This window comes from Bubalus kerabau, chromosome 23, assembly GCF_029407905.1.
Source record: "Bubalus kerabau isolate K-KA32 ecotype Philippines breed swamp buffalo chromosome 23, PCC_UOA_SB_1v2, whole genome shotgun sequence".
Taxonomy (NCBI): Eukaryota; Metazoa; Chordata; class Mammalia; order Artiodactyla; family Bovidae; genus Bubalus; species Bubalus kerabau.
This window is the reverse complement of record NC_073646.1, coordinates 23,767,095-23,911,273: the sequence shown is the minus strand read 5'-3', so window position 1 is coordinate 23,911,273 and position 144,179 is coordinate 23,767,095. Positions and strand designations below refer to the sequence as shown.

The following is a 144,179-nucleotide window of genomic DNA, read 5'->3' as shown; positions in this document are numbered from 1 at the left end:
TAACAAACAAGGAATTTGAGTAAAAGAAATTCAAATTTTGTGGGGATGGAAGTTTATATAATTCGGGGAGGAAGGAATGTCCTCTTAAAAAAATACAAAACTACAAATACAGAGCCAGATACAAAAGTAAATATCTATGTATGTGTCAAACTCACAGAACTATACAGCAAAAAAGCATATGTAGGGACTTCCCTGGAGATCCAGTGGTTACGAATCTGCCTCACAATTCAGGGGCTGCAGGTTCGATCGGGGAGCTAAGATCCCACATGCCTCATGGCCAAAAAACTAAAACATAAAACAGAAGTAATATTGTAACAAATTCAATAAAGACTTTAAAAATGGTCCACATCAAAAAAAAGTCTTTTAAAAAACAGTATATGTAAATTAAAAAATAAATTCTGAACCAAAGCAAAAATCAGTGTATGGCAGAGAAATGCACTCAATAAATGTTATGTTGCATTACCATCTCCAAAGCAAAAGGCAAGTATGTACTAAGACTGAGTAGAGAAATCACAACAAATCACAAATTTTTCAGTTCAGTTCAGTTGCTCAGTCATGTCCAACTCTTTGCGACCCCACGAACTGCAGCACGCCAAGCCTCCCTGTCCATCACCAACTCCCGGAGTTCACCCAAAACCATGTCCATTGTGTCAGTGATGCCATCCAACCATCTCATCCTCTGTTGTCCCCTTCACCTCCTGCCCTCAATCTTTCCCAGCATCAGGGTCTTTTCAAATGAGTCAGCTCTTCACATCCGGTGGCCAAAGCATTGGAGTTTCAGCTTCAACATCAGTCCTTCCAATGAACACCCAGAACTGATCTCCTTTAGAATGGACTGGTTGGATCTCCTTGCAGTCCAAGGGACTTACAAGAGTCTTCTCCAACACCACAGTTCAGAAGCATCAATTCTTTGGCACTCAGCTTTCTTCATAGTCCAACTCTCACATCCATACATGACTACTGGAAAAACCATAGCCTTGACTAGATGGACCCTTGTTGGCAAAGTAATGTCTCTGCCTTTTAATATGCTGTCTGGTTGGTCATAACTTTCCTTCCAAGGAGCAAGTGTCTTTTAATTTCATGGCTGCAATCACCATCTGCAGTGATTTGGAACCCAGAAAACTAAAGTCTGACACTGTTTCCACTGTTTCCCCATCTATTTCCCATGAAGTGATGGGACCAGATGCCATGATCTTCATTTTCTGAATGTTGAGCTTTAAGCCAACTTTTTCACTCTCCTCTTTCACTTTCATCAGGAGGCTCTTTAGTTCTTCTTCACTTCCTGCCATAACGGTGGTGTCATCTGCATATCTGAGGTTCTTGATATTTCTCCCAGCAATCTTGATTCCAGCTTGTGCTTCTTCCAGCCCAGCGTTTCTCATCATGTACTCTGCATAGAAGTTAAATAAGCAGAGTGACAATATATAGCCTTGACGTACTCCTTTTCCTATTTGGAACCAGTCTGTTGTTCTATGTCCAGTTCTAACTGTTGCTTCCTGACCTGTATACAGGTTTCTCAAGAGGCAGGTCAGGTGGTCTGGTATTCCCATCTCTTTTGGAATTTTCCTCAGTTTATTGTGATCCACACAGTCAAAGGCTTTGGCATAGTCAATAAAGCACAAATAGATGTTTTTCTGGAACTCTCTTGCTTTTTTGATGACCCAGTGGATGTTGGCAATTTGATCTCTGGTTCCTCTGCCTTTTATAAAACCAGCTTGAACATCATGAAGTTCACAGTTCACATATTGCTGAAGCCTGGCTTGGAGAATTTTGAGCATTACTTTACTAGCATGTGAGATGAGTGCAATTGTGTGGTAATTTGAGCATTCTTTGGCATTACTTTTCTTTGGGAATGGAATGAAAACTGACCTTTTCCAGTCCTGTTGCCACTGCTGAGTTCTCCAAATTTGCTGACATATTGAGTGCAGCACTTTCACAGCATCATCTTTTAGGATTTGAAATAGCGCAACTGGAATTCCATCACCTCCACTAGCTTTGTTCATAGTGATGCTTCCTAAGGCCCACCTGACTTCACATTCTAGGATGTCTGGCTCCAGTTGAGTGTGAGTGATCACACCTTCATAATTATCTGGGTCGTGAAGCTCTTTTTTGTACAGTTCTGTGTATTCTTGCCACCTCATCTTAATATCTTCTGCTTCTGTTAGGTCCATACCATTTCTGTCCTATATTGAGCCCATCTTTGCATGAAATGTTCCCTTGGTATCTATAATTACAAATTTTAAAAAGACTGACAAATGCCACAAACCACAAAATCCAGGGGAAAAAATTGTATATTTCTTTCTCTATGTATTTCACCTCAAACTCTTTGGTTGCTTCTTTGTATGAAGACAATTTTGTATAATTTTCTACAGAGAGATTAGAAAGTTAATTTAGTATTTCTTCTAGGGTGGTTGACTAAATTTTATTTCTTAATTAATTGTTTCTTTAAGTGTCATCATTTTTTTATTGGCATGTTCAGTAAATTTAAAAAATTGTTTGTCTTAAGCTGGAAGACTTCTATTAAGTTGCTTTCATATGTAAGTTATAAGATTTGGAAGACTCTTCTATAGAGGAGCTTTTATCAGTGCACATTTCAAACTTGGTTTCTCATTCATTACCCATATAATTCTGGTGCCAGGTACTAAAGGGCACATTTCAAATATGGATTTAGTCCTGGCTCTGCACTGTCATGGCACATCACCTGTGAGTCGTTACAGTAGGCAGCGGAAGTACACTTGAAAGCCATTTTTATCATGGAATTGCTAGCAATAGTTTAACCATATGCATAAGGAACTGCAAGCTACATAAATATATCTCATTAACCTCAAACTAAAATGCATCCTTGACTTAACTCCTACTTAGTTACAGAAAACTGCCTGCAGTTTCTCCAGTGTTATTCAGTCTGAAGGAAATGCAATGGGGAGGGCAAGTCAGAGCAGACACAGACATGAGTCTTAATGAAATGCACTTAAAATATTTTACTATTGGGCTTCCCTGGTGGTCCAATAGTTAAGTATCCACCTGCCAATGCAGGGGACAGGGGTTCAATCCCTGGTGTGGGAAGATCCCACATGCCACAGGGCAACCAAGCCTGTGCACCCCAGCTACTGAAGCCCATGTACTCTAGGGCTGGCAAGTTGTATCTGCTGAGCCTGCATGCCTAGAGCCCATGCTCCACAACAAGGGAAGGCTCTGCATCAAGAGAAGCCACCACAATAAGAAATCCATGCAAAGTGGATAAGGAACTAGGATTCGGAGGATGTTTGGGTTTGGCTTGGCCACAGCCTCCAGGCATTCAAGCCCTATTTTCTGAGGATCTCAGAGCTGCTGGGGAGCCTGGTGGGCTGCCATCTATGGGGTCGCACAGAGTCAGACACAACTGAAGCGACTTAGCAGCAGCAGCAGCAGCAGCACTGATTGGATAGGAGTGAGAGAGAGATCAAGCCCTGAACCTTTGGAGTGGGAGTGCTGACTCTAAGATCTTAGACTACCAGAGAACTAATCCTGCTGCTGCTGCTGCTGCTAAATGTCGTCAGTCATGTCCAACTCTGTGCGACCCCATAGACAGCAGCCCACCTGGCTCCCCCACCCCTGGGATTCCCCAAGCAAGAACACTGGAGTGGGTTGCCATTTCCTTCTCCAGTGCATGTAAGTGAAAAGTGAAAGTGAAGTCATTCAGTCACATCCAACTCTTCAAGACCCCATGGACTGCAGCCTACCAGGCTCCTCTGCCCATGGGATTTTCCAGGCAAGAGTACTGGAGTGGGGTGCCATTGCCTTCTCTGAAAACTAACCCTAGGGAGTATCAAATAGTGAGAACTCACATACATGAAACCACTTGAATACAAGACCCAGCATCACCCAACCACCATAGCACCCTGTGCAGGATGCCTCATCTAAACAACAAACAAAACAAAAATACAAACCAAATCATCAGCAGACAGGAGTACCACCTCACTCAGTCTTGCCCATCAGAGGAAAAACGAACAAACAAACAAAAACTCAGCACAAATCTCACCCTATATGAAGCTTACACAAGCCACTGGACCAACCTTAGGAGGGTAGAAACCAAAAGGAAGAAAGAATTCAACCTTCTTAAAGGAAAGAATTCAACTTTCCTTGAAGCCTGGGAAAAGGAGACCTCAAACACAATAAGTTAAAAAAAAAAAAAAAGGCAGAGAAATACTGCACAAATGAAGGAACAAACTAGAAACACAGAAGTCCAAATAAATGAAGAAGAAATAGGTAAACTACCTGAAAAAGAATTCAGAATAATGATAGTAAAAATTATGAAAAATCTTGAAAACAAAATGGAGAACATGCAAGAATCAATTAACAAAGACCTAGAAGGATTAAACTATAAACATACAGAGACAAACAACACAATTACTGAAATTAAAAATACTCTGGAAGGAATCAATAGCAGAAATCTGAAGCAGAAGAACTAATCAGTGAGCTGGAAGATAAAATGGTGGAAATAACTTCTGAAGAGCAGAATAAAGTAAAAAGAATGCAAAGAACTGAGGATAGTCTCAGAGACCTCTGGGACAATATCAAATGCACCACATTCGAATTTTAGGGGTCCCAGAAGAAGAAGAGAAAAAGAAAGGAAAATTTTTGAGGAGATTATAGTTGAAAATTTCCCAAAGATGGAAAAGGAAATAGTCAATCAAGTCCAAGAGGCACAAAGAGTCCTATACAGGATAAACCCAAGGAGAAATATGCCAAGACACATACTAATCAAACTAACAAAGACTAGACATAAAGAAAGAATATTAAAAGCAGCAAGGGAGAAGCAACAAGTAACATACAAGGGAAACCCCATACACTTAACAGATGATCTTTCAGCAGAAACTCTGCAGGCCAGAAGGGAATGGCAGAATATATTTAAAGTACTGAAAGGGAAAAATCTATAACCAAGATTACTGTACCTGGAAAGGATCTCATTCAAAATTGATGAAGAAATAAAAGCTTTTCAGACAAGCAAAAGGTAAGAGAATTCAGTACCACCTAGCCAGCTTTACAACAAATGTTAAAGGGACTTATATAGTCAAGAAATACAAGAGAAGAAAAAAGATCCACAAAATCAACCCCAAACAATTAAGAAAATGGCAATAGGAACATATATATCAATAATTACTTTAAATGTAAATGGATTAAATGCTTCAACCAAAAGACACAGACTGGCTGAATGGATACAAAAAACAAGACTCATAAATATGCTGTCTACAAGAAACCCACTTCAGACCTAAAAGACACTTATAGACTGAAAGTGAGAGGATGGAAAACTATATTCCATGCAAATGGGAAGCAAAGAAAGCTGGAGTAGCAATCCTCATATCAGACAAAATAGACCTTAAAATAAAGAATATTACAAGAGATAAGGAAGGACAGTACATAATGATCAAGGGATTAATCCAAGAGGAAGACATAACAATTGTAAATATCTATGCACCCAACATAGGAGCACCTCAATACATAAGACAAACACTTACAGACATAAAAGGAGAAATTGACAGTAACACAATAATAGTAGGAGGCTTTAACACCCCACTCACAGCAACAGACAGATCATCAAAGCAGAAAATTAATAAGGAAACACAAATCTTAAATGATACATTAGATGAGATGGATCTCATTGATATCTTCAGGACATTCCATCCAATTGCAGAAGAATACACCTTCTTCTCAAGTGCACATGGAACATTCTCCAGGATAGACCACATCTGGGGTCACAAATCAAACCTCAGTAAATTTAAGAAAATTGAAATCATATCAAGCATCTTCTCCTACACAACACTATGAGACTAGATATCAATTAAAAGAAAAAAGCTGTAAGAAACACAAACACATGGAGATTAAACAACACATTTCTAAATAACCAATAGGTTACTGAAGAAATCAAAGGGAAATAAAAAAAATTTCTAGAAACAAATGACAATGAAAACACTACAACTCAAAACCTATGGGATACAGCAAAAGCAGTTCTAAGAAGGAAGTTGATAGCAATACAATTCTACCTCAAGAAACAAGAAAAACATCGAACAGACAACCTAACTTTACACCTAAAACAACTGGAAAAAGAAGAACAAAAAAAATTAGTAGAAGGAAAGAAATCATAAAGATCTGAGCAGAAATAAATGAAAGAGAAATGAAAGAAACAATAGTAAAAATTAAAAAAACTAAAAGCTGGTTCTTTGAGAAGATAAACAAAATTGACAAAACTTTAGCCAGACTCATCAAGAAAAAAAGAGAGAAGAATCAAATCAATAAAATTAGAAATGAAAAAGAAGAGGTTACAACAGACAATGCAGAAATACAAAGGATTATAAGAGACTATTATGAACAACTATATGTCAATAAAATGGATAACCTGGAAGAAATGGACAGATTCTTAGAAAAGTTCAATCTTCCAAGACTGAACCAGGAAGAAATAGAAATTATGAAAAACCCAATTACAAGCACTGAAATTGAAGCTATGATCAAAAATCTGCCCCCCACCATTGCCAAAAAAAAAAAAAAAAAAAAAAGCCCAGGACCAGATGGCTTCATAAGAGAATTCTATCAAATAGAGAAGAGTTAATGCCTATCCTTTTAAAACTCTTTCAAAAAACTGTAGAGGAAGGAACACTTCCAAACTCATTCTACAAGGCCACCATCACCCCGATACCAAAACCAAAGACAACACACACACACACAAAAAGAAAACTGCAGGCCAATATCACGGATGGATATACATGCAAAAATCCTCAACAAAATTTTAGCAAACAGAATTCAGCAACACATCAAAAAGCTCATACACCATAATCAAGTTGGGTTTATTCCAGGGATGCAAGGATTCTTCAAAATATGCAACTCAATCAATGTGATACACCATACTAACAAATTGAAAGATAAAAACCATATGAAAATCTCAATAGATGCAGAAAAGGCCTTTGACAAAATTCACCACCCATTTATGATTAAAACTCTTTTAAAAAATGGGCATAGAAGGAACCTACCTCAACATAGTAAAACCCACATATGATAAGCCTACAGCAAACATTATTCTCAAAGGTGAAAAACTGAAAGCATTCCCTCTAAGACCAGGAACAAGACAAGGGTGTCCACTTTAGCCACTATTATTCAACATAGTTTTGGAAGTCCTAGTGACAGCAATCAAAGAAGAAAAAGAAATAAAAGGAATCCAAATAGGAAAAGAAGTAAAGTTCTCACTGTTTGCAGATAACATGATACTGTACATAGAAAACCCTAAAGATTGTAACAGAAAATTACTAGAGTTAATCAGTGAATTTAGCAAAATTGCAGGATACAAAATCAATACAAATAAATCACTTGCATTTCTATATACTAACAATGAAAAATCAGAAAGAGCAATTAAGGAATCAATCCCATCCACCATTGCAACAAAAAGAATTAAATATCTAGGAATAAACTTACCTGAGGAGACAAAAGAACTGTAAACAGAGAATTATAAGACACACAAGCTGGAATCAAGATTGCTGGGAGAAATCTCAAGAACCTCAGATATGCAGATGACACCACCCTTATGGCAGAAAGTGAAGAGGAACTCAAAAGACTCTTGATGAAAGTGAAAGAGGAGAGTGAAAAAGTTGGCTTAAAGCTCAACATTCAGAAAACGAAGATCATGGCATCCGGTCCCATCACTTCATGGGAAATAGATGGGGAAACAGTGGAAACAGTGTCAGACTTTATTTTGGGGGGCTCCAAAATCACTGCAGATGGTGACTGCAGCCATGAAATTAAAAGACACTTACTCCTTGGAAGGAAAGTTATGACCAATCTAGATCGCATATTCAAAAGCAGAGACATTACTTTGCCAACAAAGGTCCGTCTAGTCAAGGCTATGGTTTTTCCTGTGGTCATGTATGGATGTGAGAATTGGACTGTGAAGAAGGCTGAGCGCCGAAGAATTGATGCTTTTGAACTGTGGTGTTGGAGAAGACTCTTGCGAGTCCCTTGGACTGCAACGAGATCCAACCAGTCCATTGTGAAGGAGATCAGCCCTGGGATTTCTTTGGAAGGAATGATGCTAAAGCTAAAACTCCAATACTTTGGCCACCTCATGCGAAGAGTTGACTCATTGGAAAAGACTCTGATGCTGGGAGGGATTGGGGGCAAGAGGAGAAGGGGACGACAGAGGATGAGATGGCTGGATGGCATCACTGACTCAATGGACATGAGTCTCAGTGAACTCCGGGAGTTGGTGATAGACAGGGAGGTCTGGCGTGCTGCAATTCATGGAGTTGCAAAGAGTCAGACACGACTGAGCAACTGATCTGATCTGATCTGAATGAAAGAAATCAAAGATGGCATAAACAGATGGAGAGATATTCCATGTTCCTGGGTAGGAAGAATCAATATTGTGAAAATGATTACACTACCAAATGCAATCTATAGATTCAATGCAATCCCTATCAAATTACCAATGGCATTTTTCACAGAACTAGAACAAAAAATTTCACAGTTCATATGGAAACACAAAAGATCCTGAATAGCCAAAGCAGTCTTAAGAAAGAAGAATGGAGCTGGAGGAATCAACCTTCCTGACTTCAGATTATACTACAAAGCTACAGTCATCAAGACAGTATGGTACTGGCACAAAAACAGAAATATAGACCAATGGGACAAAATTGAAAGCCCAGAAATAAACCCATGCACTTATGGGTACCTTATTTTTTTACAAAGGAGGCAAGAATATACAATGGGGCAAAGACAGCCTCCTCAATAAATGGTGCTGGGAAAACTGGACAGCTACATGTAAAAGAATGAAATTAGAACATTTCCATTTCCTAACACCATTTCCTACATTTCCTAACACCATACACAAAGATAAACTCAAAATGGATTAGAGACCTAAATTTAAGACCAGAAACTATAAAACTCTTAGAGGAAAACATAGAATACTCGATGACATAAATCAAAGCAAGATCCTCTATGACCCACCTCCTAGAGTAACGGGAATAAAAACAAAAGTAAACAAGTGGGACCTGATTAAACTTAAAACCTTTTGCACAGCAAAAGAAACTACAAGCAAGGTGAAAAGACAACCCTCAGAATGGGAGAAAAAAATAGCAAATGAAACAACTGACAAAGGATTAATTTCCAAAATATACAAGCAGCTCATACAACTCAATATCAGAAAAACAAACAACCCAATCAAACAGTGGGGAAAAGATCTAAATAGACATTTCTCCAAAGAAAACATACAGACGGCTAACAAACCCATGAAAATATACTCAACTTCGCTCATTACTAGAGAAATGCAAATCAACCTAGAGGGTTGGGGAGGGAGATGGGAGAGATGTTCAAAGGGGAGGGGATATATGTATACCTATGGCTGATTCATGTTGAAGTTTAACAGAAAACAACAAAATTCTGTAAAGAATTATGTTTTAATAAAAAACAAATAAATTGAAAAGAAAGTCCATGCACCCCAACGAAGAGTAGCCCCCATTCATCAAAACTAGAGAAACCCTCAATGTGGCAATGAAGGCCAGAGCAGCCATAAATTAAGTAGCTTACTTTTGCAAATTTTCAAAAGACTTATGCAAGTAAGGGGGCCCTAGGCTAGCAAACACTGGGGCTGATGGAAATGGTTATTGTTGTATTATATGTTCAGCATCCTTCCTCCCTTTCTTGGACAGAACCCATCTTTCCAGACAAGAACACATTCTTCTAGGTGATTTGAAGTAAACATGTGAACTAGGCAGACAAGCAAAGCACAAATACCACATCCCCCTGGTTACAATAATTGGTACAGGGATAACCAATTGATATGAGAAATGTCAATTAGCATCTTCTCTAGTTTGACACATGGTTCTGGGAGAATTATGTACTTACTGTCTCTGTGACTGTGGGCTATAAGGTTACTGTAAACTAGAACTAGAACTTCAGTGGCACAAAATGCCAAAAGGAAGAAAGGGGGAAAGAAAGTGGAAGGAAGGAAAGAAAAAGAGGAGGACTTCCCTGATGGTCCGATGGTTAAGAATCCGCCTGTCAATGCAGGGGACACGGGTTCAATCCCTGGTCTGGGAAGATCCCACATTCCATAGAGCACCTAAGGCCATGTGCCAAAACTACTGAAGCCCGTGTGCCCTAGAGCACATTCTCTGCAACAAGAGAGGCCAGCACAATGAAAAGCTCATGTACCACAACTGGAGAGTAGCCCCGATTTGCCACAACTAGAGAAAACCCTCTCAAAGCAATGAAGACCCAGAGTAGCCAAAAATAAATAAATTAATTAAAAAAAAAATTTTAAAGAGGAGTGAAGAAGCAAATGGCAACCCACTCCAATATCCTTGCCTGCAAAATCCAATGGACAGAGGTGTCTGGCCGGCTATAGACCATGGGGTTGCAAAGAGTTGGACACGACCTATCGACTGAGCGTGCATGCATACTAGTTGAGTTTCCCAGTAAAAAGCTCTGTGTTGTGGACTTTGATCAGTGTTCTCATCTGATCTTCAAAACTCTATGAAAAAAGGAATGCTTTTGGCAATTAAATTTTTTAATTATAAAATACATACTAATTGCACACACAAAAAAATTGTTTGCACTGCTGGTAGTTGGCAGATCCAGACTCTGAATGAGTCTCTAACTCCCAGGACCAGAACTGTGCCCTAATTTCCTTTTCCTGTCTTTTTAGTGGTCCTGTCTCCTGCCCATTCCCAGCTCTGTTGTACCACTTCTCTATCCCGTCTAAGCCTTTGGTTTCAGCTATGAATAAGTGCCTACTTCAATCATGAATTAGTGATGGCTTAAAATACTACATTTTTGCAAATAAAATTCAAAACTGAGAGCTGATTAAGGGCAAGAATACATTGTTTTATTCATCTTGGGATCCCCCAGCACTTAGTATGGCTTCTGATTTAGAGTAAGTGGAGATTAAAAAATGTATAAATGCATAGACATTTAAAAAAGAGGAGGAAGTGGATGGGGGCGGGGGAAAAAGAGGAGGAAGAGGAAGAGGCAGTAATAACAGTTAAGGTAAGGAGAGATGGAAGACAGACAAAACGCAGGACAGAACTTCAGCTCCAATATCCACCACAGTTCTATCCATGAGGGCCACAGTCTTCTTACTACGTGACTCAAGAAATTCCCTCTCTGCTTAAACAAGTTTGAGTACCGGCTCCTCACAACGGAAAAGGGCCTGACCATTCAGAGAGTGTGCTGCAAGGGGAGTTAACCTAGTCTATGGAGTTGGGAAGGAGTTCCCTAAGAAAGTGACCTTTAAGCTGAAACTGGAAGGGATAGTGGGCAGTAACCTCCAAATCATTCCAATTTTCAAGTAACCCAAAGCTGCCAGGTTGGCTTCAGAATAGAGGATGCGATCTGATGGATTTAATGAGACCTCTGCTCCCTTCGAGATGAAGAAAGCCCATAACAGTGCAGGAATTCTTCTCCTCCATACATGCAACTTTGCACATGGACATTCACTAAAGCTGAGAAGTAGGAGAGAACATTTGTACCCTCCAAGGTCAGGCTGCGGTTCAGTGTCTAAGCTTACCTGAGGCTCCAGCCTCTGCCCTCAGTCACTGGAAAGTCACGGTCCTGACACTGATATCAAGGACCAATACCAGAGGATAAAGGGGGTCTGGAGGGATAAAATAGGAGGTTGGGATTGACACATACAATAAAATAGATAACTAATAAGAATGTACTGTACAGCACGGGGAACTCTATTCAATATTCTGTAAGGGTCTATATGGGAAAAGAATCTTAAAAAAAAGAGTGGATATATGTGTGTATATATATAACTGGTTCACTTTGCTGTACACCTGAAACTAACACAACATTATAAAGCAACTGTATTCCAATAGAAATTTTTAAAAATAGATAGGAAAAAAGGACCAATTCAAGGAACACCATATAGAATCATAAATTAATGGCTACTACCACAATAGTGGTAATAAGAAACATGATGCATATTTTACAACAGTTCTATGCTATTCTCAGGGAGAGTTCTAACATATATTATTATTTTCCTATAAGCATAATAACCTTTTGTATAGCTCTTACTTATAATTTGTATAAAACTTTTGTATACAGATCTTTTCCCCACCAAAAAGGCAAAGAATTACACTTTGTAGTCATTTTTTCCTGTGATATCATTTAAATTTCTTATCCCCATTTTGTTGATGGACTATCCCCTCTTTATTGATAAGAAGATGAAGGTGCAAAGAAAACCAGAACTGAAAATATGAGCAGGTCCAACAAGAGAGAATAGTTATACGGCATGAGAATCATTCAGAACCTGTAATCATTCTTGGTCACAACCAAACTTAATAATATTATATTTCACAATTTTTTATTTATTTATTTTTGGCTGTGCTGAGTCTTCATTGCTGCGTTCGGGCTTTCTCTAGTTGCAGTGAGCAGGGTCTACTCTCTAGTTGCGATGCACGGGCTTCTCGTCGCAGTGGCCTCTCTTGTTGCAGAGCACAGGCTCCAGGGTGTGTGGGCTTCAGTAGCTGCAGCACACATGCCCAGTAGTTGTAGAATGCAGATTTAGTTGCTCCACAGCAGATGGGATCTTCCTAGGCCAGGGATTGAATCTGTGTCCCCAGTGGACTCTTAACCACTGGACCACCAGGGAAGCCCACAATATATTTTAAAATAAATTTAAAAAATGGAGAGAAGCTTATGGTTCAACATGGCAGGCAGAGTGTCCCCAGTCTTTCCACATCCCATTCCCTTCATGAGGTGTTAGAAGAGATGGGGTACCAGAGAAATACACGCGGTAATAGGAAAAGCTGAAGACACAATAAAGGAACAGCATGTTTTTGGCATCAAGTTAAAGGGACAATTAGAAACTCCAGGCTTTAAAAATTATAAGAAAGTCATGGTATAAATATCAAACTAGTTAAATGTGGCATGATTTTAAACAAACTGATGTTAAGAATAGGAAATCTTTAAACCTCAATGCTTTTGTCATTCTCATTTGAGCAATCCAAGGGCTGTGACTTTAGATTGACAGGGAAAAACATGTAGCTGTAATTCAACCCTTGGTCCGGGCATGAATGATAATTAAGTCATTGTAGTAATGAGGATACTGGTTTGTGTTTAGTTTTTAGTGTCAACCTACTGGCGAAGAATTTGACTGTGTTTGAAGAACAGGATGTAGCTGTTAACCATCTTGGCAATATGAAAATAGCAGGGGAGCAGTCAGGGGATGGGAGATAGGAGGATAAGCTGAGACAGAAGGAAAAAGGAAAGGAAGCAGTAATGTCCTCATCTCACCAAGAATACAGGAAAATAACACTGATGAAATAAGAAATGGGAGGATAGAGAATAGCATTTAAACTATATTATAGACAGTAACAAAAGTAATTTTTAAGGAACTAAAAGCAAATGACTAACTATTTGGAGGAGAAGGATAGAAGGGGGAGTGTTCTTTACCTGAACTAAATTCTCATCTTTCATAGAAACAGAGATTAAAAATTGCCTGCAGCTGATAAACCAAAAAATAGAGATCTAAGTGTATTATTTAGAGTTTTGGTGGCAATAAACAGAAACAAAGTTACCTCTGGAGAGACGACTGCAGGTAGGTGAAAAGCTGTTGCTTTTTGTCAATAAGTATGTCTGTATTATACGACTCATCACTATGTATGTATATTCCTTTGATTAAAATTTAAAAAATTTTAATAGATAAAATTCTGGAGATGGATTCTCTGAATCAATGACAATGTTGTGATAATATCTTTTCATGATGTTAGAAAAGAATGGACCTGGCTTAATAGTGCCCTGGGGAGCAGTGGTATCCCCCACAATACAATTCTGTGAACATTTATTGAGTAAATAGATTCTCTGTGACAGGACCTCTGTTAAGCCATGGGGAGGATAAAAAGATGAATCAGACATGGTTCCTGCCTCCAGGAGCTTACAGGAAAGTAAAAGAAAAACATGAACACACAAGATAAGGCAGAATATACTAAAGGCACATAGTTCCATCAAAACACAGTGGGGTGGGGGAAGAGAAGGAAGGGTTGGTTACGGGATTCAATATGAGGCAATGGGGAAGTATAGCTGATGCTGTCAGAGCCCTACCCATACCCTCTTAGCTCTCTCCATCCCTGTGTATACTGACAACATCCCAAAGAAAATACCTGTAATTCTTCACATGAGGGTTAAGGGGATCTAGACAAAAAAATACCGTTGTCTTGAGTGATCCTGGACTATAGCATCTCATGATGATTGGTAGGTTAGTAAAGAAATTCTCTGACCACAGGATTGTGGTCCTATTAAATAAAGTACTTCCTGAAGTGAAGAATGGGTAAAATTTGGACAAGCTGAGAGCATTGCAAACAAAGAGTAGAAGAAGCAGAGACAGGGAAGGTAAACAAAGCTTTCTCTATGGAATTTCCCATGGCCTCTGAATCCCTCTATTTATTTATTTATTTTTGGTCGTGCTGGGTCTTCACTGCTGCTCTCGGGCTTTGTCTAGTTGTGGCAAGCAAGGGCTACTCTCTACTTGTGGTTCGTGAGCGTCTCACTGCAGTGGGCTCTAGGACATATGGGCTTAAGTAATTGCAGCCCGTGGGCTGTTTCCTCAAGGCATGTGGATCTTCCCAGACCAGGGACTGAACCTATGTCCCCTGCATTGGCCAAGTGGATTCTTAAGCACTGGACAACCAGGGAAGTCCCCAAATTTCTCTTTTGAAGAATTTACCTATCACTCTTAAAAGTATTGGGTTCATATCCTGTCTTCTTCAGCTGGGTAAGAGTATGAAACTAAGAACTGAATTATTTAGTAACTGAATCCCTAATAATAACTCAACATCTAGAAGATGCTCAACAAGTTGATGAAATGGGAAATGACAAAATGAGAGAAAGAATGGGGAGAGACGGGATGGAAGGTTAGTGTACAAGTCCACTCTTTGCCCTGAATGGCTACCTCCCTTCCTGTAGAAATGGCAACTGGTATCTTATAAGAGGCCCTCTTGTTTCAGAAACTCAACCTCTGGTCGAGTGCCATATACAAATATGGAGACAGAGTTTTACATGAAGTAGAAAAGAGTAGCCTTACTGCTTTGCCGGGCAAATGGGGCCACAGCAGGATAATGCCTTCAGAACTGTGTGTCCCACTCTGAAGGGGGTGGTGAGGAGTCTCTAGTGTTCAGGAGCAGGACATGATTCACTCCTGGACATTCTTCTGGTTGGTTGGTGGTGAGGTAATTGGAAGTCAGCATCATCAACCTTCTGGTTCTAATTGGTCTATGTGCCTGTGGGCAGCATAAAGTTAACTTCTCCCACCTGGCCTGGAGTTTCAATATCTGCAAAACAGCTCAAGGGACGTGGCTCAGAATATTAACTATAGTCCTTGCATTGCATATGCATGCTAAGTTGCTTCAGTTGTGTCTTACTCTTTGTGACCTCATGGACTGTAGCCCGCCAGGCTCCTCTGTCTGAGGAATCCCCAGAATCCTCTGGGATTCTCCAGGCAAGAATACTGGAGTGGGTTGCCATGCCCTCGTCCAGGGGATCTTCCCAACCCAGGGATTAAACGTGCATCTCCTGCATTGGCAGGCAGGTTCTTTACCACTAGCTCCTCCTTGAGGAGGAACTAAAGGTCCTTGACTTCGTTTAATGGCTAAAGTATTATTGTCTTCCTTTCTTTTATTTTCTCACTTCTCTGATTAAATTTATTGTTTCTCTAAAGTTTTTCTACAGACAAAAGGCAGGTGGAAGACATGGGTGAGGGTCTATTCTGGGAAGGCCTCCTAGGGTCCTTGCCTGGTTACACTCTCCCCGTGACCATTTGTCTTTGGTCATTTCTCCATGCACCACCCTTCTCACAACCTGTTTCTGTCTTCACTGGATCCTTCTTTATTTCCACTCATCTCTCTACATTTGATACCTCAGACTATCTCTGGCTTCTTCACTCATGTGTGATCTAGAGTCAGATTTGCCCCTTTGATCAAAAAATATTGAGTTCTTACTGTATACCAGGCAACAGACATAATTTCTGTCTCCTCTGAACTTACATTCTCCTGAGGTAAGCAGATAATCATGCTCAGAAAATATTACAGACTGTGTTTGAGTGATATGGAGGAAATGGACAAGATGTTACGAGGTAGAATAATAGGTGATCTAAATTAGTCCCATGTTGTGGGGGAAGGGAGAGTTATAAAAGACTTTTCTGGGGGAAGTGACATTTAAGCTGGGATCTGGAAGAAAAATAGAAGTTACTCAGGTAAAGGGGGAAATGTTTGAGAGATACGCTGGAGAACTTAGACCAAACCATTAAATCATTCAGAGCCTTACAGACCACATTACATTTTGCCATAGTAATAAATATCAATGGCTTACAACAGCCATCTATTTTCAACTCATGCTATGTGTCCATTGTGGGTCTTGTCTTCATGTTGCCTTCATGCCTGATGGATCAGCCTTTATCTGGGCTGATGCCAGCCTTATAAAAATGGAAGAGAGAAAAATAAAGAGCTCTTAAACCTTCTGCTTAGAAATAACACATATCATGTTGACCCTCATTCCACTAACCAAAGCAAGTCACTTTTGTGTTCAATAAGGTAGGAACATATGATCCTCTTACATGGGGGTGGGGGGTGGGGTGGGTATCCCTTCAAGTCACATAACCAAGTTTATCATCAGAAAGGTAGGGAAGTAGAATCCTCTGCTAGGGAAGGACACCAACTACTTTGAACACAAATACGATTTCAGACAAATATTTTATTCTAAGAGCAATTGAAAGTCATTGAAAGGTCTTTGTGATAAGATTCATAATTTTTAAAAGATCCACTATAGTATGGATAATGGTTTGAAGAGGGTCAAAATTAGATTTTGGCTGGTTACCATAATGGTAAAGCTGGAGCTTCCCTGGTGGCTCAGACAGTAAAGAATCTGCCTGCAAAGCAGAAGACCCAGGTTGGATCTCTGGGTCAGGAAGATTCCCTGGAGAAGAGTATGGCTACCCACTCCAGTATTCTTGCCTAGAGAATCCCATGGACAGAGGAGCCTGGCAGACTACAGTCCATGGGGTCACAAAGAGTTGGACACGACTGAGCAACTTACACAAGCACATTCAAAGCTGTACTTTTTGGGCTTCCCAGGTGGTGCCAGTATTAAAAAATAAAAATAAAAATGCCTGCCAATGCAGAAGATGTAAGAGACTTGGGTTCAATCCCTTGATTGGGAAGATCCCCTGGAGAAGGGCACAGCTACCCACTCCAGTATTCTTGCCTGGAAAATCCCACAGATAGAGGATCCTGGAGGGCTACAGTCCATAGGGTTGTAGAGTCAGACATGATTGAAGTGACTTACTGTGCATAGTGAGGAAGAGAGAGGAATCAACAATGCTGCCCAGATTTGACTCTCCCTACATTCACACCATAGTTACCTACTCATTCGTAGCCACCTACTCATTCGTAGCCACCCTCTTCTCTCACCATCCGGGTGTACCATTCTGCTCTCCATTCCAAATCCTGCCACTGTATCAAGTGATTTCGGTATACATTTGAGCAACCCATCTATCTGCCTTTCAAATCTTGTGTGTGTGTATGTGTATTAAGAACCATGAACATGAGATTTTCATCTTAACCAAGTTTTAAGTGCACAATATAGTATTGCTGATAATAGGCAATACACCATATAGCAGATCTCTAGAACTATTAATAATTCATCTTGCATTTTTTAAAAAAACAGCTGTTATTGAGGACTCTAAGAGTAGAACACACTCTACACCTCAGTCACCTACTTTACTCGCTGTTTACAGGGAAGCCGCCAGGCTTTTGGAGGACATGGCAGCCCACTCCAGTATTCTTTCCTGGAGAATCCCATGGACAGAGAAGCCTGGTGGGCTATGGTCCATGGGGTCGCAAAGAGTCAGACACGACTGAGCAACTTTCAGTCTTTTACCAAGATAAATACTTTTGCTGAGTGCTAAAAAATTGATGCTTTTGAACTGTGGTGCTGGATAAGACGTTTGAGAGTCCCTTGGATAGCAAGGAGATTAAGCCAGTCAATCCTAAAGGAAACCAGCCCTGAATATTCATTGGAAGGACTGATACTGAAGTTGAAGCTCCAATACTTTGGCCACCTGATACAAAGAACTGACTCATTAGAAAAGACCCTGATGCTGGGAAAGATTGAGGGCAAGAGAAGAGGTGACAGAGGATGAGATGGTTGGATGGCATCGTGGCCTCAATGGACATGAGTTTGAGCAAACTCAGGGAGATAAGGAAGGACAGGAAAGCCTGGTGTCCTGCAGTTCATGGGGTTGCAGAGTCAGACACGACTTATCAACTGAACAACAATACTTTTGACTGCATGTATTTCTTAGCCAAACACACACACACACACACACACACATATAAACTAGCTTCTCCTTTCTCTCTTCAGAGCAGTTCTTCAGAGTTATCTCCCAGGCTGAGGTCCTCAGTAAGACCATGAATAAAAACTGAAATGCACAATTATCATGTTATGTGTTTTTCTTTAAGTTGACATTATGACAACAGAACTGAGTAGTTGTAACAGAAACTGTAAGCTTCCTAGGTAACTCAGCAGTAAAGAATCTGCCTACAATGCAGGAGACACGGGAGATATGAGCTTGATCCCTGGGTCAAGAAACCCCCCCTGAAGGAGGAAATGGCAACCCACTCAAGGGTTCTTGCCTGGAAAATGCCATGGACAGAGGAGCCTGGCAGGCTACAGTCCATGGGGTCGCAAGAGTCAGACATGACTTAGCAACTGAGCATGGGCACGCAACAGAAACTGCATGGCTCAGACATCCAAAGTCATTGCTCAAGACCCCTTGTTTCACCATTGCATCCATATAACCAAACTTGGCATATGGCAAACCTTTGAAAAATTATTTGTCCATGTTAATCTCTCTCTCTCTCTCATTCTCTCTCCCCTATAAACTGTCAAGATTTTTTTTTTAACTTAGCTTTATGGTTCAGTAGAATGGATTCAGTAAGTCTTGAAGACAATGCCCTTCATGGAATGTTTCACTAGCACCAGGACACTTCATCAAAACAGGGCTCATTTTACTTTTCCACCAGTAAGTAACTGCAAACAGAAATGGCTCTCCTCTTCTCCAATGAGCAATGGTCCTCTGGGAGACTTGACATTCTCCATTTAATTACCAGTAACAGTTAGATGATTTCCTCTGGGTGTTACTGTGTCTCAGTCGGGAAAGTCACTCACACAAACAAGAAGAGGAGGTGTGTTCACTGTTCCCAAGGCTGCTCACCCACACCATCAAATCAAACAAAAGGAATTTTACTTTCGGTCTTCTTTTGCTCTCATACCATCACATCTCCTCCTTCCGAAAAAAGTTTCAATTCATTTGGCTCCAGATTACCTCAAAAGAATGAGTCCTTTTCCAGCCTGTGGAGAGATACCAAGAAAACAGCTACAGATTTAAAACAAAGCATTTTACCTATGTCAGCCCTTTCCAAAGTTTGTCAGTAACGCAAGAATAGCGTGAACCTGGAATGAGACATATACCAGTCTCAGGGCAACCGGGGAAGAAACTGGTGAACATCATGAATTATAATCTTCCAAGGTCCCAGCCACTCCTTGGAGGCTCAAATAGCCCCCTTCCTTAGCACAGTGTGATTTTATTAATAGTTCTATTAATCTCCCTCAACTGCTGGGGAGATCCCAGACTTAGATCTTGGGAGGTTCCCAGGCAATTATTTAATAACTGATTTACTCTGGCTCCTGAGGAATGTTAGTTCTTATGCAGCATAATCTGGTTTCTGCAAAATAAGACCAATCATCTCTTCATCTCTTATCTGTTTTTACAGTGGTGCGCTGAGGAGAAATTTTGGTGAGATAAGTAAGTGGGTCGTGTTGCACAGTCACTCAGTCGTGTCCAACACTTTGAGACCCCAGGGACTGCAGCATTCCAGGCTTCCCTGTCCTTCACTATCTCCTGGAGTTTGCTAAAACTCATGGCCCCTTATATATAGAGGTCAGGGTTTGTATACAGAGATCAAGGTTTCTCAACCTTGACACTTTGGACGCTTAGGGGAGGATGATTCTTTTTCTGGGAAAGATTGAAGGGAAAGGAAAAGGGGGCAGCACAGGATGAGATGGTTAGATAGTATCAGAGACTCAATGGATGTGAATTTGAGCAAACTCTGGGATATAGTGAAGGACATGGGGAGCCTGGTGTGCTGCAGTCCATGGGGGTGCAAAGAGTCAGACATGACTTGGAGACTGAATAACAATAACAACAGTTCTTTTGGTGGGGGCTGTCCTGTACATGGTAAAAGGCTTTGCAGCATTCATGGCCTCCACCTTCTAGATAACAGTAGCAGATCCACAACCCCACGTGGTGGCCTTGCCTTTCAAACCAAGCTCATCTATAGCTACCCCTCCAGGCTCCAATGCCTAGCTTACCCTGGTTCACTATGTTCTAATCCCACTGTCCGACCTTTAAACTTGTTCCCAAATTTATATTTGCTGCCCCTCTGGCTGAAAGGTTCTTCTCCCAGGTCTGCACATGGCTCCTTCCTATCACCCAGATCTCAACTCAAATCATCACCTCCTTAGAAAGGTCTTCCCCAATCGACCTTCGTAAAGCAGCCTGTCTTCCACTCTCCACCCTATATTCCATATATCATTGCCCAGTTTGTCTCCTTCATAGCATTTACTAGGACTTGAAATCATCATATTCATTTGTTTGGTCTGCGGTATTTTCCTAGACTATAAGCCATGAGAGACCGTGGTCCATCCTGCTCTCCTCTGCATCCCCAGTGCCTAGCTAAGGATTAGTAGTGTATAGTAGGTATTCAATAAATAGCTATTAACAAATGACTCAATGAATGAATAAGTAAGATTAGAACCTAAGTCTGCAAGGACTTTACAGGATTCCTTCCAAGAGCCCAACAGAATTGGATTTCAAGAGAGAAATTCAAGAGAGAAATCATGAGAAACCATTCCTGGTTAAGAATATATTTCCTGCATTCAGATACCAACTCTGCCATGTTGCTAAGTTCTCCAACTCTCTGTTTTTTTTTAATGAATTTTTAAATTGGAGTATAATTGTTTTACAATGTTGTGTTAGCTTCTGATGTACAACAATGTGAATCAGCTATATGTATATATATATCCCCTCCCTCTTCTTTCTGTTTTCTTGTCAATAGAATGGAAATAATAATGGTCTCTTCCTCTAGGACTGCCTCAAGTATTAATCGAGATAATAAATATAAAACTCTTAGTGATATTTTATACTTAAATATAAAAACTCACAGAGTAATAACTTCATGGGAAATAGATGGGGAAACAGTGGAAACAGTGTCAGACTTTATTTTGGGGGGCTCCAAAATCACTGCAGATGGTGATTGCAGCCATGAAATTAAAAGATGCTTACTCCTAGGAAGGAAAGTTATGACCAACCTCAACAGCATATTCAGAAGCAGAGACGTTACTTTGCCAACAAAGGTCCGTCTAGTCAAGGCTATGGTTTTTCCAGTAGTCATGTATGGATGTGAGAGTTGGACTGGGAAGAAAGCTGAGCGCCGAAGAATTGATGCTTTTGAACTGTGGTGTTGGAGAAGACTCCTGAGAGTCCCTTGGACTGCAAGGAGATCCAACCAGTCCATCCTAAAGGAGATCAGTCCTGGGTGTTCATTGGAAGGAATGATGCTAAAGCTGAAACTCCAGTACTTTGGCCACCTCAGGCGAAGAGTTGACTCATTGGAAAAGACTCTGATGCTGGGAGGGATTGGGGGCAGGAGGAGAAGGGAACGACAGACGATGAGATGGCTGGATGGCATCACTGACTCGATGGACATGAGTCTGGGTGAACTCCGGGAGTTGGTGATGGACAGGGAGGCCTGGCGTGCTGTGATTCATGGGGTCGCAAAGAGTCGGACACAACTGAGCGACTGAACTGAACTGAAGTACTGTGTGTTCTGTGTGTGCTGTTGTGGTGGTATGGTGTTTTTACCAATCAAGAACTTTTCAAAATGATGACAACCACTGCAGTATACAAGATTCCAGTGCCTCCCCGTAAATCTACTTTGAAAGAGGAAAAGCAGCCCCACAGAACTTTCTACCAGGAACTTTTCCCCTAAAGCTATTTCCTTCTAGTTAAATCTGACTTTATCTTGGGCCCCAGCTGAAAACTACTTACATCGTAGTAACCTTTAATAGACCAGAACAATATAATTGCCACCTCCTAGCATTCTCTTCTCCAGGGTGAATAATTCGAATGCCTTGAATGCCTCCTTGCTTTTCCCTCTTTCTGATCTTTTATATTTATTGTTCTCAGCTTGGAAATAGATCCAAAAGAAGGAGGAGAGCTGCTGTTGTCTTGGTAACTGTGAAGGGATGGACAACCAAGTTTGGATGAAACAAGAAAAGTTGCGCTGTTTTTGTTTTTTCATTTTTCTTTCTGATCAAAAACATCTCTTTGCTTTGAAACAGAGACACGTGGCTGACACTGTCATTTTTTGTATATTGCCTCCTGATCTCCCCCGTTCTCAATCCTCAATGGGAAGGGAGAATTATCAAACCATTTGATGGGAGGAAGTGCTTGATGACACCTCAGTTTATCGCCACTTTTAAGACTTAGTTTTGTATTCATCCTACAAGGCACATAACCTCTCTTCCTAGTTTCTCTTTTGGTTTACATTACAAACAGTTGGGTCCCTACCTATTCTCTAGCTAAACATATTAACTCCTAAAGATCAGGAATCGTGTTTGTTCCTTATATTTTTTAAAAAATCATTTTTAATTACACAAATAAAATAATAGCATACAATAACTTCAACAATCTATGTGCATACCCACTACATGCCACCACTAATTCCACATCATCAACACACACATGTTAATTTTTGTTGACATAAACAAAATTATATCATATGCGCTGTTTTCAAAGTTGCTTTGTGTACATCACGTAACACAGATATTAATAGTATGGTCCCCATCTCCTTTCATTTTTGTTATCATTTCCAACCCTTTATTTTCAGATTTTATGTATATATTTTAGCCTTGGCTTTTCTCTTATAAATAGCATGTAGATAATGTTAATTTAATAATGTATAATAATTTAAAATAATGCTATTTTAACCAAGCAGAGTGGCAATTTAATAGAATGATAAGAGCATAGCCTTAAGCATCAAAGAGCTTGGGTTTAAGCCTGGATTCTGACTTTAAGCAAATGGCTAAGTCCTTCTTAAGCTTCAGTTTTCACATCTCTAATGGGAGAGTAAAAATAGAACCCACCAAGCAGAATTTGAGCAAACTCAGGGAGATAGGGAAGGACAAGGAAGCCTAGTGTGCTGTGGTCCATGGGACCACACAGTCGGACACAACCTAGTGACTGAACAACAACAAAGGAAATTTCACATGCTTTATTGTGGTTAGGAGTACACACTGAAGCAGCACCTCAGGAGGGCAATACATGAAAAATATAAAAACTGAAGAGTATATATACCTTCTTTAAGTGATTTTTTAAAATTTTATTTATATTTTGAGATAATTTTAAGAAATAATAGTTGTAATAATATTGTAAATAATAGCTGTAAGAAATAGTACACAGGGACTTCCCTGGTGGTCCAGTGGCTAAGACTCTGTGCTCCCAATTCAAGGGGCTCAGGTTCGATCCCTGATCAGGGAACTAGATTCTACATGCCACAATTAAGAGTTTGTATGTCACAACTGAAAGATCACTCGTGTAGCAACTAAGACACGCTGCAGCCAAAGAAATAAAGAAATAGTACACAGAGATCCTATGTAATCTCTATTCAGTTTCCCCAGTGATAACACTTTGAAAAGCTATATAGTACAGTATCACAGTTAAGATATTGACAAAGACTCCATCCATTCATCTTATACAGATTTCCCACTTGTACTTATTTGTGTGTGTATTTAGTCTATACATATTTAGTGTATATATACACATGTATATATGTGTGTGTGTTTAGTCCTATAAAATTTTATCACATTCGGGTTCATATATCCACCACCACAGTCTAGACGATGAACAGTTCTGTCACCATAAGAATTACTATCTTCGCTTTTTCAAAAAATATTTATTTATTAATTTGGCTGGGCCGGGTCTTAGTTGCAGCATGTGGGATCCAGTTCTCTAATCAGGGATCAAACTTGGGCCCCAGCATTGGGAGCACAGTGTCCCAGTCCCAGGACCATCAGGGAAACCCCTCTCTGCTTTTGTATGAATAAAAATAATATTTAAGTTTCTTAGATTTGATGATATCTGTAGTATTAACCAGCTTTTTTCCCCCTTTGCCTTTTTATAACCACTCCCACCTCCCTCCCACCCTCTACCCACCCTACCCCCATCCCATCCCTAAACCACTGTAATCCCTAATCTGTCTGTAAAGGGGATGATACATTATGTAGTCTTTTAGGATTGGCTCTTTTCATTCAACATAATTCCTTAGTTACATCCAAGATGTAATGTGTACCAATATCCTTTTTTATTGCTGAGATGTGCCTCGGTTTGGAATGCAAAGCAAACCACCGTTGGCTTAATCATTTACCTGTTGAAAGACATCTGGGCTGTTTTTAATCTAGCAATGCAAAAATCTGGAAATGTATCCCTCAGATACAATAGTAAAGAAACAAAAGAAACCCAAAATTCATCAGTGAGGACCTGGTTAAACAAACTGCATTAGTTCACCATAATGTATACATATCTTTGTAGAGATATTCCTTACATTTAACTGATAGAAGAGTAAATCTAGTGTTTTTTTATGTGCTCTTTTAAGTGTTACTGACAGCAAGGGAGATGGAGAGACAGTGTTTTTGTGTTTCTAATAATACCATTCTATAAATTCTATATTCATGTCCAATATTTCTCTCTCTCATATTGCATTGGCCAGGTTCTCACTAGAATTGTAATTATCAGTAGCTAAAGCAGGCATCCATGTGTTGCTTAATGACAATGTTTCTAAAGATTCACCATTAAGTATATTTCCTGTATACTTATGTGACTATTCCTTCTATTTCTAGAGTTTTTGATCATGAAAAGATGTTGCATTTTAGCAAATGTCTTCCCAGTATCCAATGAATGATTTTCTCCTCTAATCAGTACATACAGTAAGTTACATTGATAGTAACATTCATCCCCAAATTTGAATTTCTCAAATAAATCTTGGTTAATCAAGATGAACTTTTACAATATACCATTAGATTCAATTTTCTAGTTCATTTTTTATAGTTTTTGCCTCTATATTCATAAGTGATATCAGCCCATAATTGCATTTTCTTGTCTTGATAGCAGGATAGCCTTATAAAATAAGATTGGAGGGTCCCCATATTTCTTCTATGTTCTAAAATATGTCAGTGAGCTCTTCCCTGACACTTGGCAGAACTTGCCTGTGTGCTCAGTCACTTTCAGTCATTTCAGTCACTCAGTTGTGTCTGACTCTTTGCAACCCCAGGGACTGCAGCACGCCAGACCTCCCTGTCCATCACCAACACCCGGAGCTTGCTCAAACTCATGTCCACTGAGTTGGTGATGCCATCCAACCATCTCATTATCCTCTGTCATCCCTTTCTCTTTCTGCCTTCAATCTTTCTCAGCATCAAGGTATTTTCCAATGAGTCAGTTCTTCGCATCAGGTGGCCAAAGTATTGGAGCTTCAGATTCAGCATGAATCCTTCCAGTGAATATTCAGGGTTGATTTCCTTTAGGATTGACTGATTTGATATCCTTGCAGTCCAAGGGACTCTCAAGAGTCTTCTCCAACACCACAGTTCAAAAGCATCAATTCTTTGGTGCTCAGCCTTCTTTATGGTCCAACTCTCACATCCGTACATGACTACTGGAAAAAGCATAGCTTTGATTAGATGGACCTTTGTTGGCAAAGTAATGTCTCTGCTTTTTAATATGCTGTCTAGGTTGGTCATAGCTTTTTTTTCCAAGAAGCAAGCATCTTTTAATTTCATGGCTGCAGTCACCATCTTCAGTGATTTTGGAGCCCAAGTCACTTTGTGTGAAAGTCACTCAGTCATGTCGGATTCACCTTTGTGACCCCATGGACTATACAGTCCATGGAATTTTCCAGGCCAGAACACTGAAGTGGGTAGGCTTTCCCTTCTCCAGGGGATCTTCCCAACCCAGGAATTGAAGCCAGGTCTCCTGCATTGCAGGTGGATTCTTTACCAGCTGAGCTACTCTTTGCAACCCCATGAACTGTAGCCCACCAGGTTCCTCTGTCCATGGGATTCTCCAGGTGAGAATACTGAAGTGGCTTGTGATGCCCTCCTCCAGGGGATCTTCCCAACCCAAGGATCAAACCCGTGTCCCCTGCATTTTCTGCATTGCAGGTGGATTCCTTACCTGCTGAGCCATCAGGGAAGCCCCAGAACTTGCCTATATAACTACAAAGGACTTGTGTCTGAGATGATAAGGAGGGAGAGCTGGTTGGTAGATGGACCTCTAACTATCTTTTCTATTTTAGTGGGTGTTTCTCTTGGTCTTCTTGGGCCAATTTTCGAGAATTCATATTTTTCCCTGAGATTTTTAGTCCATTCATCTATGTTTTCAAATGAGTTGATATAAAGTTATATAGTTGAATAGTTGATATAAAGATATATAGTTATATAGTTGAATCATATCAAACATGCATCCAACATATGTGAATTCAACTATACATGCCCCAATTTTTTTATTTTTTAAAGAAAAGAGGGAGCCTGATAGTTTAAACCGTGTGGACAATACTTCTGGTTATTCTAATTATAGAGGCTATGCCTCACCTGATAAAGATGTGACTCTACTGTTCATGCAGCCAGTCTGTTTCTACATTTGAGTATTTCCCCACTCCAAGCATGATTCTACAGGTTAAAGGTATTTTTTAAGTTATTTATTTATTTTTGGTTACACTGGTTCTTTGTTGCTATGCGCGGGCTTTCTCTGGTTGTAGCAAGTGGGAAGTACTCTCTAGGGGCCACATGCAGGTTTCTCACTGTAGTGGCTTCACTTATTGGGGAGCATGGGCTCTAGGCAGCAGGCTTCAGCAGTTGTGGCTCATGGGCTTAGTTGCTCTGCAGCATGTGGAATCTTCCTGGACCAGAGATCAAACCCACGTCCTCTGCATTGGCAGGTGAGTTCTTAACCACTGGACCATGAGGGAAGTCCAAAGGTATTTTTCATATAAGTTGGCCACTAATCAAATAAGCAGGGATGAGATTCAAAGATGAAGAAAAATATTAGATTTTTGCAAAAGCATATCTGTCTCCAACATGAGCACAACTTACAAAAAAAAAAAAAAAGTCAATGACAATTTTTGTTACATGCAGTTTTTATCTCACCTCCTGACTTCTGTAGAGCTGCTATACAAAGCAGTCTCCTAATTTGAAAAACCTCCCCTGTATCCATCCTGTATCTTTCCTAACACTGTGTGTGTTCTCTCTCTTTGCCGTGATCATACTTTCAGAAAGTTTGTGTGTTTTTTCAGTTTTTCAAAAAATCTAGCTTTGGGTTTTACTGATCATCTCAACTGTTTGTTTTTTTTTTTCTCTCTTGTTTCATTTGTTTCTGCTTTCATTTTTTATTAACTTGATACATCTGTTTTATATGTAGGTTTATTTTGGTTTTGTTTTCTTGCCCACTTCTGATGGAGTGTAGTTTGAGATTTCAAAGGGAAATAGCAGTCCATCAGTTTCATATCTTGGAATCTATCCTAGAGGAGGATTCACACATTTGCCCAAACAGAAAACATAAAAATTTTCTTTTCATGCTATTGTTTATAACAAAAAAAGAAGAAAACCTAAAAGTACATCAATATGAATATAACTTACTAAACTATGCTGTACGGAAACTATGGAATAGCACATAGCAGATAAAAAGAGAAGGAGAGCTTTGTGAATTCTGCTTTATTTTTTTTTCCTCTAAATACCTATCCAGTTGTCTTTAAGCTTTTCATTGAATAATATGACTTTTCTCCCCCACTTGGAAATTCTATCCTCATAATATACTAAATCTTCATCTGTCCTTAGATCTATATTTCCATACTTTAGTCAATGCCATAGAGCTATCAATCTATTTCTCTTGTCTATATATCTGTTATAAATTTTATTGCTTTATAATGTATTTTAATACATGATGGAACAGGTTATTTCTCATTACACTTCTTTTAGAGAATGTTCCTGGTAATTGCCGCAAGTTTCAAGAAAAAACACTATTGAAATTCTGATTGGAGTTGCATTGAATTTATAGATTTCTTTAGTGAAAATTGACATCTTTATAATTTTGAGTCTTCCTATCCAAGTGCAAGGTTTGACACTCCATTAATTCAAATCTCTTCTTTTATGGCCCTCAATAGAGGTTTATAGTTTTATTCATATGGATCCTTCACATTGCTTGTTAAGTTTATCTGTAGATATTTTATAAGCATTGTCTCACAAGTATATGGAAACAGGTATATCCCAAACTAAACTTTTAATCTACCTCCTGAAATCTATTCCTTCACCAGGTCATTCCCAGTGCTATTAAGGCACGTGTATTCCCCTGCTGCAACTGTCAGGCATCCGAGTCTCCCTCAACCTCACATCCAACTCATGATCAAGTCTAACCATTCTATTTCTAAAATATATTGCAAACCTGCTGACTTCTCTTTACACTATCACTCTCTTTGTCCAAGCCCAGCCACCATCTTAACTCATTTCAATGACTTCAAAGCTGCTTTCTCCATGTCCTCTCCTTTCTTCCTCCAATCCATTCTTTTCATGGCAGCACTTTTTTAAAGGTAAACTCATCATATCACTCTCATGCTTAAAAATCTACAATGGCTTTGCATTGCACTTACTGCAATTCAATGTCTTTAGCAAGACCAACAAAGTCCTAAATGATCTGGTCCCTAACCAGCTCTTCAGCCAGATATCCCACCACTCTGCTTCTGAGCCATTGGACTAACTGCAGTTCTTCAAATTATTGATTGTGGTTGATTATATTATTATTTCTAATTCTTCACTTCATCCATGTAAGAGAATTATATAACTTTGTCCCATTGATATTGGACTTGCCATGTTATTCACTTTGCCAATGGAATGCAACTATATGATGCAAACGGAGGCTTTAAGTAAGGTCATGGTTTGGCTTGTCCTCCTGCAAGTTGGCAGAACAGCACACTGTGATTAGCTGCTGGTTGCAGATTGACAGACAAGTGCAGCAGATCTGAGCCCATCCCTTACACTAAAATTGTTTTTTCCTAAGCAACCTGAATACCCTTGGGCAGAACAATTTGCTGTTTTAAGCCACTAAGATTTTGGGATTGTTACACAGCATCCATCACAGCAATAATACATTAATGCACTAAGTTCTTTCCTATATCCAGGACTTGATATAGAATATAAGTTCCTATGTCAGGGACCTTGCTTAATGTATGTTCTTCTCTAGACTATAAGTCTCACGATGGTTAAATCTGTATCTATTCTGTGTACCTCTGTAAAGATAGGGCCTAGTATAATACTCACTATGTGGTAGTGGCTAAATAAATACTCATGAAATAAATTATCAGAGGTATTATAGATACCATCTTTGATGTCATTAAACTTTGTAACACTGTTTTAGGTATATAATTGTTTTATCTGTCCTATTACCAATAATTTGACTGAACTCCTCTATTGTTCCTAATCACTTTTCAGTTGATTCTTTTGGGTTGTCTGTAACTAAAGTCATATCATGTAGTTGTCATCTGTTAAATCATGGTCCCAATAAACCATACCTCCCAGTATTTACACACTTGTGTAGTCAGTCCATTGCCCTTGATTTTGGGCAAGGCCTGTGATCTGTTTTTGTTTGTTTGTTATACTTCTTATCTTTATTGACATATAAATACTATGTAGGGAAACATGTTTATAAAATACCAAAATGCTATAAATTAATAAAGCAATAATAAGGTCCCAAAAGAGATATCAGTTTAGTTCAGTTCAGTTGCTCAGTCGTGTCCGACTCTTTGAGACTCCATGAATCGCAGCACGCCAGGCCTCCCTGTCCATCACCAACTCCCGGAGTTCACTCAAACTCACGTCCATCGAGTCAGTGATGCCATCCAGTCATCTCATCCTCTGTCGTCCCCTTCTCCTTCTGCCCCTAATCCCTCCCAGCATCAGAGTCTTTTCCAATGAGTCAACTCTTCGCATGAGGTGGCCAAAGTACTGGAGTTTCAGCTTTAGCATCATTCCTTCCAAAGAAATCCCGGGGCTGATCTCCTTCACAATGGACTGGTTGGATCTCCTTGCAGTCCAAGGGACTCGCAAGAGTCTTCTCCAACACCACAGTTCAAAAGCATCAATTCTTCGGCGCTCAGCCTTCTTCACAGTCCAACTCTCACATCCATACATGACCACAGGAAAAACCATAGCCTTGACTAGATGGACCTTTGTTGGCAAAGTAATGTCTCTGCTTTTGAATATGCTATCTAGGTTGGTCATAACTTTCCTTCCAAGGAGTAAGCATCTTTTAATTTCATGGCTGAAGTCACCATCTGCAGTGATTTTGGAGCCCAGAAAAATAAAATCTGACACTGTTTCCACTGTTTCCCCATCTATTTGCCATGAAGTGATGGGACCAGATGCCATGATCTTAGTTTTCTGAATGTTGAGCTTTAAGCCAACATTTTCACTCTCCACTTTCACTTTCATCAAGAGGCTTTTTAGTTCTTCTTCACTTTCTGCCATAAGGGTGGTGTCATCTGCATATCTGAGGTTATTGATATTTCTCCCCAGCAACCTTGATTCCAGCTTGTGCTTCTTCCAGTCCAGCGTTTCTCATGATGTACTCTGCATATAAGTTAAATAAGCAGGGTGACAATATACAGCCTTGACGTACTCCTTTTCCTATTTGGAACCAGTCTGTTGTTCCATGTCCAGTTCTAACTGTTGCTTCCTGACCTGCATACAGATTTCTCAAGAGGCAGGTCAGGTGGTCTGGTATTGCCATCTCTTTCAGAATTTTCCACAGTTTATTGTGATCCACACAAAGGCTTTGGCATAGTCAATAAGTAGAAATAGATGTTTTTCTGGAACAGAACTATAAAAATTGTAACTTAAACACATAAATGTTTTGCTAAAGATTCATTTGGAAATTAGTCCATTTTACTTTCTTTTTTTAATTTATTTTTAATTGGAGGTTAATTGCATTACAATGTTGTGTTGGTTTCTGCTGTACAACAACATGAATCAGCTCTAAGTTATGACCTGCTTTTAATCAATAGACTATAGGGGAAGTGACACTGGGCCAAGATTTAAGGAAGCCTAGAAGATTCTACTTTCATGTTTTTGAGAGCTCACACCCATCTTGTAAGAATCTGGTTCATCTGTTGGAGAGATCACATGGAAAGGCCAGAGAGAGAGACATACACAGTGGCAGGTTGGGGGAGGGTGTGGAGAAGGGGAGGAGCCACCACAATCGGCAGAATTTTGAACAAATGAAATGATTGTTGTCCTAGGCCACTGAGTCTTGGGGTAGTTTGTACACATCAATAGATCACTGAAACATCTGTAAATAACAACTTTGTGTCCTCAGTTAAAATTGCTGTGTTACTTGATGTGCTGTGCTTAGTCACTCAGTTGTATCCAACTCTTTGTGACCCCATGGACTGTAGCATGCCAGGCTCCTCTGTCCAGGCAGATTCTCCAGGCAAGAACACTGGGGTGGGTTGCCATGCCCTCCTCCAGGGAATCTTCCTGACCCAGGGGACCAGACCCATATCTCCTGCGTTGCAGGCGGATTCTTTACCAGCTGAGTTACCAAGGAAGCCCACGTTACTTTATACGCCTATCTAAATATATTGACTAGGGCTTCTCAGGTGTCTCGGTGATAAAGAATCCACCTGCCAATGCAGGAGATGTGGGTATGGTCCCTGAGTCAGGAAGATCCCCTGGAGAAGGAAATGGCAATCCACTCCAGTATTCTTGCCTGGGAAATCCCATGGAGAGAGAAGCTTGGTGAGGTACAGTCCATGGGTCACATGACTGAGTGACTAAACAACAACAGTAAATGTATCAGCTAGTCTTTGATCCCATTTTGTGATAAAATACATAATAAATTACAAAATACATAATAAAATACAAAAATACATAATAAATTGCAGTATTTGCTTAGGAAAATAAAGTCAGAGAAAAAAAGGCATCAAGCTATTCATATTAGTTATTTCAAGAGTGTAGAATTATGGAGGAAGAGGCTTTCAATTTTCATTATATTTTTCTGTAATGTTTGAATTTTATATCAGAACATGCATTATTTGCCTCATTTTACTCCTTACTTTAGAAGAATTTTTTTATTATCTCACAATTATGTGAACACTGGCTTGCTTTCTTTTTGCTATAGGTATAAATGTGTACCAGTTTACATATTTTATCATGTTAAGTATATGTACCTTTATTGTTATGTAACCAAATGTTTAAAAATCAGCACTGGATTTTCAAATGCACTGATTATCCATTTTTCATTTATCTAAATTAAGTATTTTTTATCCTTTGATCTGTTAACCTAATATTTATGATCATTAGGTTATATATCAAATCATCCATGTATTACTGATTGTACTGGTAAAAGAAAAATCTTAATACAGTAGGGGATCTGCCATAGGAGAATTCCATGAAGAAGGACTGGGGTTTGAGAGAGAAGCAGATCAGTGTCCCCAAGTTCCTTCCAACTGGCCCAATAGACAAGGAGTCCACATATTCAGAGCATAAGCACTTTCTGAATTCTTCAAAGAAAAATCCACCTCACACCAAATGCCTTTTAATCACAATCCACATTCACTGCCTGAGCTGCAGTGATTTTCAACTGTGCTAACAGAACCCAACCAAATAGTTCAAGCAAACACCATAAAAGATGTTGTGTTGGGGAAAGAGAGGTATGAGGCCAAATAAACAAAGGAACTAACCCCAAATGAAATAGAGTTAATAGAAGAATCAGAAGATAATTCTAAAATAAGTATAGTTGATACACTAAGAAATATTTGAGTAGATATTACATTCTTAAAATTAGACCGCCAACAATAAAAATAAGCAGAATTCTTGAAATTTAAATCATGAATACTAAATTAAAAACCCAACATAAAAGCTGAGTAGCAGGACAAATGAAGAACACAGGAGCAGGACACATGAAGACCACTTTGGGGATCCAGAAATCACAACAGGTTTTTCTCTGGAATGTAGCACTAAAGTAAAATTAGGAATTTCTCTACACCTGACACCCTCTCCATCCATCCAACATAGCTCGAAAATTTGAAGTCACCTTGTTGAGCATGCCCTTGGAGCAGGAAGACAGAGGCTGTCACTTCACTTTAAAAAACCTTTAAATAAAGTTTTTAAATTAAAATTTAAAATTTTAATAAAATTAAACATAAATAATATCTTTCAATGAAATTTGAAATATTACATGGAATATGCTAAAATAAGACTTTTCCATGGTTTGAGGTGAACTGAGTGACTAATAATGACCAGGAAAATCCTGACACTTCCCTGGGACCTCTCTCAGGGCTCTAGAATGGGTTTGAACAAACAGCAGAAAACAAGAATAAAACTGTCAACCCCTACAGTCCTGCTAGTTCCATCTAATGGCTCCATTTGGTTTTCAAACTATAGAGTACATCTGAAACTCCAGCAGAGCTTGTTAAAAGTAGATCTGGAGGCCCCAAGCCTCAAAGAGTCATACTCAGGAGGCCTGGAGGAAATGCAGCAATCAGTATTTTAAACAACCCCCACCAAATAATTCTAACCAAGTTTACTTGCTCACCACACCTTAAATAATACTCTTCAAACCCACAGCCCAACCTACAATTGCTTTCCTCTGTGCCTCAATGCAAGCTTTTCATTTCCCTTAAAAATCCATTTCAATAGCCCGAAATGCCATTTCTTTAGCAAAGCTCTCCTGGATCCCCTTCTGGGCTCCTATTTTCTTCCTGTACCTGGGGGCATTTGTAACCTCCCCTAAATTTTAGCACTCTGGATAAAGTCATAGGCTTTGGATTAAAAGCCTGGGGCTCAGGTCCCAGTTTTGCCACTTTACTCGCCTTGTGACCTTGACCAGATCATTTAAATGTCACAGGCCAAAGCAACAGTTGAGAACGGGAGACTAGAAGCCCAAGATGCTGGAATGAGAATATACATACAATAAATCCAAAGGACCAGAGGTGAGAAATGAGGTTAGAGCTGCAGATCAGGTGAAGAGTTCAAACCAGGGACAAGGAAGATAGAAGAAAGAAAACGTTGGGGTAAAGAAATCAGCAAAACAGAAAGGAAGATAAGAAATCAGCTGAGAAGGGGGAGAGATTTGGGTACAGAGCATTTGTAGCTGGCTCATATGACTCACAGGACTCATGAGGGCCACTATACACACATCTCCCCTGATCCTCCTTCAGGGACATCACCTTGTACTTAATTTCAGCCACTGCAGTGTTTACACCAGAGAAACTGGCAAACCTTGCAAATCAGAGTTGTTGGTTTTTTTAAGCAAGTTGGTTGTCCAACCTGTCCCAGCCCACCACTGAGTCTACCTGAGATTAATTGTTCTTAAGCATCAAATTTTGTGAGTCGTCTTTTTTGGCAGGCAGGTTCACACAAACAGGCAGAACAAGCTCATTCAAATGGCCATTTGTTTTTGTTCAGCTGCTAAGTTGTGTCTGATTCTTTGCGATCCCAGGGACTTCAGCGTACCAGGCTTCCCTGTCCTTCACCATCTCCCAGAGTTTGCTTAATTTAATGGCCATTGAGTTAGTGATGCCTTCCAACCATCTCATCCTCGGTCTCCCCCTTCTTCTCCTGCCCTCAATCTTTCCCAGCATCAGAGTCTTTTCCAATGAGTCAGCCCTTTGCATCATGTGGCCAAATGGCCACTGAGGGGAAAGGAATGAACGCACAGATGCATGAATGAATTTTCCTGAAGATGTTCCTAACATGAATTCCTAATGGAAAGGAATTATAAGTATTTTAGTAATTGCAGCTTTTCAGGTGGCAAATGAGAGAGGCATTCCCCACAGACTGCAGTCAAGAACTCAAGCATCATTATTCAATCACAGACATCTCTTCATGAAGCAAATAAATAGATATTTCCAGGGAATTTGGCAAAGCCAATTTTTGCAACCTCCTTTCCCTTTTAGCAAGGAGAGTGGGAAAGTTCATGATGGAAGTTTCTCAGCTGAATGAAAGTCATAAACAAACATGGACTGGACTCCCCCAGTAGATGAAGACTCTCTGATTGCTCCAGGATCAAATACATTAATACAAATCTGAGGTCTGACAGATTTCAGACCTCAGCAGTCTCTCTGCACTCTCTCCACCAAAACCATTTCAGCTGACTTGATCAAGGAATGTGTTACTGATTTTTTAACATTTGGACAGGAAGTGGTAGTGGGCATATGGTTAACTTAAGCCAAGACTGGATTACAATTTAGCTGTGAGAGCCATAACATACTTTCTGCCTCTTTGCATGTGTGCTCAGTCACTTCAGTCATGACCAACTCTATGCAACCCTATGGACTACAGCCTGCCAGGTTCCTCTGTCCATGGGATTTTCCAGGCAAGAATACTGGAGTGGGTTGCCATGCCCTCCTCCAGGGGATCTTCCCAACCCAGGGATCGAACACATGACTCTTATGTTTCCCGCATTGGCAGGCAGGTTCTCTACCATCAGTGCTACCTGGGAAGCCCTTCTGCCTCTTTACCTGATCTATAGCCATGTAGTTAGTGTAGACTGAACACGGGTTGGTATATGCTTTAGAAAAAGCCAAGGATGTACTTAGAGGTTATCATGCTAAGCGAAGTCAGAAAGAGAAAGACAAATACCACATGATGTCGCTTATGTGTGCAATCGAAAATACAATGCAATTCAACGTATCTATGAAACAAAAATAGACTCAGAGATACAAAGGATGACTTGTGGTTGCCAAGTGAGGGGAGGGGACAGAAGGGATGGGAGTTTGAGATTAGCAGAGGCAAACTATTACATATAGGATGGATAACCAACAAGGCCTACTGTATAACACAAGGACCTATATTCAATATCCTGTGACAAGCCATATTGGAAAAGAATATGAAAAAGAATATATGTTTAACTGAGTTCACTTTGCTTTACAGAAGAAATTAACACAATATTGTTAATCCACTATACACCAATAAAATTTTTTAAATTAAAAAAAAGAAAAAAGCCAAGGGACTTGCCTAGATTCCTCAACACATTTTGAACTTTCCAGATCTTTATTTGGAGGAATCATTGTACAAACTCACTAAATAATTTTAGTGTATACTTTAAAAAGCTGGAAAATGTGAATGTGTCCTTCAAGTGTATTTATTATCAGAGCAGCAAGACAATAAAACAGCTGCAGGTAGAGCCTAAGTTGCGATGCTTGACACCTACAGGTACTCAATAAATTCTTGGTGTTGAGTGGATGTGGAGGAGAGAGAAGAAGAAAGCTTGTAGGAAGGCTCTCTCTTACCCTTTTTCATCTTAGACCAAGCTGCTCAAAAACAAAACATGATTAGTTCGGAATCAAATGTTCTCCTTCCTGGGAAGAAGGCTCAGAGGAGGCAAAATGAGCAGGATGCTGTAGGCAGTTATACTGATTAGGAAATTAGGAAGCAAAATAATCTCTTCTCATCAATAAGTGAAAGCAGGTCATTAGAGGCTTCTTGTGAAATGTGAAGACAGTCTCCTGTGAGGACTGTTGATGCTCTAAGGTTCAAACAGCAGAAGCTGAGTCCCATTTGGGTATGAATTCGGGTTTTAAAACTTATCCTTCTCCTGAGTCCTAGTAGTACAATTAGAATTAAATTAAATTGGATCATGAACATTTGAACTGTATAAAGAAAAATACCACATCATATTGAGGCATTCATATGTCTTAAAGTTTTGCTCTAACCCTTCCATGTTTTTATTTTTTAATGAAGTATAGTTGACATATACTAGTTTCAGGTGTACAACATAGTATCTTGATATTTTTATAGATTATATATTGGCTATATTCCCTGTGCTATACATTACATTCTTGTAACTTATCTGTGTTATACCTAACAGTCTGTACCTCTTAATCCCCTTTACCCCTGTTTCCCCTCCTCCCACTCCCTCCCTTCTTGCAACCACTCCTCTGTTCTCTGTACTCTTATTTCTTTTGTAATGTTTGTTCATCTGCTTGTTCTTTAGATTTTGCATACAGATGAAAATACATAGTATTTGTGGATATTTTTAAGTGTTTATATTCATAGTCAGTTAATTATGACTTATTTTATTTAGAAGCTTTTTTATTTTCAGTGTAATTGGCTAAGGTTTGCAGTAGAGACTAAGGAAATGAGCCTCTGATCCACCCCCTTCTCTGAGAACTGCCTTTGCTCTTCTGGACCTCAGCCACAGTGACTTTCCTTTGTGGCCCTGATTTCCAGCATGGCTGAGTGGATCAGCATGGACACTGGCTCAGGCTGAGACAAAATCTCTCTGGAGAATTTGAACTTGGGAAGCGAGGAACAGACTCTAGGGAGTGTGGGAGGATGTTTGAATGCTAGACATGTAACTTGGGAGTTTGGGGCCAAATAAGGGTTTATTTAACTTATATGCAGACTATATCATGTGAAATCCTGGGCTGGATGAATCATAAGCTGGAATCAAGACTGCTGGTAGAAATATCAACAATCCCAGAAATGCAAATGATTCTACCCTAATGGCAGAAAATGAAGAGGAACTAAAGAGCCTCTTGACGAAGGTGAAAGAGGAGAGTAAAAAAGCTGCTTAAAATTCAACATTCGAAAAACTAAGATCACGGCATCCAGTCCCATCACTTCACGGCAAATAGATGGGGTGAGGGGGGGGAATGGAATAAGTGGCAGATTTAATTTTCTTGGGCTCCAAAATCACTATGGATGGTGACTCCAGCCATGAAATTAAAACATGTTTGCTTCTTAGAAGAAAAGCTATGACAAACTTAGCATATTAAAAAGCAGAAACATCATTTTGCCAACAAAGATCCATCTAATCAAAGCTATTGTTTTTCTAGTAGTCATGTATGGATATGACAGTTGGACCATAAAGAAAGCTGAGCACCAAAGAATCGATGTTTTCAACTGTGGTGCTGGAGAAGACTTTTGAGAGTTCCTCAGGCTGCCAGGAGATCAAACTGGACAATCCTAAAGGAAATCAACCCTGAATATTCATTGGACGGACTGGTGCTGAAGCTGAAGTTCCAATACTATGGCCAGCTGATGCGAAGAGCCCATTTATTAGAAAAGACCCTCATGCTGGGAAAGATTGAGGGCAGAAGGAGAAGGGGGTGACAGAGGATGAGATGGTTGGATAGCATAACCGACTCAATGGATATGAGTTTAAGCAAGCTCCAGGAGACAGTGATGGACAGGGAAGCCTGGCATGCTGCAGTCCATGGGGTCACAAAGAATTGGACATGACTTAGCGACTGAACAACAACAACAAAGGTCTGTAAAAGCGGACAGAGCCAGTTTAGTGCAAGAGCATAAAGCACATATGCCGACCAAAAAGTAGAGATGGAAATAAGAGACCTGAGAACAAGAAACTCCCTGGGTTCCCAATGGCTTGACAGATTCTGCTTCTGGCCTCGCCAGGTTCTAAGTGTTCTTATGTGAAAAATCCCAGCATTCCTTTTTTAACTGAAGCGAGTTGAAAGTGGGTTTCTGTCACTCATCACCAAAAGCAGCAAAAGCTAAGTATTCTGACACAGTTACTCCTAGCTCCTGGGAAAACCTCGCTCATTGGTCCAGCAGCCACAAGTCAGGCATCACCTGTATCCTATGCTATTGTTGTTGTTGTTGCTCAGTCATGTCCAACTCTTGGTGACCCCATGAACAGCAGCACACCAGGCTTCTCTGTCCTCCACTATCTCCTGGAGTTGGCTCAAACTCATGTCCATTGAGTTGGTGATGCCATCCAACCATCTCATCCTCTGTCATTAGGCAAGAACAAAACAGAGGTGTGTCCTGGAGCTGGACGAGTGCCTGGATCCTAGTCTCAGGTCTACCTCAATCCAGCCATGTGACCTGGAGCACACTGTACACCTCACTGTGCCTTTGCTTTCTCTTCTACAGTATCCCAAGTCCACCTCTTTCCATTTGCAAGGTGCTGAGTGGGTCCTCAGTAGATACTGATCTTCTTCCATTAAAGTGACAGTTTCTTCCACTTAGGAAATGTGGGGGTTTAGCTCCTCTATTGATCTGATTTTTTTCTTTGAGACTTTGAACTCTTAAAATAAAGATCTTAAAAAATACCCAGAGTATTTCATGCTAATTCAGGGTCCATTTCAAAAGATGGAGCCAGGCTGCCTGGCAGCATGGATCTACTGGTTGTCTTGCTGCAAGACAGAAACGAACCAAATAACATGAAGGGACATGATCAGGGAGTTGAGGATCTTTATAAGCTTTATCACATTTAATCCTTACAAACAATCATATTCCTAATATACAGATAGGGAAAATGAGTCCAGAGTATCTTAGTAACTTTCCCAGGTGTCACAGGGGACAACTGGGAGGGCCAGAACTATACTCAGGTCTGAGTGATCTTAACCACTGCTCTCAATTTTCCCACTGCCTGCAGTTTGATATACAACCCACCCTTGACCTTTGTAGAAATTCTGCTGTCCAGACCTTGTTTTTGTGGTTTTGATATGACTCATTGATCTTCCAGAAAGCAAGAAATGGGGAAATGGGCCACTTTCCCTCATCCAGATATGAAATCCTTCCTGACTGTGACTGCTATCTCCATCCCTTCACCTCTCCATTATCAGTCTCCTCCTCTGGAAACATAAGTTTTAAAATAACATCAACATTGGCAAAGTGTTCTGAGAATGACACAAATAAACCATGGGAAGCACTTCAGGAAATGTCTAGCAAATAGTGAACACTTGAAAAATGTTGGTTATTAAACATAGCATCTGCTTACCTGCCTTCCCCTGGCATAAGTGGCATCCTTCACTTTTAATCAGATTTACACCTTTATTCAGCAAGGAGATCAAACCAGTCAATCCTAAAGGAAATCAATCCTGAATACTCATTGGAAGGATTGATACTAAGGTTGAAGCTCCAAGACTTTGGCCACCTGATGCAACAGATGACTCACTGGAAAAGACCCTGATTCTGGGAAAGATTGAAGGCAGGAGGAGAAGAGGGTGACAGAGGTTGAGATGGTTGGATGGCATCACCGATTCAATAGACATGAACTTGGGCAAACTCCAGGAGATGGTGAGAGACAGGGAGGCCTGGTGTGCTGCAGTCCATGGGGTCGCAAAGTCGGATGACTTGGTGACTGAACAACAACAACACCTTTATTCATTTATTCCTTTGATCCACAAACAAGTATTAGTGACCATGCTATGAGAGCACAGACATGGATCTAAATCGACATTTGGAGTTAGGGAAGTGAAGAAATAGGGAGGGGTGTTCAGAGAAAGAATAATGTAGATTAAGGCTAGGATGCAGGAGGAGATATGACACGTTCTAGGAAACAAGTAGCTCATTTTAAGACATAAAGTTAGAGCATATCATTCTTACGATCAGAAGGATTGATAGTTTTCCATATCACTCACAGTTGTGATATAAGCTGAAGTCATCACAAGGAATGGTCTACAAGACCTCTGATGATATGCCTCTGCCCACTTCTCTCTGCCCTGCTCTCCTCCAACCCACCAGCCTTCTCACAGATCCTTGAAATCACCCCCAGGGCCCTTGCACTTACAGCTCCTCCTCCAGATATCTGCGTGTCTCGCTATCTCAGCTCCTTCAAGTCTTCATTCAACTATCACCTGAGATATATCAGTGAGATATTCCCTGAACACCTCCCACCCTCTCCTCTCACCCACTACTCCTTTCTTGCTTTAAGTCTCTCCACTGAACTTATTGCCTTCAGATAGGTTTCATCTGTCTACCCAACTAGAATGAAGCTCTGAGGTTTTGTTTCTGTTCACTGTTACATTCTCAGCACAAAGAAAGGACTGTTCCTACGCCTGATAAAGGTTAACTGAATGAATGAATGTGGTCAGTCACAAAATGGCTAAAACAAAAGAGAAGTTGTCAAGAGCCAGATCACAGGGAGGCCTGTGACAAAGAGACAGAATCTAAGCTTAAATCCTGTGAGGAACCATGAGGGGTGACGGCAGGGTGTGGTGTGATCAGAGTCACACTGTAAACAATCCCTTAGACTAGGGTGTGGAGAATAGGACAGGTAGCGAGACCATTTCAGAGACTGAAGCTGTGATCTCCATGAGAAGTCAAGGCGGCCTTAATGGAGGCTGTGAGCACAAGGATGGGGGAGAAGGAGCCAAGTGACAGGCATCTAAAGGGAGAATCTGTGGGGCATGGTGACTGGCTGACAATGGCAAATACCTAAGGGGGGCAGGCAGCATCTTAAATGACTCCTTTGGTTTCTTTTAGAGAATATGAGTGGCAATTTGAAGAAGGAGTGAGTTTGATTTTGCATATATTGCATTTTATGTGCCAATGAAGATGCCCATAACTAGTCACAGAGATTTGATGTTCAGTGAAGATCTGAGTTAGACCAAGGAATCTCATTGCATAAACGGTAGTTGCAGGGGTTCCAACTGAAATCATAGGTCCTGGAATTGTAATAGAAGCCTTATGGTGGCACCCTACAGTGTGGGGGGTGAGAGATGGTAAGAAGTATCAATAAAAACTGATAGAAATCCAGTGGGAAACAGATTTTACTCTCTCTCCAGGTAGAACTTGGAATGCGTTATTCCAATATAATCCCCTATGGTAACTGACCCTGCATAATAATTAGGTACAGTGCTATTGGTCATCTACATTGTGGGTGAATTTGGTCTTGTGTGCTAGCGTAGGAAACTAACCACCTGCTGCATAATACTGTTTCCCTGATAAAATGTATAGCCCATTCACAAGCTGAGCACTGCTGATACTACAAGATGAGAAATCCTCATAGCAGCCCACATTTTTCAGAATTCCAGCTGTACGTTGTGAATTCTTCCACCTAAAGGACAACTGTTTCATAAAATGTGAGTAAAGTATGTTTCTAATTCCCAAATGGGTTGCTGATGCTGAGGAATGTAGATCATCTACATAGTATCACAGCTGAAGCTCTGAGATGGGAGGGATCCTTGAGCAGTAGAGCACAGAGGAAATAGAGGTGAGCTCCTAAGGCATGATAACTGAACTCTGGGAACACAAATATCTGAGAGTACATTATAAAACTTGGTAAATGTGTTACACACAGAGTCTGTGGAATTCATAGTGCAGGATCTGGATAAAACAACTGGCTATAAATAGTTGGGATCTTTACTTACTTCCACAGCCCACACCAGATCTTGGTTTCTAATGGTGGTGGTTTAATCACTAAGTCATGTCCAACTCTCTGCAACCCCATGGACTGTAGCGCACCAGGCTCCTCTGTCCATGGGATTTCCCAGGCAAGATTACTGGAGTGGGTTGCCATTTCCTTCTCCAGGGAATCTTCCCAACCCAGGGATTGAACCCAAGTCTCCCACATTGCGGGTGGATTCTTTACAGACTGGAGCCACCAGGAAAGCCTGGTGGGATCTTTGGGTTGCCACTAAAAAAAAACTCAAACTGACTTAAGAAAAAGGAGAGAGAAAGAAAGGAAAGGAAAAGAAAAGAAAGGATGGAAGAAGTTAGGAAGGAAAAAGAGGAAATGCTATTGGCTCACTTATCTGTAAAGTCCAGGGAAAACTTCTACAGCTTCAGGCATTACTGGATGCTGAATGATGGTTTCCGGTCAGTTTAGCTTTCTACCACCTCTTGACTGATTTCTTGTGTGTTGGCTGCTTGCCAAGCAAGCTGACCCTTCACAGAAGCAAGATGCCTGCCATTCGTTTCAGGTTTATGTTTTATTTTCCCAACACATTCACAGAAAGAGGATGCCTCTTTTCCAATCACTCTAACAAACAGAGTGAACACAAGTGATTGGACGAGCTTGGGTCCCATGCCATCCCTAAAGTGACACTAATACACAGAGGGAATAGAAACCATATCAGCCACACCTGAGTTACATGCAACCTACAATGCAGTCAGACCTGAAGTAGGAGAAATAAGTGATTCCCCAAGGAAATTATGGATTCTATTACCAGAAGGAGGATTAGATGCTGGGCAGCAAGAATACCAGATGTCTCAGGGGAACCAGGCTGGAGAAAAAACTTCCTTAGGGGCTTCTCTTCCCAGAAGGCCTCTTTAAGGGCTGATTCAAAGGTGTTAGTGATCTCAAGGAGTCAAAAAAAATAAATAAAAAATTTCACATTAAGTGTAGAGAGAATGGGTTTGACTGAGGACATATCTCCCACCTATGAATGGGAGAATGCCTATCTCCAACCTTTCTGTTTCACCCACCTTCTGCTACAAGACCCAACAAGTTGACTTTAGTACCCAGCCTTCCCCCGTATTCAGTGTCACGTTGATCTCTGCTGTTATTTGGCAGAATGATTAAGAAGGAGAAAATAAGAAATTAAGTTCAGCAATTCTTGAGATTGGCGTTGAGTATGGAAACAAAAGTTACTTCTGAAACTTGTGGGTGTGCTTTCTTTTAATTTGGCTGCACTGGATCTTAGCCTTAGCACATGGGATCTTTAATTGTGGCATGCAGGATCTTTTAGTTGCAGCATGTGGGATTCAGTTCCCAAGCCAGGGATCAAACCCAGGTCCCTGCATTGGGAGCCAGAGTCTTAGCCACTGGATCATCAGGGAAGTCCCTACAGGTGTACTTCCGTGTAGAGTCTACCCCTACTTCCCCTCACTCTAGAAATTCATACTGTATGTGGCTCACCCTCAGGTCATACTTCTTTAAAAAGAGAAATTGTTATTCTACATGCAGGGAGATTGAATGATAGGGCCTGCCACATCCTCTATTTTCTGTGACAGGGAAAGGGGGATGGGTTGGAGCAAAGAAGGGCTGGGGTGGACTCAGCTCAGGCACCAGCCAAGGGACCGGTGTCAGTAGTTGGTTTAGTAAAGCAGGCTGTACAGGTCACAGGATGGGTCTAAGATGAGAAAAGTAAAGTCCTAAGTAGTGACAGGGATACCAAGAGAAGGCAAATAAGGAGTCTAAGGACACTGCATGAAGCAACACAGGCTCCAGAGTCCACTCCAGTTGCTCTAACAGAAGTGCTGCAGCCAGGTGGGAGAGTGTGAGAGTCGGTCCCTAGAGGTGATTCAAGCTCAAAGACAACAGGAATTAACAAGGAGAGAACGCATAATGAAAGCCGAGTAGGTACATACTAATGTACGTATGGACTCGTGTAGATAATACCTGGGACTCTGGAGTAGGGCCAAAGTCATGATGCTTGGACATTCCTCCATAAATCTAAAAATGTAGCCCTTTAAATTCAACCTCTGATATCAACCAATAATATGTTCAAAAACCTTCCTAAGTCCTACTCTACCAGAGCCAACTTTATAGCCTGATGTTAAAATAGTGTTTTCCCATGAATTCTTTATTAAACTTGTTTCTTGACTTATGATCTGTCAACAAAGGGGTTGTTGTCTCCTAAAATATGGATCCAGCTTTTTTAAGGCCCACACCTTGGCTGGGCACTCCTTTAAGAAAGCTTCCTCTTTTGATGGCTATTTTTCTGCCGAAACAGATCATTAATTCTTTCAGTCTGTGTTCTTGTCATGCCTGAAGCATTTATGCCTTACTTAAGCCTTTCATTATAATCAGCTGCCCTTACTTTGCTATTCCCTGCAAGGGCTTTGCCTCAATCACATAAGCATTAGAACAACTGCCCTTTTAGCTATGGATCAAGTTTTCTTTGGGGTGCCCTATGTAAATGAGAACACTTCAAAATGCTAATTTATAATAAGTCAAAAGTTGACTGACAGAGTAATAATACTACTGCTATGAGTGGACTGTTGAGAGGCTAAAAGAATGGATCAAGAAAGAACACAGCTGGGAAGAAGAGATGAACTGATCAAAAGCAAGGACAGAAAAGGAAGAAAGAGAAACACAGGCAGTGGTTGCCATCAGAGGTGTGGGGATGCTATTAGGCTGGAACTGGCAGGGGAAAAGACAAATTTCTTTGTTACTGTCATGACAGCTGTGTAACAGAAAACAATATAAGATTTGGAAGTCTCCAGGAAAAACAAATGAATTTGATAGAGTAACTGATAGGATAAAGCACTTTTAAAAACTATGTATATGAGAAAGGCAAGTATTACAAATAAAAAGGACAAAAGAAGGATAATGGGAAATTTTTCAAGATAAGAAATATAATCACTGTATACCTTTTGACTCTTTATAACAATAATAGATATTGTTCACCAGTATTCCTACGATTAGTTTACCCTTGAACAACACAGTTTGAACTGCATAGTTCCATTTATACACCAATTTTTTTCAGTAAATATATACTACAGTACTACATGACCCATGGTTGGTTGAACCCATGGATGTAGAACCATGGATACACATGGCCAAACCTAAAGTGATACATGGATTCTTGATTGTGTGGTGTCAGCATCGCTAATCCCCATTTGGCTCAAGGTTCAATTATATAAATAGTGACATCACTATAGTAGTAGGATGGGAGATAGGGAGTATAAGTGAGCTAAATCCTCAACTATTACTTCAGGATGTACATAAATAATACCTGAAGTTGATACATCAAGAAATAGGTAAAGGAACTTATCATTTGGGAAACAGCTTGAAGAGTTCAAAACAGTTCTCTGCCTTCAGAGAACAGGAAATGAGGGTGGAACAGAGATTGTTGCTTCTCATCACAGTTCTTGTGTTATCTAACTATTTTTAGTTAGCACCAGACTTAGTGTCAGGAAAAGTTTTACCAAGGACCTGCCCTGTGCTAAGTATTGTTGTTATTTAATCAGTAAGTTGTGACCGACTCTTGTGACTCCATGGGCTGTAGCCCGCCAGGCTCATCTGTCCCCGGGATTCTCCATGCAAGAATACTGGAGTGAGTTGCCATTTCGTCCTCCAGGGCATCTTCCCGACCCAGGGATCAAACCCATGCCTCTTGCATCTCCTGCATTGGAGGGCAGATTCTTTGCCACTGAGCCAAACGACAAACACTTCTCTGGCTTACTGCCAGATACTAAGCACTTTACATTTATCAACTCCTTCAATCTCTGAAACAACTTGATGAAGTGGTTAATCTTATTTTTCCCATTTAACAGAAAAGGAAATTGAGGCACAGAGGATGAAAACCTTGCCTGAGGTCACAGTTGAGAGTGGTTGCGCTAGCATCTGAGCCCAGGTAACCCAGCTCATAGCCTCTGCACTTTGCCTGCTCCCTAACAAAACCAAGGCATGGATATTATTATCTCAACTTTGGAGACAAGGAAACACGGGGACATAAAAAGTCATTTTCTAAAATCACATAGATAGTGGATAGGATCTGTATGACTATGGGTTTGATTAACTTTAACACTCACGCTCTGTCTCTCCATGGCATCATGCAACTTTGTGTTTAAAAAGGTTAGACAGTTGTGAACAAGGCAAGAACATCCATTTCTGTCACTGCTATGTAATATAGTGCTGGAAGTTCTAGCCAGTGCAGTAAGGTAAGAGAAGAAAAAAGGTGAGGAGAGAGAAGAGAAGAGAAAAGAAAAAAGCATACTGATGAAAAGAAAGAGAAAAGGAAGAAATAAAGTGGTCCATATTTACAGAGGACATGATATGCTACACAGAAAATTCCAAGTAATCTACAAAATACAACTAGAATAAATGAGTTCAGCAAGGTGACGGGATATAAGATAAATATTCAAAAATCAGTTCTATTTCTACACATTAATAATAACATATAAAAGCCAAAATTAAAAATACAATACCATTTATAATCATTCCCTTCTGCCCAGGTGACACTTGATGTGCTGAGACATGAAGAGTAAGGAGTCTATAGAGACTAAAGCAGGAATGATCAAAGTAAAAGAAGTAACACAGGCTCTGATGTGATGGAATGAGTCTGAAAGTGTTCCAAGAACTAGAAAAAAGTCCAGTACAGCTGGAGTAAAATGAGTAAGATGGAAGAATGGACTGAAGGGAGTTTGGAGAGAGAAGCAGGAGCCGTGGAACCTTGAAAAGGCATACTGAGGCATCTTCTCCTTGGGAAATGATTGAGGGGAAATGAAACAATTTGATTTCACTTCAGATTGAACGATCACTCTGGACACTGCAGAGACAGCTTTGGAGAGGAGCAAGAATGAAGACAAGAAAAATGGGTGAAGATCACTGAAGCAAATAATCCAGGAAAGAGATAATGGTGCTGATTCTAGCTAAGATAGTGGCAGGAAAACAGGGGATTAAGAATGAATTTTGGAGGTAGAGTCAGCAGTACCTGTTGATGGACTGAAAAAAAAAAAAAAAGAGGACAAGGAAAAGGGAGGGGATCAAAGACAACTCCCAGGTCTTTGGCTTCAGCAACTGGAGAAACAATTACGCTATTTGCTAAGATGATGAAAAACATGGGAGAAATAAGTAAGCAGAGGAATGGAGCTGAGAAATCAAGTTTTCAGTGCAGGACATAATAAGGCTGAAATTCCTAAGGGACAATCAAGTGAACATGCCAAGTAGACTCTCCAGATCCAAAAGAGAGCTGAGATACAGACTGAAAGGGGACAACTTCAGCATATAGATGGGTGGTTCTTGATTCTGGCTGCTCAATACATTACCTAAAGGGCTTTTCAAATGTGCTACTGCCCAGACGCTACCACCATATCAACTAAATCAGAAGCTCTGGAGGTAGAAACCAGGCATCAGACCTTCTGAGGAACACTTAGATTTAGAGATTAGAGGAAGGAGAGGGACCAGCAAAAGAAGATTGAGAAGTGGCCAGTGATATAGGAAGATGCCCAGGAGCTATGGCTCATGGAAGCTGAGTGGGGTATATTTCAAAAAGGAGATAAAACATTGCTACACCGGATGTTATAATTCAATGAGCAACACACGCAAAGCACTTTGTAAATTTTTAATTGATAAACACTGGGCTTCCCAGGTGGCGCTAGTGGTAAACAACCTGCCTGCCAATGCAGGAGACAAAAGTGATGTGGATTTGATCCCTGGATTGGGAAGATCCCCTGGAGGATAGCATGATAACCCACTCCAGTATTCTTGCCTGGAGAATCCTATGGAGAGAGGAGCCTGGTGTCCATAGGGTAGGGTTGCAAAGAGTCAGACACAACTAAAGCGACTTGGCACAGCACAAACAAACACTAGGTGAGATAGTAGCATCATCTAAGGAGAAAAATTACTCTCCTCCTGGTACAATAGTCCTACCTGGGCCACGGGCCCAACAAACCTGAACCTTAGATAAATGCTGGCAAGGGAGGTCTACCCCTGGCACTTCTTACACTTATAAGAAATAATAAAAAATATTATGGCTATGAGGATTAAACAAATTTATACCCATTCTCCTTAGCTCAATGCTTAGCATTTCATCATCAGAGTAATAATAGTTATCATTATTATTTACTCTAACAATACTAAATTATTTCTAATAATAATAAGCATTGATTTCATTACATAGTATTATTATTAATGCAAACATAGTGCTTTCTATTTGCTAGGCAAAGTTCTAAATGCTTTACATATACTTACTCTGTTAGTATTCCAAAAGGTTAGCTATTGATTTGTTGCTGTTGTTAACTCCAAATGACTTGTTAATTCCAAGTGATTTGGTTTCCCGAGTGGGCACTAGGGGCTTCAGCATCCCAGAACCATTGTTCTGATGTGCAGGTCAATAATGGCCTCATGAGGCTTCTCTGGATGTGGCAGAGAAGATGGGATCTGTCCTGAGGGAAGTCTATGGGCCTCCAGCACCATGAGTCAATTCCTAGGACCACCTGAAGGACAGCAGGGCTGTCCTATAGGAGAGCTGTGTTCCACAGTGATGTCTGAATTCCTTCATGGAGGCTATGTCATAGGCAAGTTCACATCTGGGCATAGAGACAATTTCATCTGGGTTCTTCAACTCAACTACCGATCACTCGTACATATCAGGTACTTAAGCCTCACGTTGGCTTTGGAAAGTAGAGATGGTTATTCCCCATTCTACAAGAGAGGAGACAGAGGCTTAGGTTAAAAACTTTTGTGCAAATTCACACAACCAGTTAGGATCAGAGTCAGGACTCAAACTGAATACCCTAAATCCACATTCAGACCTTCTTGTCTACCATGCTAATCTTTTTTTTTTTTTTTTACCAAATTTTAAGGAGTAAGAGCTATGGCCAAACTAAAAGAAATCAATGACAAAGACCCCAGAAGAGATCACCTTCAATACACTAAGGAAAAAAAAATGGGCAAGGAATATGAACAGGTAATTTGCAGAAGAGAAACACAAATGCCAAAAAAAAGAGGTAAATAAAATATAAATTTTAAAAAATACATGTATATTATTTTACACTCATCAGATTCATTTTAAAATGTAAAAGTCAGAAAACAATAAGCACTAGAAAGGATAATGGGTACAACCCTTAGACATTGCTGTTGGAAGCTATAAATTGGGGCATAGAATCCAGAGAACAAAGCAAGGTATCTAGAAAACTTAAAAACTCATAACCCCATGATTCTACTTCTAGATATTGTTCATAGAGAAACTTCTCTCATTTGTATACAAGGAGACACGTATAAGGATATTTCCTACTGGTAGCATGGGAAAAAGTAACTATTTAAATATCTCTTTATCAGGGAATGAATAAATAAGATTGTGTATTCATTCCATAGAACACTGTCTAGAAGTTAAAGTGAATAAACTAGATCAATGCATATCATCATGAATGAATCTAAAATATACATACTTGACTGAAAATGGCAAACTGGCCGAATGATACATGAAGTACAATATCAATGAAAGAACTGATTTTTAGAAGCAGAGGTTCTAGGATTAGTGCAGAGTGAAGAGCGAATGTATTTGGAACCAGAGCAATCTTTGGTTAAAACTCTTCAACAAATCATTTCTGAAGTCTCCCCAGTTCTTTCTGATATCTTTACTTCTGTCTTCCTTTTTTCCCCTTCCAGTTTCTCTCTCTCTCCTAAAAACCCCTAATCTAATTTCCATGAATCAGTTTCAGAGAAACTGTAAATTCTCTGACATCAAAAGTAAAGCTTTGAATTTCTAAGTATTATCCCTGGGAAATGGGTCCATAGTTTCCATCAGATTATCTGAAAGGTCAGTGTCCCATTAAGATTAAAAATTCAGAGGAAAAAATTTTTTCAAAAAAACATGCAGTTCTGATACTGTTTCCTTTGTTTATCATGCCCTGGGAGTAACAGTTATTTCTCGTCAGAAGAAAAAAATAATAGAGAGAGAAAATGTAAAGTGATTTGTTCTACCCTGTTTCCACTAGCCCCTTGCCCTGGGAGAAAATGCCCTGCCTTTGGAAACATAAACGTCTCCATGCTCCCCAGGCCTCCCATCCATCATTACAGGCAGGCACGGGGCAGCAGCAGCCAGCCTCCTTCACTGCCACTCATGACCCTTTCCATCAGATGTCTAGCTCCCGCCAGTTTGTTGACAATTATGAAGATTTTTTCCCAACCCAGTCAAACAGCCTCTGCACCATCAGAGCTCTCCAGACCTGGGGAAACTATAAGAGACCAGGAAAGCATACCTTGCTTTGTAGAGGACGCCCCAGCAGAGGGCCCAGACCCAGGTCCAGACATAGCTACAGGGGCTCCCCAGGGCTCCTCTGTAACCTGGAGCTCTGGGCCCCACAGTTCTCTAAATTCATAGGCTGTCTGGAGAGACCAGTGGGATAAGGACATTTAATACATATACTTGGGGTGAGCTGAGGGTCAGCCAGGTGGCTCTGCTGAGCTTGGCTGGCTTGCTCACATGGATGTCAACTGGCTATCAGCTATCTGGATTAGCCTCTGCCAGGTGCCTGGGCTCTGCTTTGCTCTAAATGTCTCTCATTCCCTAGCACTCTAGCCAGGGCATGCTCTTACGGTAAATAGGAAAGTACAAGACAGCAAGCACTGAGCCTGCACTAAGCCTCTGCCTGCATCATATCCAATAATACCGGTCAAAGCAAGTCACAGGACCATGCCCAGAGTCGAGGACAGGGCTTGTTACCCTGCCCACAGTGAGCAGGCTCTGCAAGCCAGGGGTCAGGCTCTACCTTTTATCAGGGATGTCTTTTCAATTTTTTGAGCAAATAAGAGACTACTTTCCACCTATCTGATTAGTGAAGGAAAAAAAAAATTTTGTAACACTGTGTTCCAGGCACCATTTAAATGAGGATAGGGAGTGTTAAGAAGGGATGCAATGAGGCTTCCGTGGTGGCTGAATTGGTAAGTAGTCTGCCAATGCAGGAGATACAGGTTCAGTCCCTGATCTGGGAAGACCCCACATGCCACAGAGCAAGTAAGCCCATGTGCTACAACTATTGAGCCTGTGCTCTAGAGCCCAGAAGCCGAAAATACAGAGACCACAAGCTCCAGAATGAAGACTACATGCTCCTGAATGAAGACCACACACTTCTGAATGAAGACTACTGAAGCCTGAGTGCCCTCGAGCCTGTGTTTCCTAACAAAAGAAGCCCACATATTGCAACCAGAGAGTAGCCCCCACCCACCACAACTAGAGAAAAGCCTGCCCAGCCAGGAAGACCCAGCACAGCCAAAAATAAATAAATGAAATTATTTATAAAAAAGAAGAAGAAGAAGGGATGTGAAGAAGGTGAGCAAATAAGCCTCACTGAAATCTTGAGTACGAGTCATACTGGAAGAGGGAAGAGTAAAGCAAAGATGGGCTCCCAAGGGAGAGCTGGAGCCAGGGGAGAGTACAGGATTTGAAGGCAGAGAAATGAAAGGGAGACCAGGCTGTGTAGGGCCACTGTAAGGAGTTTCTTATAAACTCTTGCACCTTTCTAACCTTTTAAAACCAAATGTGTGTTCCTTTCAAACCCATAATTTTAAAGAAATACAGACAGCAAAAACAAATAACAATCCTGAGCTGCTCTCCAAGATTCCAGTATTAGTGGACTCTATGAGCATTTTCAGAGAAGGCAATGGCACCCCGCTCCAGTACTCTTGCCTGGAAAATCCCATGGACGGAGGAGCCTCGTGGGCCGCAGTCCATGGGGTCGCTAAGAGTTGGACACGACTGAGCAACTTCACTTTCACTTTTCACTTTCATGCATTGGAGAAGGAAATGGCAACCCACTCCAGTGTTCTTGCCTGGAGAATCCCAGGGACGGGGGAGCCTGGTGGGCTGCCGTCTATGGGGTCACACAGAGTCGGACACGACTGAAGCGACTTAGCAGCAGCAGCAGCAGCATGAGCATTTTATCCTAATTCCCGGCCACCACATCCTCGAGCTTCCTGGAGCCTGCAGAATATTATCATTGTTGAGCGCAGGCTGCCCTCTGCTGTTCACTTTTGGATGCGCACCTATGAGTATCCCCTGAAGCAGCAAAGTCATTGTCCCAAGAGAAGGCAGATAAACCGTTGTCAGAATGCCTCGTCTTCCTTGCCAGCAAGTTTGATATCTCAGGAAGCCCTTGAAGGACAGAATACAAGAACAGGTCTCCCAAAGCTTTGCACACTCATTTTCCATCATATATTACACTTTTGAAAGGACTCAATTACTTGTCAACTTGCTCATTTGGTCCTCCACAAACCCATGCAGGGCAAAGCAGTGGGGCCTTGGTAGCCCATTTTGCAGGTGAGAGGACTGAGGTTTCAAGAGACTGTAAAACTGGCACTCAGTCCCATTAGCCCGTGCATAGTAAACCGGGTGAGAGTCACGACCCTCCAAGCCCACTCCAGCACAGCTGAAGGGCAGCAAAGGGGAGATGATTTGTTCACAGTCTAAATACGAAACAGAAAATAAAAATCTTTTTTTCAGGATAAAAAGCTGTGACTTGTCATCATACCAACCAAGCCTCCTTCTCATGGTCTCTTCCTACCTTGATCCGAGTCCCATCACTGGCCCACAGTGATTCTCTGGTTTCTGATATGAAGATTTTGCAGCTTTTGGCAGAAGGATGGAGAGGCGGGAGAAGGCCGTGACCCTATGCTGTGGCCCATGTCACTCTGTACCTCTTGAGGAGCATTTTCTAACTTTAATCTGTGTTTCATTCCAGAGCATCTCCTACTTCTCTATCTTCCCCACCCAGGAAGTAGCAAAAGCTTCTAAGACCCATGCCCTCAGGGTAGAGTTACAGAGATACAAAGAGAAAGAAAAGCATGGGTGCTCACCTTTTTAGTTTTAAAAATACGCTTTTGAAACTCACAGCAGAGAAAATCATTTGAGAGAAAGGGTTTCTGTTTCTCCAAACCCTAGGCTTGGGGTGTCAGTTATGAAGATCCTGAAGAACCCAAGCATCAGACTTAGGTCACAGACCATAAAATTAAAGGGTGAGAGGTTATGTTTTCCTGCCCTGGAAAAAGAGGACAATTCTCAGGAACAGTGAGGGAAAGAAGGTAGTTGAAGCCTGACAATCTGGAAACTTTATCCAAAGAGAAACAAGCTAGGAGACACTTCGCAGAAGGGTTTTTTTGGAAGTTGTGTGCTGCGTGGAGTGTCATGTAAAACTCTCCATCGCTTCCCGACAAAATCTTCAGTAGGATCTGCACTGCCTACTAATGCTTAGGGAAGTGTGACTTACTTTTCAGGGGATGTGAAAAAAAAACAAGTGCTGCGTTACCTGTACCTTAAGGTGCAAACTGAAGTGACACATAAGCAGAAGCCAATATACCAACTGCTGTAACATCCTTGGCCTTGGGAAGCTCAAACCTGAGAGAATGAAATCTCCTTATCAAAGCCATCATTAAAACATAATTTGAAAAACATGTTAAAGGCTATTCTAGAAATACAAAATATTGTATGTACATATTGGAGACAGTAACTAGCTCTACCTGGGAAACCGAAGAATATTTCACATTTCAAGGTGAAATGATAGCTTGACAGATGGAGAAGTAAAGAGAAAATCGTTTTGTTAGAACTAACAGAACAGTCTCAAAATGGTCACGTTTCTCTTGACTGGGTAACAAAGTAAACGAGAGCAGAATCCTAGGAAAACTGATTGGATTAAATAAATGAATAGGCAATGAGTTAGAGTGCTAAAAAATAAAATACAGATGATAAAAGAAAGCATGAACTACACTGTAATTGTGAGATTTGATTTAAAGAAGAAAGTATTAAACTAAGCAAAGAGGTTTATGTTAATGATGACAAAAGTACAACCCACATGAAGATCTAACCATCATAAATGTTTATACGCCAAATAGCATGTCTTCAGAGTGCTTACAGCAAAAACAGCAGAAACTAAAAGACTTAGACAAAAACACAGTGTAAATGTTCATTCAGTTCTCTCAGCCCGTGACAGATCAAGTAGATAAGACATTCATAAGGATACAGAGCTTACAAACAATATAGCTGATGAAGTTGAGCTTACAAATACAGGCATCAACATGAATATGATATTCAGCCAAAAACTACTTGCTGAACATCTACTACGTGCTTAGCACTACTCTAGGTGTTGAAGGTACAGAAGTGAATAAAACAGAAATAAATTCCCATGCTTGGGGACTTACATCATAGTGCAGAAAGAAAGACATGTGATCATTGGGCTAAGGTGATGGCAGACAGGTTTTTCTACCATAAAGTTAATATTTTTCCTTTTGTAAACAATACATTTCCTTTTGGGAGATACTCCAAGATGATATAACTAGCCTGTTTCTCATCATGCATGTATTTACCAGTTTTAACATTCATTAATGACTCTTACCTAAAAAAAATTATTGCTCTGGTTATTGCTGAATGGTGATCTTCTAGTTCCCTCATGGCTTCTATTAATAGATTTACTAGTTGGAATTCTACTGTAAGCAAAATGTTTCCCTCCTCACCATTTATTTATTCATATAGTAACATCTATATGGACTCATGGATTCTTATTTTACTCATCATCCAGGACTATCATTATTTATTTTGTTGTTCAAACTGTCCCAGATTTGGTCAGTGGGAGACTCTTAAAACTGACTCCTGAGGCCTTTTCCCATGTCCCTATCAACTGAGCACTTTCCTTGCTTGCTGGTATATGATATTCCAAGTTCATACTGTACTTTTCCTACCCTTGCCTTGGAGTCACACATTTCTCCAAGACATCTTGACTCTTTTTATTGGAGAATGGGATTTAGACACCAAGATATGAGTATTAGGTGTACTCATTATTACTGGGTTGTCACTGCTATGAGACCATCTCAGACATTAGATAGAAAAGAAAGACATATATATATACATAATACCATTTATATAAATAATACATTAATAAATCTATTTCTGTATTTTTCTACCCATATTTAAAATCATGAATTCACATGGATATTTCCAGGTCCAATCCAACACCACTGGATTTATTCAAGCCTTTCCTTTTCCCACATTTCCCCCCATTTGTCTGGCAGTGAGAAGCTTGTCTCTCATTTTTCACAATATATTTCCTTTGGGATACACATAAAACAGTTTCAGAATTGTTATTTTAAACACACACACACACAAATTGAAGAGTTCAGTTTCTAAAACATAAAAAGACTATTGGGTATGTCTTTTTTATGTTAAAAAAAAGAGAGAGAAAGGAGAGAAAATTAGAGTCCAAAATATGCACTGAAGGATGCCACAGGTATAAAAACAGATCTTTTCAACAAATCAGCAAGAAATCCCAAGTTTACAGATAAGAATCTCTCATTCCTTTTCCAGCTGGATGAGAACCTCACATGTGATGCTAGTTTAGCTGAATATAAGTCTGAGTTCAAAACTGCTTTGCCTCACAAATTTGAAATCATTGGTAAATTGCTTTGCAGGGACTTTTAGATTCACCTCCATATTAACTTTTGTCTCATAGTTTCTTTTCTTTCCTTTTTGTTGCCCATTTGTACTGCACTTTGGGACAAACCATCACAGATTTGTTTTTAGTGGTGTCTTTTCAATGGTTTAGTCTATCTTGAGGGATTTTTTTAATGTCAGTGTGCTCGTTTCAAGATCTTTAGTGCTTCTTTTTCATATCAGCCTATAAAATGTTTTGTGAATGCTATTTCTTGTCCAATAACTCTTAAAATATGAGTTATTTGTATTTTAAAGTCTTTCTATCCCATATTTCCTATTTTCCTGTTTCTTGTGTGTTAGTTTTTTCAGTTTACTCAATTTGTTACCTACTGTTTAATAACGTTATTTCCCAAATATTTTTGTGATTCCTGAAGGTATGCTTACCTTTCAGTTGACAAAAAGAATAACCTAAGAGTTCCAAGAAATTTAAAAAATGTAAAACCAGTTACCCATATAAGAAAAAATGATCATAATATCATCAGACTTCTTAACAACACTATCAGAAGACAGAGAAGCAATGTCTATGAAGTTTTGAGAGAAAATTATGTGGAGTCCAGACTTCTAGCTCTAGTCCAACCTATGAAGAAAACTAATGCCATAAAAAAGCTTTGAATCCATGAAAGAGAAAACTAACCCCTAAAAAATGACAGTTACTTGGAGAGGCAAAAGAAAATGTTAAATTCTATAATTAATAGTTTCAGAAATATTCAATAAGAAATCACATTAAAAACACATTAAAACCACATTAAAGGGCTTCCCTGGTGGCTCAGTGGTAAAGAATCCACTTGCCAATGCAGGAGACATGGGTTCAATCCCTAATCTGGGAAAATTCCACATGCCGTGGAGCAATTAAGCCTGTGAGCCACAGCTATTGAGCCAGTGTCCTAGAGCCCAGGACCCACGACTACTGAAGTCGCAGGCCTCTGCAAAAAGAGAAGCCGCTGCAATGAGAAGCCCAAGCACCACAACCAGAGAGTAGTTCCCACTTGCAACAACTAGAGAAAAACCCACACAGCAGTGAAGACCCCGCAGAGCCAAAAATAAATAGTTTTTTAAAATCATATTTAAAACTCCTGTTAAGAAAAATAATTATTAAAACTATTTAAACTTTAAATAATTAAAAATTGGAAATTTATAAAATATATTCACTATAATTTGACAATATATGGACAGCACAGAATCATGGAGCTAAAAGCCTGAATTTATGATCAAACTAAGAGACTCCCAGAATGAACATAAAAGAACAAAAAGATTAAAAGTCTTATGTAAATAAAGTTCAGAGAAGTAGAGAATAAATACAGAATTTCTGCCATTTGTCTGTCAGTAGCTCAGAAAAAGGAAACACAGAAAATGGAGGGGATAAAATAATAAAATAAATAATAAGGGAAAACTTTCCCCACAGTAAGGAAATGTAAATCTATGAATAACCAAAATATGTATAAAATGTTATACAATAAAGTTATTTTTCAGACATTCAAGGATTCAGAAAATTGATACTCGTTCTTTTAAAAACAAAAAAAAAGCACTCATTTTTTCAAAAAAAGAGGAAAACATAGCACCTAAGATACAATGGCTCTAACCTAGTAATACATAAAGTGAGTGAAAGTCGCTCATTCGTGTCCGACTCTTTGCTACCCTGTAGACTATACAGTCCATGGAATTCTCCAGGCCAGAATACTGAAGTGGATAGCCTTTCCCTTCTCCAGGGGATCTTCCCAACCCAGGGATCGAACCCAGGTCTCCCACATTGCAGGCAGATTCTTTACCAGCTGAGCTATCAGGGAAGCCCAATACATAAAGGGAGACCCCCTAGACATTTGTGTAGCAGGTTGCAAAACAATTAGTTTAAACCCAAGGTGGAAGTCAGAGGCCTCTGGCAGAGCTAGAGATGTCTTTGTAAAAAAAGACCATACTCAACACAGAGTGGAGTTGGACATCTGTTAGAAATATGGTTATGCTTAGGGAAATTATAAAGACAAGCTTCTTGAGCTACAGAGAGAAAAATAAAAAGAAAAGCAATTAGAAATTCCAGAACCACTTTCTCCCAAAGAAAGCTATATAAGGAAGTTAGAGTCTAAATATAAAGCCAACCTAAGTGTGAAGTGATTTTTGAGCAATTGATGGATTCTAAGAAAAGATAATCCAATTTATTTTGATACCATGGAACACTTACCTTCATGCATACATGTTTAGCAGCATAAGATCCTATTTTCCTTTCGACAAGTCCAATGATAGTACTTAGCTCTGGAATGAAAGATATTTATATTATATTTATAATATCATAATAATACATGTATTTATTCATTTTCAATTATTTCTGTGTTAAATCTATTAGCAAAATATAAATATTATGAAAGTGGCAATACACAGAAGTTGGGAGCCAGAGGAGAGCAAAAAAATGTAGGAGTACTAATTTCTACATCTTTGATAGTATCAGATGATATTGTCTGAAGATAGATATTGGAAAAATAAATTAAAGTTTGTAGATCATATTAACTTTAGAGGAATAATTGCTAGAACTATAAATAATTAGCTAGCTAAATTTGGAGGTGGGGACTTTTAAGTAAGATTTCCTTTTTCCTTTTTTTTTTTTCCCCTGTTGACAAAGATTTATTCACTTTATTCCTTTGTCTAAAGAAATTTTCCATAGGTTTGACAGTATTATCACTGGTTTCACAAAGATATTATGGCATTTCTTTTGTTTTTTAATCTGGAACTATTTTTACTTTTTAATTTTTATTTTATATTGGACTATATAGTTGATTTATTAATACAGTGTGTTAGTTTCAGGTGTACAGAAAAGTGATTCAGTTATACATCTACAGATATCTAATCTTTTCCAATTCTTTTCCCATTTGGGTTACTACAGGATATTGAACAGATTTCCCTGTAGGTCCTTGTTGGTTATCTATTTAAATACAGTAGTATATATGTCAACCCCAAACTCCCAGTCTGTCCTTGTCTGCAACCTTTCCCCTTTCATAACCATAAATTTGTTTTGTCTGTGAGTCTGCTTCTGTTTCATAAATACAATCATTTGTATCATTTTTTTAAAGTACCACATATAAACCATATCATATGATATTTGTCTTTCTCTTGTCTGATTTACTTCACTTAGTATGATAATCTCCAGATTCATTCATATTGCTGCAAATGGCATTATTTCATTCTTTTTAATGGCTGAGTAGTATTCCATTGTATATATGTAAGATAAGACTATCCCTTAACTTTCAAAACAGAGCTTCAATAAATACTGTCTGTATATAACAAATAAAAACAGTAAAAGTATAAAAAATTATTTGTTATGAAAGTAACAAGCATAATAATTCAAAAGAGAAATGGTTCAAAAGTAGATTATGCTGAGGAATGGAGTCAGGGGTCTGGAAAAGTCTTGCTTTTCATGTTATGCCTCCTTTCTATATTGCTTAGCTTTTTTCCCCCACATTGTGCTCTAATTTAGTGATGAGTTTTTAATGTGTTAAAATATTAGGGCAACCACTGAAGAATAGAATAGGATCTATAACTTCTAAAAACCCAATATGAAAAAAGTGAACCAAAGAAACTCAATCAATGCAATAATATGCAGCAGAATAGGGGAGGGAGACAAAGAACAAGGAAGTATTGTAAACAGAAACATAAAGTATGATGGGGATAAAAAGACACATAACTTGAAAGGCAAATGGATCCAAAGGTTAATCTATTTTATTAAATGAGAGAAACATATTTAAAAAATAAATTGACAAAAGCTTTGGCTATGTTATATATAGCTGCTGCTGCTGCTAAGTCACTTCAGTCGTGTCCGACTCTGTGTGACCCCATAGACGGCAGCCCACCAGGCTCCCCCGTCCCTGTGATTTTCCAGGCAAGAACACTGGAGTGGGTTGCCATTTCCTTCTCCAATGCAGGAAAGTGAAAAGTGAAAGTGAAATCACTCAGTCATGTCCTACTCTTAGCGACCCCATGGACTGCAGCCCACCAGGCTCCTCCGTCCATGGGATTTTCCAGGCAAGAGTACTGGAGTGGGGTGCATTGCCTTCTCCGGTTATATATATAGCAATAAAATTCAAATCATGAATTCAGGGAGGATCTTAAGAGAAAAAGAATTGAGAAGAAGATAGAACAGAGAGATGTATATTCTTAGGACCACAAAGATGAGGTGAGCCCAAACCACAGCTGAATCTAGCCAGGTTCAGCCAGGGGTCTAGCTGTGACTGAATGGGGCCAAAGCCATGTCTGACCACCCAGACAGTGTTATGGGCTGAATTGTGTCCCCCTCCCACCACCAATCATATGTTCAAGTCCTAACCCCTAATACTTCAGGATGTGACTGTATTTCAAGATAGGGTGTTTTAAGAGGCTATTAAGTTAAAATGAGGTCATAAGGGTGTGTCTTGATCCAGTATGACTGGTATTCCTCTAAGAAAAGGGATAAGAGATAGATACACACAGAAGATCACGTGAAGACAGGGAAAAAACGGGTATCTACAGTCAAGGAGACAGGTCCAGAAGGAAACCAATCCTATGGACACCTTGCTCTCAGACTTCTAGGCTCCAGAACCATGAGCAAGTAAATCCCTGTTGTTCAGGGCACCCAGGGTGCAGTAGTTATGGCAGTCCTGGCAAATGAAAACAGAGGGTCTCCTTTTATTAGAGACCATAGCAAAAATCAACAAAACCAAAAGCTGGTTTTTTTTTTTTTTTCAAAAGCTGGTTTTTTGAAAGGATAAATAAAATTGACAAACCATTAGCCAGACTCATCAAGAAACAAAGGGAGAAAAATCAAATCAATAAAATTAGAAATGAAAATGGAGAGATCACAACAGACAACACAGAAATACAAAGGATCATAAGAGACTACTATCAACAATTATATGCCAATAAAATGGACAACGAGGAAGAAATGGACAAATTCTTAGAAAACTACAACTTTCCAAAACTCGATCAGGAAGAAATAGAAAATCTTAACAGACGCATCACAAGCACGGAAATTGAAACTGTAATCAAAAATCTTCCAGCAAACAAAAGCCCAGGTCCAGATGGCTTCACAGCTGAATTCTACCAAAAATTTAGAGAAGAGCTAACACCTATCCTGCTCAAACTCTTCCAGAAAATTGCAGAGGATGGTAAACTTCCAAACTCATTCTATGAGGCCACCATCACCCTAATACCAAAACCTGACAAAGATCCCACAAAAAAAGAAAACTACAGGCCAATATCACTGATGAACATAGATGCAAAAATCCTTAACAAAATTCTAGCAATCAGAATCCACCAACACATTAAAAAGATCATACACCATGACCAAGTGGGCTTTATCCCAGGGATGCAAGGATTCTTCAATATCCGCAAATCAATCAATGTAATACACCACATTAACAAATTGAAAAATAAAAACCATATGATTATCTCAATAGATGCAGAGAAAGCCTTTGACAAAATTCAACATCCATTTATGATAAAAACTCTCCAGAAAGCAGGAATAGAAGGAACATACCTCAACATAATAAAAGCTATATATGACAAACCCACAGCAAACATTATCCTCAATGGTGAAAAATTGAAAGCATTTCCTCTAAAGTCAGGAACAAGACAAGGGTGCCCACTTTCACCATTACTATTCAACATAGTTTTGGAAGTTTTGGCCACAGCAATCAGAACAGAAAAAGAAATAAAAGGAATCCAAATTGGAAAAGAAGAAGTAAAGCTCTCACTGTTTGCAGATGACATGATCCTCTACATAGAAAACCCTAAAGACTCCACCAGAAAATTACTAGAACTAATCAATGACTATAGTAAAGTTGCAGGATATAAAATCAACACACAGAAATCCCTTGCATTCCTATACACTAAAAATGACAAAACAGAAAGAGAAATTAAGGAAACAATTCCATTCACCATTGCAACGGAAAGAATAAAATACTTAGGAATATATCTACCTAAAGAATCTAAAGACCTATATATAGAAAACTATAAAACACTGGTGAAAGAAATCAAAGAGGACACTAACAGATGGAGAAATATACCATGTTCATGGATTGGAAGAATCAATATAGTGAAAATGAGTATACTACCCAAAGCAATCTATAGATTCAATGCAATCCCTATCAAGCTACCAACAGCATTCTTCACAGAGCTAGAACAAATAATTTCACAATTTGTATGGACAAACAAAAAACCTTGAATAGCCAAAGCGATCTTGAGAAAGAAGAATGGAACTGGAGGAATCAACCTACCTGACTTCAGGCTCTACTACAAAGCCACAGTTATCAAGACAGTATGGTACTGGCACAAAGACAGAAATATAGATCAATGGAACAAAATAGAAAGCCCAGAGATAAATCCACGCACATATGGACACCTTATCTTTGACAAAGGAGGCAAGAATATACAATGGATTAAAGACAATCTCTTTAACAAGTGGTGCTGGGAACTCTGGTCAACCACTTGTAAAAGAATGAAACTAGAACACTTTCTAACACCATACACAAAAATAAACTCAAAATGGATTAAAGATCTAAACGTAAGACCAGAAACTATAAAACTCCTAGAGGAGAACATAGGCAAAACACTCTCTGACATACATCACAGCAGGATCCTCTATGACCCACCTCCCAGAATATTGGAAATAAAAGCAAAAATAAACAAATGGGACCTAATCAACCTTAAAAGCTTCTGCACATCAAAGGAAACTATTAGCAAGGTGAAAAGACAGCCTTCAGAATGGGAGAAGATAATAGCAAATGAAGCAACTGACAAACAACTAATCTCGAGAATATACAAGCAACTCCTACAGCTCAACTCCAGAAAAATAAATGACCCAATCAAAAAATGGGCCAAAGAACTAAATAGACATTTCTCCAAAGAAGACATACAGATGGCTAACAAACACATGAAAAGATGCTCAACATCACTCATTATCAGAGAAATGCAAATCAAAACCACTATGAGGTACCATTTCACACCAGTCAGAATGGCTGCGATCCAAAAGTCTACAAGTAATAAATGCTGGAGAGGGTGTGGAGAAAAGGGAACCCTCTTACACTGTTGGTGGGAATGCAAACTAGTACAGCCACTATGGAGAACAGTGTGGAGATTCCTTAAAAAACTGGAAATAGACCTGCCTTATGATCCAGCAATCCCACTGCTGGGCATACACACTGAGGAAACCAGAAGGGAAAGAGACACGAGTACCCCAATGTTCATCGCAGCACTGTTTATAATAGCCAGGACATGGAAGCAACCTAGATGTCCATCAGCAGATGAATGGATAAGAAAGCTGTGGTACATATACACAATGGAGTATTATTCAGCCATTAAAAAGAATACATTTGAATCAGTTCTAATGAGGTAGATGAAACTGGAGCCTATTATACAGAGTGAAGTAAGCCAGAAAGAAAAACACCAATACAGTATACTAACACATATATATGGAATTTAGAAAGATGGTAACAATAACCCTGTGTACGAGACAGCAAAAGAGACACTGATGTATAGAACAGTCTTATGGACTCTGGGAGAGGGAGAGGGTGGGAAGATTTGGGAGAATAGCATTGAAACATGTAAAATATCATGTATGAAATGAGTTGCCAGTCCAGGTTCGATGCACGATACTGGATGCTTGGGGCTGGTGCACTGGGACGACCCAGAGGGATGGAATGGGGAGGGAGGAGGGAGGAGGGTTCAAGATGGGGAACACATGTATACCTGTGGCGGATTCATTTTGATATTTGGCAAAACTAATACAGTTATGTAAAGTTTAAAAATAAAATAAAATTAAAAAAAAAAAAGAAAACAGAGGGTCTCCTTTTATTGATAATGATATTATAATTAGAAGTCACATGCCAATGACACGGGCAGAATAAGCAGCAATTACCAGTAGAATAGCACATGGTCTAGCCAGTTCCACTTTAGCAGAAGGTCTGGTGAGTGGTTTGGGAGGTTTATGAGCAATTAGCAAAGGATTAAGAGAGAGAGAGATGGGCTTGGGATATAAACTCAAGGAAGCTGGGCTGAAGCTGTGAGCCCCAGACATTTTTAGCTACTGCAGCCCTATTCTTTCACTGACATGGTCAGAACTAAGGTAGAAAATGTTGGCAAATCCATGTTGCATAATCCTTTTATCTGGTGACCACTGATTAGTAGAAGGAAACCCCCACTAACAATAAGCAGGCTCATTTTCCTGATGGCTTTGTGAACTAGTTTACTAGTGGCTGGATAGTCATCTGCCTTATCTGCTTTTCGTATCCGTCCCTTTTTTACCAAGAAAGTTTGGACCTAATTAAAGAAATGAGGATATATAGCAGGCAGTCAACAAAGTACATCAATAATCTCCAATTAAAAGACAAAGACTCAAAGTAAGGATAGGGAAATAGATCAGTGGAACAGAATAAAAGCAAGAAGACTCACACCTACTCAATCCACTTATTTTAAACAAAGGTGTCACGTCAATGCAATGAAGAGAAGAATTTTTAACAAATGATGCTGAACAATTAGGGAAAAAATAAAAAGAACTTCCTCTGTCTCCTTTATAAACAAACATGAATTTTAAATGAACCATAGACTGAAATTCAAAAGGCTCAAAGTCCTACTTTTTTAAAGTGAAACACTTGAACAGAAATATCATATATCAATAAACACTGGAAAAAGTGCTCAACATCATTATTTATCAGGGAAATGCAAAAGACGGAGACTCACTGTTTCTATGTCCTGCTACGCAAATATGGGCTGTGCATTCCTAAAAATGAAAATAACTCCCTTAAATGTGGGAGATGAAAGGGATGGAAAAATCAACACTCTCATTCTTTTTTTTAATATTTATTTGGCTGCCCTGGGTCTTAACTGCAGCATGCAGGATCTTGGTCTTCACTGAGGCACGCAGGACTCTTAGTTGCAGCATGCGGGCTCTAGTTCCCCGACCAGGGACGGAACCAGGCCCCCTGCGTTGGGAGCACAGAGTCTCAGCCGCTGGACCGCCAGGGGAGTCCCCAGCACTCTCATTCTTCATTAGGAATGTAATTGGCACAGATTTTGGGAGAGCAATTTAGCAGAACTTAACATCATTTTACGCAATCATCTTCGACCCAGTGATATCAGTTATAGGGATAATCTAAAGAGAACGCACCCCTGTGCACAAAAATGCCTAGACAAAAGTATTCACTGCAGATTTGTTTGGAATGAAAATCTAGAAACTCTCTAAAATATTAGCCCATAAATATGGGAAAAGGTTAAGTTATGGTACATCCATTATACATATGAGAGATGCAATTGTTAAAATGACAGAGTACATGCCTACTTACTGACATGGAGAGACCTGTAAGGTATACAGACCTGCTGCTAAGCAAAAAGAAAGAAGTCACCGAACACTGTAAATGGCTCTATTTACATTAAAGACTCAACTCTGGGAGATAGTGAAGGACAGAGAAGCCTGGCATGCTCCAGTTCACAGGGTCACAAAAAGTGACTGAACAACAACAACATCTTTAAAGACACATAAACAAAAGCAAAAGTAAATTTCTGGAAGGATGCACATAGGAATGTGGTAATGTCCACCTCTGTGCACACAGGGAGTAAGGATACCTTTCATCACTTTTTACTCTTTCTGTTATTTGTTTATAACTAGGATGAATTTACTTGTTACCACTGTAATTATTTACAAAATAATGCAATAAAAACTGCTTTTTAAAGTACTGAATATGAATTACTAACAGAACTAACACAAGATTATGTGCCACACGCTCTGCTAAAGAGTCTTACATACCTTTTTTCATTTACTCTCACAAAACAAGCACTGGTACTCATTTTTTTAACTTTTTATTTCATCCTGGAGTACAGCCAATTAACACTGTTGTGCTACTTTCAGATGACAGCAAAGGCATGCAGCCATGTGTATACATGTTATCCATTCTCCCTCCAACTCCCCTCCCATCCAGGCTGCCATATAACATTGAGCAGAGTTCAACACTGGTACTCATTTTTTATTACATGAGAAAGCTGAAGCTTAGAAAATTTGTTGGTAGTACAATGGCCTCTCAAAAATCATCTGAGGAGTGACTCTGAAAAAGAAACTCTGATGATTGGACCTCATGTCAGATCTACAGAATCAGAATTTCTGTGGATGGGGTCCAAGCATCTGTATTTTGTAGTTAAAGCTCCCGACAGTGATTCTAATGTGCTCACAGGGTTGAGAACCAATGACTGACATTGATTCTCAGTCTGAGGTCATATTGCTTGCAATTGGAAGAGCAAAGGTTCGGATTCACTGACACTTCATATGCAAGAAATGATAGAGATAAAGAGATGACAGAGATGTAGACAAAGATATACATACTGAATTTTTTTTTCAGCTATTGAGAAAGAGCATCTCAAGCATAAAACGGTCCATGCACTAATTCCGCTTCTTCCTTCTCCAGAACCCATCCTCTGAATCTGTCTTCTGCAGTGGTCCCTGAAACTCCTGTGGGATGATGTTTCAAATAGTTAACGACCAGACACCACAGGCACAGACCAATCAGAATGGACCCTGAACTCAGCACTGGGGCAGGAGTCAGGCTTTCAGCTTTTGATCAGTGAATCCTAGAGAGCTGAGGCGGTCCCAGGGAAAACAGCAGTGGGATGCCACTTAGCAAGCTCAAGACAGCAGCTGTTTACTAACCAACACGGAAATAGTTCAATATTTTACCAACTAATACAGTAGTAGCACCAGTGTCTGTCTGCACCTAGACTAAGATCTGAGGATTTGGCGGGGGGTGGGGGGGATGGGTGGGGGTGAGTATTTTTGAAGGTTGTTCTATGATGGTCTGCCTATCAGGCCATTTTATGTCTCTACCCAAAGACTGCTTATTGACTGTCGGGAGGGAAAGTAAGAGGCTGGCACACAATCTGTGATCCACACCGAGCTGCCCCACCAGCTGTTGCATGCCTAGCAGCCCCGGCTCCCAGCCCGATTCATTCCCAGCTCCTAGGGGGTTTGTCACTTTGCTGGTTATTGCTATGTTTCCATCCTGAAATGGCAGCTCCAGTTGTGTTTCCCAGATAATTTCGAAGATGCTAATTGCCACCTGCTGATTTCCTGTATAAACACTGTACTTCACACATGAGATTAATCAGAGTGCTGTGGACTGTTCTGAGGAAATGTGTGTATGTGTGTGTGCTCACTGAGTTTCATTACTGTGGCGGATTTAAATCATAGGCAATGTTTGCTCACAAAGCTGCATTAGCAAAACGACAGGGAAAACAAAATTACAAAATACCATAAACTGCAAGCTCATAGACTGTATAAACAACTACTCGAGTCAGCCGACGATGCACTGACTAAATTCTAGAACTGAGCATGAGGAAGGTAGCCTCTCTAAAGGAGACTTTGACGCACAGATGCTTATGTTTCTAAAAGAAACCAAACCTGAAAACATTTTCAAAGGTTTAGAGAAAGTACATTCTCTTTAGATTCAAGATTGGCCTTGTGTCAAATCCTAGCTCTTTCAGTGACTACCTGTAATATTCATGCAAATTACCTGGGTCTCCAAACCTCCATTTCCTCATTTGTAAAATGGACATTATAATATCTAGGTTGCCTGAGACAACATGTATCAGGCCTAATTGCATGTTAGTCTGAAATGTATGGCTTGTGACAGAAATTTAATTCAAAGTGACCTCAGCAAAACAAGAAATGTATTGGCTCAAAATATTAAAAAATTAGGCCTCTGGCTTCAGGTCTATGAGCCCAAATGATGACTATGGAACACTTTGACACCTTCTCTACTTTCTGGCCCTGCTTTCCTCTGCCAGACCTCATTCTCAGGTAGACTTTACTTATGGCAAGCTAGTAGACTAGCCAACAGCCCCACATGTTTTATCCTCTCAGCAACCACAGAGAACTGGTATAGATTGCATTTCACTTGGAAAATGACCCACTAGCCCATTCTCAGATCACATAGTTGGGTAGGAAAGTGTCTACTCACATAGCCCTAGTCAAGCCCTGGAGATATGTACAAAATCAGTCACATATATGATAACACAGATGGACTTCTGACCCCAAAATCATTGCGAAGTTTGAAGGACAGCCAGCCTCATAAGTTGGACCATAAAGAAAGCTGCATGCCAAAGAATTGATGCTTTCAAACAATGGTGCTAAAGAAGATTCTTGAGAGTTCCCTGGATAGCAAGGAGATCAAACCAGTCAATCCTAAAGGAAATCAACTCTGAATATTCATTGGAAGGACTGATGCTGAAGCTGAAGCTTCAATACTTTGGCCACCTGATGTGAAGAGCTGAATCACTGGAAAATACCTTGATGCTGGGAAAGACTGAGGGCAGGAGGAGAAGGGGTGACAAAGAACGAGATGGTTGAGTAGCATCACCAACTCAATGGATATGGATCTGAGTAAACTCCGAGAAACAGTGAAGGACAGGAAACCCTGGCGTGCTGCAGTCCATGGGGTCTCAAAGGGTCAGACATGACTTAGTGACTGAACAACAACATAAGAAGGAAAAATCAGTATTCCATCATCAGAATCTCAACCCCAGATTGGTACTCAACCTTCTGTATAAGCAGACGTCCCGAGTGACAAGACAGAGAAGTTTGCTCAACTCAGAGATGCTGGTCAGCCCTCATGCTCACATGGGATGAGATGATTTCTGTTCTAGGCCAACAGTGGAAAGTGGTAGTTCGCAGACTCAAACCCAGGCCCATTTGGCCAAGGTAGTCATTTGTCATTTTCTGTTTCCAAGCATCTCTGAAAGCTTACTGCATTTCCTATAGGAAACTCTCATAGTATTCCAGCCAGTGGTCCTGGTCTCCACCTAGTCACTTTATCCCTTTATCTAGCCCCATCCCCACAAGTGGGGCAAGATGGGGTCCTCTACCCCTTCATTTCCATTGTCCCTCCTCCTCAACTTCCCCCCTGATGTGAACAGGGTCTCCAGAGTGTGGTAATGTATCAAATTTATCCTGTGATAGTTGGTCAATATTAGCCACAGGATTTCATGGTCTTTAGGTATCTTGCTCTAAAAAAAAAAAATTAAAATGTGAGAAATCAGGGCAAATGGGTCTTATCAGGACAGATTAAAAAGAGTAGGTGCACAAGAAGTCTAGCTGCTGCTGCTGCTGCTGCTGCTAAGTCGTTTCAGCCGTGTCTGACTCTGTGCGACCCCATAGATGGCAGCCCACCAGGCTCCCCCGTCCCTGGGATTCTCCAGGCAAGAATACTGGAGTGGGTTGCCATTTCCTTCTCCAATTCATGAAAGGAAAAGTGAAAGTGAAGCCACTCCGTCGTGTCTGACTCTTAGCGACCCCATGGACTGCAGCCTACCAGGTTGCCCCGTCCATGGGATCTTCCAGGCAAGAGTACTGGAGTGGGGTGCCATTGCCTTCTCCACAAGAAGTCTAGAGCTCTTGTTAAATAAGAATGGAGGGATGCCAAGATAAAGGGGACTTCTTGGTGTCTATGAAAGTAAAAACTTAGCCTGATTGAAAAATAATACACATAAAACAGAAATGTTGGTAGCAGCATCTGGACTCTGATGCCCTTCCTGACCAGCTATGAGGAATATTAAAGTCCTTTCTATAATGAGTTGAGTTTATTTGCCTTTCTGGTCACTTGGTTAAAGTACCAGTGTTAGCTACAGCATAAAGTGACATGCTCCTTAGCACAGCTCCTGATTCAGATCACCCGGATCTGAACCCAAGATCCTCCACTCCACAGCTAGAATGCCTTAGGCACATTACTTAACTTCTCTGTGCCTCCATTTCCTTGTTAGGAATAATAGCATCTGCCTCCCAGTGTTGGCACAAGAAAGAAATTAACATCTATACAGGAACTAATTCAAACTAAACCTGGCTCATAATAAAACTGAATACACTTAGCTGTTCTGCAAGCAGCAACCTAGTCTCCCTTCCTTCAGGAAACTAAGCTCCTTGTCTGCATGAACTTGGTTGATTGGGTAATACCTCAGGACAGTGTTAGGTCTCTCTATGGACTCACAGAGGCAAAGTTGAGGTACCATAGGGATGTGACTTGCACCCACGGAGCTTTGATTTCCTTACAAATTGCTACTTGCTTTTGTGCACTTGATTTTCTGATTGACAGGGATTTTTCTTCTGTTTGACAGTGCTGGAGTAAGCTCGTCCGTTGGCTTACTCTGAAAGGGGGGAAAGGTCGGCAGCAAACTTTTCTTGCCCTTAGGCTGAAAAGGCTTGGCACAGTAAATTACAAGAGGTGAGCTACGCTAGTCACAGGAGGGCATAAAACGGATGTCAGACTTTGCTAACAACTAGGAAGCAGCATCACAAAGCAGTAGCAGGTGTTACCAAAACTCCAGAGGCAACGGCTACAGAACCCAGAAGGGTAGTTATCCAGGCATAGAGATGAGGGTGGAGACTACTCGATGGGCTGGCATAAGCCAACTTTGCCTGAAGGCTTGTCTGCAGCTCTTGTAGCTCCAGGTATCTTGTTAAGGTCATCTTTGCATTCTGGCACTTCCAACCTCCCTCCTTCACCAACTTATACACTCGGGTCACTCTGATCCCTTGCCTGTACTCCATTCAGTCACCTCTAGAATTCCTTTTATCAAGTCAATTCCTACTCATTCCTCAAGCTTAACTAAATTTGTTTCCTCCAGAAAGTTTGTTGCCCACTTCCAAATCCTTTGAACTGATGGCTCTCTTTATACAATCAGGTGGAATTAAACACTGTCTTATGGCACTCCTTACACTCAAGCTTTGTAAGACAGCAAACATCATTGGTTTTACCTGGGTAGCATCTTTTATTCTTCCCTCTGGTAGCAATACCTACCTGATTTTTTTCTTTGGGAAAAAAAAATGCTTCCAAACTCTTGGTCCATGTGGCTGTTGGAGGAGGTCATCAAAAGGACATGACCACCAGGTGACCTCCGAGCTGGACCAGGGCAATCAGAGGCTCTTCAGGCCCTTGCCCTGTCCTTGAAGTATAAGTATACATCCTGTCCTCCAGTCGTACAGTGAAAGCTCTTCAAGGATACAGCCTTGAGAGAGTAATGTGCAGTAGAAGGCCAACTAGACTGAATACATGATTGAATACAATCAAAGCCTCTATATAAACTACTACAATTCTAGGGTGGGTACCAAGATCTACTCATCCACGGGCACTAAGACAAGCCTTGTATGTAAGTTCTCTCACATGCTATCAGGCGCTGCAGTGTGGAGACCCTCCAAATGCTCCTGCCCCCAATCCTGGGGAGAACCCTGTAGTCTGTAGGGACGGAGTCGGGGAGATTCCCGCTAATGCCTGTTGCACGAGTCCGGTTGGGGTGGTGACCCGTTCACATGGACTGCAGTCGCTCTTCAGCCCAACACAGACACCATCTGGAGGGAAACGGGAATGGACTGCAGTTGCCAGAGGGCTGAACTCAGCATTTGGTGATCACTTCCAGCAGGTGCAGTGGTAAAGAATCTGCCTGCCAATGCAGGAAACTCAGGAAACACAGATTCGATTCCTGGGTCAGGAAGCTCCCCTGAGATGGAAATGGTAACCCATTCCAGTATTCTTGCCTGGAGAATTCCATGGACAGAGGACCCTGGCAGACTACAGTCCAAGGGGTCACAAAGAATCGGACACAATTGAGCCACTGAGCACACACACACACACACACACACACACACACACACACTTGAGCTCTGGTCATTAGCCCTTTGCACTGACAGTTGGGCTGTTCTAAGGGGATTGACCCCACAGCTTAGAAAATGGAAAGCTGAGGGGTGGCTGATTATGAATAAGCCCTTGTGGAGTCAGGATATGTGCAAAGTCATTTGAGTTTACCTGTTTAGAGCTTGAGTCAGTCCTCACTGTCCTCCACATCCTGGCTCAGAGTGTGCCAACACCCCAGGGCAACCAGAAGTTGACATGGCCTAGGTGCAAGCCCTGGCAGCTGATCCTTCAGTAGATACAACAGATGGGTGCACAGAAGTGACCACAGTAGTGCCTGAGTGGGATGGTGCACTGCCAAGATTAACTGCACGCCCCTGAAATACAGTGACTTGGTTAATGCTCGAACAGCATGACCTGCGTGTTCCAAATATTTCCAAGGCAGCTGCAAAAGTCTAGGGTCACCCACTGGGGTTCCCAACTGGCAAGGGACTGGAAGACTGAATGATTATACTGGCCCCTCCCTCTGAGTGAGGGCTCTAAATATGCCTTGTTTTGTGTGGTTACTGTATCTCGCCTAACCCAAACTTTCCTCTGTCACTATGCAAACCAGGCAGCCACCACTAGGGGATTAGAGAAACTGACTACCCTCATCAAAAAAAAAAAAAAAATCAGTGATCAATGGTCACTTTTCAAAGGTCATGATATGCAAGACTGGGGAAAAGAACATGACATCAAATGGAGGTCCCACCTCCCCTATAAGCCACAGGCTGCAGTGTTGCCAACAGTCAGGCCCAACTGAGCGACTTCACTTTCACTTTTCACTTTCATGCATTGGAGAAGGAAATGGCAACCCACTCCAGTGTTCTTGCCTGGAGAATCCCAGGGACGGGGGAACCTGGTGGGCTGCCGTCTATGGGGTCGCACAGAGTCGGACACGACTAAAGCAACTTAGCAGCAGCAGTGTCGGTAAAAAAAGGAGGAGGAAACATTAAAGAAGCAGATTAAATTACTTACAGGTAAAATCTCCCTGGTCAGGTGGACTAAAGTACTGTCCCAGCCTTTAATATATTTGAATGACAACCAGTAGGGTCTGTTGCCCCATCTGCCAGTAAGGGGACCCCTGCCCCAAAACTCAATGCCCTAAGGGTAGGCAGTCTCTGGAGGCAGACATTGCCCTGACTCCCCCATCTGGATCAATGTGCTGAGAACACCAAGCCCTGCTGCACCTGGGAAGGGTGTTATCTACTGGAATCTGTGAGGGGACATCCCACTGGGATGGGTGGATTCCTTCACACCCCTGGGTGAGGGGGCACTACTCAGTCTCCACCAGGATCCTGTTGTCTTGCTGCAGGCCGGACCAGCTGAAATGTACTCTACCTGGAATGGAACGTACCATCAAAGAGGGGAGAAGGTGAGATCCTGGTCTGGCATTCCCCACCCATCCCCCATCCATCTCCTCACACCTGACAGTGCTACCTTCCCCACAAGCACAACTGGGTCAAGTTCTAAATGCTGCAGCCGCATTAACATCCAAGGGTCAGGCCACAGTTGTAGTTCTTACAGAAGGGGAAGACCTCTGCATATAAGTCCCTGCTATGTTTCTGTCTTATTGACCTTGGTCTTCTGCTGCTCCTGTGGTTTCCAGTCCTGGGATGGGCACCTGATGGAGATACCCTTCTACAGTGGGCCCACCTGATGTCTGGCAAACCAATCAATCCGCCTGTTGGGTATGTGGGCAGCTACCCATCTCAACTCATCAGGACTGGCATAGTGGGTATCACCACTCCAGGGAGGGGACTGGAAGGCCTCTAAAGCAGTACCTTAAGGAATGACAAGCCAGAACTAATACTCTTCATTCATCTGATATCACCAACACTGATCCAGAAGACTGGCCCCTACGATCAATAACACTGAACAGAGCACACTTTTTCTGTCAATCAAACTACACAGCCAGGCCATCAAACTGCTGACAGGAAGGGTCCTAAAAATATCACTGGAGTCATGGGTGGTTCTCAAATTTGGTTTGCACTCAAATTTGGGGTGGGTTCACTTGGGTCCATGCCAGGTGGCGGACATTTGAGCACCTGGGCAACTCAATGTTGGGAACAGAAAAATCACTCTAAAAAGAAAGGACCCAGACTTCTCTGGTGGTTTAGTAGTAAGAATCCACCTGCCAATGCAGGCGACATGGGTTCAATCTCTGGACCAGGAAGATTCCACATGCTTTGGGGCAACTAAGCCCATGTGCCACAACTACTGAGCCTGTGCACCCTAGAGCCTGTTGGTCTGCGGTAACAAAAGCCACGTCCATGAGAAGCCCACGCACCACAACTAGAGAGTAGCCCCTACTCCCCTCAACTAGAGAAAGCCCACATGCAGTGATGAAAACCCAGAGCAGCCAAAAATAAAATAGAAAAAAAAAAAAAAAAACAATTATACCATGGGTGTGGGATGGCTATCACTGAACTGTGTGGTCATTCTGTCACATTAAGAGCTAGTGACTGATTTGGCACTAATTGGTCACACCACATATCTGCTAGATGACCTGGAATGTGACCCAATGGCTGTGTGGCTCAGGCCTTTGGCCATGCCTTCCACTTGTGGTTGGGCCGCTGTGACCCTGGGTTTTCCTGAGCCCAGGGGAGAATCCACCCAGAGTAACAAAAGCTGCCAAACTCCCTGCGGTCAAGGCCAGATGGGCATGTCCTGTTTTCCACTCCATCCACTCCATCTGGCCTCCATCTTTATCCCCTCTATTGGCCTGGAGGACAATCATAGCACACACAGAAGCCCTTACTAAGTTCACCCAGAAACTCTTCTAGGACAGCTAGCAAAGGCTGTCCTTACTAGACACTGAAGTATGTCCAGTGAGAAAATCCATCCTACAAAATAGGATGGCCTTGCATGTTGTTACTACAAGGTGTCACCTGTGCCATGACCCAAACAAGATGTTGTGTGTTCACACCGGATGAGTCAGCTAACACAGCATCTTTAACAAACCTCACGAGGACACAAGCGCTTGCCCTGAGTGATCCGGCCCCTAGCCTAGGGGGTTTAATAAACCAATGGCTCAGATCATGGGCTTCTTGATGGGAAAAACTGTTACTTATGTTGAGAATCATTATCTTGATGTGTGTTTTCTCTTGTATGTGCCTCTACAGCTGCTGTGGCTTCTGCCTCTAGTGCAACCAGATAACCACCCAACAAGCCACCTCCCTGCTGGTGACACCCCTTGCTGACCACTCAGGGCCCACTGTGGAAGTGGGGGCTAGGTGGAGTGTCAGAGGAGGTCACCAAGAGAACATGTCCACCAGTTCACCCATGAGCTGGACCCCACTAATCAGAGGCTCCTCACTCCCTTCCTTTGTCCTTGGAATGTATGTTTTGCCCACTGCCACAAAGTGCGGGCTGTTTCAAGGACAGAGCCTTGAGAGAGCAGTATGTTGTTGAAACCATCTGGACAGTATTCATGACTGAACCCTATTAAAGCCTCTACATAAACTATTAAGATTCTGGGGCTGGGTGCAGAGATCTAGTCATCTTGTGGCCCCTAAGCCAAGCCTTATGTGTCAGTTCCCTTGCCTGTTACACCCACCACCTACCCATCTGGAGTGGCTGCCTCTTTTTGGTCTCTCTTTGTCTTCCATGTACAGGGACATGTTTACCGACCCAGAAGTGGCTCAGAAAGCTCAGCTCCAGAAACGGACATGTGGCCCAGGTCTAATCCATCAGGTATTCCACCCCCCTGGTCACAATGATTGGTTGAGGAATGGCACATGACCCAAGTCAACAAACCTCATCAATGTCAGCCCCAGGATTTTTGCTGGATTGGGAAAAAAATAAAAGAGCAGGTACTCTCTTCCGAAAGACCAACAGCTACCATAGGATGTAAAGAACCTTTATGAAAATAAAGCCAAGTCAGAAGAAAGCAGAGCTGAATAAATGGAAGAATCGGATACCTGATTATACCTGAGGGCATAATCTGGATAGAGCTGTGCCTGAATTTAAACTTTCCCTGGACATTTCAGTTATATGAAACAAATTCCCTTCACTCAACAAATATTTTTTTTTTCAACAAATATTTATTGAAGGCCTACTGCTCCAAACACTAAAACACATTAGTTAACATTTTTGTAACTTAATATGATATAAACTAGATTTCTTCACTTGCAACTGAAATAGCTTTCAAAAAGACTTCATGTTGCTTAATTACTGCATTGCCATTTAGCATCCTTCATGTGGATGGCTCTTTTTCCTATGTAGATCATGAATTCATTAATAGAGACCTTATATTATATCTCTCTGTATCACCAACTACGGTATGTACATAATTGTAAATAACTGACAAATCATTTGTTAAGTCAATAAATAAAGGCTACATTTATTGGGCATCCAAATCTAATAGCCCAGTTCACAAGAAATGTCCAAGGAGACTGGCCAGTGAGCTCTGATTAGACCCTGGATTTCAGGAGGCATCAGTGCTCCATGAGCACAAACATAGCATGATAATAAAATCAACACTCATCCACAGAAAAGGAACATATCACAGTCAGAACATATGCACGTGCCTACCTCTGCTCTCAGCCCAAGTTCCTAGAAATGACCCAAGAAAATATATTGTTAAATAATAAATACATAACATTGATGACAATCAAGAAAAAGTACAGCAAAGGAGCATAAATTCTGAACAGAAGAAAAAAAGAGCTAAAAAGATGCTTAGAAAGGAATTGGCCGTGAAGATGGAGTGGTTTCGGGATGATCCAAATTCAAAACAGGAAGCAGTGAGTAGTGAATGGTGAATGGAGTCATCAAAGAACCCAGTTCAAAGCAACTGAGTGGTCAGTCCATTCACTGAGACTTTTACGCTCCTGGGGAGTAGGTAGCAACCATCTTTTCCTACAAATCAAAGCCGTGACTGAACACAAAGGAGGGACACATGACACTGCAACTCTCAGGAGAAATGAGAAATACTCAAACCAGAACAAAAACTATCAGGTCACTCTACCTGGCAGCACACCAAGTCCCTTCTAACACTGAAAACAAGCTGATGCATTATTAACAGGTGAATACTGAGTGTCAATCTCAAACATGAGCGGTTTGGGGTGGGGAGGGACAAGAATTCCCAGATATAATGCAAAATCTAATCCTCCTATTTAATCTCTCAACAGCCTTTAATAAAAATGGCCCCCTTTCTCCTTCTTGCAACAGCTATTTTCCTTGGCTGCTATGACACCACACTCAAATGGTTTTCCTTCTACTTCTCTGGTGAGTTCTACTCAGTCTGCCATGCAAGATTCCTCTATTAGTTAGTTAGCTAGGGCTGCTGTACCAAAATACCACAAACTGAGGGATACAACAGAAATCTATCATTCATGGTTCCAGAGGCCAGAAGTCTGAAATCAAGGTGTCAGCAGAGTCACACTCCCTCTGAAGGCTCCAGGGAAGGATCTTGTCCAGGCCTCTCTCCTAGCTTCTGCTAGTCCTTTGACTGTGGTAGCAAAACTCCAGTCTTCACATGGACTTCTCCCAGTGTGGGTGTCTATTTTCAAATGTCCCCTTTTTATAAGGACAAATGTCATAATGGATTAGGGCCCCCCCTAGCCCAGTATGATGTCATATTAACTAACTACATCTTCAATGACCCTATTTCCAAATAAGGTCACATTCTGAAGTACTGCATGTCTCTACTTCAACATATGAATTTGGCAAGGGACAAAATTCAACCCATGACAATTCTCGTTCACTGTCTGCTAAACAATAGGGTGCTCTAGGGCATGAACCAAGCTTCACTTTCCTTCGATATCTATGTGTGTGCACGTATATGTGTGCTCAGTCATATCCAACTCCACCTATACTCTTTCATGTTCTTTTCAAGTCTGATGACTTTTAATACATGAGGATGACCTCACCAAGGCCTCCCCCTTGAGGTACACCACCTGTCTACTTGACACATCTCTAATAAAGATCTCAAAATATCACAACCAAATAAGAATTAATGATTTTCCCATCACCGTGCATGCATGCTAAGTCACTTCAGTCTATTCGACTCTTTGTGACTCTATGGACTATAGCCCATCAGGCTCCTCCATCCATGGGATTCTCCAGGCGAGAATACTGGAGTGGGTTGCCACGCGCTCCTCCAGGGGATCTTTCTGACCCAGGGACTGAACGCAAGTCTCTTAGGTCGCCTGCACTGGCAGGCAAGTTCTTTATCACTAGTGCCACCTGGGAAGCCCCCCTTCCCGCCACCATTTCCCTCTAAAAAAACAGGTCCCTATGAGTTCTTTCCATGTCAAATACTGTAGTACCATCAACCCAAATACCCTCAAACAAAAAAATCTAGGAGCCATCCTCAATTCCTCTTTCTCTTATGCTCCATAACCAAGCTGTTCCAAGCCTGCTAGTTCTACATTCAAAATATATAGAACACAACCATTTCTCTCCACTTTTGTTGTCACTCCCAAATCTGAGTCACCATCACCCTTTGCCAGAACTAAATCTAGAGGCCGATTTCGCTACTCTTCCTTCATTCTTACCTCACTTCAATTCGCTCTCAACATCAGCCAGGGTGATTTTGTTAAAGTGTACATCAGATCTTGTCACTTGCTAGTTTAAAATCCTCAAATGTCCATTTTTAGAATCAGTTACCAGGACCTACAAGACTCCTGCAACATGGTCTGGCCCCTGCCTGACACTGCGTCTCACTCCGGTCCCACTGCTCCCCTTGCTCAGTATGCACCAACCACACTGGTCTCCTTTCAGCTTTTATGTTTTTAATATATTATTTTTTTAATCTTCTGGCTGTGCTGCACAGCATGTGGGATCTCAGTTCCCCAACCAGAGGTTGAACTCATGCTGCCTGCACTGGCAGAGCACAGTCTTAACCACTAGACCGCCAGGGAAGTCCCTCCTTTCAATGGTGTGAACACTCCACGCTTTCCTACCTCCAGGTCTTTCATTCTCTTGCCTTTTCTCCTTCCGGAAATGCTCTTCCACTAGCTGCATATCTATGGTTCCATCTCATCCTTCAGACTCCAGCTCACAAATATCAAACCTTAGAGAAACCTCTCATTGATCAGCCTTTCTAAAGTAACCTCTGCCTAGTTACAGTCTATTCCATCATCTTATTTATTTTCTTCATAGCATTGATAACAATCTGATGTTACGCTATTTATTTATGTTTCCTCGTATGTTATTTTCCTCCTTCTCCAATCTCCACCTAGAATGTAAGCTTCTTAAGGGAAAGACTCATGTATGTCTTTCACCACTGTATCTTTGGTATTCAACATTTTGCCTAGAACATAATTAGCTTCAATATCAGACCAGTCAATCCTAAGGGAAATCAACCCTGAGTGTTCATTGGAAGGACTGATGCTGAGGCTGAAGTTCTGATACTTTGGCCACCTGAGGTGAAGAGCTGACTCATCAGAAAAGACCCTGATGCTAGGAAAGACAGAGGGCAGGAGGAGAAGGGGACGACAGAGGATGAGATGGTTGGATGGCATCACTGACTCAATGCACATGAGTTTGAGCAAACTCTGGGAAGATAATGAAGGACAGGGAAGCCTGGCATGCTGCAGTCCATGGGGTCACAAAGAGTTGGACACAATTTAGCAAGTGAACAATAGGATGGTGTTTAAAGGATGGGTGTGTGAAACATTATATAGAAACATTAATAGACCCTAGAAATCATCTTACTCAATTCCTTCTATGCTGAGTACTCTCTTGAATACTGTTTCCACAGTGGATCTGGCCCAGGAGTCTATATGGAATCAGATTTTCTCCCAAAGACACAGAGATGCCCTCACCTTCCTACAGAACAGGCATACTTTCCACTGCCTTCCTCATAAAGTTCAGATGCTCTCCACACCTGTGTGCACAACTTCATCTTTCATCACTTCCTTCCCCTGAGCTAAGGTCAAAGGAAGGCACACTCAACTTCACACCATTACATGAAAATACCACTCATGCTCATGGTTTTGCCTCTCTTTCGAATACTAAACATCCCTCAGCTTCCCTCTATGAAGGTTTTCCTGGTAGCCAGAGAGGCTATACTCTGTACTGTCACAGGCCTTCATGCATCCCTCCACTACATTTATTCTTGTTGTTTAGTCACTAAGTCACATTTGACTCTGTGCCTGTCAGGCTCCTCTGTCCATGGGATTTCCCAGGCAGGTTTATATGACAATTCCATGACTAATTTTCCCCATTTTACTGTTAATACTTCAAATAAAAAAGTTATGTCTTATGTCTCTGCTTATCCCACCAGTGCCTAGCATAGCACCTCATAGCGATGCAGAGAAAAACCGTTGACTATTACATATGCGTATCAAGAAATAATTGAGGATTTTTCATTATTGTATTACTCAATGTGGTGAAAAGAGCTGGAACATTTAATTGGTTATTATTCTGTCAACTATCTGACCATCATTATCGAACCAGTGGGAGAGGCACTTCTTAATCTGTGATATGGAAATTTATTTCAATTAGTTATAATTTGGTTAAGAAATCATATTTGAAAATATTTATACTATGTCTGAAATAGACACACCAATACAAACATACTCAACTTTTTCACTTTTCACTTTCAGCTTGGATTTTTTTAACTAAGCATAAGCACTGATAGAATTTCTTGGAACTATAATGTATTAATATACACTTAATATACAATTAATGTTCACTTTTATGGTAACCCTACATTAAATCTCATTGGCCAAAAGCAAGTTATAGCTGCTCTAGTTGCTGGCTAAAGGCTGGCAGATCAGCACCATGGACAGAGGACAATGGTACAAAAGGTCACTCCAGGGCTACTTGTAAAATAACAGCTGTGATAGCAGATGTACTAACAAGGAGAGACTGGTATGAATGTTCCTCTGGGGATCATGGGAAGAGCATGACATTAGGGTTTGGGTATTAAGAAAACAACCACTCTGCCACGATGGTTCTGAGTAGCATGATCTGCTTCATTTATTGACCCAGATTGATTCACTACTTTTTCAACAGCTTGATCTTCTGTTCCCAAGGTGCCAACATTTTCATACTGAAGTAAATGTAAATACCTAACTAGAAAATATGAAGAATATTTGTTCTTTTTACCTGTCCAGCATCTATGACCCTTTTTTCCTTTCCAAACCACCTTTCAAACAAATAAGACATCTTTAAAAGATGACACTATGGAATTTTTGATACTGTTGGGAAGCATTTATGATGATATTGAAGTTGTGTTTACGGTGGAAGTTCCTGTCTTTTAGCAGTACATCCTGACAGTTAACAGATGACATAATATGGTATCTGGGACTTGCTTCAACATAATCCAGGATTAGGGGAGTGGACAGAGGTATAGGGAAGATAAGACTGGCCATGAATCACTAACTGTTAAAGGCAGAGAATGAAAACATGAGAGTTAATTCTCTCTACTCTTTTATATGGGCTTTCCTGGTGGCTCAGACAGTAAAGAATCTGCCTGTAATGCAGGAGACTTGGGTTTGAGCTCTGGATCGGGAAGTTCCCCTGGAAAAGGAAATGGCAATCTACCCCAGTATTCTTGCCTGGAGAATTCCATGGACAGAGGAGCCTGGTGAGCTACAGTCCATGGGATCACAGAGTCAGACACGACTGAGCAATGAAAATACATACACACTTCTATATGTTTGAAGTTTTCCATTAAACATATACATATAGGTGTGTATGCATGTGTCACTGAAAGACCACACACACAAAAATAAAAAGTGATTCCTGAAGAATGTATAACCCTGCTCCTAACAGATAATGCAGGGCAAGCCTTAATACCCTCTGCTCCAAGAGTTCCTTTAAGGAAGCTGAGCTATAACTGTCCACTGCAGACTTGAAACTTTGAGCTATAACTCTCCACTGCTCCCTAATGTACCTGAGCTGCTTGTGACACTTGCTTCTCCTAAAAACACCAGATGGCTCAAGGAGCTTATAAAAGACCTTATTTCTTAGCTGACTCAGAATTGTGGGTGGCCACTTAAGTCTGAAGTAACCTGGGGCAGTTATATCACCTCACTGAGGAGTCAACGTCCTTAACTCTAAAACAGAGGTAATCTTACCTGCTTTGTAGGATTTCCATGAGAACTAAACTTTGCCTAGTCAGGTCTTACTCCTCCTTTGTTTCTCATCTCTAGCTTCCCCTCTTCAAGAAACTTTCCCAGACTTCCTGACTAGGCCATTTCCTCTAATACACAGACTCTCAGCACCATGTTCCTCTCGTTGGCAGTACCTGCCGCAGTTACAACTATCCATTGTGTAATGTCTGCCTCTCTCAACAGCAGCAGGGGATGCTGTTTTTTCTCACCATCTATCACTATGTCTGGAAAAGGAAAAAAAAAAAAAGGCTCAATAAAAATTATTTTAAAGAGACAAAAGAAATGAAGCAAAGTAAACTTTGTAGCCAGCTGTGTAAAGACAACTTCTGGTATATACTAGATGCCCAGTAGAGTCTCACCTTGGAGAAGGCAGTGGCACCCCACTCCAGTACTCCTGCCTGGAGAGTCCAGTGGACGGAGGAGCCTGGAAGGCTGCAGTCCATGGGGCCTCTGGGGGTCGGACGCGACTGAGCGACTTCACTTTCACTTTTCACTTTCATGCATTGGAGAAGGAAATGGCAACCCACTCCAGTGTTCTTGCCTGGAGAGTCCCAGGGACGGGGGAGCCTGGTGGGCTGCCGTTTATGGGGTCGCACAGAGTCGGACACGACTGAAGTTACTTAGCAGCAGCAGAGTCTCACCTAATGTCTCTTGGCTGTTAGAATCTGCATGTCAAAATTTAACTAAGACTTTCTCTGAGAAAGAAAAGCCACTAAGTTGTATTTTCTAAAAGGCTATCTACCCAATTCCCCACCCCCAGCACAGGGAATTTTTTTTTTTTTTTTTTTGCTTTGCACGCTGAGGTATGCCAAATGCCTAAAACTGCCTGGCACCTAATCAGTAAAGGGATGGAGAGAGGGATGGATGGGTGGGCACTGTTCGGGGGTTTCACATATAAGTTGGGTGACTGGACAACTCCTCCCGGCACCACCAGGAGGAAGCCGCAGCCCGTTGGAGGGACTCTGAGCCAGAGACGACACCCCCTCCGAAAATTTTTGCACTCCCCCTCACCCCCCGCAGACTTGCTGGGTGCCCGAGACAGTAAGAATCTCCCAGGCGAAAAGCAGACCCTCACGCTGCACTTCAGGCAACTGATGGGACATTTACAGATGCAGATATTCACAGCAGCTCCCACAGGGGATGGGCCAGTGCGGCGCCATGTCCCTCCGCAAGGGCTGCAGTCCCGCCGTCCGACCGCCTCACGCAGGAGTCCCGCCAGCACGCGACAGGTCCCAACGGTTCACGGAACCCTCCGCCAGGCAAACGAGTTCTCACACCGCGCGACAGAAAGAACTTTGCACCGCCTCCTCAGTAGCGCTCCTCCACCTCACAGTCTCCCCGCCTCCCAGATTCCCCGGCTGAGCGAGGACGCCCACTCCCCTTTCTTGTGCAGTTCCACTGCCTCCAGCAAAGTGCCCGTACTGTGTCCCTCCGCCCCGCGGACGCAGCGCGTAAGCCCCGCCGCGCCCCTTCTCATTCCTAAAGTGTCTCAGCAGCGAGTCACTGCGCCGCGCGCTCTCGCGAGAGTCCACCGCGCAGCCCCCTCCCCCCAGCCCCTCGCTAGCGAGGGAGGCTCCCCTGAACCCCACGGCGCACGGGCGCGAGCGGCGCATGCGTGGCCGCGGCTCCCAGCGCCCCCCGCGCAGTCCGGGAACAGAGCGGATGAGCCGCCAGCGAGGAATCCGTAGCCTCTACCCTGCGAAGCGTCGCTTGGTCCCCGCAGCTCCTCTCCCTTAAGGGGCAGAGCCGCTTAGCGGCTTTCCTCAGCGTGCGGAAGTTTCCTGAGGACGGCCCAGGCCACCTTGAGCCAGAAAAACCAAGCGCTGGCCTCGGATAACGCCGGCCCCTACCAGCTGCCCACAGCGGCCTGGGCGCGCCGCCGTGTCCCGAGCCTTGAACCCGGAGCCGGGGGGGGCTTGCACACCCGGCCCCACCCACTCGGGGCCTCGCCTCCCCGGGCCCCTGACACACCCCTCCCGGCCCCACTGACCGCCCTCGCCCTCCTGTCCTCGGTCCCCTAGATTTTCTGGTCCTCTAGCCTCGCTGTTTCAGACATTGCACTAAAAGATGAATCCTGAAAAACCACATCGCGGGGACATATATTGTGGCGAAAAGAGGCCGAGTTTTTGGACCTTAAAGTACAAGTTCATCTTTTCAAGGGCCTAGGATAGATTTGAGCTATCAGCCTAGGGTACCCTGTTCCTGCTGACACTGCTGTTCTCACCTCCCTTCTTCCCCATACTTCCAAAACCATTAGCAGGCGGCTCTCGGAGGTTTGACTTCTTTGAGTCTCCTTAGAATCAGACGTGAGGTTGACCTCCGGGTTAGAGCATGGCTGCATCCGTGGACCCTCAGACCGACGCGCCCCTGGAGGTTGAAGGATGCCTCATAATGAAGGTGGAAAAGGAGCCCGAGTGGATATCAGAGCCCATTCTGGAAGGATCGGATAGCTCTGAGTCCGAGACCTTTCGCAGATGCTTCAGGCAATTCTGTTATGAGGATGTGACTGGACCCCATGAAGCTTTCAGTAAACTCTGGGAACTTTGCTGCCGGTGGCTGAAGCCAGAAATGCGTTCCAAGGAACAGATCCTGGAGCTGCTGGTGATTGAGCAGTTCCTTACCATTTTACCGGAGAAGATTCAGCTGTGGGCACAGAAACAGTGTCCGGAAAGTGGAGAGGAGGCGGTGGCCCTGGTTATACATTTGGAGAAAGAGACTGGAGGACTAAGACAGCAGGTGAGAGAGGCTTTTCCAAATTTTTATGTTTAGCAAGGAGAGGGTGGAAAGGAAAGTGGACAAGAGATGCATTGCAGAAAATGCAAATTACAGAAGGATAAATAGTAATGAAAGACCTTTAAAGGGGATCTACCTAAAAGGGATCAGAATTTCATATCAAATAGGAAGAAAGCTTTGGTTGAACTATTATCTTGCAAATGACACTAAACATTATGCATCTGAGTATTTGTTTTAAATCTTTCCATAATGTTTCCCCAAAATTTTGAGAGATCAATACATTATGCTTCACAGGATTTGACTTCTGCAGCTTGCTCCTAAAGAGGGCTGTTTTGATCCCTCTCAAAATAAAAAAAATTTTTTAAAAAGAAAGGACTTCATCAGTTATCCCAGGGCCTCCTGTAGTCCTTTAATATTCCAGTCCATTCTTCTGAAGTGCCGTCCGTGTCATCATCCTTGTCACCCTTCTCCATTTTAATCTCTGATCCTTATTGTCAGTGACTTTGCATGCTCCTCTAATTGTTTTTCAACAGCCCCTTTCCCTAACCTCATGAAATCCTGCAAGATTTGCACTTTCACCTGCCAAGGGATTTGCATTTATGTAAAGACCTGTCTATTAGCAAGTTGCTGTGCTGGTCAGAAATAGACACTCAATGTCAAGATTAATTTTCTAAGTTTTCATTTCACTAGTGAATTAGTGTTCTGAGAACTTGCACTTCTCTGTGAACCTAATAGTATCAGAATACTCAGTATTCTGATACCAAGGAGGCTCTGTATTTACTCTTAACAGATTTTCCCTCTCTGTATATTCCCCCTCTCCTGTTCCCTTCTGCCTAGACTTTTTGGATAGCACTATGGACCTGATGTCCTCAGAAGTCCCATTGGGAATGGAATGAAATTTTCACTCCTTCTCACATCTTCTATCCTTCTTTGATATCTTTCATGGGGGAATTTGGCCCTGATCTGGCCCTCTTTTCCTCCCTTTTTCCATTATGGCATTGACTTTATTTCCCAGGTTAGCAGTCCTGTGCACTTGGAGAAGCAAGCCCCCCTTGGAGCAGCCTGGGAGGTGGCAGACTTTCAGCCAGAGCCAGTGGAGGCCCAACCCAGAGTGATGTCTCAGGAGGAAGCTGAAAGCCTCCACTCAGGACGCCAGGAGCAGCCGAACCAAAAGAGAGAGCTTCGACCCTTACCCAAAAATGGTAAGAAGAACATAGTGCATGCCCTATGCAGAGACCGTGGCAGATTTGTTTTGTAGCCCTAACATTCTGACTTGTTCACTATAGGGCCCTCTCGATACATACTTGAAAATAAATTGAATATTTGGGGAGAAGGACTTCATTAGCTTCAAGAGTTGGGAATATGGGTGACGACTCTTTGGGACCCCATAGACTGTAGCCCACCAGGCCCTTCTGTCCATGGGGATTCTCTCGGCAAGAATACTGGAGTGGGTTGCCATGCCCTCCTCCAGGGAATCTTCCCAAGCCAGGGATCGAACCCAGGTCTTCCACATTTTAGGCAGATTCTTTACCGACTGAGTCACCAGGGAAGTCCAAGTAAAAGGGATCTTAAGATGAAATTTGAGAAAGTTTAAATTGTCCAGACTGGCCTTAAGGTCTACTAATGTTATTTAAGAGTCTGCATTCTGCAATCAGCTTGTGGGTTTTAGTTCTGCATGTATATGGTTTCTTGGCTGGCTATAAACACCTTGAAAGATTGGAAGAGGTAATGAGATTTATTTTCAAAAGTGACTCAAAGTAAGGTACAACAGAAGTGATATGTGAGAGGGATAAGACTTCGCAGAGAAGAGACCATTGATGCTCATGTCTGCCCTGGACATTAATGAGTCAAGTCAGATACAAGGAAATGAAGACCTGTCCTCCCCATCCCCTGCAGCGTAGTGTCAGGCTTAAAGAGAGGAGTGGAAAGATCACTGGACCTTGAGCACAGTATAAAAAAGCATGGGTTTATATCCTTTCTCTGCCCTTCTTTCTTTGTGATCTGAGCAAGTAATATTAATTAACCTCTGTATTAATGCATAGAGATTAAGAGATTAGACTTTAGAAGCAGACAATCTGGGTTCAAAACCTAATTCGGCCATTCTTTATCTGTGTGACCTTGGTCAAGTTGCTAAACTTCTTGAACTTTTCCATTCTATCATCTCTAAAAGGAAGATAGTAAGATTTTAGCATAGAGTAAAAGAAGTGCCATAAAAAAGTCAGTGCATAATAGTGCTCAATAAATGTTAGTTTACTTTCTCCCACAATGGCATGGTTATTTTTAAACTTTCAAATCTATCTGATTTACACAATCCCTCATCAAGAGGCAAGATTCACTGCTTCAGACACCACCTCCTTATCTGTCCTGAAATTCATGTTATGATAAAATGCTTTGCAAATATTAATGGTTTCTGGATTCTTCAGTGTTTGTTCATCAACATCAAAGTTCCTGTGTTCACATGGATTAGATGTTGTCAGTTACTTTACCTGGTAAATGTATGGTATTTCTGGGTTTTGCTATTCCAGGGTGATAAGGAGTTCCTAAAGTGGGAAAGTTTGTCTGTGGAGGTTCTTACTGGGCGTATGGAGGACAGGAAATTTGAGGGATAAGTATCTCAGAAAGGTGAATGCCTTCTAAAAGATGACATAGGATTTCAGCCAGGTGTGCCAAAGGAAATAATATGTTTCCAAGGAAATGGTTCCATTTGGTTTCGTAGAAAGTAGTAAAGCAAGCTTCTGAGTTCTTGGCCACAGTAACATTTATTTTTGAAGTTTTCCTAGATAGTGCTAGGGCAGAAGTTAGACTACAGATTGTCTTATACTATATAAGTTTATTTATTTTCTTTCCACCTTTCTGGGGGCACGTTTGCCTGTAGTATTCAGTACTGCGTGTCTATATTTGTTAACTTTATAAGGATGATATGTACTCAGAGGGGATGAATTTATGCTAGAGATTGCAAACTGGTAACTCATGTGACAAGTCAAACTTGTTTCTCAAAGAGTTTGGGGATGGAGGTTTTGTTTGTCTGTAGTTCTCAAGGTTTAAGACTTGAGATTGTACATAAAAATCCAGCTTTCTGACTTATCTTGAAAAACGTTAAAAGCTCTGGCTATGGCAGGGCCATAGTCTTTAACAGGGAGGCATCACCCAGAACCGAACACTGGACCTGTGCTCTCCAGTTCCCCACAGTCCTCACCTCCCCCCTTTCATGATGTACTTTACCCGCATACTTCCTAAAAGCATCTGCATTTGTGAGCCCTGCTCATGGTTTGGAGCACTGTTCTGAACTCATTGAGAAAATGACCGATTTGTGTTGGTTTTTTTATACATGCTTATCCATAAAAGGAGAAGCAGATGAGTAAAAGGGCCAGAGCCCACAGCACTAATAGTTTATTTTCTTCTTACAGCTCGGCCTTCTCCCTGGGTTCCTTCTCCTGCTAATGAATGGAACACCATAGATCAGGAAGTAACAGCCACTCGAGTTCCTGTCAGGTCCCAGGTAAATTGTAACAGTTCTCTCTGGCCTAACTTCCTAGGATATTCAGTCACAATGATTTCTTCAAACCTCTGTACCCACTCCAAGAGACTTTTCCCCCATTACTCCTTTTCCAGAAAAGACTGCACGCAGCCTTCTGAGTAATCAGACTCCTTGCTGAATCCTTTCTCTTATGATTCTTTATAGTACCTTTGCTTCATTTGGCACATAATGTATACTTAGTTCTTTGATTTCAGTTTTTATCTAGGGCTTTCCTATCCTTCATCCATGATCATTCATCCTTCAGAACCTGTGTGGTTGTCTTGGTAGTCATTACTCTTAGTGTGTTACAGGGACCAGTGAAAGATGTCCACATGGCAAGAGGTTTTTCCTACAAAAAGAGTGTGCATCAGATTCCTGCTCACAAAGACCTCTACCGGGATATTAGAAAGGAGAGTGTTGGGAACATGGTCTCCCTGGGTAAGGATTCTATCCCTTTTCAAATAAAAGATGTGAGGATTTCTAGTGTATTCACTTCTACTGATAGTAAAATAGTTATAAAAATGTTATTTTAAGGACCATGGGTTTTTCTAGTCATTTCTGTGCTCTAGCATACCATGTTCTCTTACCTCACTCATTCCTTTCTTCCAATTTATCTTATAGATTTATACATATTCTTATAATTTAGTGATTAAAACATTAGAGAGGTTTATAGATGATTGTCATGTTATTTAAATATAAAACTCACCTACATCCACTAGACTAAAAACTCTATCAAATCACAAGTTATTTTTAGGATTTGTTTTTGTTTAACATACAGTAACCCCAACATTGTGCACAGAGCCTATCTATGGGTGGTGTCCAGCAAATATTCATTGAATGGATGGAAATCTTATAAATGGAAGAAAAAAAGTGATTTAAATATAATACCCTTGTGAATTATTTAAATAGCACACATTTTTACAAGCACACATAACCACTTGTTAAGTGTAATTTTACAAGCAGACTTTTGAAGAACTGTATCATCTGCTTTAACGGCAGGGATAAATATGCTTCATTCATATGTAAGCTGCAAGTCAAAGATTACTTATGAATAGAATTAAAGGCCTAAAATGTGTACAATACACACTATAGATACTACAGACCTGTGCTGTTTAATAGAGTAGCCACTAGCTACCTGTGGCTATTTAAATTTATAAAATTAATTAAAATCAAATGAAGTTTAAAATTCAGTTTCTCAGTGGCAGTAGCCATATTTAAGTTATTCAGTGACTGTACTGGACAGCATAGTTATAGAACTTCATCACAGAAATTTCTGTTTGACAATACATGTAGACACTAAAGTATAGAGATTACAAAATGGGCCATGTCAAACTGAATGAATGAAGATAAGCCAACAGTTGTTTGTGATCAGAAAGCAATTAAAGCACTTGGAAAAAATTGCCAATTTAAGATGATACCAATGACACACCAGTAACAAAGCACTCTTCCCAAAACAGCAGGACCCTTGATTTTAACTTTCACTTAGGGCATCCATGCCTCATTGCTGACCATTCATCCTTCAAAGAGTGGGGTGGTTATCTCAGTAGTCATTGCTGTTAGTTACAGAGACCAGTGAAAGGTACCCACGTGGCAAGTTGCCCACAAAATAGGTGTTTCCTAGTGTTGCCTTGGATCGCACAGCATCCAGACCTAGTAAAATGATGGATTAGAGGCCTTGGTGAAAGCTGCCGTGAGTGGGTTAGAGACCACACTCTGCACCTTCAGCTGTAGCCCAGTGATTCCATGTGTAATAATTATATATGGAAAGGCTCAGGGACACCTGACACAGTGTTTTATCTTAGACTGTAAACTAAAGGCTCGTAAATCTAGCCTGAAAATTTATTTTGGCCTTGCACAGAGTTGTAACTTAAAATTTTTTCATAAATCTGGATTTCCAGCATCTCTTAAAAAACCTACCATCAGGCACATTCTCACACTGCAGCAGGTGACCAGAGCAAAGTGGAGGAACTTGTGCTGAACGGCCAGGGCTCTCACTCCAGACTGCCTGGTCCTTGTAGATGTTTGAACTGCCATTGTCCGTGCCCTTCTCTCATGTGAAAATGAAGAGCAGATCCTCAGCCCCAGGGTTCTTTCAGCAAGGATTTGATTTAATGCTGCTTCTCTAGGAGGGGCTTCCTTGATAGCTCAGTTGACAAAGAATCTGCCTGCAATGCAGGAGACCCCGGTTTGTTCCTGGTTCGGGAAGATCCCCTGGAGAAGGGATAGGCTATCCACTCCAGTATTCTTGGGCTTCCCTTGTGCTTCAGCTGGTAAAGAACCTGCCCGCAATGCAGGACACCTGGGTTCCATCCCTGGGTTGGGAAAATCCGCTGGAGAAGGGAAAGGCTACCCACTCTGTATTCTGGCCTGGAGAATTCCATGGATTGTATAGTCCATGGGGTCACAAAAAGTTGGACATGACTGAGTGACTTTCACTTCACTCTCTAGGAAAATTCCATGAAGCTCTTGTGTGTGTTTTCTATAGAGGAAAACTAAATGTTATTACATACCTATTAGACATTAGACATGTTATAGATGATCACTTATTTAATATTCCTAGCACCTTGTTGAGATTCCTAGGTGGCTCAGTGGTAAAGAATCTGACTGTCAATGCCACAGGAGACATGGGTTCAGTCCTAGGTCAGAAAGATGCCCTGGAGGAGGAAATGACAACCTATTACAGTATTCTTGCCTGGGAAATCCCATGGACAAAGGAGCCTAGTGAGCTACAGTCAACGGGGTCACAAAGAGTCAGATGCAACTGAGCATGCTCACACGGACCTTTGGATAGATGATATTATTCCCTCGGAAACTGAGGCTCAGAGAGATTAAGAAACTTCCCCTTGTCAAAAAGTAAAGTTAAGTGGTGGAGCTAGGATTCAAATTGAAGACATTTTGATCTCCACAGTACTGTAAGGTAAAAAATTCAAGTTGCTTTCCTATTATTGCATCTCTTTCCCATTAATTTTGCTAGAGTGTCTCCAAAACTTCATGACTTCTCACCTCCCACAGCCCCGGTGTGTGTGTGTGGGGGGTGTGTGTGTGTGTGTGTGTGTGTGTGTGTGTGTGTTGAGTGGGGGAGTGAGGAGATACAGGGAACAGCTGTAAGCACACTTGATAAGTAACAAACACCAGTTCACAGGAGCATGCTGTGAGTCTAACAATGTTAGATACTTGAGAGACAGTCAAAGGTAATAAGTGTTTCTTACCCCTAAAGATTTTCCTTTAAGAACTAGCTGGGGAAGGAAGTGGTACATGCATGAGATGTGAAATGATAGTGTAAGTTAGTAGGTGATTGTGCGGAATAACTCATGCAGGAATCTAGTGAGCACTGTCATTGTTGAGGAAGGCTTTAGAAAAAAGACCAACTGGACAAGATCTTTAAAGGATAGCTGTGAACAAGTGGTCCGGGAGAGCATGCTAAGCAGGACCCTGGAGCATGCAGTCGTGATCTCTCTAGCCTGAAATGTGTTTGTCTCACTGTAGGAAGCACAGGGTCTGCAGCTAACAAGATAGCCCGGCTGGAGCCAAGAAAGGAGCCATGGACCATAGGTCTGCAGTCCTCTAATAAGAGGACTGTCCTGCGAAGCAACTACATCAAGGAAAAGTCAGTTCATGCTATTCAGATCCCTGCAAGGAATGCAGGGAAAACATGGAGAGAGCAGCAGCAGTGGGGCCTGGAAGATGAAAAAATAGCAGGCGTGCATTGGAGTTACGAGGAAACTAAGACTTTTCTTGCAATTCTCAAAGAGTCTCGCTTTTATGAAACACTTCAGGCTTGTCCCCGAAACAGCCAGGTATATGGTGCTGTGGCTGAGTGGTTGCGAGAATGTGGCTTCCTCCGAACACCAGAACAGTGTCGGACCAAGTTCAAAAGTCTGCAGAAGAGTTACCGAAAAGTGAGAAATGGCCACGTGCTAGAACCCTGTGCCTTCTTTGAGGACATGGACGCTTTGTTGAATCCTTCAGCTCATGCTTCATCCACGGATAAGCCAAGGGAGATTCTGTCTCTCCCCAGACTGAAGAGAATTGGCATCAGTGCTAAAGAACAGATCGATTTGGTGGAGGAGGAAGAAGCTGCAGAGGAGTCTGATGGTGATGAAATGGGCGTTGAGTTTATCCGGAAGCCTGAGCTTCATGGTGCCCCTGTCATATTTCAAAACCTGAGTGGTAAGAATGGCGCTTTTATTCTGGTATGAGAATGGATGATGTGGTCTTGTGGAAAAAGGAGTAGACCCCCCAGAAGTGACCAAATGCAGGGAATTCTGACACACACACCTTGCCACTCATCACTGTGATTGGCCACATAACTGAAAGTGCTCCTAGGTGTTCGTTGCTGCCCCCAGTGCAGTCTGAGTAACAGCCATGAAGGGTTCTTTTTCAGGTTAGAGCACAGCATTGAGTATTTGGAGTCTGGGGAGGGAAGATAAATGGAGTCCAGGGGTACTAAGGATGTAACATTATCTGAGAATTGTTATAATGCAGTCAGTTGTGTTAGATTATAAAAGTCAGGGACCCATTATCAAGGATAGCCGGTAAAAGAATGTGTAACCAACAAAAAAAGAATTGAAAAAAATGAAATTCTGAAAGAAGAAAGAGAAAAAGGAATACGAAGTAGATGCAACAAATGGAAAGAATAAAAACAGGATGGTAGATGTGTATCTACATGTCATTAATTACAAATTTAAAGGACAGGTTTTTCAGATATATTTTTTAAAAACTATATTTACAAGAGATACATCTTTAATATAAAAACACAGAGACATTAAAAGGATAGAAAAAGATATTATGCAAAAGAATGATGTTGAAATTTGGGGACTGGGAAATGCAGAACTAAACCACCAGTTGACAGTCATTGTATGACAGTTGACTTATCATATAACTACTTAGAACTCAATTTTCTGTCTTTAAAATACAGCTTAAATTATAAGCATAGTTGTTAGTGTTAAATGAAATCATATGGATGAAGGCATTCTGCAGATGCTAAAATGCAATAGGACATTGCCTGATGTCACAGTTATTAGTACCACCTTATGAAAAAGATGATAGTTTCTTAGATAAAATGGAAAAATAAACCAGACTAGAAGAGCTGAGACTGTAGCCATGATTGTACCTATTCACAAGAAACAAATCTCAGGAAAAAGATGGGAAAATGTATTACACGTGTACAGGTAATCACCATTCTGGAGATCCATAAACATGAGGCTCAGACAGTTTCAAATTTGGGAATCCAGTGAGACTGAAGGAAACCAGTGAGGCAGAGGATAGAAAAGACTTTCCTACTACAGATTACAACACCCCAAAAGCATGTTTAACTATATTCAAATATACTCTTAAAACTTTAATTCTGCTATAAAAGCAGGACATCTGCTTGTCTTATAGATCATTTCATCTCTTGAAGTAGAGGACTCAGTAACATCAAAAACTACTCTGGATATAGTTCTGCTCTTCAAAGAAGATGGGTTAAAGAGGTGATAGCAACTCTCATGCTGTTGGGTGTCTTAGTCCATTATTCCTAAAAATTTTTAAAAGGCAGGCAGCTGAGTCCTTAATAACCATAGCAATGGCAGATTTAGGGGCTGCATTTTTATTCTACCAGATAAACTTTGAGATCAGTATATCAACTTTAAAATCCTTTTGGGTTGTTTTTACTAAATAGATTCGAGAATTGATATCTGTACAGTTTGCGTCTTCCTACCCAGAAGTATAGTATCTCTCCATTCTTTCTAATTCTTTTATGTCTTTCAATATAATATTATAGAATTTTTATACAGACCCTCTCCTTTCTTGCAAAGCTTATTCCAAGACATATCATTGTTCCAGGGAATGGGATTTGTTTTCCTGTACTTCTTATATTTTGTAATGTATGAAGGCTACATACAACTTATATCTTTGAACTTCACCCTTGAATGGCTGCAGACACCTTGTATCTTTGAACTTTATCCTTGAATGGCAGGTGTGCACTGGGGCTACGAGGAAACCAAGACTTTCCTTGACATCCTCCATGAGACTCGGTTTTACGAAGCGCTGCAAGCCTGTCATCGGAAGAGCAAGTTGTATGGGGCCGTGGCTGAGCAGCTGCGAGAGTGTGGCTTCCTCCGAACTCCGGAACAGTGCCGGACCAAGTTCAAAAGCCTTCAGAAGAGTTACCGCAAAGTGAAAAATGGCCACGTGCTAGAGTCTTGCGCATTCTACAAGGAGATGGATGCTCTGATTAACTCTCGGGCATCTGCTGCTCCCACCAGCTCCCCAGAAGAAGCCCCGTCACCCTCAGGTCAAGAAAGAGAGGACATGGAAATTGAACCCCAGGAACCTACGGTCTGGGAACCTGAGGAGGACTCCCAGGAGGCGCTTGTTGAAGACTCTGGCAGTGAGAGAATGAGTGAGGAGGAAATCATGCAAGAACCAGAATTCCAGGGACCTCCATGTTTACTGCAAAGCCTGAGTGGTAAGGATCATTGGGGCTCTGGGGTAAAGGAGGAGTCAGTGGGATTACTGACAAATTAGGAGAGCTGGCACATCACATGTGCATGTATGTTCATTAAACAGTATTTGTGTGTCCTGTGCTATTTGAGGAGAAGAGTAAAGTAGCAGTGAATAAAACAGAGTCCCTGTACTCATGGTGCTTCTGTTCAAGGGCAGAGCTTACATTTTTGTGATTTAGTCTTTGGGATCTCAGCCTTTGTTTTTGTGTGTCGGGGGCAGATAATGTTTATATCTCCTAGAAATACTGTTGGGAAGAACTTGGAATTATATGTGAGAAAAACTCAGGTCAAGGAGACATGTTGGTAAGCTCAGAGCAGAAATGTCTGTTATGTGTGATATGCATAAGAAAAAGGCAGAGACAGACTTTATTCTGGTTCTGAGCTCTACCTACGGGTGTCCCATCAACCACTGGATGCCCTCACAGGCATCTCACCAGCAGCCCAGCCTTAAAAGTTTCAAAAGGAATATCAACACCTTCCTTCCCACACCATGGCTCTTCCTGGTGCCCTCCCATAGCACATCCGACCTGGAAAGGTCGGGATGTTTTTTGATGCCTTCTCTTTCGTTTACATCCAGGCAGATGACATATTTTCTCAACTGTTGGGGAATTTGCATCTGCCCCCTCTTTAGTTGCCGTAACCACTAGTTTAACGTTTCTCTGTCTCTTGCCTAACCTATTGTAAAAGTCCCCAAACCAGTTTTCCTCATTAGATTTGTGTTAAGCTTCCACAGCCATCCTTAATCTGAGCTTGTCTTTTTAATCTTACCTGTCATTATTTTCCTTCCTATACTCTATGCTGATTCAAAACAAACATTTGAAAAGGGAGTTCACACACATGCTCTTTGGTATTTTTATGAGAATTTGTAGTAGGCAAAATGAAATTGTTGACTCTGGAACTGCTGAGTTGATAACTTTGGAAACAAAGTCCTTCTGTACCATCTCTGGTGAACCTTGTATTTTAAGATGAGCTCCAGACCTGTCACCAAATTACCAGGCTCTGTGTAAGCCAACTGCTAGGCTGTAACTTCCTCCAAGGCCCAGATGGACCCAATCAGAACACTTCCCAAGATGACATGATTAGGGCTTCTTACGTAAGTCAGTGGATTCACTGATGGCTGTCCATGGGACTGAAAGAAAGTAAGGCCCAGTGAATCAGAAAAGAGTCCCCCTTGCCTGAGGTCAGTGAAGCACACAGAAGCCTTAACGTACAGGGACTGTCAGCTGTATTATTTATATTAACCCAGAACTGGTCTGAAATTTTTATTGTCTTCTTTTTTTCAGATTTTGAAATTGAAAGTAGTATCAAGGAAGATGCAACACAGGTGATCTGTAAGGACATGGAGCAGCATAGGGCATTCATAGAAAAGTCTAAAAGGGTCGTTTCCCAGAATGTTGATCCAGGTAAATATTGTAAAAGAGATTGCATCTCAGGAAGACAGTGGGAAAACCTTCACGGAATCCGACAGGGAAAACTGATGCCTCAGCCTCGAGATTTGGGGAAAGCCGTAGTGCATCAGAGGCCTCTCGTGGGGAAGAGGCCCTTTCGGCTCCTCAGATATGGAGAAAGCTTTGGAAGGAGTGCGCGTCTCATGTGCCGCATGACCCACCAGAAGGAAAACCCTTCTAAGTGTAGTGTCTGTGGGAAGTGCTTCGGTAGAAGCAGGAGTCTAGTCCGACACCAGAGAATCCACACGGGAGAAAAACCTTTCAAATGTCTCGACTGCGGGAAAAGCTTTAACGACTCCTCCAACTTTGGTGCCCACCAGAGAATTCACACAGGAGAGAAACCCTACAGATGTGGAGAGTGTGGGAAATGCTTCAGCCAGAGCTCAAGTCTCATTATACACCAGAGAACCCACACTGGAGAGAAGCCCTACCAGTGTGGAGACTGCGGGAGGAGCTTCACCAACAGTTCGCACTTCAGCGCCCACCGGAGAGTCCACACCGACGAGAATCCCTACAAGTGTGTGGACTGTGAGAAAAGTTTCAATAACTGTACGAGATTTCGCGAGCACCGGCGAGTACACACCGGGGAGAAGCCCTACGGATGCATCCAGTGTGGCAGACGTTTCAGCAAGAGTTCTATGCTCACCAAACATCGGGAGGTTCATGTGAGAGAAAAGCTGCTGCCACCCCCGCCAGCATTCTGCTCCCCGGAGAACCCCCTCAAGGGCAAGACTGATGACTTCAGGCAGACTTTATGATGATGAGCTCTTCTCTTGCTAAACGTTCCCTTAGCCATTTTACCCTGATCTCACTCTCGGAAGCAGTCTTTTCTTAGCTAGAAAGAGTCATTGCCAAGATAAGCTTGAGAATATAAACAAGCTAAAGGCTTGGATCCTGTTCTTACCTCTGCCTCTTACTTGATTAGTCTATCCCTCTCCTTCTATGTGTCTCAACCTTTTCCCTTTAATAAAGTAAAGAAGATACAGGGTCTGAGTGCAGAGGGAAATTCTCTTCAGTATGTCGAGGCCACTGCCATGGGATCACTAAACCCAACAACATCCAGAATCCTTCAGCGCAGGGGAGAGTTGTTGCCAAGGAGATGAAAAGTGTTCAAAGTCGTTTTCATTATCTGCCATGTGTGATCCTGGATGCGACTCGATCACAGTTTCCTGTTTGGGTAGAAATTTCGGGAGCCTGATAAGAACCACATCGGATCTGTCTTGGGTTTGAAGGTATTCACTAAAGGAGACTGAAGATTTTTTCATTCCCTTCAGGAGTCTGTTGCAGTGTACCTTTTTTGTGTCAAGAAGTTGATCTAAAGAGCTTGGGTAGTGTTTCTGTATTGTCACTGAAACAATGCCCTGCCCTCCATAGAGACAGGGCACAACTGATCACCCATTGTCCTTTGTAGACTAACCCTCTCTGTACCTGAAGACTGACATGCCCTTGGCTGTTGCCTCTCCAGCCCAGGAGTAATGCAGTTCCCTTTACTGTTTCTTGTAAGTCCTACACTTACCTCTTCATTGTTCTGGGTGCCCTTGTCTGACTCTTCTGAACTACCATGCCTTCCTCAGACTGAGTAGCATGCATGCTCCTGGTGTGTCTCATTAAAGTGGAATTCAGACACTTTCCAGTTCTGAATGTGTAACTGCTCTGGTTTTTATCTAGAATATGACTGATAGGTGGCAAATTTTCTGCCTCCCAACCCCACACGTAGATATAATGTTATATAATTTTAGATAGTTTTTTAAAACTCTGAGGAGCCAGGGAAGAAGTGTGTTAGAGACCTGAAACATTCACTATTTCAAAGACCAGTTGGACTCCTTAACCCTGCTTTAGATCAGGTAGTCGCCTTGGTCCAGACCAGCACTCCAGGGCAGTTTGTTAAGTATACCGTTGTCTTTTTTTGAGGCCAGCTCTTGTTCCTGTGGTCATAAACCTCTCTGTAGAGCCGAGTAATCTGTACAATTCTACAGCTCACTGAGTGAAGGTGGAAATACTTTCTGACACTTCCAGCCCAGAACACTTTCTGTTTTCCACACTTAACCTGTTGTCTGAAAAGTCTCCTTGACAACCCCCAGCACTGACCCAATAACTACTGAAGGAAGAGTTCAGATGGGGAGATAGTTCACTTACAGATGTTGCAGATAAACACCTGGGATTTGTCATCCAAAGCTGTTCAGGATGCGACCAGTGGCATTTATACCCTTAAGATGACGGTGACCTCAGGGGACTTTGCTTTGGGAAAGGAGAAGTCACAAGTTTAGTGGAAAAATAACCAGAGTCAAGGCTGTGTGTAGATCATTTTTTCACTTTTCTCCTTTCCTTTGTCAGATGCTGTCTTATTAGAAGACATCTGAGTATGTTTGAATTTTCTGAAACTTAGCCAAGAAGGTACCAAGGAGGATATAGGCAGGAAGGAAGGAAACCCAACCTATGGTGTCAGAATAGGCTGTGGCCTGTTGGAAGGCAGGTGACTCAGGTAAACGTTGATAAATGTTTCTTTCTGACATTCGTTAGGAGCGTTACGATTGTTCACATCTCACTAGGTTGATTTCCGCTGTGTTGTCCAAATTATAAATCCCTAATAGTTAAGTGAAGTTTCATGTCACTAGTGTGCCCAGCACAGAGAGGTGTGTGTGGTGCCAGTGGGTGTGTGCTTGTATTGTGTAGATGTTCTGGAATTCCTGCTCTAGAGAAGATGCACATTAATAGAATCACCACTTAGTAATAGGTACCCAGGGTTGATCATTATATCAAAGCATGATTCAGGAAAGTAGATGATTTACTATAAATATTAATTAAGCACTGTTATGTGTAAGGCTATGTTCTAGGCACAGTGAGGGATATAAAAATGAAAAAAGGCTTGGTGTCTGTGCTCAAGAAATGTGCAACATGGTGAACAAACTATTGCAGCAAAAGATAATGCCAATTACATTCATGTCAGTTATGGAACATTATTTGTTCATTAATGAAAGAGCCACCTTCTCTTGCAGAAGAGTTTTTCTCAATGCCTAAAATCATATTCTCTACCTCCATCTCTTAAATTTCCCCAGTGGCCAGAAAGGCTCAGGAACCATTCCTTCTCCAAGTGGAATAATCCAATTCTGTCTGTCATGTCTGGGATCATGCCCAGGTGGAATTTGGGTCCCCTTACCTATTCTCAGTTGTAAGTGGGCATTTGGACTTGTATTAAATTAACTTAATGAACTTTGCTTCTATAGAAGGAGACAGTCCTACCCACCATCTTAGACCAAGGCTATTTGTATTTTGTCTTTTTTCAGGTGGAACATGAAAGTCAAAAGTGAAGTCACACTCTGATTACTATGTCTCATATCACATAACATTGCCTTCATGACAATCCATACAAGTTTTTTTTCCTAAGTTTCAGTAGCAGGGAAAGCTCTGATCCTAAAGCAAAAACAAAGTTACCTTACAAACACTGTGACTTTTTTTTTTTTTTTTAGCAACTTACTACTATTCTTTCTTCGTTCTGGCTGGTGGAACAAAGAAACTTACAAAAACAGAACTTTTAAGTCACCTCAGCCAACCACTTAAACATGTATTTACTTAATCCTGTCTTATATCTTTATACCCCATATCCTATTTTTTTAAAGTGTACATAAGTAGTCATTTTATTCTCTTGACTTCTTAACCAAGACCCTTTGGAGCCTGGCTGTATCCCTGTCTGCGCTTACTGTGTTACTCCCACAAATACCCTAATTCTTACTGGCATTTTTATTACACATACAACCTACTTTATTCATCTGGAAGGAAACATTTTTTTTTAAGAGGAAAACTTCACAGTATGCTTAAAACATCTCAGGGCAGCCTGCCACCTAGAATGAGCATTAGACCAGAAGCTGTAAGACAGGTTTCATTCTTGTCACTACCACTTTCTGAGTGTTGTTGGACAAACCAGAGTCTCTCTCGGCCTGAGTTCCTTATCTGAAGAGAAGTTGAGCATGATTGCCAAGACCACTCCAGCTCCTGTGAGGCTGTGGGGCATCAGAAGAGAGAAGTTATAAGACCAGGCCACCACCCTGGCTCGTCACTGCAGGCAGTATTCAGGCCATACTGAATCCATCCCATGAGTCCATCCCATACTTCAGCAAGAGGTTGCTGTGAGCAGTCCAGGAGCATGCTCAGTGAGGAGAAGGGACAAATCACTCATGTTCAACAGCAGGCGACAGACAGTGGCAGGTAGCTGCAGTGAAGAAAGCGAATTTGGGGACCCTGGTGCCCCATGACAAGCCTCAACTCTGAGGGAGCCGGGGACACCCCAAATGCAATGCTAAGCCCTTACCTCTGAATGCATTCCTAGTATAAATGTATGTCCACTCATTGTTTTGTGTGAATGTTCACTTAGATGTCTTCTTGAAAACTTGTATGTGAAATAAATGCCTAAATAAATGACTCCCATTGGTTTTTGCCATAATTTGAAGGCTGTCTTCATTAAGGAAAAAGAGAACTTATTCAAAGGTAATAAAAGCTGATTCTCACAGCTAAAGAGAATCTCAGTCTCTTTTCCGGTCCACTGTTCTGCCCCGCAGCTAGCAGGGGTCTCGTGTGAGCCCACAGCTATTCCCCTGCAGCAGTCCTCTGACAGCTATCACTGCCATTGTCCTAGAAGATGCTTGGCTCTAATTCCAGAGTAGATTGGCCTACTAGATTAGATTAGTAGAGGCACACACTGGGTGTATGCTCGGTGGGGCAGGCACACACAGCCTCTCCTGGTGGAACCAGTCAACGTGATTCCCCCAGACACAGTGCTGCTTTTGGTTCACTGTTTGACTTAAAGAGTTTCAGTGGCTTCCACTTAGCCCTCCTTCCCGTAGCAGCCCCAACTCCATAGGTCACAGAGTCAATGTAGAGATTTTGCCACTTGTTGAGGATGTTTTTCCAACTATACTCTTAGAAACTGAGAAGAACTGCAGGATGAATTTTGAGCTAGCTCACCTAAATATGAGGTGGATTCCAGACAAAGAGTCGCTCCCATCTAGACCTTACAAGCAGCCGACCGCAATAGCACGCACCCAAGGTTCTCGAGAGTGATAACTGCTCGGGGTCAGTACCTGAGAGTCCCTGTACATTTTCTATACTTTCCTTGAGCAAATGACCATGACCTTTTTGGAGGAAACAAAGGCTCAGAATATTCATGTTAGAGTTCTTCCACAAGATTATCTGATCTTCCATTTCTCTATGGAGATTTAGGTCTGTGAACTGACTCACAGAGTTAGTTAGATGAGAGATTTTAAATCTCAGGCATCAGGAGGTGGCAGGTGTGGGAGGCCTTCTCTGATGGTCCAGTGGTTAAGAATCCACCTTGCAATGCAGGGGACACTAGTTCGATCTGTGGGAAGATCCCACCTGCCATGGGACAACTAAGGCCACGCACCCTAGAGCCTGTGCTCCGCAACATCAGAAGTCATCACAGTGAGAACCTGTGCCCTGCAACTGAAGCGAGTAGCCTCCACTCACCACGACTAGAGAAAGCTCACGTGCAGCAACAAAGACCAAGTGCAGCCAAAATATATATTTTTTAAATCTCTAAGGGGAAAAAAGATCTATCTTAAGGCTACAAATGTTCAATTCCTACAAGTACCAGTTAAGACAATTAGATTTCACAGGAAGAAGAATGAATCCTTTGTGTTTCAAACACCAAAAGGAACACAGCTAATCACAACCTCCAAACCCCATGATGGGTGCAGGGATTTGGAAAGGAGGCAATGGTTTGGGGCCCAAGACTGGCAAACTGCCTACCCTGCTCTGAGGTGGTAGATGCCGCGGCAGTGTGGGAGTAGAGGGGACAGGGAGCAGGCTTGGAAGGCCGGCCCTAAGAGTTGGTTGGGTACATGCGCATGGAGCCGTGGGACAGGCAGGTGTGCTTGCGACCCCTCTTGCTAGAAATCATCCCAGCCGAGACAAGCATGACTCAGCTGTAGAACGTGCTGTCTCTGAGGACCGCTGCCAACAGCCCCGTGTGGTAGACAGACGAATGGCAGCCACAGAGGGCACACAGTAGGGCGTTAGGACCTGAAGATCATGGAGAGAGGGATGGGTAAAGCAGATGTGGTCTATTTATGTAATGGAATATTAGCCATAAAAAAGGATGAAATAATGCCATTTGTGGCTACCTAGAGATTATCATATGAAGTAAACCAAAATCAAATAGGTGGTATAACTTATATGTGGAATCTAAAAAAACTGATACAAATGAATTTATTTCCAAAACAAACTCACAGACACAGAAAACAGGATTACCAAAAGGAAAGGGTGTAAGGAGGGGTAAATTAGGAGTTTGGGATTAACAGATATACACTAAAGGTAAAATAGATAACAACAGCCTACTGTGTAGCACAAGAAACTATATTCAATATCTTTTAATAACCTAAAATGGAAAAGATGCTGAAAAAGAATATCTGAAATCACTTTGTTGTGTGCTTGAAACTAACACAACATTGTACCTCAACTATAATAAAATTTTTTTTTAATTTTAAAAAGTTAGGAAATGAAAGTAGAAGATTGGCATACTTCCCTTTTGGATTGCTTAAATTCAGAGTTCTTGGACAGTCTTCCGAGGGTAAGATGCAAGAACATAATACTAAGCCCCTCAACAACATAGCATGTGAGGACTCGGGCCAATCCTGGCAGAAGGAAAAGAAGCAGTACTTATGCTTCCTGCAGCAGAAAGAAACACTAGAGAATGTGTCCAAAATCCTGGATTCTAATTGAGTTCTGCCTTTAGATCACTGTGTGATTATAGTCAAATTATTTAGTTAGCCTCTCTGGATTTAGGGGTTGGACAGCATGAGTGGTTCCCAACATTTTCCCCTCAAGAGGTCTAAAGGTCCTTATGTGAAGGTAACTGAGAAAATACATGTGTGCAAAGTCCATTCAGAATCTCCTTGTCAGAGATCCACCCCCTTGCCATGATTCTGATATCCACAAGTTTCAAAACCTTTGATTAGATGACCTTAAATATAAAAACCACCACACTGTCCACTTACAGTTTTGAGGCAGTGTACCAATGCTTTATAAACATCTTATTTATTCTCAAAAGCATGCCAAAGGAGGTTTTCCATTGTACAGGTAAGGAAGTTGAGACTGAGAGAAATTCAATGGTTTCTTCAAACGTATACAGCAGACAAGCAGTTCTCAGACAAGTTCTGAGATTTAAACCTGGATCTTTCTTAAAATCCAAACTCGTAGCAACTGCATTTTACTACTGTCATACAGTTTCAAGCTCCAGCATCCTCAAATTCTGTGACCTCATTGTTCCTGAGAAGATGAGAGGTGGGGTAGAGGTAAACAGGTGATCTGTTTCAATTTTGGATTTGACTCAGAAAAACATCTACTTCTGCTTCACTGACTACACTAAAGTCTTTGACTGTGTGGATCACAGCAAACTGGAAAATTCTTAAAAAGATAGAAATACCAGACCACCTTACCTGTCTCCTTGAGAAACCTGTATGCAGGTCAAGAAGCAACAGTTAGACCCAGACATGGAACAATGGACTGGTTTAAAATTGGGAAAGGAGTATATCAAGGCTGTACATTGTCACCCTGTTTATTTAACTTCTGTACAGGGTAAATCATGCAAAATGCTGGGCTGGATGAATCACAAGCTGGAATCAAGATTGTTGGGAGAAATATCAACAACCTCAGATACACAGATGATGCACTCTAAAGGCAGAAAGTGAAGAGGAACTAAACAGCCTCTTGATGAGGGTGAAAGAGGAGAGTGAAAAAGCTGGCTTGAAACTCAACATTCAGAAAACTAAGATCATAACGTCTGGTCCCATAACTTCATGGCAAATAGATGGGGGAAAAGTGGAAACAGTGGCAGATTTTATTTCTTGGCCTCCAAAATCACTGCAGACAGTGACTGTAGCCACTAAATGAAAAGACGTTTGCTCCTTGGAAGAAAAGCTATGACAAATCTAGACAGCATATTAAAAAGCAGAGACACCATTTTACCCACAAAGTTCGTATAGTCAAAGTTATGGTTTTTCCAGTAGTCTTGTACAGATGTGAGAGCTGGACCATAAAGAAGGCTGAGTGCCAAAGAATTGATGCTTTTAAACAGTGGTGCTGGATAAGACCTTGAAAGTCCCACCCATAGACAGCAAAGAGATCAAACTAGTCAATCTAAAGGATATCAACCCTCAATATTCATTGAAAGGACTGACGCTGAAGTTGAAGCTCCAATATTTTGGCCACCTGATGAGAAGAGCCAACTCATTGTAAAAGACCCTGATGCTGGGAAAGATTAAGGGCAGGAGGAGAAGGGGGCAACAGAGGATGAGATGGTTGGATGGCATCACCGAGTCAATGGACATGAATTTGAGCAAACTCTGGGAGACAGTGAAGAACCGAAGTGCTGCAGTTCATGGGGTTGCAAAGAGTCAGACAGAATTTAGCAACTGAAGAAGAACTGCAGCAGAATGCATTTGAAAGTCATGAGGATCAGCTTATGCCGTTCTTTCAGTCAATGAGTACTCAGTCCCTTCTATACAGCAAACACTAAACCAGATAACATGGAGTCACAAAGAGGAATTAGCATCGCTCTTCCTCTTGAGAGCTTATGGTCTAGAAATTGACATAGAGACCCAGACTTGAAATCCAATTACAAGTGAGGAGTGAGAAGAGTTGTAATACACATCCTCTGTCCCTCTCCTCGTGGGGGGAAGAGGCACGTAGGTGACAAGGCAGGAGACATACTGTCCCTTATTCAGCAACAGTAACATGTGATGACGAAGATCATGTGAACCCTGTGTTTTTCAGGTCTACTACATCCTTCTAATTTTCTGTATATTCATTCTCTAATTTTTGAAAGTTTGATATTGAAATTCCAACTAAAAATCTTAATTTATCTACTTAAAATATAATTGTAATATATACAGTGAAACTATATGTAACTTTGTTCTGTATTTTCCAAGTCTCTTGTAAATGTGTCATCATACTTTCATCATTTAAAAAAATAAGAAAGAGGAAAAAAAAAAAGCGATCATGAATTCTGCAGTCAGATGTACCTGATCTTAAATTTTGGCTCCACTAATGTACAATGTGACTTTGAGTAACATCTCTTGAAATCTCCATTTGTTCCTCTGGAAAAAAGGAAAGACTAAGAGTTCCCTGGTGGCTCAGATGGTAAAGAATCCACCTGCAATGCAAGAGATCTCCCCCTGGGTCAGGAAGATCCCTTGGAGAAAGGAGGGGTTACCCATTCCAGTATTCTTGCCTGGGAAATCCCATGGACGGGAGCCTGGCAGGCTACAGTCCATGGGGTCACAGAGTCAGACACGACTGCTACCTGTATTCACTTCCTGAGGCTGCCATGAAAAATGACCACAACCTTGGTAATGTAAAAAAGAGCAGAAAGGCATCCTCACCATTCTGGAGACCAGAAGCCTGAAATCAGGGCATCATCCATCCACACTCCCTCCAAAGGCTGTGGGGAAAAACCCTTCCTCACTTCTCATAGCTCTTTTTGGTGACCCCACAACTCTGCCTCTATCCTTCTTCCAGACACGCCTTCCCTGTGTCTCTATGTCCTTTTCTGTCTCTTATTAAGTCACTCTCCCGGGAGTTAGGGCCCATTCAGATCCAGCATGCTACCTTTCTTTGCGTCTGCAAAGCCCTTATTTTCAAATAAGGTCACTTTTTTTTTTTTTTTCATCTTTTGGCTGCAGCACGTGGCATGTGGGATCTTATTCCTCCCCCCGGGATCAAACCTGTGCCCACTACAGTGGAAGCCCAGTCTTAACCACTGGACCACCAGGAAAGTCCCAAGTAAGGTCACATTCTGAGGTTCCAAGTGAACATGAATTTTGGGGGAACACTCTTCAACCCACATACCTCACAGAATTATTGTTGCGAGGAGTAAATGAAATAATACATGGAACACCTTCTGCACAGTGCTGAGCACACAGTGAACACTCAGGAAATGTTAGCCGTACGCATGTATGTGTGTGTGAGTCTGTGGATATATATACATGTATCAGATCAGATCAGATCAGTCACTCAGTCGTGTCCGACTCTTTGCAACCCCATAAATCGAAGCACGCCAGGCCTCCCTGTCCATCACCAACTCCCAGACTTCACTGAGACTCACGTCCATCGAGTCAGTGATGCCATCCAGCCATCTCATCCTCTGTTGTCCCCTTCTCCTCCTGCCCCCAATCCCTCCCAGCATCAGAGTCTTTTCCAATGAGTCAACTCTTCACATGAGGTGGCCAAAGTACTGGAGTTTCAGCCTCAGCATCATTCCTTCCAAAGAAATCCCAGGGCTGATCTCCTTCAGAATGGACTGGTTGGATCTCCTTGCAGTCCAAGGGACTCTCAAGAGTCTTCTCCAACACCACAGTTCAAAAGCATCAATTCTTTGGCACTCAGCCTTCTTCACAGTCCAACTCTCACATCTATACATGACCATGGGAAAAACCATAGCCTTGACTAGACGAACCTTTGTGGGCAAAGTAATGTCTCTGCTTTTGAATATGCTATCTAGGTTGGTCATAACTTTCCTTCCAAGGAGTAAGTGTCTTTTAATTTCATGGCTGCAGTCACCACCTGTGTATATACAACTATTTTGTTGCTTTTTAATGTGTTTGTATTCATTTTTGGCTGCACTGGGTCTTTGCTGCTGTGCACAGGCTTTCTCTAGTTATGGTGAATGGGCTTCTTATTGCTTCTAATTTTATCAAACTATTTCCTCCCGTTCCCCTTTTTTTAATGGTGATTGTAGCAAGCTTTTCCTAAACATTTACTGTATGCAAGGTGCCATGGTAAATGCAACCAGTCCATTCTGAAGGAGATCAGCCCTGGGATTTCTTTGGAAGGAATGATGCTGAGGCTGAAACTCCAGTACTTTGGCCACCTCATGCGAAGAGTTGACTCATTGGAAAAGACTCTGATGCTGGGAGGGATTGGGGGCAGGAGGAGAAGGGGACGACAGAGGATGAGATGGCTGGATGGCATCACTGACTCGATGGACGTGAGTCTGGGTGAACTCCGGGAGTTGGTGATGGACAGGGAGGCCTGGCGTGCTGCAATTCATGGGGTTGCAAAGAGTCGGACACGACTGAGTGACAGAACTGAACTGAATTGAACTCATTTGATCCTCACAGTATGCCTGTTGCTAAGGAAACTGAGGCTCAGAGAGTTTAAATAAATTACCCAGGCAGGGTCACATGGCTAAGAAGTGTGGGGAAACTGGGATTCGAACCCAGGTTCAGCCGACTCCAGGGTCCTAATTCTTAACTGAAGTAGGTCCATTAAGCATCATGCTGGGTCTTGAATTTGCCTTCATCGAGTTCTTTGCCTTCCCTCTCTTCACTTGGATGTGTTGAGCACATCATTCGCCATCTCTTCCTATCTCACCCTACTCCTTTGGTCGGCTGCTGCTGCTGCTAAGTCGCTTCAGCCGTGTCCAACTCTGTGCGACCCCATAGATGGCAGCCCAGCAGGCTTCCCCGTCCCTGGGATTCTCCAGGTAAGAACATTGGAGTGGGTTGCCATTTCCTTCTCCAATGCATAAAAGTGAAAAGTGAAAGTGAAGTCGCTCAGTCGTGACCCCATGGACTACAGCCCACCAGGTCCTCCGCCCATGGATTTTCCAGGCAAGAGTACTGGAGTGGGGTGCCATTGCCTTCTCTGACTCCTTTGATCTACTAGATATATTACAAGTTCTTACTAGACGTTCTTCCAGCAAAAACTCCTCCTTTCCTGACTAACCCTAATGACTCTTCCCCATCATTTGAAGTTTCTGTTCTATTATTGCACAGTTCCCCTGCTCAGTGGTAAAGAATATGCCTGCCAGTGCAGGAGACGTGGCTTCAGTCGCTGGGTCGGAGAGATACCCTGCAGAAGAAAATGGCAACGCACTCCACTATTCTTGCCTGGGAAATCTCATGGACAGAGGAGCCTGGTGGGCTACAGTCCCAAATGTGACTTAGTGACTAAATAACAATAAACAGTCCTTATTCACAATTCTGCTTGTTCTTAATCCCAAGAGTTAATGTTTAAGTATAACTGTATGTCTTTAGATTACACAAACAGTGTAAGAGCCCAGCCTCTGGAGCCAGACCTCTGGGTTTGAACCTCAGCTCTACCACTTCCTGAGTGACCTTGAGTAAGTCATTGGACTTCTCTGGGCCTCACTTTCCTCATATGCAACATGAAAAATAATAATATAATAATAACAATAATATGTACCTGTACAGTTGTTGTGAAAATGCAATAAATTACCACATGTTTAGAACACAAAGCAGATCCTGGCATGCAGGAAGTGCTTAATAAGTGTTAGCAGCTTTTTTTTTTTAATGTGAATGATTTTTCAAGTCTTTATTGAATTTGTTACAATATCTCTTCTGTTTTGTGTTTTGGTTTTTTGGCCAGGAGGCCTGTGGGATCTTGGTTCCTTCCCCAGCCAGGGATCAACCCACACCCTCCTGCATTGGAAAGTGAAGTCCTAACCAGTGGATCTCCAGGGAAGTCCAACTAGCTATTTTTATAATCACCTTCATATCGTTTTTTAGTTTTATTTTTTGGCTGCGCTGGGTGTTCGTTGCTGTGTGCAGGCTTTCTCTAGTTGTGGTGAGTGGGGGCTTTTCACTGGGGTAGTGTCTCTTGTTGTGGAGAACAGGCTCTATGCGAGCGGGCTCTATAGTTGTGCACAGGCTTAGTTGCTCTGCAGCATGTGGGATCTTCCTAGACCAGAGATTGAACCCCTGTTCCATGCTTTGGCAAGCAGATTCTTTTTTTTTCAATCTTTTGTTCTCTTTTTTTTTAATTGTTTATTTTTAATTGAAGGATAATAATTGCTTTATAATATTGTGTTGTTTCTGCCATACATCAACATGAATCAGCCATAAGTATACATATGTCCCCTCCCTCTTGAAACTCCTTCTCACCTCCCTTCCCATCCCACCCCTCTAGGTTGTTACAGAGCCCTCCCCCAACCAGGTTTTTACAGACCCAGCCCTGGTTTGAGTTCCCTGAGTCATACAGCAAATTCCCATTAGCTATCTATTTTATGTAGATCCTCATAGAGAAGACACTGGAGAAGGCAATGGCACCCCACTCCAGTACTCATGCCTGGAAAATCCCATGGGTGGAGGATCCTGGCAGGCTGCAGTCCATGGGGTCGCTAAGAGTTGGACACGACTGAGCGACTTCACTTTCACTTTCCACTTTCATGCATTGGAGAAGGAAATGGCAACCCACTCCATTGTTCTTGCCTGGAGAATCCCAGGGACGGGGGAGCCTGGTGGGCTGCCGTCTATGGGGTCACACAGAGTCGGACACGACTGAAGTGACTTAGCAGAGAAGACACACACTCTACTTGTAAGGTATGAAGTTTGGAATGTGTCATTTTATTCTTTTTTATCTTTAGTTATTCTTTATGCTCTTATCTTTCATCAAACACCTCTGTCTCCCTAGACTTGTGCTATGACACATTACATATTTCCTTGGAAAATCCTTGCAGCTCTGGGCCACCCTCATATCCACCCTCATTCTCAGCTAAAGTGCCATGAGTGGGTAGATTCATGTCCTGGATAGCCCTGGGAACTAAACCAGACCCTCGAGTCTGCAGTGGGCTTTTCAGCAGGGTCTTGAGGTCTGTGATCTGGAACTGATTTTGAGTCCAAACAGGACTCTAGAATGGACTTAGCTCCAGACTGAGTTCCCACGGGTCTGGCCCAACCTGGACTTTTGCTTCCTCCCCAGCAGTGTCCATTTCTGAAAGGAAAGGCCAGCCAGTGGGCACACAGAGGAAATATTGGACTATTTATTGCAAAGCTGGATTGACAGCTCAGGCAGCAGGGAAACAGACCACAGAAGGCCCTTTTGTAACAGAGAAATCAGGGACTAGAGAAGGAGAAAGAGGATGAGGGAAATGACCAGAGACACACTAACAATCACCTCCTCTACTCCTGGGACCTTCCCTGGCAAAAGCTCTTCTGTTGCGCTGTTTCTACCTCCCTCTGGGTGGCGCTGGCGACACATTCCCTAGGCTGAAGTCTCATGAGCACAAAGGAATGCGAAGGACCTAGCACCACTGAGAAGCCAGGCCCAAGTCAGGGGAATCGTGTCAGTCACTCCTTGGAGGCTCTGCCCCGACAGGAAATGCAAAGCTGTCTGGTCTGTGGTCCAGGATGGAGCCACTGAAGGTCCCTGGGGTGGCAGGAATTCCACCATCTCAGCCTCACCGTCCCTTTAGGATTAGACGAATTTTCGCATCTCCAATGAAGAACCTACAAAAAAAGGTGGCTCATTGAGGTCTCCAAGTCTCTGGAAGAGAGTCCTTCATCACATGTCTCCAGGTCCAGAAGAGATGCCTTCCTGGGCCTTTCTAGCCTCAATAGCCAGATCTCCTGGGGTAGAGGGAGAAACTCTCTTCTGTTGGGTTTCCAACCCCTTTTCCTGAAGATCCTCATCTGTACTATTTTGAAAACATCAGAGAATGATTCCTGATGCTTTTCACTAAGCCACAGCCCAAGCCGGGACTGCAGATGGGCAGCGATGCAAGCAGTCTAGATCAGCCCAGCCCAGTGCCTGTCCCTGCCCAGACAGCAGGCTCTGTACCAACTCACATCCCTACACAACTTGGAGCAGAAAGTTGGATCCTTGAGGCTCACAGATGACAGCTGGAGGAGAAGCAGTCAAGCAGATATTATCCTCCTGATAATAACATCAACCTTATCCATTGCACACAGTCAGGGAGCACCGCTTACAATGTGTCTTATGTGAATGGCATCTCCTGACATGCATGCTCTTGGAGGCACCATTGACATGATTTTCTATGTGGATAGGGTTCCCTGAGTTGTATGACACCCCTGTGGGGAGCTATTCCTCCCCTACTCTCAGTCAATACAGTTGTTCAGGAGGGGCTGACCTCACCCGAACTCCAGGATTAGGCTCATGCTCAGACATAGCCAATAAGAGAGTTGGCCCCAGGGCTACAGAGACCAGTTCAGAGGTAGACATGGCTCACACCGGGCCAGTTCAACCCAGAGAACAGCAGATCCACGACTTTTGTAAGAGCTGTTGTTCTATTTCCTCCGGTCTCAGTTATTGAGCTGCTAGGATGGAAGCCTGGAATGCCTGGTGGGCATCTTTGCCTCTATTGGAGAGGCTTTGCCTAAGCACAAAGCCTATCCAGAGGACAGTAGAGCCTGTGAGAAGGATCAGCCTTACAGACATTGTGTGAGCTCCCACCAAAGTCAGGGCTACCTGTAAACTTTTCAGTTATGCCAGCCAATGAGCTTCCCTTTATGACAAAAGCTGTATTCAAATGAATTTCCATCACTTGCAGCCAAAGGTCCCAGAGCCATAATCTTTGCCTCTTCTCTGCTCTCAACCCAAGCGAGACCCTAGCTCCCTACCCCTCGATGCCCTGGAAACTATCCCCATGCCCTAGATGGGCCACGACCCCGTGTCACATTCCTACCTGATGAGCACTCCTACAAGCAGGCTGGCCAGGAGGGGCCCCAGCCAGTAGATCCAGTGGTAGTCCCAGTGGTTGGCCACCATGGCAGGTCCAAAGGCCCGGGCAGGATTCATGCACGCTCCAGACACAGCACCCCTGCCAACGCCCAGCCACACTCGTCAGCAGGATGCCAGCCAATGAGCCCCGATGCACCCTGGTTCATCCCCTATGTGGGCCTAGATCACACACTACCCAGAAACCCTCTCTACACTATGATAGCACGGGCGTCCAGAAGTTTCCCAAGAAGACACAGGTGAAGAGACTTCTAACACGAGGAAGTGAAAGGCTTGACTCCTCCCTGGGGTCCTCCCTAAGGTCTGCCACTCCCCCAACACCCCTCTGGAAGAATGGCCAGCAAGCAGGGCCGGCTCAGTGACGGCAGGAAGGAAAATGGACCTACGCCTTCTCCAGAGTTGATAAAGTCAGGCAACTCTTAGCTATATGAACTTAGGGTCAAGTGGGTCTAGATTTAGAACTCTAGAGATTTCTACGGGTGACATTTGTTTCACCTTTCTGTGTTTCAGTTGAGGTGAGCGTGCATATCTCATAGGTTGTTGTCAGGGATGGATGAGACAACACATACAGAGCCCATGTTTCTCATATAATTCATTCCAAGTGTTAACTCTAACCCAGATGACCTGGTTGAGGTCTTTGTTGTGCCGCAAGCTTGGGGCCCAGCATCTCCCACAGGGCGGCTGTTCCCCAGGAGCACCTCTCTAGTCCCGGTGTCTGTACCCTCGCCCCATTGACTCAAGCTGGGGTCCTCACTCAGGCCTCACCCCGCAAGGACGCCACCTGTGGCCAGCGGTCAAAGCCGGATGAATGAGTCAATAGGTTTGTAAGTGAACCAAGAGCCACTAGGGGGCAGCAAAGCCCTGCTACTGCTCTATACGCCTATTTTCCCAGCCTCCCCAGGCGCCACCTCCCAGAAGATGACTTAGGGTCAGAGGACAGAGCTAGAAAAGGCTACACCTGGTTAGAAGCTGGCCTTCAGGAACGAGTTCCCTCATCCCCCCTTTAGCAGGGGCTCTTGTCCCAGATCTTTCACTTAATTTGCCACTGCCCAATGACGTTTGATGCTTCCTGGTGGCTCAGATGGTAAAGAATCTGCCTGCAATGCAGGAGACCTGGGTTCCATCCCTGGGTTGGGAAGATCCCCTGGAAAAAGGAATGGCAACCCACTCCAGTATTCTGGCCTAGAGAATTCTATGGGCAGAGGAGCCTGGCGGGCTACAGTCCATGCTAAGTCACTTCAGTTGTGTCCGACTCTGTGTGACCCCATAGACGGCAGCCCACCAGGCTCCTCTGTCCCTGGAATTCTCCAGGCAAGAACACTGGAGTGGGTTGCCATTTCCTTCTCCAATGTATGAAGTGAAAAGTGAAAGTGAAGTCGCTCAGTCGTGTCTGACTCTTAGCGACCCCATGGACTGCAGCCTACCAGGCTCCTCCATCCATGGGATTTTCCAGGCAAGAGTACTGGAGTGGGGTGCCACTGCCTTCTCCATAGGATTGCAAAGAATCAGACACAACTGCGTGGCTAACACACACAATAACTTTAATGAGGGACTTCCCTGGTAGTTCAGTGGTAAAGAATCCACCTGCCAACACAGGAGATGCAGGTTGGATCCCTGGGTTGGGAAGATCCCCTGGAGAAGGAAATGGCAACCCACTCCAGTATTCTTGCCTGGAGAATTCCATGGACAGAGGAGCCTGACGGGCTATAGTCCCTGAGGTCACAAAGAGTCGGACATTACTGAGCGACTAAAGAACAATGACTTAAATAAGTCACCGGTGTCTTCTCTGAGCCTGTTTCCTCAGGTATGCTGCAGCTACTGCTAAATCGTTTCAGTCGTGTCCGACTCTGTTCAACCCCATAGACGGCAGCCCACCAGGCTCCCCCGTCCCTGGGATTCTCCAGGCAAGAACACTGGAGTGGGTTGCCATTCCTTCTCCAATGCATGAAAGTGAAGAGTGAAAGTGAAGTCGCTCAGTCGTGTCCAACTCTTGGAGACCCCATGGATTGCAGCCTACCATGCTCCTCCACCCATGGGATTTTCCAGGCAAGAGTACTGGAGTGGGGTGCCATTGCCTTCTCCATTCCTTATGTATAAATGGGGAGACATAACCCTTTGTCTCCTTAATGCCTTCCCAAGCCTACTGAGAGGCTCTTGATAAACAAGACAATGGGTGTGAAAGCTCTTTGTAAGTCTGAAGCTAAAATCTGGCTGCTGGCAATATAAACACAGTCTACAGAAATGATTTCTTGATACTACAAAATTAGGACATGCACATAAAAACCCAGTCTTCTGACTTCCCTGGAATGAAATTTAAAAGGTCACCCCAAGCCCATATTCCCACACACTGATAACTTATCAGAGGTGCATGGTGGGGGCCTCCCAAGACTCCGCAGTCCCCACCACTCCCTGTTGTATGCCTCCTATGGCCCACTTCCCGGTTAAACTGTCTGCATGGCTTCTGTTGGCTACCGACCCTCAGGCATATGACCCTCAGGGAGGCTCTGCAGGTCTGAGCTCCTCCAGGACCGAGCCTCGGCCCAGGGCTGAACACTGCAGTCCCCCTGCCGAGCAGCACTCACCCTGCCAGGATGTCCACGGTGACAGAGAAGCCGATGCAGAATGGGGCCAGAGGACCTAGCGTCTTCTCGTTGATGGCGCCCATGCACACGGTCAGCGCCAGCACCGTCGTCAGGATGACCTCCACCACCACTGCCCCGGCCACCTGCTCCGGCTCCTGGACTGTCACAAAGGCCGCCCCGGTCGCATTCCAGAACCTGTCCTCGGGACTCACCGCCTGTGGAGCGCAGTGCTCAGCCCCACAGTGGGGGTGGAGACACGGCTGGGAACTGGGTTGGTCCGGGGGTGGGGGGTTCACACGCTTTAAAGCCAGGGAAGGGTCCTGTCCAATGTGCAGCCAGACATATCTGGAACCACATCCCAGCTCCACCAGTTCCTACTGTGTGGCTTCACCTGAGCTACTGGACTTCTCTGAGCCTCATTTTGCTCATCTGTAAAATGGGGATAACCTAATGGTGGCTCCAGGTGTGGTGGACCAGAAGCATATGAAACTTAGATGACCTTTTTTTGAAAAGAATACAGAAATACCTAATTTTTACAAATTTTGCAAACACATACACTCAGGTGAACACATTGCCAGCCCCCTAAAAGACCTCTTTGAAGGGATGAGAAGAGCCATGGAACTTAAGCTCATTGGCTTCCCAGGAAGTCGGCCTCTGGGTCATCACGACCCCTGGGAGGGCAAACAAGCTTCTGGACCCAGAACTCAAATCTGGGCCCTGCTGTGCCTCAGCTCATCTGAACCTGGGCAAGTCACTGCCTTCTCTGCCCCTCGGCTTCCCCCTCTGCAAAGTGGGGGTGCTGATAATAACAGTTCCTGGCCCAGGTGGTGGGTGCTCTCTAAGGACAGCTGCTGACTTCTGGTCAAGCTGGAGATTAAATGAGAGGATTCTGTCAAGTGCTGGGCAGGGGTGCGGGGGGAACACTCAGTGAGCTCACTGCTGCCCCGCACTCATCTCCATCATGTTGGATGAGTCTGCAAGTGGCCCAGCCTGAAGGAGAGTCCAAGCATTGCTTTCCATGGGGAATCAGAGCAGTCCCCATTCTAAACAGACAGGGCAGCAGGGTCTCAAATGGGGTGTGCGGTTACCAGGGCAGGGAAGATAGCAAAATGGGGATCAAGACCATAGTCTGCAGTGGGCAGCGCTTAGAGCCACAGACCAAACCCTAGCCAGCCTAATAGGCACCCCCTTCACTCCTACCCACCCCAAACTCCCCCACCCCGCCACAAGCCAAGCAAAGCCTTCATGTTGAAGGACTCCTAGTTAAGACGTAAGAAGAGCAGGAAAGAGAGAGACAGAAAAGAGAAGAAGGAAAAAAGAAACTCAGGTGGGCAAAGAGAGATAAAGAAGTCTATGCATGGAGTTTGGTGTATAACCATAGCAATTCTGTGGCTGAGAGGAAGAGCTAGCCTTTCTGTTGGAATGGGAGATTTCCAGTAAATTGAGTGTTCACTCCCATCAAAGGTAGAGTAACTCAGTTTAAAGGCAGGCAAACTGGAGAACACACAGAGAAGTTAGTTCAGGAGTTTCTCAAGGAGAAGAACCATATGCATCCTGAATCCTCAGCTGGTGCTTAGTGAGATGTTTGTAGAAGGAATGAACAAGTGCGTGAATGGATGAATTTTAAAAATCAGCATTATCTAAAGCCACAAATGGACTCAGGAAGAGAAACTTTCAGTTCTGAATTCTGATTCCTGGTCTCCCCAGGGAAGGCTGTATCCAGACATGGACAGAACAGGGTGGGTTTAGAAAGAACCAAAGGCCCTTTGAGTGTTCCCTTCCGGGTAGAAATTTGGTGGGCTTCCCTGGTGGCTCAGATGGTAAAGAATCTGCCCGCCAATGCAGGAGACCCAGGTTTGATCCCTGGGTCGGGAAGATCCCCTGGAGAAGGAAATGGCAACCCACTCCAGTATTCTTGCCTGGAAAATTCCATGGACAGAAGAGCCTGGTGGGCTACAGTCCATGGGGTCATGAGAGTCGGACACAACTAAGCGACTAACGCGTTCACTTCCAGTCCCATTGGAGGCAACAGGAAAAGAGTCAGACAGTCCCCACTCCCCACCCCCACGCACCCCAGCAGCCCTGGCAGAGCCAAAGCCCCCAGCCCAGCCCCCTGGGGGATCACCCACCTTAGCCAAAGCGGCCCCGATCAGCCCCCCACACAGCTGGGAGATCCAGTAGGGAAACAGCATCGTCAGCTTGAGGCCTCCAACCAGCATGGCTGCCAGGGACACTGCAGGATTGAAGTGTCCACCGCTATTGCCCAAAAAAAGCAGAATGAGTCATGAGGCCAAGGCTTAGAGCCTGGGTGCCCACAGCACCCTGGCTGGCCCTGCAGGGCCAATGTCAGTCAAGGGCAGCCCAAGCAGAAAACAGGTGCCGGATCATCCCCACTTTCCCTGAGGTGCGGGGTGGTGGAGGGAAGGTAATGAGAGGGGAGGCTGGGAAGGGAGGGCAGCCCAATTCCTGTCCTACCCCCAGATCCAGGATGACCCAGAGGAAGAACATGATGGAAAAGCATCTCTCAACTCCTTGTCGACCCCCGCAGAGCTGTATCCAGCCCTTCAGAGCTGTGGCCACAGAGCACAGCAAGATCCCAGGCTTCAAATGCATAGCCCAGGAGAGGTATCCCGGCCTCCCCGTAAAAGTAACCAGGCCCTGAACACTAGCTCCTGACTGGTTGAACTGCTCAACCAATAAAAATCCTAGTTTGGGTCTGAAAGTGTGACTAGCGTTGTGTGTTAAACTTGAGGTTAAATGTTCCTGGAAATGGCATTGGTAATCGGGAGTGAGGTTAGAGGTTCATGATTATATTGGGGGTTGGGATCTGGGGTTTGCAATGTGCAGGGAGGTTAGACAAAATCGAACCTAGGTCAAAGGGCTGGTTCAGGTTGGCTCCATGGGGCAGTTCCATTGGTCCTGGGTAAAGAGCCTTCCTCTTGACCAAGCTACTCAACCCATCTGAGTGCCAGGGCCAGGAGGCCCCTGAATACCCTGCTACACCCACTGGCATCCTGTCCAGCCCCACACAGATAGAAGAGCTGTCCTGAGAGGCTGGCTCAACAAGCCCTCAGGAGCATGGGATGGACACTCCCAATAAGAGGGACAGTGACCCCAAGACCCTCCATGTCTCCCCACCTGTTCAGAGCCCACTAATGGGTCTGCCCACCCAGTGGGCACAGGACACTGAACTGAGACTGGACAAAGGACCCTGGCTCTGGACACAAGACTTGGTCCAACATTTCAGGACCAGCTGCCCCAGCTTGTCTGGCCGAGCTCTGCACAGGCCCTCGGGGAGCTTCCTGCAGGGTCAGGAAGCACTAGCTGATCTCAGACTCAGTCGATTCGGGTCCATGACCAAGCTTAGCCTGAGCTCTGCCAAAGCAGAGAGGTGGGGGGCAGGGGCAGGGGCAGCCTCCCGCCGGAGACTGCAGAGTTAGAAGCCTGTCTGCCATCAGGCCCCCCACCAAATCACCCAGTCCAAAATGCGTGAGAAACTCACTCAGAGCATGGCTCAACCAGGAGAGGGCTGGAACACCACACATGTTCAAGAAACTCACTTCACACTCATTAACGATAAAACAATCATCCATTGTTTACTCACTACAGGCTTACTGAACACCTACTCTGCGCTAGGTGCTGGGCTGGGTACTCCAACAACCTCAAAGTCAGTGCCTGGTTCGTGGTAGGTACCCAATAAATATTTGTTGACAAAAAACAGATGGTTGGATGAAAGGCTGGCATTTCAGATAGGCAGTCTCCTGCAGTGCAAAGCAATGTCCTCTCTGGCCAGCTGGCCTGGGTTCAAACCCCAGCTCGGCCACAGAAGAGCTGTGTGACCATGGGCAAGTGATAAAACCTCTCTGTGCCTTAGTGATCCCTATCTCATAAACTCTGTTGCAAAAATAATTAATACATGTTCCTATAGAGTGGTGGCAGATAGTTGGTATTCAACAAGTATCAGCTATTATTATCATCTTCCTTTTATTCCACCTAACGTAGGTGCAGTTACTTGCCCTGGTCACCCTGCTAAGCCATGACAAATGTTGCCTTCATCCCTGAACCAATGAGAACAGAGGACTCTAATTTTCATCCCACCTGCAGCTTCCCTTAGATATTTAAAGAGAAATGTAACAGTTCTCTTTCCATTCTGTTTTTCTGAGAAACAGTATTTTAATTTCCTTACTCAGATCAGTTTTCTGTGAGAGATTAAATACAAATGAACCAGATTCTAGATCTCCCTGCCAGACACCTCATCCAATGGGTCGTTTCTCCTGGGAGTCCACGACCTCCCGGTGGAGCCTCCATTCAGGGGAGGGCTAGGCAAGGGGAGCCCCTCGGCCCTCCCTACCCCACCTGGTGGGTTCTTCTGTGAGGCATTGCCTTCCCCTAGGTTGGAGCAAATCCCTGTCCTAATGGTAACTATGGGCTTTCCAGGTGGCTCAGTGGTAAAGAATCCACCTGCCAATGCAGGAGACATGGGTTTGATCCCTGGATTAGGAAGATCCTCTGGAGAAGGAAATGGAAACCCACTCCAGTATTCTTGCCTGGGAAATCCTGTGGACAGAGGAACCTGGTAGGCAACAGTCCATGGGGTTGCAAAGAGTTGGACACAACTTACTGACTAAACAACAATAACAAAGGTAACAGTAACACAGCCACCAACAGTGATTGAGCGCTTACTATAGACTGAGCACTTCACAACATTTCATTCTTGTACCTCCACCAGGAGGGTCTGGGTTTAGGCAACAGACAGCTTGGGTTTGCATTCTGGCTCTGCCCTGGGTCCTTGGATGAGTTACCTGACCTTTCCCCTTCACAGTGAAAAAATGGAACTAATAATAGTACCAACCACCCAGGGGTGTAAGGATTACATGAATTGCTATACACAAAGTGCTTGGAATAGTTCATGGTAAGCATGAGCATTATACCTGCATTGGCCTGAGAAATAAGATTTAGAAAATGCTGTTCCCATTTCATAGGTGAGCAGTTGGGTTTGGAGAGTGACTTAACCAAAGCTGCAGAGCTCATGGACTGAAGAGCCAGGATTCTAACCCAGGCAGTCTGACCCCCCAGCCCACATTCTTATCCACACTGTTCTCGGGATCCTGGGTGTGTGCCCCTGGGTGCCTGCCCACCATGCCCCTCCCTGCCCCCAGCTCCCCGCAGCCGGCACCAGGCTGAGTGCCCAGAGCTGTTCCCACCTGATATTCCCCAGCGTGGCAATGACCAGCCCCAGGGCCAGCCCGTGGGCCAGCGCTGGCTGCAGCCGCCCGGTGTCCGGCCCATTCTCGATGACCGACAGGCAGCCGATGAAGATGAACAGAGCAGAGCCCAGCAGTTCCACCAGGCAGGGCTGCACCAACCGCTCGTACCAGCACCCATGCGACCGGCCCCTGTTGCTGGGCTCCTTCACCTTGACGCTGCCCGACTCCAGGTCACACATGGATACAGCTGCCTGCGGGGGTGGGCAAGAGAGAGAGGGAGCCGGATGAGAGGAGAGCCCAGAAGGAAGCCCCCAGCACCTCCACCTTTAATGAATCCTCAGCCACCCACTTGGAGGGCCAGGCTGCAGAGGAAGAGGCCAGGAGTGGACCCACCTCTGTAAACATTGGGGCGGAGATGACTCTTGGAGGGACTCTGTCCTGCCCTGGCTGGGAGACCCACACCTGCTGTCCCGGACAGGACAGTCTTATCTCCAGGACCCGGGCTGCCAGCCCACTAACAGGCTCTGCCCCTTTTAAAGGGCTCCAGACACTACCGAGGGTGCCGAGAAAGCAATAAAGACCAGTGGGAGGTGGCCCTGAGGTCATGGAGAGGAAGCCTTTTTAAAAAAAAAATCTCAGCTGGGCAGGGCAGGGGGGTGGTCAAGGATTGCTGAGTTTTCTACCAACAAAGGGAAAAGGCGTTGTCTTTGCTGCGTCACCTGGAGAGAACTCTAGGTCTTCCCCAGCAGGAGATGGAGGGGTCCAGAGGAGACCCGTGTGTGTGAGTGAACATGGGAGGCTCCCACTAAATCGGGACCACAAATGGGAAGTAAGGCTGAACTCAACTTCAGTGATGTTTTCCACCAATTTCCAAGGACACCTCCTTGTATCTGAGGCCCTGACACCTCCACACACTCACACTGAAAGGCTGATCCAGGGCTGAGGGTGTAGACGGATGACCGTCCTGGGAGATTGCAGAGGCAATGGTAAAGCCCGTGGACTTTGGAAACAGGCTGCCTAGAGTTCAACCCCAGCTCCTCCATGAACTACTGAGTAACCGTGAGCATTTGCTCACCCTCTTTGTACCTTAGTTTCCTCCCCAGTGTAGGGATGATAGTGGTGGGGCCAATGGGATAGAGTTGTGTGGTTTAAATGAGTGATGATCAGGGGACTTCCCTGGTGGTCCAGTGGTTAAGAATCCACCTTCCATCGCAGTGAAGTGGATTCGATTCCTGGTTGAGGAGCTAAGATCTTGCATGCCGCAGGGCAACTAAGCCTGCGGGCCGCTACTACTGAGCTATCTCGCCGCTATGAAGACCCAGCATAGTCAAAAAAATTTTTTTAATTAAAAAAAATAAATGAGTGAAGATCATAAAGTGTTTAGACACAGATGTTTATGATAGACACAGGATAAGTGCAATACCAGTGCCAGCTGATTTAGAATATGTATTTATGCTAATTGATATTTACTGAGAACTTTCTACATGCCAGGCACTTGGTTAAATACCTTATACGTATTATCTCATTTAAACCTCACAATAACCCTATGAGGTAGGTACGATTATTACAGCCACTTGAACAGATGAGGAAGTGGAGATTAGGAAGGTTAAGTTCCCCAGGATCACAGAGCTTTTGTGACAGCAGAATGTATGGGCTAAGTCACAAAAGGACAAATACTATGTGATTTCACTTATATCAGGTACTGGAATAGACACATTTATAGAGACAGAAAGTAGAGTGGTGGGCCTGGGAGGAGAGGAGAATGGGGAGTTAATTTTTAATGGATACAGTTTCAGATGGGGAAGATGAAAAAGTTTTAGAGATGGATGGTTGCACACCAATATGAATGTACTGAATGTCACTGAACTAAATGCTTAAATGGCTAAAATGGTAAATCTTGTGTTATACGTATTTTATCACAGTTGGAAAAAAAAAGTGTATGTTAAGCCACTTCACTCACAATTTTTAAAAAAATCTTGTGGGTTAAGCCTTTCTAAAGGGATGGATGTATGGATGGATGATGGGTGGGTGGACAGATGATGGAAAAGATGCATGGAAGATGGGCAGATGGGTGGGTGGATGGATGGATGGAAAGAAGGAAGGGAGGAAAGAGGGAAGGGCAGGGGAGAGAGATGGGTTTCCTTATTCATCCATTCAATAAATATCTAAATATCGACTGTGAACCAGTCACTGTCCTAAGAGCTGGAAGGAAACGTAGCAGTGAACAAGAGAGGCAAAGATGCTGTTCAGTGTTTATAACTATTATCTGCATGTTGTATATAGTCACAGAGAAGTAGTATCTGGGATAAGAGAATTTTAATGAAAACTTCCACCATTAACTGATAACTCATTATGTATCTAACGCTGTGCTAAGCACTCTGCACGTATTTACAACTCAGTAAGTCCTATGACTTCTTATCCCCATCTTCAGATGATAAAAACGAGATACAAAGATGCTGAAGAACCTGCCCAAAGTTGTGTAGATAAAAGTATCTACTTCAGGACAGAAGCAGATGCATCCGGACAAAGGTTTGACAATTTGCTGAGAACTCGTTTCGGCTTGCCGCCCGGGAACACAGCACCTCTGTTGAGTATCTGCACATCTTGGAAGGTTTCAGGGCCGCTCTCTTGCTGGTTATCTCGAGACTTGTTCTCTCCCTGCTTCGCACCCACAGCACACTGTACACGTTGTTCCTTACTCCCTTCCTGCCGTGTCCCTGAAACATGGGATAGCATCCAACCCTCAGCTCCCCATCTCTCTCACTCTTTGCTCAAGTCCTGCCAAGCGCTGCTTCCAGAAGATTCCTCTCCTATTTTCACCCAGGCCTTCATCAGTTCTTGCTTAGGCTCTTGAAAAGAAAATCAAATGTTTATTATACACCTGCCAACTATAGACCCCGCACTGGACACCTCTTATGCGTTCCCTCGATAGTTAATATTCCCAATAATCTATTATTTTCTTACTTCACAAGTGGGAATGCCCAGCTGGTATTACTATAACAACTCCTCATCTGGTCTTCTTGCTTCAACCGATTTCTTTTCTTTTTTTTCAATTTTTCAATTGAAGTGTAGTAGATTTATGTTAATTTTTGCTGCTCAGCAAAATGACTAAGTTATATACATATATATACATATATATATATACACACACACACAATCTTTTTCATATTCTTCTCCATGATAATTTATCCCAGGATATAGAATATAGCTATACAGTAGGACCTAGTGGTTTATCTATTCAATATATAATAATTTGTATCCACTAACCCCAAATTCCCAGCCCATCCCTTTCCCCCACCCTCGGCAACAAGTCTGTTCCCTATGGCTGATGTCTCAGCCAATTTCAATCCATTCCTTTAAAACTAGCAGCCAGCAGGGCCGAGTTTAGCATTTGGGTCCAGGTTTGGGGATCAGGTTTCTACACCTATACCCCCAGCTATTCTCTCTCAGCCTCAGTTTCCTCCTCTGTAAAAGTGGGCTAATGGTGGTACCCATCCCCATAGGATTGATGTGTGGATTGAGACAGCCCTTAGCACAGTGCCCAATTCAGAGCAGGAGCCCAGTAACCAGTAGCTTTTATTATGGTTTGCATTAGTCAGAGTAGACTCACCTGTGTAACAAATAACCACCACCACCCCCCCCCCCAACATCTCAATGGCTTAACATAGTGAAAAGTGATTCATCATTCACAGAATAACAACAGGCCCTTCATGGTGACTCAGGGAGCCGGGTTACTTCCATCTTGAAGATCCACCATCTAGGTCCTCAGATCTTCTCCACCAGCCAGTAAATTCGGGAAGAGAATGTGGAGGATTGTGCAGGGGGTTTTGTGGGGTAGACCTGTGACTCCGTCATCTTCAACTCTGCAACCCCTTTGACGGTAGCCCACCAGGCTCCTCTGTCCATGGAATTCCCCAGGCAAGAATACTGGAGTACATTGCCATTTCCTTCTCCAAGGAATCTTCCCATCTCAGAGATCAAATCCAGGTCTCCTGCATTGCAAGCAGATTCTTTACTGTCTGAGCCACCAGGGAAGTCCTGCGGTAGACCTAGAAATGGCAAATACCATTTCCATTCCAGTTGATTGAATAGAACTCAATCACATGGCCTCAGAATAGTCTGGGAAGGACTTCCCCGGTGGTCCAGTGATTAAGACTCCACGCTTACACTACAGGGACACAGGTTCCGTTCCTTGCTTAGGAACTAAGATCCCGTATGCTGTGCTGCATGGCAAAAAAAAGTCTGGGAAATGCAGTCTGACTCTGTGCCTAGAGGGAAAAAGAGGCATTTTGTGAGCACTCAGATATTTCTACCATGTGGTGGCTACTGTTGTTCTCCAGCCTGTCAGTCTAATCCTATTTTTCCTTGACTTCAAACTTTCTAGCACCTTCTGTGGCAGTCAGGGCAAAACCAAACTCCCATACCAGCCATTCAGTTCAGTTCAGTCACTCAGTTGTGTCCAACTCTTTGCGACCCCATGAATCTCAGCACGCCAGGCCTCCCTGTCCATCACCAACTCCCGGAGTTCATGCACACTCATGTCCATCCAGTCAGTGATGCCATCCAGCCATCTCATCCTCTGTCGTCCCCTTCTCCTCCTGCCCCCAATCCCTCCCAGCATCAGAGTCTTTTCCAATGAGTCAACTCTTCGCATGAGGTGGCCAAAGTACTGGAGTTTCAGCTTTAGCATCATTCCTTCCAAAGAAATCCCAGGGCTGATCTCCTTCACAATGGACTGGTTGGATCTCCTTGCAGTCCAAGGGACTCTCAAGAGTCTTCTCCAACACCACAGTTCAAAAGCATCAATTCTTCGGCACTCAGCCTTCTTCACAGTCCAACTCTCACATCCATACATGACCACAGGAAAAACCATAGCCTTGACTAGACGAACCTTTGTTGGCAAAGTAATGTCTCTGCTTTTCAATATGCTGTCTAGGTTGGTCATAACTTTCCTTCCAAGGAGTAAGCATCTTTTAATTTCATGGCTGCAGTCACCATCTGTAGTGATTTTGGAGCCCAGAAAAATAAAGTCTGACACTGTTTCCACTGTTTCCCCATCTATTTCCCATGAAGTGGTGGGACCGGATGCCATGATCTTCATTTTTTGAATGTTGAGCTTTAAGCCAACTTTTTCACTCTCCACTTTCACTTTCATCAAGAGGCTTTTTAGTTCCTCTTCACTTTCTGCCATAAGGGTGGTGTCATCTGCATATCTGAGGTTATTGATATTATTGATATTTCTCCCGGCCATGCTGCTGCTGCTGCTGCTGCTAAGTCGCTTCAGTCATGTCCGACTCTGTGCAACCCCATAGGCGGCAGCCCACCAGGCTCCCCCTTCCCTGGGATTCTCCAGGCAAGAACACTGGAGTGGGTTGCCATTTCCTTCTCCAATGCACGAAAGTGAAAAGTGTAAGTGAAGTCACGCAGTCGTGTCCGACTCTTTGCGACCCCATGGACTGCAGCCTACCAGGCTCCTCCGTCCATGGGATTTTCCAGGCAAGAGTACTGGAGTGGGGTGCCATTGCTTTCTCCGTCTCCCAGCCATATCTGGACTCAATTCCTGCCACACAAATCATAAAGGATTTGTCAGAAGGGCCGTGCACCTCATCCCCTCCCTGCCCAGGCCGTTCCTTCTGTTGGAGCTCTCTTTTGCTCTCTTGGCCAACTTCTGCTCCTAACTCAAATCTCAGATCAAATATTTGTCCTTTTTCCTGGGCCAACTACATGCCAAGTGCCCCTCCCCCGCTAGAGCCAGGATTGGAGTCAGGAGCTACAAAACCAGTGGCTGTCCTCAGAAAATCTGAATGTCATTCAAGCAGAACAACGTGTCCTCACAACATGAGAATTTTTCTGTGATCTGAGGTCCCCATGTGCAATGTGGCGGTCTCCCCAAACCACCAGGATGACTAGTAAGTACACTGGGGAAATAGTACCATTCTCAGAAATTGTTTTACTGGAAAACTCTTCAGCCTTCCAATCCCAGGTCTGGTTGACATGACCAAAGCCTCTAATTTTTATCTCTGCTTGGATGGCAACATCTCTGCATCCTTAGGTACCTGTCTGCCATCTGCCATCAGGTCTAAACAGAGTATAAGAGCAGGTTGCCTTTTTCCTAACAAAGCACTTTCTCCTCCTTTCTCATATTGATGGCTGCACTATTATGGAGAAAATGTAATGGTGGTGCCATGGCAACCACCTTGGGATCATGAGGTGCAACTTGCTAGACGTGTGAATCCTTGATGACATCACCAAGGCACCAGACAGGCCCAAGACCAGCTACTCCAGACTTCTTGTTAAATAAATATACACTTCCCAGAGAACACCCCAAAGAGAGTGACTTCATAAAGGGGCTGTGGGATATTTTAAATTTTCAAGGAAAATAAATTGATGCTCAGTATCTGTCAGACACAGTGTGAATTACTAGCTAAGTAGTTCACACTTTTCTATTAGATGGTCCTACATTCTTTTCAATGACATCATATCTTTGCAACCTGGTTTTATGGGGGTTGCCGTAAAAAGAAAAGGGCCACATGAAAATCAGTCTGGAAAGGAAGTGAGATTGGCAGTGTTCAATCCGATTTCAAGCCCTGAGAAAGTGTGCAGTGCTCCAAAGGCATACATATCCCATGGTAAGCAACTGTAGTATTTAAAAATGAAAGTTATTAAAGAGTACAGTTAGTTATTTGTGTTATTAAATAACAATTGAGTTATTTAATTATAGTTATTTAAGAATGAAATAAAATATTTCTTCTTTCAATATACATGAATTTTCTTTAATGGTGACTAAGTTCAGTTCAGTTCAGTTCAGTTCAGTAGCTCAGTCATGTCTGACTCTTTGCAGCACGCCAGGCCTCCCTGTCCATCACCAACTCCCACAGTTCACTCAGACTCACGTCCATCGAGTCAGTGATGCCATCCAGACATCTCATCCTCTGTCGTCCCCTTTTCCTTCTGCCCCCAATCCCTCCAAGCATCAGGGTCTTTTCCAACGAGTCAACTCTTCACATGAGGTGGCCAAAGGACTGGAGTTTCAGCTTTAGCATCATTCCTTCCAAAGAAATCCCAGGGCTGATCTCCTTCACAATGGACTGGTTGGATCTCCTTGCAGTTCAAGGGACTCTCAAGAGTCTTCTCCAACACCACAGTTCAAAAGCATCAATTCTTCGGCACTCAGCCTTCTTCACAGTCCAACTCTCACATCCATACATGACCACTGGAAAAACCATAGCCTTGACTAGATGGACCTTTGTTGGCAAAGTAATGTCTCTGCTTTTGAATATGCTATCTAGGTTGGACATAACTTTCCTTCCAAGGAGTAAGTAGTTAGGCAATAAATGTTGTGTTTTTTGGACTTAACTAATAAATGTAACTATTAGATATTCTTTCTGGCCAAGGAACACAGTGAACCAACAAAGTCTGAGAGCCTCTGAGTAAATAGTACATGTCCTTCTCTTTCAGGCACTGGGGGCTGAATTTTCTATCCTTTGCAGCAGAGAACAGTTATTGCTGATAAGCTCTGTCCCAATATACCAAAGATACTGGGCTTTCAGTTTAATAATTTCTTCTTAAAACAAGTCACTCTTAGTAGTGATGCAGATGCTTGCTCATTCAGGCTGATCATGAGATCTGTGCTCTGTGGACAGCCACAGAAGCACGCAGCAGAAGAGTGACCAACCAGGCTTTTGGACTCTTTAATCAATGGAAACTGATAAGAGACCAGACAAGAAAATCAGGCAACACTTTACTGAGACTCCTGCTCCAGCAGGAGGGAGTAAAAACAAGTAAAATGTCCCCTTGATCACTCCCAGGTGCAGGGCTGGGGGGAGGGTGGCGAGCCAGTTCCTTAAATAAGGTGAAGGTAGGGGTGGATTGGTGGGTCGGGCCAGAGGGGCAGCTTAGGTGGTCTGCCCACCCCCTTAGTGGCACTGTGTGCAGGTGTGTGTATACACAGCACCCTGTTTTGCTCCCAGCACCTCAGTTAGATTTTGGTCTTTTTATATCTTTTGTGTCCTTAATTTGGCCCAACTGTGCATGCAGGCAGTTATTGTTAGTCCCTTATAGTTTCTTTGTATTTTATTGCTCCAGGAGACGTTTGTCCAGGAGCAAGCACTGCAGCAAAGGGTTTCAGGTCCCAGCCTGTCTCAGAACGCCTCAGTGTCTTCTGAAACTGTGCCTTTATTTCTATTTAAATAGCGCTGCCAGTTGTTTGCAGCTATGATTGCTCACTTGGAGCTCAGGGCAGGTTGGTTGATAGAAATGAATCTGGTTTTCACCTTTCTGGCGGCTCAGATCCCAGATTTAGTTTGAACCTGAGCATCTTCCTTCCCTGGAGAAGCCACCAGCACCCTATTTTCTCCCTTGCCATATCAAGTTCAAATATCAATGTCTTTGGAGTCACTAGTAACCAGAATCAGACATGTGGGCCCCGTTGTGTCAACTTAAAAAAAAATGCACAACGTGAGAGTTGTGAGTTTAGTTTTATTTGGGGCAACACGAGACTGCAGCCTAGGAGACCCCACCGCGGCTCTGAGAAGCTTCTCCAAAGAGTCAGGGGGGAAAGGCCAGCATATATGTGATTTCAGTGAAGGGGGAATACACTGAATCCAGGACGTATTTTCCCAGAAGCTTTCTGCTGGTCTCATGAAGCTTTAGTAGTCACGAGGAACAGTCATCAGCATGAAAGATTTTAGTGCTTTTCTAGATATGAGGAGATACAAGGATTGGGCTCATAAAATCAGCTCCTGAAAATATCTATCTGAAGACCTGTCCTGTTGGTTTTACCCTGAGTACAGACTGCCTCCTTTCTGCTCTCCACCTTGAACTCCTTTCGGATAGTGTTGGAGGTCAGCAGCTGCAGCAGCACATGAGTTAATCGTTGTAGAAGTAGACGGAGGAGGAAATAGCAAACTACTCCATATGCTTGCTGCAGGAACCCCATGAACAGTATGATAAGGCAGAGTGCCCATTATTGTTGCTCAGTCGCTCAGTCGTGACTGACTCTTTGCAACCCCATGGACTGCAGCGCGCCATGCTTCCCTGTCCTTCACCATCTCCCAGAGCTTACCCAAACTCAAGTGCATTGAGTAGGGGATGCCATCCAACCATCTCATCCTCTGTCATCCTCTTTTCCTCCCGCTTTCAATCTTTCCCAGCATCAGGGTCTTTTCAAATAAGTCAGTTCTTTGTATCAGGTGGCCAAAGTATTGGAGTTTCAGTTTCAGCATCAGTCCTTCCAATGAATATTCAGGACCGATACCCTTAAGGATTGACTGGTTTGACCACAGTTCAAAAGCATCAATTCTTTGGCATTCAGCCTTCTTTCTGGTCCAACTCTCACATCCATACATGACTACGGGAAAAACCATAGCTTTGACTAGACGGACCTTTGCCGTCAAAGTAATGTCACTGCTTTTTAATATGCAGTCTAGGTTGGTCATAGCTTTTCTTCCAAGGAGCAAGCATCTTTTAATTTCATGGCTGCAGTCACCATCTGCAGTGGTTTTGGAGCCAAAAAAAAAAAGTCTGTCACTGTTTCCATTGTTTCCCATTCTATTTTCCATGAAGTGATGGGACCAGATACCATTGTCTTGGTTTTTTTAATGTTGAGTTTTAAGCCAGCTTTTCACTCTCCTCTTTCAACTTTCATCAAGAGGCTCTTTAGTTCCTCTTCACTTTTTGCCATAAGGGTGGTGTCATCTGCGTATCTGAGGTTATTGATATTTCTCCTGGCAATCTTGATTCCAGCTTGTGCTTCATCCAGCCCAGCATTTCACATGATGTACTCTGCATATAAGTTAAATAAGCAGGGTGGCAATATACAGCCTTGACGTATTCCTTTCCCAATTTGGAACCAGTCTGATGTTCTATGTCTGGTAATAACTGTCCTGTTCTAAAAGTGCCCATGGCAAGCGCCACCTTGTAGCTGACAGTCAGAATTCTTTACAGCCAGAAAGTCATTGGGCTGAAGGAGAAGTCCACTAAGTCTCAGTGTTTACAGGAGGTCATTTGCTCACCATCTGCATGTTTGGGACAACAATGAAAATGGTAGCAATGGACTTCCATGGTCGTCCAGTGGTTAAGAGCACTTCCTCTGCAGGGGCCATAGGTTCGATCACTGGTCAGGGGAGTTCCTCATGTTGTGCAGGTAGGCCAAAAAAAATTTTTTTAATTTTTAATGGCAGCAATAATGTCTACCATTTGCTGAAGAGCTTGACACTATAAGCATATTTCATACAAAAAATCAGAATGTTCCCATGTTGTCATTTTTTTTGCTTTTGTTATTTTATCTACTATTTGGACAGTAATAATCATTAAAATTAAATAACTCTACCCAGTGGCTCAGCGGTAAAGAATCCTCCTGCAATGCAGGAGCTGGAAGAGACATGGGTTCAGTTCCTGGCTCGGGAAGATCCCCTGGAGGAGGGCCTAGCAACCCACTCCAGGATTCTTGCCTTGAGAATCCCATGGATAGAGGAGCTTGGTGGGCTATGGTACATAGGGTTGCAAAGAGTCAGACACAACTGAAGTGACTTAACACGGCACAGAAGAAGGAACCCAAAGTGTCAACAAACATGAAAAGATAATAACCAGGAAAAAACTCAAAGGAAACAACAGAAGAGAAATTTTAAAAACTTGATTAACATTCCATACTGACAAAGAGGGAGAAAATGGGCAAAACCATATATTTCTGGGAAAAGTGTACAAAGCTACAATATTTTGTAACACAATCTTGCAATATACATGAAGTCTTTAAATTCACCTACCCCTAGGCCCAAGGAGCCTTATGTTTGAAAAGCGATCCTATAAAAACAAAAACTCTAGAATGTTCTTGGTGGTACAGTGGATAAGAATCCACCTGCCAGTGCAGAGGACATGGGTTTGATCCCTGGGCTGGGAAGATTCTGGATGCCGTGAGGCAACTAAGCCCACGCACTGCAACTCCTGGAGCCCTCGCACTCTAGGGCCCGTGAGCCACAGCTAAAGAGCTCCCTGTGGCTCAACCACTGCAGCCGGCGCACCTGGAACCTGTGCTCCTCAACAAGAGAAGCCCCTGCAATGAGAAGCCTGCACACGGCAATGAAGAGTAGCCCCCACTCACCACACCTAGGTAAAGCCCGTGCGCAGCCGTGAAACAGCCAGGGTAACCAAAATAAACAAACACACACTTACAAACACACAAAAGCTCCAACTGGTGAGGGACATTGATTTCATTATTCTTTATTGGTAGCAAAAGCTGAGAACTATCTGAATGGTCATAATGCTGGAAACAGTTGAACTAAATAGGAAGCATCTACCCTAGAAAGAATGTCTACTTTCAGAGTCCTGAACATCCCATTGTTTCACTCAGCATCAAGCCTTTGGACAGTCTATTTCTTTTACCCAAACTGCTCCCTAATGCTGACAAAATCTTATTCATTCTTCAAGTCTCAACAAAGATATGATAATGTTTTGTAAAGGTGTAAGAGAGAAAGCATCATGAAATGTAAATCACGTGGACAGGCCAGCAATTGAATGAATCTCACAAACAAAGGGAAAGAAGTCAGACACGAAAGAGCACAAACAGTGAAACAGAAAGTTCAAGGACAAGCTTTGGGAGGTAGTGACTGAGATGGGCACGTGGAGACTTCCCGGCTCCATCACTTTCTGTTTCTTGATTGGGTTCTGGCTAAGGGTGAGTTCACTTTGTGAAAATTCATCAAGCTGTTAACAATGTATGTACTTCTCTGTATGTACATTGAACTTCAATAAAAAGTTTAAAATAAACCCAATCTATTATATTTTAAGAAGTCACCTTCTGGACATAACCAAGAGGAAATCTGTAGGTGAATCAACGGTACTGAAGAAGAAGACACTGAATTCTATCTCTACATTGTTGCCTACAACGTTTTATCCCCATAAAATACAAAAATGTGTACATTTAGAAATTGCCATTAAGAATCAGAAGCCTTGGACTTTGCTGGTGGTCCAGTGGTTAAGAATCCGCCTGCCAGTGCAGAGGACGTGGGTTTGACCCCTGGCCTAGGAAGATCCCACAGGCTGCGGAGCAACCAAGCCTGAGGGCCGCAACCACCGAGCCTGTGCGCCCTAGATCCTGTGTCCATAACAAGAGAAGCCACCGCAATGAGAAGCCTGCATACCACAACTAGAAAGTAGCCCTCGCTCATGGCAACTAGAGAAAAAGCCCTTGCAGCAGCAAAGACCCAGTATAGCCAAAAAATAATAAATAATTTTTAAAAAATCAAAATCTTCATTCTGCTGTTTGCTACTCCAGTAATTGAATTGTCATCAGTAGCAATACAGGTTAACAGCCAGCAAGACCTCTTTCAGGCCTTGTACTGAGCATTTAACAAACATCACCCTTTTGGCTCTCATGACAGTCCTGTGAGGTGGGCGTTGTTCCCATTTGGCAGCCAAGGAAATCGCAGTTCAAAGATCTAGTGACTCACTAAAGGTTAGAGGTAATTAGGGTCAGAGATAGTTTGCTAACTCCAGAGCCTATGCTGTTACAGGCAAAATGTCTCTGTAAGAGGTGAAAGTGAAAAAAGTTTTGAAAGTGTTAATCATTCAGTCATGACTGTTTGTGACCCCACGGACGGTAGCCTGTCAAGCCCCTCTGTCCATGGAATTCTCCAGGCAAGAATACTGGAGGGGGTTGCCATTCCCTTCTCCAGGGGATCTTCCCGACCCAGGGATTGAACCCAGGTCTTATGCATTGCAAGTGAATTCTTCACCATCTGAGCCACCACCAACTAGCAAAAAAAAAAGAAACAAGAGATATCTTTTGAGAGACTCATTTGGTTTTTTATTATTTCTAAAAAAGCTTTATTGAGGTACAACTTATCGACAATAAATTACAGGTTAAGTGTACCACTGACGCTTTGACCTATGGTATACCCATGAACGGAACAGGCAATGGCACCCCACTCCAGTACTCTTGTCTGGAGAATCCCATGGACGGAGGAGCCTGGTAGGCTGCAGTCCATGGGGTCGCTAGAGTCGGACAAGACTGAGCGACTTCCCTTTCACTTTTCACTTTCATGCATTGGAGAAGGAACTGGCAACCCACTCCAGTGTTCTTGCCTGGAGAATCCCAGGGACGGGGAAGCCTGGTGGGCTGCCATCTATGGGGTTGCACAGAGTCGGACACGACTGAAGTGACTTAGCAGCAGCAGCAGTGATTAACAGCGAGGAAGGGGGAGAGGAGCAATAAAGGGTTGGGGAGTGGAGGTACAACCTGTTGGGTGTAAGACAGGCTATGAGGATGTATAGTATAACATGAGAAATATAGCTAATATTTCGCAACCACTGCAAACAGAGTGTAACCTTTAAAAATTGGGAAAATTTTTAAAAATTAAAAAAAATAGAAATAGAATCAAACAGCATGTATTCTTTTTTATCTGGCTACTTTCATTCAGTGTATTTACTTTTGATTCATCTGTCTTGTTGTGGGTCCAAAATTAATTTCTTTTGGTGGCTGTGTAGTATTCTATTTTTTATCCATTCATCATGAATGGACATTATCCCAGTTTGGGGATGTTACCAGTAAAGCTGCCATGAACATTTTTGTACAAGTCTTGGTTGCTGCTGCTGCTGCTAAGTCGCTTCAGTCGTGTCTGACTCTGTGCGACCCCATAGACGGCAGCCCACCAGGCTCCCCTGTCCCTGGGACTCTCCAGGCAAGAACACTGGAGTGGGTTGCCATTTCCTTCTCCAATGCATGAAAGTGAAAAGTGAAAGTGAAGTCGCTCAGTCATGTCTGACTCTTTGCGACCCCATGGACTGCAGCCCACCAGGCTCCTCCATCCATGGGATTTTCCAGGCAGGAGTACTGGAGTGGGTTGCCATTGCCTTCTCCACAAGTCTTGGTAGTAATATATAATTTCATTTCTCTCTCTTTTTTATTACTTATTTATTGGGTTTGTTTTTTTTTTTGGCTGTGCTGGGAAAGACCTGCTTTCTCTGGCTCCGCAGTGATTGGGGGCTACTCTTCAAAGCCCAGTGCATGGGCTTCCCACTGCAATGGCTTCTCTTGTTGCAGAGCATAGGCTCTAGGTGCACGGGCTCAGTAATTGTGGTGCATGGGCTTTAGTTGCTCCTCAGCAGGTGGAATCTTCCCAGACCAAGGATCGAACTCATGACTCCTGCATTGGCAGGCAGATTCCTATTCACTGTACCACCAGGGAAGTCCACTTTCACTTCTCTTGAGTAAATACCTAAAAGTAGAATGGTAGGTGTATTATGTAACTTTTAAGAAACCACCAAATTGTTTTTCAAAGTGATTATAGATTCCCATATGCAAGGCTTTTAGTTGCTAATAGATGGATAGTGGTATCTTATTGTGGTTTTAACTTGCATTAATTATAACTAATTTTGTTGAACATCTTTTCATGTATTTACATGCCATCAGCCTATCACTTTTCACTTTCATGCATTGGAGAAGGAAATGGCAACCCACTCCAGTGTTCTTGCCTGGAGAATCCCAGGGACAGGGAAGCCTGGTGGGCTGCTGTTTATGGGATCGCGCAGAGTTGGACACAACTGAAGCGACTTAGCAGCAGCAGCAGCAGCCTATCTTCTTTGCAGAAATGTCTGTTCAACTGTTTAAGCCATTCAAAAAATTTTTGGTTCTTTGTTTTCTTATTACTGATTTTGGATGATACTATATATACTCTGGAGACTGTCAACTACATATTGGCACTTGCAGTGATCACTTGCCATCTGCCTCTACAAAGATGAAAGCATATGCTGCTACAGCTGCTGATTTCCAGCACTACCTGAGAGGAGCTCAGTGTGGAGAGCACAAATGAGGTACTCTGTGCTCGGGGAAAAAACCGGCAGGACAGGTCTTCTGATAGATATTTTCAGGAGTTAATTTTATGAGCCCAGTTCTTGTATCTCCTCACATTTAGAAAAGCACTAAAATCCTTCATGGTGATAACTATTCCTCGTGACTAGCTAAAGCTTCATGAGACCAGCAGGAAAGTTCTGGAAGAATATGTGCTTGATTGCATGTATTCCTTCTTCACCAAAATTAAACATATACTGACCTTTCATCCTACCTCTCTGGAGCAGTTTCTCAGGGCTATTTGAGGTGCTGTCTCCCCGACCGCAGTCCTCATTGTGCCCCAAACAACAAACTTGCAGCTCTAATGTTGTGCATTTTTTTTTTGTGAACAAGACAAAGACTTCATCAATGATGTGTTTGGCAGCTTTTTCTCCTAGTCTGTGTCTTGTCATTTTTTGTCTTGTAATCAAACTTACTTGGGTTTATCTCACTTGTGAAAATGAACTTCCAGATAAGAGAACTCTGCACTGGGGCCGAGTTAAGGAAAAGGCCTTGGCCTTAATTAAGGATATTCTCCAAATTTATTTTATTCTCTGTCTTCTCCTTCTCCAGATTTTCTAACTTCTTCAGAAAATCTAGTCTGAGTAGAAAAAAATGCTTTTCTCAAAAGTTTAAAATAGTATTTTACCCCAATAATAGGAGAAAAATTGGATGGTAAGCTTAGGGATAAGGTGAAGTTGATAAACAGCAAAAAAAAGTTAAGTCTTAAGACTTTTTAAAAAAGGGTCTAGAATTCTGTGACAAACTTAGAGAAAACCATTCAGACTTGTTTTTACACAGAAAGAGGGGAAAAAATTATTTGGTGGGTTTGAAAATGTCTGAGCCTAATTCATCAGAAGTAATTGGGTGTAAAACAATTCAAAGCAGCAGAATAAATAAAATAGTGAAACTACTTTGCTTTTGCTTTTATTTTTATGATTTTGTTGTAAAAGTGAATTTCTGTCAGTCAAATGTAAAATTTAACTCCTGACTCTAATAAAAGTGTCAGACTGCAAATAATACCACCTTTCATGAAACATAAAAATGATAATATTTATATATTTCTCAAAATAAAGTTGTATAATCATATTAAACATAGTTTTCCAAACAACATATATTCCTTTCCTCACCTCCAGCCCCCTCTCCGGCCTCCAGAAGGTCTGCTTGTGTGTCAAACTTGATTGACTGGCTTACATCTGTCTGTTGAGGTCAGCAGGTTCAAGAGAACTTGGTAGGAAGGACAGCAAGGTCCTTTTTTGTGATACAGCTAAGTCAGAATGCCATTCTCCCTCCCTTTATCTGCTCTGTTAAATATAAAATTCCAGGCACAGAACTAAATTCAAGACAAACTTATTGCATGGTCCTTTGCTTTAAAGGATATTGAGCAAGAATCTAATTTTAGAAGTTTATTTTTATGCTATAAACTTCTTATAACTCACTGAAAATTAACAGAGACCAGGGAGATGTCTAGGAGGGCATAGGTGAGGGTAGGTATGTATGCATGTGTGTGCCTGTGTGTTTTGCATGATTCTGTGTGTGCATGTGTGAGAGAGAGAGACAAAGACGGAGTCCTCGGAAAGGATTCTGAGGCTGGCTCACACACCACAAAACTGACACTTAGGACTGAATATTCTTGGTTGGGGGTTTCCCTGGTGGCTCGATGATAAAGAATCCACCTGCAAAGCCGGAGACCTGGGTTCAACCCTCAAGTTGGGAAGATCCCCTGGAGAAGGGAACGGCAACCCACTCCAGTATTCTGGCCTGGAGAATTCCATGGACAAAGGAGCCTGGCAGGCTACAGTCCATGGGGTTGCAAAGAGTTGGACATGACTGAGCAACTTTCACTCCACTTCACATTCTTTGCTGGGGGGCTGTTCTGTGTAGGATGTGTGTGTGCTCAGTCACATTGTCGGATAATCCCCAGCTTCTCTGGTCTTATACTACCCAGAGTTGTAACAACTAAAAATGTCTGCGGATATTGCCAAATGTCCTCAGAGGCGGTGGAGTGTGGAACAGAAGGGAATTTGAGTTACCCAATACCCACAAGGTGCTGATGAAGCCCCTGTAAGACCAGAGGGCCCAGACCCAAGCATTCAGGGCTGATGTGGCATTTGAAGGACGATGACCTCAATAATTGCTCAGATATTATTGCTGGTAATGGGGCCTGAACATCTTATGTTGCTTTATAATGTATCCAGCAAATTCTTGATGATTTCTTCTGTTTGCAGAGCGCTGCACTAGGCAAAGTCTGGGAGGCATGGGGTAAAATGTTTCCTTAGTTTAGGAAAGAAGGGAAAAGTTTTCCCAGTTATAAGTGGTTCTTTTCTAATTTAATTTTTTATTAAGGTAAAATACACGTAACACGAAATTTAACATTTTAGGGCTTCCCTGGTGGCTCAGTGATAAAGAGTCTGCCTCCTAATGCAGGAGACACAGTTTCCACCCCTGGTCCAGGAAGATCCCACATGCCATGGAGCAACTAAGCCCATGTTCCACAACTATTGAAGCCTGCAGGCCTAGACCCCCTGTTCAGCAGCAAGAGAACTCACTACACTTAGAAGCCCACACACCACAATTAGAGAGTAGCTCCCGATCGCCATAATCAGAGAAAAAACTAAGGTTTTCTCTCTGGTTATAAATAATTAAATAAATTTAACATTTTAAGTATACAGTTAAGCAGTGTTAGGTACATTCACACTATTGTGCAATCGTCACTATTATTCATCTCCAGAACTTTCTCAAACTGAAATTCTGTCCCCTAACTTTCCATTTCCCCCTCTCCCTGCCCCTACTAAGCAACCACCATTCTACTTTCTGTTTCTGTGACTTTGACGATTCCAAAGACTTCATATAATGCAATCATACAAGCTCTGTCCTTTTGTGACTGGCTTGTTTCATTGAGCATAATGTCCTCAAGGTTCATCCATGTGGTAGCAGGTGTCAGAATTTGCTCCCTTTTAAAGACTCTACGATATTCCGTTGTATAGATAGACCTCATCTTGTTTATCCATTCATCTGTTTATGGATATTGGTCTTACTTTCACCTTTTAATTATTGTGAATAACGCTGCTATGAACATGGGTGTAATAATTCTTTCTCGATTGCTTTCTATTAAAAAGGCACTTGTTTTCTTAAAATTTTGTCTCCGTTTTTCTGTCACTGCTTCTCTAACAGTCTCTCTCTCTCCCTCTCTCTCTCTCTTGCTCTCTCTGCTGTCCTACCCCCATTGTGGATATCTGACATTAGTGTCTACTTAAGATCTAATTTCTCCTTCCTTTGGTAATCAGTTCAGTTCAGTCTCTCAGTCCTGTCCAACTCTTTGCAACCCCATGGACCACAGCACGCGAGGCCTCCCTGTCCATCACCAACTCCCAGAGCTTACTCAAACTCATGTCCATTGAGTCAGTGATGCCATCCAACCATATCATCCTCTGTCATCCCCTTCTCCTCCAGCCCTCAATCTTTCCCAGCACCAGGGTCTTTTCCAATGAGTCAACTCTGCATCAGGTGGCCAAAGTACTGGAGTTTCAGCTTCAACATCAGTCCTTCCAATGAACACCCAGGACTAATCTCCTTTAGGATGGACTGGTTGGATCTCCTTGCAATCCAAGGGACTCTCAAGAGTCTTCTCCAACACCACAGTTCAAAAGCATCAATTCTTTGGCACTCAGCCTTCTTCACAGTCCAACTCTCACATCCATACATGACCACAGGAAAAACCATAGCCTTGACTACACGGACCTTTGCTGACAAAGTAATGACTCTGCTTTTTAATATGCTGACTCCAGTGTTCTTGCCTGGAGAATCCCAGGGACGGGGGAGCCTGGTGGGCGACCATCTATGAGGTCGCACAGAGTCAGAACGACTGAAGCGACAGCAGCAGCAGCAGCAGCTAGGTTGCTCATAACTTTCCTTCCAAGGAGCAAGCGTCTTTTAATTTCATGGCTGGAGTCACCATCTGCAGTGATTTTGGAGCCCAGAAAAATTAAATCTGACACTGCTTCCATTGTTTCCCCATCTATTTCCCATGAAGTGATGGGACTGGATGCCATGATCTTCGTTTTCTGAATGTTGAGCTTTAAGCCAACTTTTTCACCCTCCTCTTTCACTTTCATCAAGAGGCTTTTGAGTTCCTCTTCACTTTCTGCTGTAAGGGTGGTGTCATCTGCATATCTGAGGTTATTGAGATTTCTCCCGGCAATCTTGATTCCAGCTTGTGTTTCTTCCAGTCCGGCATTTCTCATGATGTACTCTGCATAGAAGTTAAAAAAGCAGGGTGACAATATACAGCCTTGACGAACTCCTTTTCCTATTTGGAACCAGTCTGTTGTTCCATGTCCAGTTCTAACTGTTGCTTCCTGACCTGCATACAGATTTCTCAAGAGGCAGGTCAGGTGGTCTGGTATTCCCATCTCTTTAAGAATTTTCCACAGTTGATTGTGATCCACACAGTCAAAGGCTTTGACATAGTCAATAAAGCAGAAATAGATGTTTTTCTGGAATTCGCTTTGGTAATAGAATCTTGATTTCCTTGAGAGAACCACATGTCTTCGACTCTCTGTTCACACAAAATGGGCTTCCCTGGTGACTCAGACAGTAAAGAATCTGCCTGCAATGCGGAATACCTGCATTCGATCCCTGGGTTGGGAAGAGCCCCTGGAGAAGGGAATGGCAACTCACTCCAGGTATTCTTTCCTAGAGAATCCCATGGACAGAGGAGCCTGGCAGGCTACAGTCCATGGGGTCACAGAGTTGGACACGACTGAGCAACTTTCACTTTCACACAATTTGGGTAGAGCTGTCTCCACCGCCCCCCCTATCATTCAGCTCCCCAACCCTTCAGGGGCATCAAGCCAGTGAGACAGTCCATGTCCAAGACCATCCTGACTGGTTGAGCACTGAGCATATGATTCAAATCAAGCCATTAACATGCAATCCTGAGAATTTTTCTGAAGATTTTGGGGACCTTTCTTTATTTATTAAAGTGCTCTTTCAATAAAGAAGTGTCCTTACTCTGGGTTACTGAGGGGGACAATAGAGGCCTGGAACCACTAACCACCATCTTTGTCAACAGAAGAGATGAGTCCTAAGAAACAGAGCCATGTAGAGGAAAATAAAACCAAGAGGGAGACACGATTGATGACATCTATATTATGGCCCTGATCCAGCCACTCTGGACTGTCTTCTTAGATCTTTTCCTTTCTGAAGACAGCTGGAGCTGGGTTTCTGTCACTTGAAAGAGAGAAAGAAAGGGAATGAAACAAGAGAAACAAAGGAAGGGAGGATGAGAGAGAAGGAGGAAGAAAGAAGGAAAGAAAGAAAGAAGCATCCTGCTTAATATACTCTTTTCTTCCACGGTTACTATTTGCTTTTCAGAATTCTTGAAATCTAAGCAAGCAAATATTTCCTTGGTGTTTCAGGACCACAGAGAATTGTTCCTGTTCACGGGGTGGAGGGGTTGGGGTAGGGCAACGCTTCAGTCATCCTGTGACACACCTATCCACCCAGAATGGAGAGGATCAAGAGATAATGTCTTGTGAACTTTACAGTCAAATCAGGGAGGTGTGTCAGGCACAAAAATAACTGTTGTAAAGGAAGAATGGGAGAGCAAAAGCCACCTTCAGATGAACTTCCCTGGAGTTTATGGCTGCTCCCAAGTTGGCCTGACCCTGGGCCAACAGACAGGTTGCACCTCCTCTGCCACCATGCCAGAAATTATGACTCTAAGAGTAGTCGCCTGCATTCCCATTCCCTTTGGGAATGCAAGTGCCAAGGTGAGAATTACATATCGTCATTATTCTCAAAGGGAAGGGAAGGGTGTCAGGACCAAGCGGGACTCCGGCCAGCAGCCCATTGCAGCAAGTTCAAAGGTTATGGTGACCTCTGTTAGGAACTTCAATGTCTCACCCACGGGTGGGCAAGGACTTTCTGGGCTGGGGCAAGAATGGAAGTCAAGTGATGCTGGCCTGTAATGAAAGCAGGACTGCAGGAGTCATGGGGTAGGAATGGAGGGGAACAAAGCCAAAGATCAAGGACTCAGCTAGCGTGCTCCACAGTCAGGAGCTGGCTTGTTACATAAAGGAACAGAAGCTGTAGGTGTTACTGTGTGTCCTGGGAGGGTTAAATTAAGGCCACAGGTCTGAGGGTACCTGGATATAAATACCCCGGGCATAGTGAGTTCCTGCTTTATTTCATTTAGTCCTCCTAACTTGTGTGAGGCAGGGTTTATCATTATGAACCCATTTTACAGATGAGAGAGCTGAGGCCCAGAAAGGAGAAGGGCTTTGCCATAAAATGTGGAGCTGGAATTTAACCAAAACTGCTTCCAAACTGGTGCCTTTTTATTGTCTGAACTTGGTGAAATGTCATCTTACAAATTTTTTTAACTCTTTAGGTGTGGCAACTCACTCTGCGAACTATTTTATATTATTTTTTAAATGAAGCAAAGATGAATATTTTTAATGATAAAAGGTACAATTCACAAAGAAGATAGACATCATAAACCATTAGATACCTAACAACAAAGAAACAAAGATACATAAAGCAAAAATCAGAAGAAATATAAGGGAAAAGAAAAAATATATAATCATAGACATATTAACATTTCTCTGAGAATATTTTATCAAGTACAGAAAAAATAAGATTAGGAGCATGTTGAATGATGTCATTAATAATTTAAATATGATATATATCTATTTATATTGATTTATATGAATCTTATATCCTACACAAATAAATTCAAAATTTTGTATCTCATACATTGTTGTTAGATGTCCATAGGACATTTGGAAAAACTGGCAAAAAGATAAACATTACTAAATTTCAAAGAGTAGAATCCTTTTTTGTGTGTGATTCAGTTATACACGTATATTATTTTTGAAATAATTTTCCATTACAGGTTATTACAAGATATTGACTATAGTTTCCTGTGCTATACAGTAAATTTTTGTTGCTTGTTGCACATCTATTTTTTTTAGTTAGAAATCTGCTAACTATTTCATTCCCACAATCATGGTTACACATACATATAGATAGAGTACAAATGGATAGCACTTATTCAGCTATATTTCTCAGTTCTAAACACCCTTATTTTTGTGCTTAGGAGAAATAAAAACAATCCTATCAACATGAATAATAAGAGTTTTACCTTTGATACACACATTGCTATCAGGTAAAAAAGCTTCCAGTTAAAGATAAGCCATACATTGCTTTTTAAGAAATTCTACATGTAGGTCTGGGAGTGAATAACTTGCTGGAGTCATAATATTCAGTTCCTTGATAGCTGGTAGGCTTTTAAAATGAGTTCTTTTAAACCCAAATATATACATGGAAGGGCTTCCCAGGTGGTACTTAGTCATTCAGTTGTGTCTGACTCTTTGCGACCCCATAAACTGTAGCTCCTCTGTCCATGGGGATTCTCAAGCAAGAATACCAGAGGGAGTTGCTATGCTCTCCTCCAGGGGATCTTCCCAACCCAGGAATTGAACCCAAGTTTCCCACATTGCAGGCAGATTCTTTACCATCTGAACCACCATGGAAGCCCTCCCAGGTGGTACTAGTGGTAAAGAACCTGCCTGCCAATAAGGAAGACATGAGACTTGGGTTCGAACCCTGGGTCAGGAAGATCCCTTGGAGGAGGGCATGTCAAACCACTCCAGTATTCTTGCCTGGAAAATCCCATGGACAGAGGAGTCTGATGAGCTGAAGTCCATAGGGTCACAGAGAGTCAGACACGACTGATGCGACTTAGCACACACACATGTAAGCATATGCATAGAAATATAAATTGGGGTTCAAAATCATGGATTAAAGATACTTAAATAGGAAAACTGATTAGGCTCTTTTTTTAAAAAATAAAATATTTGTCTAATTCTATACTTCAAAATAAATTCTAAATGAGCCCAAGTTTAACATGTAAAAGAGAGATCCATTTCTCTATTAGTATGGAAAGACCATGGTGTTGAGCTGTAGAAAAGAAAAACTACCTTGTCCACTTCTTTGATGAAACCTTCTGGTCACGCATCTGTGATTTCACATGGTTGGAGCGTTCATCGTCTCCCTGGGAGTTGCAACTTTCTGTAAGTTTTCTCCTGACGAACCAAGGAAGGAGGCATATGCAGATTTCTACAGAAATTATGATTCTATGGAAGATTTTGAGGACATAAGGAAAGCTAGTATCTTTCAGAGTGAAAAGTGAGTTTTGAACATAAAGAATTTCTTGGGTTGAGTTCCATAGAACTTTGTCACTTACCTATGTTCCTGAACTATGGAATGATAAATATCTGGGCTAAGGAATAGTCTCTCTTGATAAATAAATGATTAACAAATACTATGGACACTAAAAAAAAATGTAAGAAAGAGATCATAAAAGCCCTAAAATAAAACATGGGTAAATATTTTTATAATCATGAGAGGCTTGACATGCATAGACGTCTATTATACTGGAAAAGGAATCAACCTAAAACCGATAAAATACATAATTTCTAAACCAAGAAAGAAAAAAATGATTATCATAGACAAGAAAAATTAAAAACCGGGGGAAAATACTGCACATAAATGACAAATGTCACTGACCTTACTGGGTAAAGAGCTCTTAGAAATCAACGTGAAAAAATAACCACAGAGAAAAATGGGGAAAAGACACAAACAGGGAATTGGAAATAATAAGTTCACAATAATGTGTGAAAAGAGTCATGGTAACTAAAGAAGTGTAAGAACATCAAAGAGATGTCTTTTTTTCACTTATTTGAGTAAATTCCAGGAGATAGTGGAGGACAGAGGAGCCTGGTGTGCTGCAGTCCATAGGGTCGCAAAGAGTCAGCCGTGACTTAGCAAATGAACAACAACGTCCTTTGGAGGTAAACAGATAAGTGTGAAAAGATTTATACAGAAGGATTGTGCCTAATTGCCACAAATTTATAATATTGAATTAATATGGAAGCAACATAGATACACATTAACAAAAGACTACTACTTAGTAAGTGGCTTTTTATTTTATTTATTGGAGTATAATTGATTTACAAAGTGGTGTTAGTTTCAAGTATTAGTGGCTTTTTGAATATGATGTAAGAAGCCTTTCACACTTCAAATAGTTATTAAGTACAAAATATCCTCTTGATCCACCGAGTCTAAAATATTAATTATCTGACCCTTACAAAAATTGTCCCACCTCTGTTGTAGATCTCTATGTGTGCTGTGCGTACAGATCTCTATACATTGTTGTGAAACTTTGGGGTAAAAATGGTTTATAATACAGTATGTAGCATATAATTCCATTTATATGTAAAATCAAATACATATATTGAATTGGCCAAAATGTTCATTCAGGTTTTCTATGAGATCTTATGGAAATACGTGTCTGCACAGAGAAAGAGAGAGAAATTAATACTTCTATAAATTTTCTGTGAACAGTGACTCTAAATGTTGTTTATTCCTTTATGGATTGAGTTATCATTACAATTATTATTAGTAGACAATTGATTGACATACCCCAACTATACTGCACATGTTGATAATGATTAAACATAAAAAATAAAATTTTATAAGAAATATATCTTTTAATGAGATGGATAGAGTGAGTTTTGCTTATTTATTCAATGAGTTCATATATCCCAAGATGACTCTAGCTTATTTTTGTAAGACAGGGCTCAGCACCAACTCAATTTCTATTTTTCATTTTTACAGTAGGCAAGGAGAGAACTTTCACAAAAACAAATAGAAGGAGGTTTCTATAGCAATGCTACACATTTTTTCAAACACCTTTTGAGTTATATGCCGAAAATAACCTATTCCTTAAAAAAACTTCTTTCAAATCTATTGCTTTAAAAAAAAAAGTTCAAAGCATGCTAAGCTATTGTATCCCCCTTCAATTTGGTTGAGAGCGAAGAATCCTTCAAATCTAAAAAAGGACTTGTTTGATACTTGGTCAGTATTATTTACTTTCTCAGTGCCAGCCAGTACCAGTATTTCTTTGTTCTCCCCTCTCCCAGGTTTTAATTCCCAGAGCAAAACAGCAGCACAGATGTGAGATGGGGCAGAAGGATGCTCTTTGGCGAAGTGGGAGGGTATGGAGAAAGGGAGCAGGTTGCACAAAGTGAGGCCCTGGATATGGATTCCCTTAAAACAGTGTTTCTCAACCATTGTTTTCCATGATCTCCCCTCTGCAGAGACTTATGGGGAGGGAGGAGGGAGGAGGGTTCAGGATGGGGAACACATGTATACCTGTGGCGGATTCATTGTGATATATGGCAAAACCAATACAATATTGTAAAGTTAAAAAATAAAATAAATAATATATTAAAAAAATTATTACCCATTAAGCACTAATACCACAGGTAATATCTCATATCTGTTTGTGACCCCATGGACTGTAGTCTTCCAGGCTCCTCTGTCCACAGAATTC

At 42.5% G+C, this 144,179-nt stretch overlaps 2 protein-coding genes and 1 long non-coding RNA gene across 3 annotated transcripts; 1 reads left to right on the top strand and 2 right to left on the bottom strand.

Annotated features, from left to right (window-relative positions):
- Positions 1-26,854: 26,854 nt before the first annotated feature.
- Positions 26,855-81,876, bottom strand: LOC129637486 (uncharacterized). The gene is made up of 4 exons (XR_008707494.1): positions 81,831-81,876; positions 57,919-57,989; positions 48,518-48,970; positions 26,855-27,133 (listed from the first exon to the last, which is right to left on the bottom strand). It is a non-coding gene; the product is annotated as an uncharacterized LOC129637486 (long non-coding RNA).
- An 869-nt stretch (positions 81,877-82,745) lies between these two features.
- ZKSCAN2 (zinc finger with KRAB and SCAN domains 2) lies at positions 82,746-100,092 on the top strand. The gene is made up of 7 exons (XM_055561656.1): positions 82,746-84,207; positions 85,220-85,406; positions 87,612-87,703; positions 88,033-88,159; positions 91,208-91,891; positions 93,678-94,169; positions 95,490-100,092. The coding sequence occupies exons 1-7, from the start codon at positions 83,803-83,805 to the stop codon at positions 96,410-96,412; spliced, it is 2,910 nt and encodes a 969-aa protein (XP_055417631.1). The 5' UTR covers positions 82,746-83,802; the 3' UTR covers positions 96,413-100,092.
- Positions 100,093-109,436: 9,344 nt separating this feature from the next.
- AQP8 (aquaporin 8) lies at positions 109,437-119,430 on the bottom strand. Its single transcript, XM_055561657.1, has 6 exons — positions 119,347-119,430; positions 118,951-119,204; positions 115,876-116,002; positions 113,747-113,961; positions 111,112-111,246; positions 109,437-109,915 (listed from the first exon to the last, which is right to left on the bottom strand). The coding sequence occupies exons 1-6, from the start codon at positions 119,356-119,358 to the stop codon at positions 109,867-109,869; spliced, it is 792 nt and encodes a 263-aa protein (XP_055417632.1). The 5' UTR covers positions 119,359-119,430; the 3' UTR covers positions 109,437-109,866.
- Positions 119,431-144,179: the final 24,749 nt, after the last annotated feature.

Bases quoted from the DNA above. Each gene is read 5' to 3' on its own strand.
- ZKSCAN2 (XM_055561656.1), top strand. From the start codon at position 83,803: ATGGCTGCATCCGTGGACCCTCAGACCGACGCGCCCCTGGAGGTTGAA. The intron at 88,160-91,207 runs GTAAGGATTCTA...GTCTCACTGTAG, and splicing joins TGGGAACATGGTCTCCCTGG to GAAGCACAGGGTCTGCAGCT. The intron at 91,892-93,677 runs GTAAGAATGGCG...CTTGAATGGCAG, and splicing joins CATATTTCAAAACCTGAGTG to GTGTGCACTGGGGCTACGAG.
- AQP8 (XM_055561657.1), bottom strand. The intron at 113,962-115,875 runs GTGGGTGATCCC...TGCGCTCCACAG, and splicing joins TCGGGGCCGCTTTGGCTAAG to GCGGTGAGTCCCGAGGACAG. The intron at 109,916-111,111 runs GTAGGAATGTGA...CTTTTTTTGTAG, and splicing joins CTTGTAGGAGTGCTCATCAG to GTTCTTCATTGGAGATGCGA.